Source organism: Mobula birostris, chromosome 30 (genome assembly GCF_030028105.1).
Source record: "Mobula birostris isolate sMobBir1 chromosome 30, sMobBir1.hap1, whole genome shotgun sequence".
Classification (NCBI taxonomy): domain Eukaryota; kingdom Metazoa; phylum Chordata; class Chondrichthyes; order Myliobatiformes; family Myliobatidae; genus Mobula; species Mobula birostris.
In genome coordinates, this window is record NC_092399.1 from 5679542 (window position 1) to 5801437 (window position 121896).

At 44.4% G+C, this 121896-nt stretch overlaps 1 protein-coding gene and 1 non-coding gene across 2 annotated transcripts; both read left to right on the forward strand.

Moving 5' to 3' along the window:
* The first annotated feature begins 72319 nt into the window (after nucleotides 1–72319).
* Nucleotides 72320–72392, forward strand: trnar-ucg (transfer RNA arginine (anticodon UCG)). Its single transcript has one exon. It is a non-coding gene; the product is annotated as a tRNA-Arg (tRNA).
* Nucleotides 72393–76487: 4095 nt separating this feature from the next.
* Nucleotides 76488–120168, forward strand: LOC140190549 (prolyl endopeptidase-like). Its single transcript, XM_072247213.1, has 15 exons — nucleotides 76488–76673; nucleotides 79276–79350; nucleotides 81206–81339; nucleotides 84757–84887; nucleotides 89154–89363; nucleotides 90940–91061; nucleotides 92650–92755; nucleotides 93627–93818; nucleotides 93906–94103; nucleotides 96048–96151; nucleotides 101972–102108; nucleotides 106650–106744; nucleotides 109475–109606; nucleotides 112507–112663; nucleotides 118534–120168. The coding sequence occupies exons 1-15, from the start codon at nucleotides 76632–76634 to the stop codon at nucleotides 118823–118825; spliced, it is 2127 nt and encodes a 708-aa protein (XP_072103314.1). The 5' UTR covers nucleotides 76488–76631; the 3' UTR covers nucleotides 118826–120168.
* Nucleotides 120169–121896: the final 1728 nt, after the last annotated feature.

The window sequence follows — 121896 nt, forward strand, 5'->3', positions numbered from 1 at the left end:
GACACAAATTCCAGAGTGGGCCCACAGCTGCAGGGTAGTGAAGAGCAAAGTAAATGTGCAGATTAGTGAGCAGAGCCGGCCCGACCCTCACCACTGTCCTGAAACCCTGACTTCTACAGACATCCCACAGTGCAAAAACTCATTTCAGGGAGGTAGCACCATCAATCTGCGAGAGACTTCCGGGAGAGATGGGATGTCTGCAATAGAGTAGCTCCTTAGCAGCTGGACAGCTAGTTTAAATAATGTTAGCTATGCTAATGAACGAATGACACCTGTTAAACTCACCTCAACATGTCTTTTACAGTCTTAACCCACCATGGGCAATAGAAAGTCACTGTTGCAAACAGTGCAGCGAGCAACAATGTCATTATTTTTGACCCCTATTAGGCAGGGGTACACTTTAGGGTAGTCTGGGGTGACGTACGTTTTATATTTTCTTTTTTTGGAACACTCTGCCACTCTGACTTTTTTTGGAACTCTCTCGCTCTTGCTCTCTATCGCGCGCGCGCTCTCACGCTCTCTCTCGTGGTCTCTCTCACTCGTGTTCGCTCTCTCGTGCTTGCTTTCTTGCTCTTGATCTCGCTCTCTCGCTCTCTCGCTCTCTCTCACGCTCGCTCTCAAAAAAATCAATTTCAGGGACATTGTATATAATTTGCGGGAATCAGGGAGCCACTATTAATTTGCGGGAGACTCCCGGAACTTCCGGGAGAGGTGGGATGTCTGCGTCTATCCATCTGGCCCAGCATTGAAATAAATCATTCATGTTTCAAATTTTTGGTCTAAACCCCCAGCTCAACAATTTCAGATCAAAGCCTGTGACCACATTTGTTTTAGGCAGGTAGTGTTGGCAATATCAGGGGTGGTAATCATAGCGTAGTAGTTAGCACAACACTTTACAGTATGGGTGACGAGAACAATCATGGTCATGGAAAAATCATGATTGGCCACATCATACGACGGGTGACCCAGGTTCAGTTCCCACCAATGCATGCAATGTATGCTCACGTGACCTCGTGGGTTTCCTCTGGTTCTCTGGCTTCCTCCCACAGCCCAAGTTGGTCGGTTAATCGGTGATTGCAAATTGCCCCCGATTGAAGTAGGGTTGAATCAGGGGTTTCTGAGCGGCACAGCTCGAAGGGCAGGAAGGGTCTATTCCACACTGGATTTCAGTAATCGTTCATTCGTTATGTGCCGTGTCGTAGACATGGGCAATCATGATTTTTGCAGAACATGATTGTTCTTAGCAAATTTTTCTACAGAAGTGGTTTAATACTGCCTTCGGGGCAGTGTCTTAATCTCAATAAATTCAATAATAAGTTTCAGTGTATTTATCTCATTAAGCAGATAACATTTCTCTCTGTGTCTTTTACCTTATTGCAATGTGCTTTCATTCCTTCCTGCCTTCCTATTTCTTCCCTGCAACCCTCCTTACAGCCTGTTAGAAATCTTGCATTGTCCTGCCTAATACTGGGCTGAAATATTAACTCTTGATTTTCTCTCCCTGACTTGCTGAGTGCCTCCAAGACTTCCTGCTTGCATCCACTTTCTGCGTTATTCCCTATGGCATTTGAACATGAACCTCCAAGCTCCTCAAATGAGGCGCCTAAAAGTGAAGGCAATGTTCTAATTGGGCCCTAGTGTGTGCCACGGATTACTTGCTATAGCTTTCTTGCTTACGTTTCTTTCTCTTTCTGCAAATACAATCCCACATGCTTTCCGAGTGATTTTCTCAACTTGTTTGACCAGTTCCAAAGACTCATGTACGTACACACCCAGCATCAATATTATAATTGTCTACACTGCCCCTCCTCTATATCGTGTCAAAATTAATTACTTCATGGTATATTTTATTTACCTGCATCCATTATTTTGCACAACTTTGTGTCATTTTTAGATTCTATTACCATTCATTCTTATGCACCGTAGCTTTTCTGAATTTCTTACCTTCTGCAACTTTGAATGGTAAGCTGTCATCTTCTCCAAGGATTATCACCTTGCCGTGGTGCAGAGGATTCAGAGTTCCTGAGATCCCGAGAGTGATGACGTCTGGAGTTTTGCCACCTGGAGCTTAACTCCTGCTAGAGTCGCCCATGGCAGCAAGGTCAAGGGCGAGGAGCCAGACAAAGAGCGATCCGACCAGTGGTGAAGCTGGCACTTCACTGCGGCACCGAAGCCTCTAGGTCCCGACCCCAATCAGTCCGAGAGGGTGTAGAAGCTGCCCGTGCATCAGCCTTCCCATGTTAAACAAAGTCAGGCACACCGAACATCCCAGAGACCCTTTAGGAGAGCATCACCCTCAACTTTAGTGATGGCAGTACTATTGCTATACTGTTATAGAGTTGGCCCTCTTGCTGATATTGAAATATATTGAATATTAATAGCAATGAAGAGGGCTTGTATTTATTAAAGTGTTAATTATTGAAATAAAAATAAATCAGAATCAGGTTTAGTATTCTGGCTTTTGTCGTGAAATTTAACTTTGCCGCAGCAGTACAATGCAATACATAATAATAGAGAAAAAACTGAACTACAGTAAATATATATTAAATAGTCAAATTTAGAAAGTAGTGCAAAACAACAGAACATTTTTAAAAAATAGTGAGGTAGTGTTCACAGGTTCAATGTCCTTTCAGAAATCGGATGGCAGAGGGGAAGAAGCTGTTCCTGAATCACTGAGTGTGTGTCTTCAGGCTCCTGTACCTCCTCCCTGATGGTAGCAATGAGAAGAGGGCAGGTCCAGGGTGTTGGGGGTCCCTAGTGGCGGACGCCACCTTTCTGAGGGACCGCCTCTTGAAGATGTCCTGGATTCTCCGGAGGCTGACTAAGTTTATAACTCTCTCCAGTCTGCTTCGATCCTGTGCAGGAGCCCACCTCCCTACTCCCATACAAATGGTGATGCAGCCAGTTAGAATGCTGTCCACTGTATAGCTGTAAAAATTTGCAAGTGTTTTTAATAAATGTACTTTATTTATTAATGTTTTATTGTATTGTAGAATACGTAGAAGCCAAAATGAACATTAGCCATATTGATCTATTAATCAGAAAATGTGCAAACATTGGAAGATGAGTCCAGTCGGTTCACTAAGGATTTCACTGCTTGAATTTCAGCTGTTGTTTGCTCTCTGCTTGTAAGTAGCACTGGGAGAACTTTGGTAAGCCCATCAGTGGGAACAGTATGTTAACGCCACACCTAAAAAACAACATACCATTCCTCAAAAATTACAGTGGTGTGGCAACCTGAACTATTTGTGCCAGTCTCTAGACCAGGTCTTGAACCCATGAACTTCTGAATGAGAATCACAGGCATATGTCGTCAAATCTGTTGTTTTGTGGCAACAGTACATTGCAATACATAATAATAGGCTATAAATTACAAAAAGTATATAAAAATAATCTAAGTAACTAGTCCAATCAGATGGGAAAAACAGTGAAGTAGTGTATATGAGTTCATTGTCCATTCAGAAATCTGATGGTAGAAGGGAAGAAGCTTTTCCTGAAATATTGAGTATGTGTCTTCAGGCTCCTGTACCTCCTCCTTGACGGTAGCAATGAGAAGAAGGAAGGTCCTGGGTGATTGAGGCCCTGGGTGATGGATGTTGCCATTTTTGAGACATTGCCTTTTGCAGGATGCTGGGGAGGCTGGTGCCCATGATGGAGTTGGCTGAATTTATAACATTCTGCAGTTTTTTCTGACCCTGTGCAGTGGCTCCTCCACACTAGTGATGCAACCAGTCAGAATGCTCTCCACGGTACACCTGTAGAAATTTGCAAGCGTTTCTGGTGACTTACCAATTCTCCTGAAACTACAAATGAGATATTGCCACTGTCATACCCTCTTTCTAACATGTTGGGCCCAGCATAAATCCTCAGAGATGTTGATGCCCGGTGACTTGAAACTGCTCACCCTTTCCACTTCTAATCCCTCGATGAGGACTGGTATGTGCTGCCCCAACCTGCCCTCCCTGAAATCCACAATCAGTTCCTTGGCCTCACTGATGTTGAATGCAAGGCTGCTGTTGCGACAGCATTCAACTAACAAGGGGGGTTGTGGCTGACACTATTTCATGGTGGTTATTTTCTGCAATGTGCAGAAGCTGTGGCCAGTGCTTAACACTAATCCCATGAAACATTATTTTTCTCAAGGGATTCTTAGCCATGTAGTAAACACTGAGCTGAATCATTAACAAGCATAACTACAATTTCACTCGCTTATCCTCATTCACTGATAAGCAAAACGCTCTACTTTCTGCTCCCAGACACGATCTCTCCCACATCTCCTCATCCCTCATTTTTGACTGGATACTTCAGGGGCTGACGGCCTTCTTCTGCTCCTATGTCTTATGATCAGGGGATGGAGGGGAGTGCACGTACATGGGGGGGTAGGCAAATATTAGCATTCATTTCAAGAAGACTAGAATATAAGAGCAAGGATGTACTGCTGAAGATTTATAAGGTGCTGGTCAGACCAGATTTGGAATATTGTGGGCAATTTTGAGCCCCATATCTGAGAAGGGAATGATAGGCCTGCAGGCTGTCCAAAGGAGCTTCACAAAAACGATCCCAGGAATGAATGACCTGCCTCTCAAAGTCCAACCCTGTGACCCCGTTATGAGAGGTAGAAACGGGTAAGGCCGGTCAACAGGGCTCTGGATGAAGCTGTATAGGCCAATCTCCTGTACAGCAGGTACAATGGATTACAGAACTCCAACCATGCCATCGACTTTGATCAATGGAGACGGGAGGAGATCAATGCCCTTTGCTTCACTGGGAGCTAAGGGCCGAAGATGAAGAATGATAGACTTTATGTATGAGGAGTGCATGATGTCTCTGGGCCTGTATTCAAGGGACTTCAGAAGATGCAGCAGGATGTCATTGAAACCTATTGCACTCTGAATGGCCAGAATAGGGCGGATGTGAAGAGGTTGCTTCCTTTAGTAGAAAAATCTATGATCTGAAGGCACAGACTCAGAATAAAGGACCGCGTGTGAAGAGGAACTTCTTCAGCCGGGGTTACTGAAAGTATGGAATTCATAGCCACCGAGGGCTATGCAGAATAAATTATTGAGTGTATTTAAGGCAAAGTTTGATAGGTCATTGATTGTTAAAGAGATGAAGAGTTAACGGGAGAAGGCAAGAGAATCAGATTGAATAAAATATCAGCCATAATTGAATGGTGGAGAAGACACAATGAGCCAAATGGTTTAATCCTGTAGGAAGCGCAGAATCAAATATCGCTGTGACGATTGTACATTCTAGTATCAATTGTTTGGCGACAATAAAGTATAAAGTATATTTCACAGTGTTGTGGTTGGAAGGTTAGGGTCAATACTTTAAAAAACAGCTTTCATGTTGAAACATGTTTTGGATGTGCTATTTTGTGAAGAATTTTAACAACAGAAGCATGGAACAGAGCTTGGCACCAGGCCACAGAAGGAGGGTGCAGTACAAAGGGTTGGGTGGCTGAAGTCACTACAGGTCCAGCATCTCAGTGACACAGACCTCAGGAACTATCTTTGTGGAGTTTTACGGTGTCACATTGACCACGATGGTTTCCCCAGGGCGCTGCAGTTTCCTCCCAAATGGTAAAGAAGCGCTGGCTGTTAAGCCGTGTGCCCATGATCAGTTGGTGGATAGCTGAAGATGCAGTGGGCTGCTGCTGGGCATGTGTAAGAGAGCGCATGCGGGGCAATGAGATTGCTCTGAGAACTAGTATAGGGTAGGCCGAATGGCCTCCATCTTTGTCATGAGAAAATATCGGTAAAAAGTGGCAGGGTTTAAGGCTCATCTGATCGAAAGCCAGGCGTGTTGAGCAATAGAGACTTTTAGGGAGGTAATTTACGATAGCGTAGTTGTTAGCACAGCGCTTTACAGTACAGGCAACTAGGGCTCCATTCCCGCCACAAGGAGGGCGCACATTCTCCCCGTGTCCGCATGGGATTCTTCTGGGTGATCTGGATCTCCTCCCACAGTCGAAAGAAGTACCGGTTGGTAGGTTTATTGGTCATTGGAAAATTATCCCATGATTAGGCTAGGATTAAATCGGGGGATTTCCTCGTGGCGTGGCTCAAAGGGCCAGAAGGGTATATTTTGCACTGTATCTCAATAAAACAACTGTTTAAAAAAATTTTTTAATCCAGAGTTTTTAACCTAGATTACATAGCAATCAGCGGAGATCGGGTATTCAATGGAGCAGAGGTGGGTTTGGGATTCACATTTCCCAGTGGTACTGCAGCTCAAATGGTTTGACATTTTCAGGGCAAACAAAGGATAATAAATTCATATTTAGATTCCGATTTCTTTATCACATGTACATGGAAACATATAGTGATGTGTCACTTGTGTTAACAACCAGCTCTCCCAAGGAGGCCCACAAGTGTCACCAGCACTCCTGCGCCAACATAGCACGCCCAACACACTCAGCAGAACATAACAAACGAGAAAGCAACAGCATAACACTCAGTGGCCACTTTCTGAGGTGCACCTGTGCACCTCGTTAATGGAGATTTCTAATCAGCCAATCGTGCAGCAGCAACTCAAGGCATAAAAGCATGCAGGCATGGTCAAGAGATTCTGCTGTTATTCAGACCAAACATCAAAATGGGGAAGAAACGTGATCTAAGTGACTTTGACCATGGAAAGATTGCTTATGCAAGATTTGAGTATCTCAGAAACTGCTGATCTCCTGGGATTTTTACGCACAGCAGTCTCTAAAGTTTACAGAGAATAGTGTGAAAAAACAAAAAAAAAAGCATCAGGTGAGAGAGCAGAAGAAATTGGCCAGACCGATTCAAGTTGATGGGAAGGTGACAGTAACTCAAATAACCACACACTACAATAGTGTTGACAGAAGAGCGTCTCTGAATGCACAACAAATCAAACCTTGAAGTAGATGGGCTACAGCAGCAGAAGACTGTGAACATACCTCAAGTGCAGGAGGTACCACGTATTATCATCGAGAGTTAGTTCATGACTTGCAAACTGTGCTTCCATCGCGGTTGCACACTTTTGGTTCTTGTTTGGAACTTTCTGCTGTTGGGTAACTGGAGTTACCTCTCTGTCCCTCCCTGCCCCATGTGTATGGCAGTCTCACCACTAGACAGCATTACAAAGACACCGCCTTCGTCCAGGAAAACAAAGCTTCGATCGTTTGCGAAATTATAGATTCCTGTATTTTCTTAACGCAGGAGTCAAACGGTAATGAGTGTTTGGGCTGAAGCAGATTTGGATGGAGAACAATACTGAGGGAATAAAGCAACAAGTTTCAACAAGACCAGCAGAGATGCCTATCCTTGATTTTTTAATACCTGTACAATTATTTAAAATAGATTGAAATAGTAAACCCAAGTGTACAATTAAGCTAGAGAAAATAGCTTCATTTCCTTTCATAATCACTTTGAAGCTTTTGGCTTGGAAGTAAAAACCCTGCAATGGTCCCACAGTAATATTCCATCTTCTACCATCTAGATGCTGAAACTCATCCAAAACTCTGCTTACCTTTCACTGAGACTCATTCACCCATCGTTTCTTTGCCTGTTCATGGTTAAAATGCAAAGTGGATTTTCAAATCCTCATTCTTGTTTTCAGGTTGCTCCATCATCCCACCTTCTCCACTCTGTCTTCCCCACCTCGCTAACTGTCCACGGGCTCCGGTCCCCCAACCCTTCAGCCCCTCCAACGTCTCCGCTGCGTCTCTCTTTACGTGAGGCACGGTAGCGCAGTGGGTAGCACTTCGCTTTACAGTACCGCCGACCGGGGGTTCAATTCCCGCTGCTGTCTGTAAGGAGTTTGCACGTTCTCCCCGTGACCATCTGGGCTTCCTCCTGATGCTCTGGTTTCCTCCCACAGTCCAAAGGCGTACCGGTTGGTAGGTTAATTAGTCATTGTAAACTGTCCAGTGATTAGGCTAGGATTAAATCGGGGGATTGCTGGGTAGCATGGCTCGAATGGGCAGAAGGGCCTCTTCCACGTTGTAGCCCAATAAATAAATAACTCTTACATCTTCGCTTACTCCTATTCATACTCTGTTGTGCTCCACGCAGTTTAATTGTTCGTCACTGTTCGTGCTACATTCAGCTGCCAAGGCAGTACCCTCAATCCCTTCATGCCCTTTGCTAATATCTTATGCGTCTCAGCATCACTAGTAAAGTAAATCTTACATTACTCCCCTCTGAGAAAGCCTGGAAACCACTCAGTCTAGGGAGAAGGGAGCTATTACAGTTCAGGGCATCTGGGCATCAGAGTTCTGCGTTTAATTCTGGCGTTCACTAAAAGGACTCTCTTTATGTCATCCCCAAGGAATACGTGGGTTTTCTCTGGGTCCTCTTGTCGCCACCCACAGCCTAAAGGTGTACCAGGTAGGTTAATTTGTCACTGTGAATTGTCCCCTGGTTAGGCTAGGGTTAAGTCAAGGTTGTCAGGGGCCGCTGGGGCAGCATTGCTCAAAGAGCTGAAGAGCCCACTTCACACAGTATCACTAAATAAAATGGCCTAACATCGTTTGTTGGACAACTAGAAGTACTCCAATAATGCCATCCCTGACCGTGATGACCCTAAGCCAAATACTGAGTGTATGTTCGTGGCCTCTGCTGCTGTAGCCCGTCCACTTCAAGGTTGGAATTATTATGCGTTCGGCGCTGTACTTCTGCACATCACTGTTGTAACGTGTGGTTATTTGAGATACTGTCAACTTCAACCAGTCTAGCCATTCTCCTCTGACCTCCCTCATTATCAAGACGTTTGTGTCTACAGAACTACCGCTCACTGGCTGTCTTTTGTTTTTGGCACTATTCTCTGTAAACTCCAGAGCAAGGGTTCCCAACCTTTTTAATGTCATGAACCCCTACCATAAACTGAGTGGTCCACAGACCAAATGTTGGGAATGCTCGCTCTAGAAACTGTCGTGTGAAAATCCCAGGAGATCAGCAGTTTCTGAGATACTCAAACCACCCCATCTGGCACCAACAATCATTCCACTTAGATGAATTTCTTCCCCATTCTAATGTTTGATCTGAACAACTAATAAACCTCTTGACCTTGTCTACATGCTTTTATGCATTAAGTTGCTACCACATGATTGTCACATGCACCAAGATCCAGTGAAAACTTATCTTACGTAGTGTTTATACAGATTAAACCACGACGCAGTGCATTGAGCTAAATGCAGTAAAACAGTGACAATGCAGAATAAAGTGTAAAAGATACCAAAAAAGTGAGATGCAGGCCAAATGTAAAGCGCAAGATCATATCGTGGTAGACTGTAACACCAAGTCCATTTTATCATGCAAGAGGTCTGCCGGATAACACTGGGATAGAACCTGTCCTCGAGCCTGGGGCTGTGTGTTTTCAGGCCTTAAAGGGTGCTCTGTAGATGAAAGTATTTTGAAGGACTGTCAGATTGCTCAAACTTTATTCTGGGAGCAGATTGACTGTTTATCCTTTATCAGTAACATTGTTTGCACCTTATGCATATAATACTTCCTTTCAAAGTTTGACGAGCAACATTCCTGACTGATTATCTCACACGCCTCCACTCTCCGCAGGGCCGAAACTCTGACTTACACTGTCAGTAAAGATGGAGCTTCATTATTCATTTCCTTCCCGTCATGGTCACGCTTCCTTCTGCTGGATTGTGGCTATGACAAATACAATGCTATTGAATTGTCTTTCGAGGGGATTAGAGGTGGGGAATTCACTGAAAGCAGGAAGAATGTTGCTTTGCTCAGCAGGAAACGAAGCCTACATTGTGACTGGAATGATACGTTCTTTTCTTAGCAGGTGAGGCTGAGTAACACTGGTGTTGTTGTGCAATGCCTTTTCAAGAAAGCTGCCAATCATTTGCTCAAAGTCAGAATTTTGTGTGCAGCCCTGTGCTGACAAACACCCTCTCCTCCCTTCCGCCACGCCTCTGGGTTTTTGCTGTTGGAGTCACGGAGAAACTTTCAGAGAAAGTTCAGATTTGTAAGGTGCAGAAAAAGATAGCCAAACCATTCGATGCCACACACAGTATCAGTGATCATAACACTCAGCAGATGCAGTCATGTCCACATCTCCAGCAAGCATTCTGCCCTTGCCAAGCAGATATCAAGTGCTGGTGAACGGCATCATTTGGTCAGCCTGAAGCCTGTTGGTCTTCCAGCACAGTGAGGTGTGCGTAAGGGAATGCCGGCAATGGGACACACTCCAGGCTGCAGGAGTCAATGTTGAGGGATGTACTGACATTTGGTGCGGCCAGCTCTAATGCTCTGTGGGGATGGACCAGAGTGCAGGGTTTCTTCTGCCTCTGCACGTGGAGGGGCTGAGTTGGGTGCAGAAGCCTCTCGAGCAATGAAAGGTTGTATCAACCCATAAGTGGGAATGGTGCTTTTTAAAAATAAGTTAAATGAGGGGAGGAGAGGAGAAGATGGCGGCAGGACGCAGCACACGCAGCCGCTCCAAATGATATCGTATTTGCGAAGTAGGATGCCGTGCACAATCCTGATTTGATGGAGACGGATGTGAGAAGCACAGAGGAACACCTGGAGAAACTTCTGAAATGCCCGCTTCGCTGCCGCTGCTACTGTGCGATCGAGAATCTCCGGAGGGGAAGGCCCCAAATCCTCAGCTTTGCCTATTGCCTGTTGCCGGGGCTGGGGTCGAAGCGCTTGGCAGAGATGGTGCTCGGTGTCGGAGGGCTGGTCGGAGGCTCGAAGTTTTTGGACGGACTTAGAGTCGGACTGTGGTCAGGTGCTTCCAGGATGCTGCATCGGCAAGCTTGCGGCGCTGGAAGCTCATGGCAGGGAGAGTTTTCTCCCTTCAACCGTCTGCGTGAGATGATGGGACTTTCGAGAGACTTTGAGACCTTTTTTTTTATGTGCCCATGGTCTGTTCTTCATCAAATTACGGTATTGCTTTGCACTGTTGTAACTATATGTTATAATTACGTGGTTTTTGTCAGTTTTTTCAGTCTTGGTTTGTCTTGTGTTCCCGTGATATCATTCTGGAGGAATAAATTGTATCATTTCTTAATGCATGCATCACTAAATGACAATAAAAAAGGACTGCGTGTCCTCATAATCTAGAAAAAATTCTCGTTGTTATAATGTGCTGTGTCATATGATGTGGGTGATCATGGTCTCTCCATGACCATGATTATTCTTGGCAACTCTTTCTACAGAAGTGGTTTTCCATTGCCTTCTTCTAGGCAGTGTCTTTACAAGACGGGTGACCCCAGCCATTATCAATACTCTACAGAGGTTGTCTGCCTGGCGTCAGTGGACGCATAACCAGGACTTGTGATGTGCGCCAGCTGCTCATACAACAATCCCCCACCTGCTCCCATGGACTCACCTGACCCTGATCGGGGGTCTAAGCAGGTACTACACCTTGCCCAACGGTGACCTGCAGGCTAGCGGAGGGAAGGAGCACCTTACACCTCCTTCGGTAGAGACATATCTCCACCCCACCACCCAGAAGTTAACACTACTGAGTATAATGTCCATAAATGCAAAATAATTTACACTGTTTCTTCGTTTCTGTCTATCTGTGAGTATAAACCAAGGTCCTTCCGGAGTCATGATGGCAGGGGGTGGGAATGGATGGCACTGTGCCTTTGGATGCTAGCAACAGCACACGGATCCTGGTAGCCAGGGACGTCAAGGAAAAAGAACTGACTTTGAATTAAAAATTCCTCTTGGGAAGATCCTGAAGGAAGAAGGCAATTCCCCAGCAAAGGTCAAGGTAGGGACACGTCATTTAAATAACTCAGGAGTAGGTCTTCCCCTACTATAAGACATAGGAGCAGAATTAGGCCATTCAGCCCATTAAGTCTACTCTGCTATTCCATCATGGCTGATTTATTATCCCCCTCAATCCCATTCTCCTGCCTTCTCCCTGTGAACTTTGATAACCTTACTAATCAAGAATCTATCAAAGTTCAGAGTAAATTTATTATCAAAGTACATATATGTCACCATACACAAGCTTGAGATTCATTTTCTTGCAGGCATACCCGATAAACCTATAGAATAATAATCAATGAAAGGCCGCACTGGTTCAACCCCGACTTTAAAGATACCCAATCACTTGGCCTCCACAGCTGTCCACGGCAATGAACACCACACATTCACCACCCTCGGGCTACAGACATTCCTCCTCATTTCACATAAGATCAGCTGAAAACCAGTGCCATTCAATCCAACACACTGCATTTGAAAACTGTATTGTGTCATACCCTGACTGAGGTCACTCAGTGCCTGCTAGTGCACATTGGCAAGCTCACCATGCACAGGGGGAAGCACGACACAATTTCGGGGAACAGGCTCTGTAACTCCAAAGCAACACACACACACAAAACACTGGAGGAACTCAGCATCTATGGAAATGAATAAACAGTCAACGTTTCAGGCCGAGACCCTTCTTCGGGACTTGAGAAGGAAGGGGAGAAGATGCCAGAATAAAAAGTGAGGAGAGGGTAAGGAGGATAGCTAGAGGGTGATAGGTGAAGCCATGTGGGTGGGAAAGTTAAAGGGCTGGAGAAGAAAGAATCTGATAGGAGAGGAGAGTAGACCATAGGAGGAGGGAGGGGGGACCAAGAGAGAGGTGTTTGGCAGGTGAAAAGAGGTAAAAGTCAGAGTGCAGATAAAGGAAGCGGGTGGGGGGAGGGGGAATTCTTTTTAACCAGAAAACAAAGGTCTGATAATTCTGTTGTGTCGGGCATTAAATGTTCCACTGCACTCCTAAATTACACATGCCTAATCAAAGTTTGAAGTCTCTTATATAAATTCAAAAGTCAAAGTAAGTTTATTATCAAAGTATGTACTGTATATGTCACCATATACTACCTTAAGTTTCTTTTTATTTATTTGTATTAATTTACTTACTTATTGGGAGACAGTGAGGAACAAGCCCTTCAGGCCCCTAGAGCCGTGTTGCCCAGCAACCCATGGTTTAACCCCAGTCTAATCACGGGACAATTTACAACGACCAATTGCCCTAGCAACTGGTACGTCTTTGAACTGTGGGAGGAAACCAGGGCACCTGGAGTAACCCTGCGTCGCTGGTGCGTAAAGTGTTGTGCTAACCACCACACTACTGTTCCACCCCTTGCAGGCATTTGCAGGAAAATAAGGAGCTACAAAAGAATTTATGAAAAATTATACATAAATTGTGACTGACAATCAATGTGCAAAAGAAAACAAATTGTGGAAATAAATAGATAGATAGATACTGAGAATGTGAATTTTAAAGTCCTTAAAAGCGAATCCATAGGTTGTTGAATCAGTTCAGAGCTGAGGTGAGTGAAGTTATCCACGCACGCTGGTTCAGGAGCCTGATGATTGTAGGGTATTAACTGACTCTTGATGACGTAAGAGTATTTTTAACAAATTCCAAATTCTTCACACAGAGTGATCCACTCATGCGTAGGATTTTGTAAATAAAACCGCAGAACTCAATTTTATTGTCAACTAAACACAGAACTTAGAAAAACTCGCCATCATTATATCATCACGTCAGAGCAGCCTCTCAAAGTGAACCCCAACTCATCGTCAGGGGTTTTTCCCACACATTACATTATCCTGCATGTACAATGAACCGTAGAGAGTAGCGGAAGTTTGCAATTTTTTACTATGTTGGGACAAATATAAATACTTTTCTCTGGATGAGTCTGGAAAGATCAATATCCACTTGAGTTTACTTCCTTTAACACTTTATTGTGATTATTTTACTGTTCTCAGTCACACGGGGTAACTTGCACAAACAAACCTGTTGATACAATGCCTAACAAACCAAGTTGATTAGAAATCTCAGACATCAGACAAATCCAAATGACAGACAAGTGTTTTTGCTTACTAATCATTGCCAAATATGACTTACCAACTTTCATTGACAATGTGATTAAATGAGGAAGTACATTTATAGCAATTACTTCATCTTTCTTAAATGCCCACAACGTTTCGCATACTACAAATTACTGTGAACTACAGTTACTGCCTTTCAGCTGCTGACAAGAAAAAATATAGTATTGTGCAAAGACCATAGGCACATATGTATCTTTGGCACGGAACTGTGTTTGTCAACGTGGAGTGGAGAGCAAGTTTGTAAGTCTGGCGGAAGCAAAGGCTGTTGGGAATGGCAAGGGTGGAGTGCCATGGGAGGGCTTGTGGGACAAATGGCAGAGAAGGAGTGCCAAGGGTGGTGGGTGGCACAAGTGCAGATGCATCCGGCCTTGAGACACAAAACCAGGCAAGATCAGTTGATTCCAAACAATTGGCTTATTGATCATTACAGAACGTCTCTCAGGTGCTTCCCACTCCCTTCCCCTTTTCCCAACCATGATGCCCCTCTCCCTGCCCCCTTCCCACTCTCAGTCCACAAAAGAGACCCGTATCAGAATCAGGTTTGTCATCACTCACATTTGTCGTGAAATTTGGGGCTTTTGTTTGTGGCAGCACTATAGTGCAATACATAAAATTATTGCAGTACTATGCAAAAGTCTTGTGTGCCTAAGACTTTTACACAGTACTTAGGGAATTAGAAGGATTTCTAGCTAATGAGTTTCTGACCAATTTAGTGCTCGGCTACACCATTATATTTTATTCCCATTTTATTGGCAAACTCTACCAAAAGGCATTAAAAGCTCGAAGGGGATACAATGCATTTGAAGTGTCATAGTCACTGGTGTCACATTTATGTAACCATTCTTTGTAACCAACTGTTGAGAAGATGGGTTACCATTAGAGCATTCCAATGTATCCCAGCAGAGCTACTGGGCAGGAATCAAGTCTGCAAAGAAGGTTCAGAGCCTGGAGTCTTTATCTCTGGTGGAAATTGAAACCACATACTTATGGAATACAGAGCAGGGATAAACTACAAACGCCTCAGGAACAAATCATGTGGTGACATACCCGATCAAAACTTCTCCATGGATGGCTTCCAGACCGTTCGGGCTGACCGGAAGTGCACTGAGACCGGTAAGTGTAAAGGAGTTGGGTGCTTACTGTTCTGGTTAACAACAGGTGGTGCAATCCGGGTCCTATTATGATCGAGGAATGTGTTTGCAGACTGGATATTGAATTTTTTACTGTTGGACTTCGGCCACATTCCACCGTGATACAACACTTGGCGGCGCGGGAGGTCGTTCCTGCCTGTGGCCATCGAACGTGCAGCTCCTCCCGTGGAGGGTCAGACACCCTGAGCCAATAGACTGGTCCTGGACTTATTTTCCATCTGGCATAGTTTGCATTTTGCTGTTTGATTGTTTGTGGTTTTTGTTTTGCTATATTTATGCTCTATTCTTTGTTGGTGCGGCTGTAACGAAACCCAATTTCCCTCGGGATGAATAAAGTATATCTATCTATTTAACAAAACACAAAGTATTGGAGTGCTCCAACAGGTCAGGCAGTATCTGTGAAAGAAAGGGACAGTTAATGTTTGGGGTCGAGACTTTTCACCAGGGCTGAAAGAAAGAGGGCAGATGGCCAAGATAGAGAATGAGGGGGGAAGGAATGGAGAATAGCTGGAAGATCCAGGTGAGGGGAGGGGGTGATAGGCATCTCAGGGAAGGGGTAAGACTGGGAATGATGTCAGGAGCTGGACAGTGATGGGTGGAAGTGACAAAGAGCCAAAGATGATGGAACCTGATAGGAAAGAGATGTGGAGCATTCAATAGAATGAGGGAAGGGGAGGGCCAGGGATGGAGTGTGTGAATGATGGGCAGGTGGAAACATTGGGGGGGAGGGAAGGAAGTAGGGAAATAGGGGCCAATTGGATCAGAAGGAGAGAGAAAAGGAAGGGAGAATGGAAGAAATGGACAGAGGGGGAGCGGTTATCAGAATCTGAGAACTCAATATTTATGCTCCCGGACTGGAGAGTACCCAGTTAGAATATGAGGTGCCTTTCCTCTCATTTACATTTAGCTCTGTCCTGCAGGTGGGGCTGTGGATAGACATGTCTCATTTTCCTTCTTATTACTACCATCAAGGAGGAGGTACAGGAGCCTGAAGATGCCCACTTGATGTTTCTTCCCCTCCACCACCAGACTTCTGAATGGACAATGAACCCATGTACACTACCTCACTACTCTGCTGTCTCTTTGCATGATCTATTTTATATATACCATATATTCTTACTGTAATTTATAGTATTTTTCTGTATTGTACTGTGCTGATGCTGCCAAACAACAAATTCCATGATGTATGCCAGCAGTAACGAACCTGATTCTGTGGGACAAAGAAGTGGAATTAAAATGGTTTGCCACTGAGCAATCAACTCTGCTGTGGACGCTCCCAAGCCCGGATGTGAGAGGAGGAGGGCTGGGTGTGGGAATGGCAACCCCACCCCATAAAAACACTGAGCTACAGAAATGCCAGCAGGAGTTCCAAAGACCTCCTCCCTGGGAGAGGAAAGATGGGCTAAACATGGGGGCAATTTGAAAGACTAGCCCAAGACAGAGGACACCGGCAAGCTGCCGTCAGCAGCCAATTCCCCAGTAGGGGTGACGGGCTTAAAAAAGTGGGAACGTGTTGGGCAATCCCGGCTAGCATGGCAGGGGGAGCAAAGATGCTTGGCCAATCTGCGTCTGGTCGTGCCAATGTTGAAGATGCTGTAACAGGACCCCTTGTGTCTCTGTGTGGTTCATTCGCCAACTTTGGTTGGTGGCAGGTTTGGGCCTTAGTTGTAAGTCTAATGAAGTGGGAATACAGCCCATTGTAAAATGACTCTTGCTGGCAAAACGCCAATGAATTTATCAACATCTTGTTTGCAGACACCTTGTGCTTTGACGTATCTCCAATTTCAACTCATTTCCTGCTGTCTGTCCTGCAGGATAAATAACCCCACATAAAACATAGTAAAATTCCCCGTCACAACACGGCTTTTGGCTGAGGGGCGGCCAGAATGAGACAACTCGGTGAGCTTTTTTTGTCTGATGAAGTCATTGTTTAGAGGAAGAAACATGCCCTTTGTTGCAAAAGCAGCAGTGAACGCTGGCTGAGCTTCTTTGCACAATGTTGTGCTGAGAATCCTGTTAAAACCTGCCTGTACACAGGACATGTCAATTACCCTGAAGGATTTTCCATCGTTGTGCACTTTTAAATGTTAAACTGCACTTAGTCTTGTCACACTAATCTGTTACATTACCATCATTATGACTTTTCAGAGAATTTATGGTCTTTCAGCTGCTGACCTGAAAATGTGAGGGATACCATTGGTTGGCATGGTAATCGGCTGGATCTAGTCACTATTTCACACTGAGATATCCCATCGTAAGTGTATCGAAACATCACAGAGACAAGCCTCAATAAAACAGCTGATATAATCAAAGACCCACTGCACCAGACATTCTCTCAGCCACAAGATACAAAAGCCTGAAATAACTGCCACCAGGCTCGAGGACAGCTTCTAACCCACTGTTGTCAGACTCCTGAATGAAACAAAGGACTCTGGACACCACAATCTACCTCATTATGATCGTGCACTTTGTTTACCTGCACTGCACCTGCTCCGTAGCTTTTACAGTTTAGACTATAAGGCATAGGAGCAGAATTAGGAGCCAATTCGACCCATCGAGTCTGCTCCTCCGTTCCTCATGGCTGACCCATCATTCTTCTCAACCCCATTGCCCTGCCCTTTCCCCGTAACCTTTCACGCCCCGACTAATCAAGAACCTATCAACCGTTGCCTTATATGTACATAATATCAGCCTGCACAGCCATCTGTGACGAAGAGTTATTCTACATTGTTATTGTTCCACCTTGTTCTACTTTAATCTGCTATCTGATGACTTGATCTGTATAAATAGTATGCAGGCATGCCCTACACCTCAGCTTTTTTTTTCTCCAGTCCTGCCGAAGGGTTTTGACCTAAAACGCCGACTGTACTTTTTTCCATAGATGCTGCCTGGCCTGCTGAGTTCATCCAGCTTTGTGTGTGTGTGTTGCTCGGATTTCCAGCATCTGCAAATTTTTTCTTGTTTGTGAAACCAATAGCAATACCAATATTGAGATGCTGCAGTTCACAAATCAAGGAACTTTAATGAGAGATTAAATGAAAGCACTTTAATGAGAGAACTTTAATGAGAGATTAAGTAGATTTATGTATGTAACATAAGATACGTACATAAATCTATTTAATTTCTCATTAAAACCCCTTCCTTTCTCCCCAAGTGCATGAATAACTTCCCTTTGAAGTTTCTCTTTCAAAGGTCAGCACAACGGTGCAAGTTTCAAGATTACTTACCGCATGTACTTCGGAACACGCAGTGAAATCTGTCAGTTGTGTTAACACCCAACACACGCCAGGCTGTGCTGGGAGGGCAACCGCCAGGGTTGCCACACATTCCAGTGCCAACAGCGCATACCCACAATGCTCGGCAGCACAACGAAACAGGTGTGTTTCTAAGATGGTGCCAAGCCGCACCGAAGTAGCGGCGGGATTAGTTGTTTCCAGATGGTAGAGATGGTTTTGGGGGAACAGAGGGGGGAGTTAGGGATCAGGTTAGGGCTTAGGGGCAGTCCTGAGTTCCAATGTTGAACGTGTGGTGTCCTCTCTGTGACCCATGTGGATTTTTCCGGGTGCTCTACTTTTCTGCCACATCCCAAAGGTATGCTGGTTGGAGGGATGATCAGCCACCATAAATAGCCCCCCTCCAGTGCAGGTGGGTGGGAAAGGATCAGGTTGGGGTAAGCGAGCAAGTGAATGAGAGCAGGTTACAGGGAAATCTGAGCTGATGAGTATCGATCTGATTGCTGGAATGAACCGTACAGCCTGAACAGTCATTATCCAATCAAATTCCACCATCTTTTCAAGCAGTGCCGTCCAAATCAAAATAACTTGATAGAGAAAATAAAGTTTTATCAACTCACTCCCTTTCAAAGTTCAAAGTACATTTATTATCAAAGTACAAATATGCTGAGATTCATTCTCTGGCAGGCATACTCAGTAAATCTATAGAATAATAACCACAACAGAATCAATGAAATTTCGCCCAACTTGGGCGTTCAACCAGGGTGCAAAAGACCACAACCTGTGCAAATACTAAAAGAAATAAATAATAATATTGTATAAATAAGCAATAAATGTCAAGAACAGGAGATGAAGAGTCCTTGAAAGTGCGTCCATAGGTTGTAGGAACTTTTCAATGATGGGGGCGTGAAGATGAGCGAAGTTGGTTGAAGAGCCTGATGGTTGCGGGGTAATAACTGTTCCTAAACCTGGTGGTGTGAGTCCTGAGACTCTTGTACCTTTTTCCTGATGGCAGCAGTGAGAAGAGAGCGTGTCCTGGGTGGAGGGGGTTCATGATGATGGATGCTGCTTCCCTGTGGCAGCATTTCACGTGGATGTGCTCAGTGGTGGGGGTGGCTTTACCCGTGATGGACTGAGCTGTATCAATTACTCTTTGCAGGATTTTCCATTCAAGGGCATTGGTGTTTCCATACTAGGCTGTGCTACGGCCAGTCTATATACTCTTCACCACGCCTCTATAGAAGTTTGTCAAAGTTTTAGATGTCGTGCCGAATCTTCACAACCTCCTAAGGAAGTAAAGGCATTGCTGTACTTTCTTTGTAATTTTACCCTCTACCTTTGCAAGCCTCCCCATAGCATGAAGCATCCACCACCTTGCTCATGGTAGGGATGGTGTGTTCTTGATGATGTGCAGTGTGCAGACCATACAACCTTCTTCCAGCTGACTTCAGAGTCTCCCACTTGCCTTCTGGCAAACTCTAGCCAAGACTTCATCTGAGATGTTTTTCTCAATAGTGGCTTTCTCTTTGCCTTTCTCCTATAAAGCTATAACTGGTGAAGCACCCAGGCAACAGTTGTTGTATGTGCAGTCTCTCCCATCTCAGCCACTGAAGCTTGTATCTCCTCCAGAGTTTTCGTAGGTCTCCTGGTGGCCTCCCTCACTAGTCCCCTTCTTGCACGGTCACTCAGCTTTTGAAGACGGCCTGTTCAAAGCAGATTTACAGCTGTGCCATATTCTTTCCATTTCTTGATGATTGACTTAACTGTACTCCAAGGGATAGTCAGTAACTTGGAAATTTTCTTGTATTCATCTCCTGACTTGTGCTTTTTAATAACCTTTTCACAGTGTTGCTTGGAGTGTTCTTTTGTCTTCATGGTCTAGTTTTTGCCAGGATACCGATTCACCATCAATTCAGCCTCCCAGGTACTGACATATTTTTACTACAATCAATGGATTGTACTGCACACGGTGATCTCCATTTAACTAATTATGTGACTGCTAAAACCAATTGACTGCACCAGTGATAACTTGGTGTGTCAAATTAAAAAGGTGAATATTTATGCAATCAGTTACTTTTTGTTTTATATTTGTAATTAATTTATATCACTTTCTAGACATCTGTTTTCTCTTTGACACAAGAGTCTTTTTCTGCTGATCAGTGTGAAAAAAAGCCGAATTAAATCCACTCATCTGCCCCTCACCTACACAGCAGAGGCAACATACAGTGGACTAGCACTCTAGCAACTTGCCACCTTTGGGATGTGGAAGAAAACTGGAGTATTTAAAGAAAACCCACACAGTTACAGGGAGCAGATTCACACTCTGCAGAGGCAACAGGAGAGACCAAGATTGAATCTGGGTCCATCAGACTCACAAGAAATAGAAGCAGATTTAGGCTATTTGGCCCATCGAGGCTGCTCCGTCGTTTCATCATGGTTGATCCATTTCCCTCTCAGCCCAAATCTCCTATTTTCTCCCCATATCCCCTCATGCCCAGACTAAACAAGTTTCTATCAACCTCTGCCTTAAATATACCCAGTGATTTGGCCTCCACAGCCACCTGTGGCAATGAATTCCACAGATTCACCACTCTCTGGCTGAAGAAATTCCCTCTCATCATTCTAAATGGACATCCCTCTATTCTGAGCTGTGTCCTCTGGTCTTAGAGCCACCCACCACAGGAAAAACCCTCTCCAAATCTACTCCATTGAAGACTTTCAACATTTGATAGGTTTCAATGAGATCTCCACTCATTCTTCTGAATTCCAGTGAGTACAGGCCCAGACTCATCAAATGCTCCTCATACTATAAGCGTTTCAATCCTGGAATCATTTTCTTGAATCTACTTTGAATGCTCTCCAGTGTCAGCACATCTTTTCTTAGATAAGGGGCCCAAAACTGCTCACAATACTCCAAGTGAGGCCTCACCAGTGCTTTATAAAGTCTCAGCATTACATCCTTGCTTTTATATCCTAGTCCTCTTGAAATGAATGCTACATTGCATTTCCCTTCCTCACCACAGACTCAACCTGCAAATTAACCTTTACGGAATCCAGCAAGAGGGCTCCTGAGTCCCTTTACACCTCAGATTTTTTAAAAATTTTTCTCCATTTGGAAAATAAATGTGTCACAGGAACAGACACTGCACCAACACCATTCCACTACACCATTTCAAAATATTCATAAAAACAGAAGATTCAAGTCAACCAACACACATCAAAGTTGCTGGTGAACGCAGCAGGCCAGGCAGCATCTCTAGGAAGAGGTGCAGTCGATGTCTCAGGCCGAGACCCTTCGTCAGGACTAACTGAAGGAAGAGTGAGTAAGAGATTTGAAAGTGGGAGGGGGAGGGGGAGATCCAGAATGATAGGAGAAGACAGGAGGGGGAGGGATGGAGCCAAGAGCTGGACAGGTGATAGGCAAAAGGGATACGAGAGGATCATGGGACAGGAGGTCCGGGAAGAAAGACAAGGGGGGGGACCCAGAGGATGGGCAAGAGGTATATTCAGAGGGACAGAGGGAGAAAAAGGAGAGTGAGAGAAAGAATGTGTGCATAAAAATAAGTAACAGATGGGGTAAGAGGGGGAGGTGGGGCCTAGCGGAAGTTAGAGAAGTCGATGTTCATGCCATCAGGTTGGAGGCTACCCAGACGGAATACAAGGTGTTGTTCCTCCAACCTGAGTGTGGCTTCATCTTTACAGTAGAGGAGGCCGTGGATAGACATGTCAGAATGGGAATGGGATGTGGAATTAAAATGTGTGGCCACTGGGAGATCCTGCTTTCTCTGGCAGACAGAGCGTAGATGTTCAGCAAAGCGGTCTCCCAGTCTGCGTCGGGTCTCGCCAATATATAAAAGGCCACATCGGGAGCACCGGACGCAGTATATCACCCCAGTCGACTCACAGGTGAAGTGTTGCCTCACCTGGAAGGACTGTTTGGGGCCCTGAATGGTGGTAAGGGAGGAAGTGTAAGGGCATGTGTAGCACTTGTTCCGCTTACACGGATAAGTGCCAGGAGGGAGATCAGTGGGGAGGGATGGGGGGGACGAGTGGACAAGGGAGTTGTGTAGGGAGCGATCCCTGCGGAATGCAGAGAGAGGGGGGGAGGGAAAGATGTGCTTAGTGGTGGGATCCCGTTGGAGGTGGCGGAAGTTACGGAGAATAATTTGTTGGACCCGGGGGGTGGTGGGGTGGTAGGTGAGGACCAGGGGAACCCTATTCCTAGTGGGGTGGCGGGAGGATGGAGTGAGAGCAGATGTACGTGAAATGGGGGAGATGCGTTTAAGAGCAGAGTTGATAGTGGAGGAAGGGAAGCCCCTTTCTTTAAAAAATGAAGACATCTCCCTCGTCCTAGAATGAAAAGCCTCATCCTGAGAGCAGATGCGGTGGAGACGGAGGAATTGCGAGAAGGGGATGGCGTTTTTGCAAGAGACAGGGTGAGAAGAGGAATAGTCCAGATAGCTGTGAGAGTCAGTAGGCTTATAGTAGACATCAGTGGATAAGCTGTCCCCAGAGACAGAGACAGAAAGATCTAGAAAGGGGAGGGAGGTGTCGGAAATGGACCAGGTAAACTTGAGGGCAGGGTGAAAGTTGGAGGCAAAGTTAATAAAGTCAACGAGTTCTGCATGCGTGCAGGAAGCAGCGTCAATGCAGTCGTCGATGTAGCGAAGGAAAAGTGGGGGACAGATACCAGAATAGGCACGGAACATAGATTGTTCCACAAACCCAACAAAAAGGCAGGCATAGCTAGGACCCATATGGGTGCCCATAGCTACACCTTTAGTTTGGAGGAAGTGGGAGGAGCCAAAGGAGAAATTATTAAGAGTAAGGACTAATTCCGCTAGACGGAGCAGAGTGGTGGTAGAGGGGAACTGATTAGGTCTGGAATCCAAAAAGAAGCGTAGAGCTTTGAGACCTTCCTGATGGGGGATGGAAGTATATAAGGACTGGACATCCATAGTGAAAATAAAGCGGTGGGGGCCAGGAAACTTAAAATCATTGAAAAGTTTAAGAGCGTGAGAAGTGTTGTTTGCGTTTAAGATCCAAGTCAACATTTTGTTTCTTAGTAACATTATTCCACCATCTATTTGCAAACTCAATTGGTTCATGAGCTTTTAAAAATAAAATTTAATTAATTTGTCCCCAAAGGGAGGAATCTCAGAGCTGTAGACCTCCTTCCTTTTTTTTGATCGGATAACCTATTTTGCTTACTTACAATGCTCACCACAGTTTCAGATTAAATGTGATCCTTGCAATCCAGGATACACTGTGGCCTCTGCAGTGCCCCCAGTGAGACAGTAGACTCTGTGTGCACCCTCTCCATGGATAGCAGGGCACAGGCGTGTTTTCAGAAGAGGGTCAGGCAATTGGCACCAAAGGACCTCTCAACAGTCCACGTCCTGGACCTATTAATTGCAGGTGTGGCCAGGCCCACATGCAGACTCCCAGTGCGCCTCTCCACAGCAAGTGCCCAAAGATCAATTCACAATACAATCACAGCTTGTGGAGCATTCAAATAGGGGCTGCAGCGTCCTCCTTCCCAGACTTCTCCAGATCACAGAAATGACAGGAGGCACAGAGGTCTGTGAGCCAACTAGTGCATTGATTGGTCACTGTAGCATCCTCTACCCCGGGTCCCTGATGCAAAGACAAAGGACTCCCACTGGGGACCCCCTCACTTCCATGCAGCTGAATGGACCACCCACTGTGCGTCTGGACCATGGACAAGGGCAAAGAAGTGGACAGTGTGCATGGAGAGCCTCTTCTGTATCTGTCCTGGCGGTGTTCTTGGACGAGTGCGGATAGACCAGGATGCGGGGTCTCAAGTCCCAAACGTACACAGTTCCTCTCCTCCATAGATCCTCCCTTTTCTGTTGAGTTTATTTTAGCGATACAGCACTCGAGCCACACTGCCCCAGCAGCTGCTGACAAACCCGATTAACCCTGACCTAATCACAGGACAATTTACAATGACAATTGACCTACCCTGTACGTCTTTGGACTGTGGGAGGAAACCGGAGCAGCTGGAGGAAACCCCCGTGGTCACGGGGAGAACGTACAAACTCCTTACAAGCAGTGGTGGGGATTGAACCCGGGTCTCTGGTACTGTAAAGCGTTGCGCTAACCACTACTCTACCGTGATTTGTCACATATACATTGAAACGTATAGTGAAATGTATCATTCTGCATCCAATCAAACCAGCAAGGATTGTGCTTGGGACAACCCACAAACGTTTCTAGCGCCAACAGTCAATATCTACATATCAGAAATAAAAGTGGCAAATGCTGAAAGTACTCAGCAGGGCAGGCTGTTAGGGAAAAAGGGAAAGAGTTAATATTTCCGGTTGAACCATTCAATAGTTTACAGGTTGAGTCAGTGGTGAAGAAGGCAAATGCAATGTTAGCATTCATTTCAAGTCTGAGAAAGGATGTGATGCTGAGGACTTATAAGGTATTGGTCAGACCACACTTGGAGTTTTCTGAGCAGTTTTGGACACCTTGTCTAAGAAACGATGTGCTGGCAATGGAGAGGGTCCAGAAGAGGTTCGCCAGAGTGATTCTAGGAATGAAAGGTTGGCGTATGAGGAGTGGTTGATGGCTTTGGGCATGTACTCACTGGAGTTTAGAAGAATGAGGGGGGATCTCCTTAAAACCTATCAAATATTGAAAGGTCTGAATATGCTGAGGATGTTTCCTACATTGCGTGAATGTAGCACTAGAGGGCACAGCCTCAAAATAGAGGGACATCCATTAGAACAGAGATGAGAAGGAATTTCTTTAGCCAGAGGGTGGTGAATCTGTGGAATTCAGGTGGCTGTGCAGACCAAATCACTGAGTATATTTAAAGAAGAGTTTGATAGTTTCCTGATTATTCAGGGTATCAAAGTTATGGGGAGGCAGCAGGAGAATGGAGTTGAGAGGGTAAGTAAGTCAGACATGACAGAATCGTGAAGCAGAGTCGATGGACCGAATGGCTTCATTCTGCTCCTGTGCCTTCGGGTCTAATGGTCTTATGTTAGAATATATATCTTATATGTCGGCCAATAGGGCATTTAACACCTCTCTGAATAATATGATCAAGAAGAATGAGACTATTTTTTAAACCAAATCATTAAACAAGAACACTACACATTCAAAAGGTATAGTGGTTCTGAATCATACAGTACTGCGCAAAAGTCTTGTAGGCATATATACTGTATAGCTAGGGTGCCCTTTGCACAGTACTGTATTTGTCAACGTGGAGTGGAGAGCAAGTTTGTAAGTCTGGTGGGAGCCAAGGATTTGGAAATTTTGAGGGTAGAGTGCCACGCAAGGGATAGTCATAGTCAGAGTCATACTTTATTGATCCCGGGGGAAATTGGTTTTCATTACAGTTGCTCCATAAATAATTAAATAGAAATAAAACCATAAATAATTAAATAGTAATATGTAAATTATGCCAGGAAATAAGTCCAGGACCAGCCTATTGGCTCAGGGTGTCTGAGCCACCAAGGGAGGAGTTGTAAAGTTTGATGGCCACAGGCAGGAATGACTTCCTATGACGCTCTGTGTTGCATCTCGGTGGAATGAGTCTCTGGCTGAATGTACTCCTGTGCCCAGCCAGTACATTATGTAGTGGATGGGAGACATTGTCCAAGATAGCATGCAACTTAGACAGCATCCTCTTTTCAGACACCACCGTCAGAGAGTCCAGTTCCATCCCCACAACGTCACTGGCCTTACGAATGAGTTTGTTAATTCTGCTGGTGTCTGCTACCCTCAGCCTGCTGCCCCAGCACACAACAGCAAACATGATAGCACTGGCCACCACAGACTCGTAGAACATCCTCAGCATCGTCCGGTAGATGTTAAAGGACCTCAGTCTCCTCAGGAAATAGAGATGGCTCTGACCTTTCTTGTAGACAACCTCAGTGTTCTTTGACCAGTCCAGTTTATTGTCAATTCGTATCCCCAGGTATTTGTAATTCTCCACCATGTCCACACTGACCTCCTGGATGGAAACAGGGGTCACCGGTACCTTAGCTCTCCTCAGCTCTACCACCAGCTCCTTAGTCTTTTTCACATTAAGCTGCATGTGGGACAGGTGACAGAGAAGGAGTGTCAGGGGTCACACTGTTGCAGACACACCCAGCCTTGAGACACCAGGCAAGGTCATTTGATTCCAAACAATTGGTTGACTGATCATTACAGAATGTCTCCCCGATGTTTCCCTTCCCCTTTTCCCAACCACAATTCCCCTCTCCCTTCCTTCCCACTGTCAGTCCACAACAGAGACCCGTATCAGAATCAGGTTTATCATCACTCATATACGTCATGAAATTTGGGTTTTTTTGTGGCAGTAGTATAGTGCAATATGTAAAAGTCTCTGCAAAAGTCTTAGGTACCCAAGCTGTACACTGTATATGTGCCTAAGACTTTTACACAGTACCGTACATAACTTGCTTGACGTGACTAGTATAGAAGTAAAATGTGAAATATCAGAAGTAGGCATAACGAAGGTTAGTTCCAGAATTGTATTTTGTGAATTAAAACTCTTAACCAAATTCTACTGTTTTAGCAAGGATATTTTGAAGAAATATTAGAACATGCAGAACTTTCTGTAAATACTTTTTGTAAATACTATTTGTAATTTTTTGTAAATACTATTCGTAAGTTTTCACCTAATATTTTGGCATTGCTGTGACTTTTTCCTACATCAAACCTTTTTGAGTGAACACTTCATCTCAACAAAGAGCATCTGCCTGACTCTATTGTGATCAACCACACTCCATAAGAAAAGTTTTGGAAAAAAATTGTATTCTCTGCACTAAAATCCAATAATAATATAAAAATTGCTTCATTTTTGTTGGCAAGCTGGGTGGTAGAACCAATTAAAATCTGTAAATATGCTTCGTAGTCTCCTGACCAAAATGTGGAAAAGGGATAAAGTTTCTCTCGCTGATCAAACATGCAAACTTACTCCTCGTAATGTCCAGGTCTGGTCCCCCAGGTATAAAACGTACCTCCAGACACAGCAGAAGGTGCCAAGAGGATTTAAAAGGATTATATGGGAATTGAAAGAGTATTATTATCAGCAAAGATTAAATAGACTTGGGCTTTCATCCTAAGGAAAGTGGAGATAGCCCAGAAAATTCTGTAAATGTTTCATAGGATAGACAAAATGTTTCCACTTGAGGAGGGAATTCCAAAGCTGTTCTGTATTTAACATTTAAGTAATATTTGAGTAATCTTGTATAATATATTCACAAACAAGAGAAAATCTGCAGATGCTGGAAATCCAAGCAACACACACAAAATACTGGAGGAACTCAGCAGGCCAGGCAGCACCTATGGGTAAAAGTACAGTCGACGTTTCAGGCCAAGACCCTTCAGCAGGACAGAATATAATATACTTATTGATTAAGCATTCTTGTTTGTTTACATATTTCATTATAAGCTATATGTAAAAGTACGTGAATCGCATACGTCATCACACACTTGATATGTGCGCCTCACTTAAGATCAACTCAATATTAGGCCTGCATTCCTGGACTCTCACATCTTCCTTTCATTTAGTTTAATGTTTTGAAGTTACAAAACATGACAAATAAATCTTAACATAAATTTAGCAAAAATACTTCACTGAGAAAGTGGGGGAAATGGGGAATCACTACCACATGAGGTCAATATAAGGAGAAACAAAGAAAATGCTCAGAAAGAATGGAAGGGCATGTTGGTTTGGGAGGCTAACATGGACCAGAGGTTTCACTAATCAGGTCAAACGATCTGGTTATGTGTAAAGTCAGCTCCATCATACGCACTAGCCTCCGTCGTATCCGGGACATCTTCAAGGAGTGATGCCTCAAAAAGGTGGCGTGATTTATTTGTCACTCTTATTGGCCTTTGTTATGCTTTGTAACTTCAAAATATTAAACTAAATGAAAGGAAGACACGAGATTCCGGGAATGCAGGTCTAACATTGAGTTGTCCTTAAGTGAGGTGCGCACGTATCATGTGTTAGCGTGATGACATATGCCATTCACGTATTTTTACATATCGCTTATAATGAAATACTTAAACAAACAAGAGTGCTTAATCAATCAATATATCCTGTCCTGCACTACGGAGGCTAGTGCCTGTGATGGAGCTGATTAATTTTACAACTCTCTACAGAGTCAGTGGCAATGCTTTAACCTGGAATGGCAATTTGCCCTGGATTTGCTCTCTTTAAATACAGAGAAGTTGATGAAGATTTTTTAGTTAAAACAATACAGTTACTCATGGCTCTGGTAGTTTGCCTCTGTTTAGTCACTTGACCGCCGATTTACTGATGTGTCTGGACATTATGAAGAAGATCTTACTTCTGTTGTCAAGTCTATCCATCAACTGCTACTCTTGAGGAGAACAGCTTTCAAGCGCTTTCAAGAGATTAGCTTCACAGAGGCGCTGGTGAAGTCTTAATGTGGATTAATTAATATACTGATTTACCATCTGGACCATGAATAGTATCCCTAAAAATAGAACTTGGAGAGTTAAAGGAATGAATGAGCATCAAGTGATTGAGGGATTTAGTGTGCTGATGAGTTTTTGAGAGAGTTGTTTTTCATGGTTGTTTCAGTATCGGCAAACAGAGCACCTCCTCTTTACATATAGAACCGTGCAAAAGTCTTAGGATCATATATATGTGAGGCCTAAGACTTTTGCACAGATCTGTATTTGTCAACGTGGAGAGGAGAGTGCGTCTGTAAATCTGGCGGGAGCAAAGGATGTTGGGAACGGTGAGGGTGGAGTGCCGCACGAGGGATGTGGGACAGGTGACAGAGAAGGAGTGTCAGGGGTCGCACTGTTGCAGACACACCCAGCCCTGAGACACCAGGCAAGGTCACTTGATTCCAAACAATTGGTTTATTGATCATTACAGAATGTCTCACTGTTGCTTCCTGCTCCCTCCTCTCTCCCTTCCCCTTTTCCCAACCATGATTCCCCTCTCCCCACCCATTTCCCACTCTCAATCCACAATAGAGACCAATATCAGAATCAGATTTATCATCACTCACATATGTCATGAAATTTGTTTTTTTCTTTGTGGTAGCAGTACAGTGTAGTACATAAAATTACTACAGTACTGTACAAAGGTCTTAGGCACCCTGGCTATATATATGTGTCTACGATATTTGCACAGTATTGTTTATATAATATTGCCAAATCAAATACAGACCAGAATAGAATTCAATACTCTGTCCATAAATTAGACCTCAGCTTCTGCCTCAGAAAAGAACTCTTTTTACTGCACAAGGAGACCTTTGCAATAAAGTTCATCCTTAAACCTACTCCAAGCACACTGCCTTCGTTCCCTGGAAGGGTGACGGCAGCGGGTGTGTGAAACCACCAAACAGCCTTGGTTTCGATTGTTCCTCAGGTATCACTACATCAAATGTGGCACCCTACCAATTCACCAGCGCTGTGGGAAGTACCTTTGTCACCCCGACTGATGTGTTTCAAGGAAACGCCTCACTGTGACCTTTCTTAGATCACTTAGACTCTGGGAAATATTCAAGCGGCTAATTTAGTACTATTAATATATTTTTTTGTGCAACTTGTTCCTACTCACTGTATTTTGGACATTGGATTTACTATATATATTATTTGCTGTTGGTTTTATTGTTGTACTTCTAAATTACCATGTTTACGCTGTAAATCTCTAGCAAGCAAAGGAACTTTGATGCACACTAGTGGGTGTGACAATAAACACGGTGGCATTGCGGTTAGTGCAGCGATTTACAGCTTTGTGCGCAAAGTTCAGAGTTCAATTCCGAGCTATCTGTGAGGAGCCTATACGTCCTCCCTGTGGAATGTGTGGGTTTTCTCCGGGTGCTCCTGTTTCTTCCCACGGTCCAAAGATCATAGAGTCATAGAATCACAGAAAAGTACAGCACAGAAACAGGCCCTTCAGCCCATCTAGTCCCAGCCAAACCATCTAAGTGGCTTACTCCCATCAACCTGCACTGGGGCCATAGGCTATGATGTGGTGTCCCTTACAGGGACTTGGATGGCTCAGGGGCAGGAATGGCTACTTAGAGTGCCAGGCTTTAGATGTTTCAGAAAGGACAGGGAGGGAGGCAAAAGAGGTGGGCGTGGCTCTGCTGATCAGAGATAGTGTCATGGCTGCAGAAAAGGAAGAAGTCATGGAGGGGTTGTCTACGGAGTCTCTGTGGGTGAATTAGGAACAGGAAGGGGTCAATAATTCTACTGGGTGTTTTTTATAGATCGCCCAGTACTAACAGGGACATCGATGAGCAGATAGGGAGACAGATTCTGGAAAGCTGTAATAATAACAGGGTTGTTGTGGTAGGAGATTTTAATTTCCCAAATATCGATTGGCATCTCCCTAGATCGATGGGTTTAGATGGAATAGAGTTTGTTAGGTGTGTTCAGGAAGGATTGTTGACACAAAATGTAGATAAGCCTACAAGAGGAGAGGCTGTACTTGATCTGGTATTGGGAAATGAACCTGGTCAGATGTCAGGTCTCTCTGTGGGAGAGCATTTTGGAGATAGTGATCACAATTCTATCTCCTTTCCATAGCATTGGCGAGGGATAGGAACAGACAGGTTAGGAAAGTGTTTAATTGGAGTAAGGGGAAATATGAGGCTATCAGGCAGGAACTTGGAGGCATACATTGGAAACAGATGTTCTCAGGGAAACATATGGAAGAAATGTGGTAAATATTCAGGGGATATTTGCGTGGGGTTCTGCATAGATACGTTCCAATGAGACAGAGAAGGGATGGTAGGATAGAGGAACCATGGTGTACAAATGTTGTTGTAAATCTAGTCAAGAAGAAAAGAAGAACTTATGAAAGGTTCAAAAAACTAGGTAATGATAGAGATCTAGAAGATTATAAGTCTGGCAGGAAGCAGTTTAAGAATGAAATTAGGAGAGCCAGAAAGGGCATGAGAAGGCCTTGGTGGAAAGGATTAAGGAAAATCCCAAAGCATTCAACAGGTATGTGAAGAACAAGAGGGTAAGACATGAGAGAATAGGACCAATCAAATGTGACAGTGGAAAAGTGTATGTGGAACCAGAGGAGATAGCAGAGGTACTTAATGAATACTTTGCTTCAGTATTCACTACAGAAAAGGATCTTGGTGATTGTAGGGATGACTTACAGCAGACTGAAAGTTTGAGCATGTAGATATTAAGAAAGAGGATGTGCTGGAGCTTTTAGAAAGCATCAAGTTGGATAAGTCACTGGGACTGGACGAGATGTACCCCAGGCCACTGTGGAAGGTGAGGGAGGAGATTGCTGAGCCTCTGTCAATGATCTTTGCATCAATGGGGATGGGAGAGGTTCTGGAGGATTGGAGGGCTGTGGATGTTGTTCCCTTATTCAAGAAAGGGAGTAGAGATACCCCATGAAATTATAGAACAGTGTTTCTTACTTCAGTCGTTGGTAAGTTGATGGAGAAGATCCTGAGAGGCAGGATTTATGAACATTTGGAGAGACATAATATGATTAGGAATAGTCAGCATGGCTTTGTCAAAGGCAGGTCTTGCCTTACGAGCCTAATTTAATCTTTTGAGGATGTGACTAAACACATTGATGAAGATAGAGCAGTAGATGTAGTGTATATGGATTTCATCAAGGCATTTGATAAGGTACCCCTGCAAGGCTTATTGAGAAAGTAAGGAGGCATGGGATCCAAGGGGACATTGCTTTGTGGATCGAGAACTTGCTTGCCCATAGAGGCAAAGAGTGGTTGCAGATGGGTCATATTCTGCATGGAGGCCGGTGACCAGTGGTGTGCCTCAGGGACCTGTTCTGGGACCCCTACTCTTCATGATTTTTATAAGTGGTCTGGATGAGGAAGTGGAGGGATGGGTTACTAAATTTGCTCATGTCACAAAGGTTGGGGGTGTTGTGGATAGTGTAGAGAGCTGTCAGCGGGACATCGATAGGATACAAAACTGGGCTGAGAATTGGCATATGGAGTTCAACCCGGATAAGTGTGAGGTGGTTCAACTTGGTAGGTCAAATATGATGACAGAATATAGTATTAATGGTAATACTCTTGGGGGTGTGGAGGATCAGAAGGATCTTAGGGTCCGAGTCCATAGGACACTCAAAGCTGCTGCGCAGGTTGACTCTGTGGTTAAAAAGGCATACGGTGCATTGGCCTTCATCAACCATGGGATTGAGTTTAAGAGCCGAGAGGTAATGTTGCAGTTATATAGGACCCTGGTCAGACCCCGCTTGGAGTACTGTGCTCAGTTCTGGTCACCTCATTACAGGAAGGATGTGAACCATAGAAAGGGTGCAGAGGAGATTTACAAGGATGTTGCCTGGATTGGGGGGCATGCCTTATGAGAATAGGTTGAGTGAACTTGGCCTTTTCTCCTTGGAGCAACGGAGGATGAGAGGTGACCTGATAGAAGTGTATAAGATGATGAGAGGCATTGATCATGTGGATAGTCAGAGGCTTTTTCCCAGGGCTGAAATGGCTAGCACGAGAAGGCACAGTTTTAAGATGCTTGGAGGAGGTGTCAGAGGAGATGTCAGGGGTAAGTTTTTTATGCAGAGTGGTGAGTGCGTGGAATGGGCTGCCAGCGATGGTGGTGGAGGCAGATACAATAGGGTCTTTTAAGAGGTTCCTGGATAGGTACATGGAGCTTAGAAAAATAGATGGCTACAGGTAACCCTAGGTAATTTCTAAGGTAAGGACATATTCGGCACTGCTTTGAGGGCCGAAGGGCCTGTATTGTGCTGTAGGTTTTCTATGTTTGTATGAATCTGAGCCTGGAGACATTTCCGCAATAGGAGAAGTTGCTGTGGTTTCTGCTTTCTCAGTTCTTTGAACAGGATGTTGTTTCCTGCGCCATATGATTCACCCCATTTCTAATTCATTGCCTAAGTCTGTGGGAAATTCATAGAATTCTACAGCATGAAATGGGCTCTTCTGTTTCCACCAATTGATGCAATGCCCACCTATACTAATCTCATATGATCTATTCTGCTACTCTGACAGTTCATTCGGATAACCACCCCCACTGTGTGGAAAACTTAACCCTCCGGAATCTTTTAAATTCCACCCCCCACCATTTCAACTTGAAGCAACTTCTTCTAGTTCTACACCCCCATCCTCTGACTGCAGTTCTGCTGAGGCCCTCAGTTGGTCAAGGTCAACCCATGGATGTCGCATTCCCGCTTTCTATGTGATACACAAGCCGAGGTGGTACGCCATGGAGAGTGAGCTGCTGCCCACGTAGCAGGCTTCCCCTCTCCATGAATCTGATGAACGGCAGAGACTGATAGAGTTTGGCACCGGTGGCATCGCAGAAGCTGCCAGCCAGCATTGAACACCGGGACTCCGGCTAAAGATTTTTTTCCTCAGTATTTGCTCACATAGCCTTCCCCATGAGTCGGTATCGCCACAAGGCAGTGTAGGTTTAAGATCAGAGTTTTCCTTCCATTGGATGATCTGCCAACCATGGCTGGCAAGCCCCATCTGCCCGAAGCGACTGGTTTTAAGGTGCCAGTGACCCACCTTTGCCTCTTCTCCTGTCAGCAGAAACAGTTCCACCAGGCTTAGTAGCTAAGCCACTCGTGAAGGCCAGGAGCTGGACTTGGATTTCAGAGGCTATTTGAGACACATGCCATTGGGAGCATTTAATAGGTAGTGGGAGCTTATCCCCAACACCACCCCGGGCTATGACAACCTTAAGGAGGAACTCAGATGGTAATTGTATCTGTCACTGCCAGCTCCTCTGGCGGATGACTTGGAGATCCACCACCCTCCATGTGGGAAAACTTCCCCCTCACATACCCTTCAAATTTCTCCCCCTTAAACTAAACTACCTCCTCTAGTTCGATACTCCCCTGCTTTGACTCCTCTCCGAGACTCCCCTTTCTCCACAGGGAGAAAAACTCTGAATATCTATCTTATCAACTTTGAAAACAATGAAATTTAGAGTTCAGAATATTACCAATGGATGAACAAAGAAATCGAGTGGTTTGCAACAGGCCAGACTTGGACTGTTGGGTTAGGGAGTATTGAGGCAGCTGAGGTCTACGAACATGATAGGGAAGAAGAATTGCAAATTCAAGGTGTTTCTGTACAAGGAGTCATGGCAAGTCGGGGAGCATAAGGATTATGGGAGAATACTATATAGTAAAACATACAAAAAGCAGGAGGAATTCAACAGGTCAGGCAACATCTATGGAGGGAAATGAACAGTTAGTGTTTTGGGTTAATACTCTTCATCAGGTCTCAAAAGATGAAGGAACTCAAATGGAAATATTGATCTCCATGGATGGCTGGCAGGGAGGAGATACATCTCTACCAAAGGAGGTGTAAGGCGCTCCTTCCCTCTGCTAGTCTGCAGGTCACCCTTGGGCAAGGTGTAGCACCTGCTTAGCCCCCAATCAGGGTCACGGGAAGCCATGGGAGTAGGTAGTGGATGGTCGTTTGAGCAGCTGGTGCAGATCACAAGTCCTGGTTACGCGACCACTGATGCCAGGCAGACAATCTCTGAAGAGCATGGATAATGGCTGGGGTCTCCCGTCTTTTAAAGACACTGCCCAGCAGAAAGAAATGAGAAATCACTTCTGTAGAAAACTTTGGCAAGAGCAATCACGTTATTTTTGTGGCATCAATAAAGTGCAATTCATAAAATTACTACAGTCCTATGCAAAAGTCTTAGGCCCATATACATATAGCTAGGGTGCCTAAGACTTTTGCACAGGACTGTAGTAATTTTATGTATTACACTGTACTGATGTTGCAAAATCAAAACAAATTTCATGACATATGTGAGTGATGATAAACCTGATTCTGACATGGGTCTCTATTGTGGTCTGAGAGTGGGAAGGGGGCAGGGGGAGGGGAATCATATTTGGGAAAAGGGGAAGAGAGATGGAAGCACAAGAGAGACATTCTGTAATGATCAATAAACCAATTGCTTGGAATTAAATGACCTTGCCTGATGTCTCAGGACTGGGTGTGTCTGCACCCACAACTGCCCCACAATGCCCCCCCTGCCGCATTTTGATAATGAGCCACATAAATTCTTTTGTCAAAGTTGAAGCCTCCAGAATGAAAACTCCAGAAGCTGCAAGAATATAAAATTGACTTGGGGACAGGACACAGGGAGCAGTGGAGAATAATTAATTCTTTGATTGGAGGATGCTTGTCTCTTTGGGACACAATTGCAAAACATGCAAGGAGATACGGGTCATGTGCACAGTGTAAAAGATAGACTTCAGGTGGATACAGATGGGATCAATTTGAAAAGTAGAACTCAATACCAAGAATGCGAAGTGATTCATTTGGGCAGAAAGAAATATATGAAGAGTACAGTTGTAAAAGTAGAGAAAAACAGAAAAACTGAGGAGTTTGTGTGCAAGAGTAATTGAAAATAGCAGGACAAGTTGAGACAGCGAATGAAAAAGCAAATAGGAACTTGAAAATGAACTGTCAAATACTGGCTGCACCCAATACTAAGAATCCTATTGAGTAACAACGTGTAGGCCTTGAGAAAGAAGGAAAAAAAGTTACCAGGCTGTTCCCAGCGTTGAGAAAATTCAGATAAGTGGATAGACTAAAAGCAGAACAGTATCAGAGAAGGTCGAATGGAGTTCGATGAAAATATTCAGATTAATAATGGGAAACCCAGAGAATGGTAGTAAATGGTTGCGTCTTTGACTGGAGGCCTGTGACTAGCAGTGTCCCGCAGTGATTGATTCTGGGTCCGTTGTTGTTTGTCATCTGTATCAAAGATCTGGATGATAATGTGGTAAACCGGATCGGCAAATTAGCAGATGACGCCTAGATCTGGGGTGTCGTGCACAGTGAGGAAGACCATCAAAGCTTGTAGCCGCATCTGGACGAGCTGGAAAAATGGGCTGAAGAATGGCAGATGGAAGTTAATGCAGACAAATGTGAGGTGATGCACTTTGGGGGGACAAACCAGGGTAGGTCTTACACAGTGAGCAGTAGGACACTGAGATGTGTGGTAGAGCGGAGGGATCTGGAACGCAGATCCATAATACCTTGAAAGCGGCATCACAGAAAAGTCACAACAAAAACTTTGGCACACTGGCCTTCATAAATCAATGTTTTGAGTTGCGAAGTTATTTAGAAATTGTATAAAGTATTGGTGAGGCCTAACTTGAAGCATTGTATGAGTTTTAGTCACCTACCTACAGAAATAATATAAATAAGATTTAATGAGTGCAGAGAAAATTTACAAGGACTTTGTTGGGACTTGAGGACCTGAGCTGTAGGGAAAGGTTGAATAGGTTAGGACTTTATTTCCTAGAAATTAGAAGATTGAGGGGAGATTTGATAGAGATACACAAAATTATGAGGGGTCTAAATAGAGTAAATGCAAGCAGGCTTTTTCCACTGAGGTTGGGTGAGGTTTCAACTGGAGGTCATAGGTTAAGAGTGATAGATGAAATGTTTAAGGGAAACATGAGGGGATCGTTGTCACTCAGAGGGTCATGAGAGTGTAGTGGTGGATGCAGGTTTGATTTTAACATTTAAGAAAAGCTTGGACAGGTACATGGATGGGAGGGGTATGGAGGTCTATGGTTCAGCATGGGCGAGCTGGGCAGTGGCATTCTGTGACTCTATGACTCCATAATGAAGATACTATTCTCATTGCTGGAAAGAATGAAAAGCAGAAGATTGGCAAAAGACTGAAAAGAGTGCAGGGACAGCTTTCCCACATAGAAACTAACACTGACCTGGAATGTACTGCCTGAAGAAATGAGATGCTGATAAGTGCTTGAAGGGAAAATAGTGTAGGAGGAGAAAAAGAGAAGGATATATATACGAGAGAGAGAGAGAAAGAAAGAAAGAATGAAAGAGGAAGAAAGAGATAGAGAGAGAGGAGAGAGTGAGAGAGAGAGTGAATAAAAGAGAGAGAGAAAAAATAGGAGTTATCGAAAAGTGTAATGGATTCAATGGGCCAAATGGCGTTCTTCCCAGCTCAGATGATTCTGTAACTTATTACTAAATGTTATGGAAGATGAAATAATGTCTTTCAAGTCAAAAGTATTCTATCTGAACTGTAATATGTTTCACTCATTTTCTATCTATGTACACTAAAAAGCAGATTTTCCAGCCTTATCACTTTGATCTTTGTGGAGGTTGCTTTGCATAAATCAGTAGATGCTTGGCCAGCACGAGTGACCACACCTCAATAGTATTTATGCAAATATTTGCTATGGTATATTTTGAGACAAACTGAAGTTGTGAAATATGCTACTGAAACACACATTCATTCATTCTTTCTTTCTTTTCTCATAAATCAGTTGATAAAATCTTTCAGTAGACAAATAAATCATGGAAACGTCATCTCTGGAGCACATCGAGTCCTCGCTGTCACCTGCATATGAACACTTTCTTACAGGTTATACTAAATTGCAATTAGCACCAGACCAGGTTGAAAAGATCAGGGTGTCGGGACCGGAGGCAAGTCAAGGCCTGGTTCTGCTTGCTGCTCCACAACGTTTACTCAGCTCCGTGCTGAACTGAGGCTGCAGCCTGCCTCTGCTGCAGTTATGTCTGGCTTCGCGTCTGTGGTCTCGCTGCGTTTACTTGGCTTTGCGATGAACTGAGGCAGTGGCCTGCCTCAACTGCAGTTATGCCAGGCTTCATGTCTTTCATAAAACTTCACTTTGAAACTATTTGCTTACTGTTATTGTTTGCATGAATTGTTTTTTTTCTCTCTCTCTGCGCATTAGGAGGTTGACGGTCATTTTTATGGGTTCTTTTGAGATTTTGTGGCTGCCTGTAAGGAGATAAAAATCTCCAGGTTGTAGAATGTTTACATTCTTCAATAATAAATGTACTTTCAACTTTGAATCCCACTCATTCCCTGCTTCCTAATCCAGCAGCAACACTGCTAACAGCTGTCCTGGATACAACACACAACACAGATTTTAATTTGTGGCTCTTTGGTCCTACACAATAATCTGATGTTGTAGTCACTGTAGCAGGCCAGGCAGCATCTATAGGAAGAGGTACAGTCGACGTTTCGGGCCGAGACCCTTCGTCAGGACTAACTGAAAGAAGACATAGTAAGAGACTTGAAAGTGGGAAGGGGAGGGGGAGATCCAAAATGATAGGAGAAGACAGGAGGGGGAGGGACGGAGCCAAGAGCTGGACAGGTGGTTGGCAAAAGGGATATGAGAGAATCATGGGATGGGAGGCCTAGGGAGAAAGAAAGGGGGGGGGGAACCAGAGGATGGGCAAGGGGTACAGTGAGAGGGACAGAAGGAGAAAAGGAGAGAGAGAAAAATACATATATATAATAATGAATGAATAAATAAATAAATAACAGATGGGGTACGAAGGGGAGGAGGGGCATCAGCGGAAGTTAGAGAAGTCGATGTTCGTGCCATCAGGTTGGAGGCTACCCAGACGGAATATAAGGTGTTGTTCCTCCAACCTGAGTGTGGCTTCATCTTGACAGTAGAGGAGGCCGTGGATAGACATATCAGAATGGGAATGGGACGTGGATCAACTGTCCAGCTCTTGGCTCCGTCCCTCCCCCTCCTGTCTTCTCCTATCATTTTGGATCTCCCCCTCCCCCTCCCACTTTCAAGTCTCTTACTAACTCTTCTTTCAGTTAGTCCTGACGAAGGGTCTCGGCCCGAAACGTTGACTGTACCTCTTCCTAGAGATGCTGCCTGGCCTGCTGCATTCACCAGCAATTTTTATGCGCTTTGCTTGAAATCCCAGCATCTGCAGATTCCCTCGTGTTTGCGTTGTAGTCACTGTTAATGGGGTGATAATCCAGAAAAAATATGAGCTCCAACTCTGTAACGACACTTACTGTGGCACAGTAGCAGAGTTTGCACACCGCGTGTGTTTCCTCCTATGGGGGCTCTGGTTTCTAAAGATGTACATTTAGGGTTAGTGAAATGTGAGCATGCTGTTCTGGCATGCAGGTTGCTCAGTGCAATCTGCACAATCCTTGCTGATTTGGTTTAATGCAGAGAACACATTTCACTGTCTATGTGAAAAATAAAACTAATTTTAATCTCTGAAATCCTAAATTTGTTTTTCGAAACATTAAGAGTATAAAACTGATGACCAAAAATCCTGCAAGTTCAGATACAAATGCGACTGTTTCACTGGAGTCCCATTTGAAAAGGAATGCCATCTTTATCCAGTCAAGATCAATACCAGAATCTAATCCCATGCAAGTATTGCTGTTTCTGAATGCGAGTGGGTGACTCAGATCATACGAGGGGATGGGCATTGAATATCAATATGCCAGTGAAGCTCAATTTTGAGAAACACGAAGTGTGGCACCATGACTCATTGAACTAACAATGTCTGAACACAGAAAAGGCTGGTCGCGCCCACTGCAATCTGCGATTAATAGTTTCCTGCTTTGTCGGTGAAGACAGCAGATACCTCCAGCCAGAAAATGACATTTTTACTTGCTGTCAGTTTGAAGAATGCATTAATCTATAGAGTCAATAAGAGATTGGCAGCTCGAGTCCTATCAACACAACGTTCCTTTCTTACTGAAACACTGTAATTACTGGGTTGGTCAGACTAAGGAACAGTATCTACATGTTCCAAGATTGTTCATTCATCTACTTTGTCAAACCAACCTATAATTTAGAGGCATAAAAAAATCAGATCTGTCTTATTTATTGATGTTTACAACAGAAGACTGTGTTTTCACTGAAGAGCACAGCACAGGGAAAGCTGTAAGTGCCTCATTAGAAAATACCCATTCCTGGTAAATACATTAATTTCTGATGAAGAAATAACTTTGCTATAGGGATGTCAAATCAAGTCCAGTCAAGTTTATTGTCAAATGCACATACTGTATAGTGAAAAACATGTTTGGCACAGCATCACTGGCACATCAAAATCCAAGGCCCATATATACGGTTAGGGTGCCTAAGACTTTTACACAGTACGGGAGTAATTTTATGCACTGCTGCCACAAAAAAAATGCAAATTTCATGATATATGTGAGTGGTGATACACTTGATTCTGATATGGATCTCTGTTGCGGACTCAGAGTGAGTGAGAAGGGGGCAGAGAGAGGGGAATCATGTTTAGGAAAAGGGGAAGGGAGCAGGAAGCACCAGAGAAACATTCGGTAATGATCAATAAGCCAATCGTTTGGAATCAATTGGCCTTGCCTGGTGCCTCAGGGCTGGGTGTGTCTGCACCCACACCACCGTGACCTGGCACTTCTTCTCTGCCACCTGTTCCACTCCCCTCCCACGGCACTCAAACCTCGCCATTCCCAACATCCTTTGCTCCTGCCAGATTGACAAACTCACTCTCCACTCTACATTGACATATACAGTACCGTGCAAAAGTCTCAGGCACGCTAGCTGTACATATGTGCCCAGGACTTTTACACAGCACGATGGATTCAGACAGCAGTCAGAATGTAAATGTCAAAGTGCTCTCCTAAACACTGTCTGCAAATGTCGCCCCTCTCCAGAGCCTATATTTTTTTTAGTGAGTATTTTAGAGTAGTTCTCATCAAGCGAAGATCGTACACACCTATTTAACCTACTTTTTAAAAGGATGGGCGGAAGAGTTTGCGCTCAATGTAAGGAAAAATCAGAATGGGTGAATCAAATTAGGTATTAGGCTCAGACCTGATCTGGTGAGTAGCCCGGATTAAAATCAATCCTTTTGAATTTCTAGTACAGCTCTTGCCACTTCCGAAGGCCAACTTGTAGTGTGTATCACCATTCTGTGCCTTTTTCCCTTCCTATTCACCATCTCTTCCATTCCCTGTCAATCTCACTCTCTCCCCTTTCCCTCTCTTGTATTGACAGTGGAAGGGCTAAAGACAAATATTAACTAGACCATAAGACATAGGAGCAGAATCGGCCTATCAGGCCTGCTCTGTCATTCTGTCATGTATGATTTATTGTCCTTCTCAATCCCAGTCTCCTGCTGTATCCTTTGACACCCTGACTAGCCAATAATCTATCAACCTCCACTTTCAATATAATCAAAGACTTGGCCTGTATGGACAACAGACTCACCACGCTCTGGCTGAAGAAATTCCTTCTGTATTTACTAAGGAAACTGGCATGAAGTCTATGGAATTAAGGGAAACAAGTAGTGAGATCATGGAAACAGTACAGATCGAAAAGGAGGAGGTCCTTGCTGTCTTGAGGAAAATTAAAGTGGATAAATCCCCGGGACCTGACAGGGTGTTCCCTCGGACCTTAAAGGAGACTAGTGTTGAAATTGCAGGGGCCCTGGCAGAAATATTTAAAATGTCACTGTCTACAGGTGAGGTGCCAGAGGATTGGAGAGTGGCTCATGTTGTTCCATTGTTTAAAAAAGGATCAAAAAGTAATCCGGGAAATTATAGGCCAGTAAGTTTAACGTCGGTAGTAGGTAAGTTATTGGAGGGAGTACTAAGAGACAGAATCTACAAGCATTTGGATAGACAGGGACTTATTAGGGAGAGTCAACATGGCTTTGTGCGTGGTAGGTCATGTTTAACCAATCTATTGGAGTTTTTCGAAGAGGTTACCAGGAAAGTGGATGAAGGGAAGGCAGTGGATATTGTCTATATGGACTTCAGTAAGGCCTTTGACAAGGTCCCGCATGGGAGGTTAGTTAGGAAAATTCAGTCGCTAGGTATACATGGAGAGGTGGTAAATTGGATTAGACATTGGCTTAATGGAAGAAGCCAAAGAGTGGTAGTAGAGAATTGCTTCTCTGAGTGGAGGCCTGTGACTAGTGGTGTGCCACAGGGATCAGTGCTGGGTCCATTGTTATTTGTCATCTGTATCAATGATCTGGATGATAATGTGGTAAATTGGATCAGCAAATTTGCTGATGATACAAAGATTGGAGGTGTAGTAGACAGTGAGGAAGGTTTTCAGAGACTGCAGAGAGACTTGGACCAGCTGGAAAAATGGGCTGAAAAATGGCAGATGGGGTTTAATACAGACAAGTGTGAGGTATTGCATGTTGGAAGGACAAGCCAAGGTAGAACATACAGGGTTAATGGTAGGGCACTGAGGAGTGCAGTGGAACAGAGGGATCTGGGAATACAGATACAAAAATCCCTAAAAGTAGTGTCACAGGTAGATAGGGTCGTAAAGAGAGCTTTTGGTACATTGGCCTTTATTAATCAAAGTATTGAGTATAAGAGCTGGAATGTTATGATGAGGTTGTATAAGGCATTGGTGAGGCCGAATCTGGAGTATTGTGTTCAGTTTTGGTCACCAAATTACAGGAAGGATATAAATAAGGTTGAAAGAGTGCAGAGAAGGTTTACAAGGATGTTGCTGGGACTTGAGAAACTCAGTTACAGAGAAAGGTTGAATAGTTTAGGACTTTATTCCCTGGAGCGTAGAAGAATGAGGGGAGATTTGATAGAGGTATATAAAATTATGATGGGTATAGATAGAGTGAATGCAAGCAGGCTTTTTCCACTGAGGCAAGGGGAGAAAAAAAACAGAGGACATGGGTTAAGGGTGAGGGGGGAAAAGTTTAAAGGGAACGTTAGGGGGGGCTTCTTCATACAGAGAGTGGTGGGAGTATGAAATGAGCTGCCAGACAAGGTGGTAAATGCGGGTTCTTTTTTAACATTTAAGAATAAATTGGACAGATACATGGATGGGAGGTGTATGGAAGGATGTGGTCCGTGTGCAGGTCAGTGGGACTAGGCAGAAAATGGTTCGGCACAGCCAAGAAGAGTCAAAAGGCCTGTTTCTGTGCTGTAGTTTCTATGGTTTCTATGATTGCATCTCCACTCTGAATGGACGTCCCCCTATTCTGAGGCTGTGCCCTCTGGTCCTAGACTCCTCCACTATAGGAAACATCCTCCCAACATCCACGCTGTCTAGGGATTCTATCTAATTGCTGTGTCATACAAGTTAAACAGACTCAGGAACAAGACTCACTGTAAACCCAAAGGGAAACGTATTAAGTTGTCTAGAGACGAGAGGTACCACAGATGCTGGTAATCTGGAGCAATACTCAAGGTGCTGGAGGAGCTCAGGAGGTCAGGCAGCATCTATGGATGTTTAGTCCAGTTTTCAAGTATGTTTATTATCAAAGAATGTATAAATTATACACCCTTGAGATTTGCTTGCTCACAGGTGGCCACAAAGCAAGTAACCTGAAGGAACCCAATTTAAAGGAAAAAAAGTATAAAAAATATTAAAGACCAACACTCAATGCGCAAGAGAAAGGAAAATATACAAGTCATGCAAACAATCAAAGTGAACAACAACATTCCGAACCAAAATTGAGTCCTCAGATCCAAATCCTAGAGCAGCCCAGAATAGGCCCAAGGCCTCGCTTATCTGTTTATCACATTAGTTCGCACAGAGCACAGCAGCGGGGGTAGTCTTCATAGTCTCAGCGCAATGGAGATGACCATAGCTGAGAATGAGAAAATTGGCTCTTGTCCCAACCAACTCCCTGTCTTCTATCTTGGCCGGCATTTAAATTAATCCAATGATGGAACAACAAAAGGCTCCATGCCCTGGGGAGAGCAGTGGAACACCGCGGAGAGGGAGCAAAATCAGCTCTCACCTTTGATCCTAGGCTGGCATTTAAATTGTCTAAACCAGCACATCGTACCTTGCACTAGGACCCAGGCACTGCTGCTTGCGAAAGGCCCTGGGCCGTAGACCACGCCCGCCCAGTGACTCGCTCTGGGCCCAGATTTCATTGCCCAGCCTGAAGCCACTCTCAAGCACCCCAAACTCGCTCCCAAGCCAGTTGTACGAGCATCAAAATTAAATATCCCTCTTCCTGGGCCCTAACATCTCCCTATAGCACCCAAGAGCGATCCAACCACTCTCCCAGGCCAGCTGCACGGGCATCGGAATTTCATCTGCAATGATTCATTCCCCGAACTGAACTAGCCTCACCATCACTCACCCCTTCCTTGTTTCCAGCGATAATTTAACACAATTTACCTCAGAAAGGGTATTTTTAGTGATATTTTTCGTCGGATTTCTTAGTTTTTTTCTACCAGGAAGCTATCGCACATGTTCGGTAGTGCCATCGTAACCGGAAGTTAATTCATCAAATAGTCTATCCAATTTATGAGATTACTGCATTCACCCTTTTCCATGCCTCCCCAATTTCTTGCCATGTCCAATATTACAACTACTTGGTCATAAAATCACAGAAAACTACATAAAGAAACACCCAACAATTTCATAACGACTTTCAACCACCTACTTACATTAATCCTATACTAATTCTTTTCTTTAAGTCTCCCTACATTCCCATGAATCCTCTATGGGTTCTACCAGTCACCTACACATAATGGCCCATTTACCATGGTCAATTTACCAAACAAAGAGCTAGGATGCTTGTGGAATGTGGATGTCAGGTTGAGCCCTTGCAGGTCCGGACCCAGGTGAGGAGGAATGGCAGGTGCTCTCTGTTACAGCAGTTGCTGGCATCAACTCAGCCCAGGTGTGGTGGAAGGCGGCCTCTGTCATGGAAGCGCTGACAATGACTCAGCCCCAGGAGCAGAGGGCAGCCGATTCCCCATGAAGAGTCAGAACCGGGGTGAGACATAGGAGGACCAGCAGAGTCTCGGAGGAGCGACTCAGCGACACCACAAGTCAAGTCAGTCCCTCCAACACTATGACTCCGATAAGGCACTAAACGAGAGTCCTCTTTAAATAATCATAGAATGCAGGAAACCCGTGCCAGTCACAATTAACTTGACAAGTTTAAACTGAAAGCACCAGGGCTTAATGGCTTTAGGTAAGACAACAGTTAGGTGCTTTAGAAACTGAGAAGATGCCAAGCCGCAGAGCTCATGACAGTGGAAAGAAACTGGTGCACCAGGAGAAGATCTACACAATCACAGGGGGAGCACTGGAGCCCTATATATAAGACTCCTCCCAATCTTTTCTTCCTGTTACCTTCCTTGATTTCAGCCAAACCAAATCCAACTCGGTATTGTTATCCTCTGTGCTGATCCCACCATCTAGTAATGCTACCCTGCTTCCCTTTCCTCTTTATCTGTCTGTCATCTGCCTGCGTTGGTCACCATCTGAATGGATTGTCATTGGGAAGCCTGAGGCTTCGCAAGGAGAGCTATGATCAGATCAGTCTAACAGGACCAATACACATCGCGTGCCCACTGCAGGCTATCTGCCTGCTTTATCTGAGCTGTCTATGCACATCAATGGGAAGGGGTTAGGGTCGCCACGGTAGCGCAGTGGTTAGCGTGAAGCTACTACAGCCTGGGGCGTCAGAGTTCAGAGTTCAGGCAGGCGTGGGAATAAAAGGACCCTTGTCTGGTTGGCTGCCAGTGGCTAGTGGTGTTCTGCAAGGGTCAGTGTAGAACCGCTTCTTTTTATGCTGGATATAAATGAGTTAGATGATGAAATAGATAGCTTTGTTGCCAAGTTTGCAGATGATATGAAGATTGGTGGAGGAACAGGTAGTGTTGAGGAAATGGGTAGGCAGATTAGGAGAATGGGCAAGAAAGTGGCAAATGGAATACAATGTTGGAAAATGAATGGTCATACACTGGTAGTAGAAATAAATGTGCAGATTATTTTTGAAACGGGGAGAAAATCTAAGAATCTGAGATGCAAAGGGACTTGGGAGTCCTTATGCAGGACACCCTAAAGGTTAGCTTGCAGGTGGATTTGGTGGTGAGGAAGGCAGATGCAATGTTAGCATTCATTTCAAGAGGTCTAGAATACAAGAGCAGGGATGTGATGCCAAGGCTTTATAAGGCATTAGTGAGGCCTCACCTTGAGCATGGTAAACAGTTTTGGGCTCCTCATCTGAGAAAAGATGTGCTGGCATTGGAGAAGGTTCAGAGGCGGTTCACACGGATGATTCTGGGAATGGAAGGGTTATCATGCAAGGAACGTTTGATAGCTCTGTGTCTGTACTCACCAGAATTTAGAAGGATGAGGGGGGATCTCTTTGAAACCTTTCAAATGTTGAAAGGCCGAGAGAGAGCAGGTGTGGAAAGGATGTTTCCCGTGGTGGGGGAGTCTAGGACAAGAGGGCACAGCCTCAGGATAGCGGGGCATCCATTTAAAACAGAGATTTGGAGAAATTTCTTTAGCCAGAAATCAGTTAATATATATATACAGCCAGAAAGGAACCAATGCACAAATATGACTGCAAAGGGCACCTTATGCCCACCAGCAATACATTCCTGGCCCTGATCTGAGTCCACAGCTGTGCCAGAAATCTCCATCAGTTTTCAGAGGAGCAATCATTTTTGACCAACAGAAGCTCCCCCGATGGGCAGCTACATCCTCCTCCTGAGAGTCCTTTCCCACTCTCCTTGCTCATCTAGTTTTCATGCCATCATTCCACCCTCTCCCTGTCATGCTACCTTCCAGCAAGAACGCCTGCTGATGAATTCTATTCTGGCACTGGGGTGTGTGCAGAAATCCTGAAGTCAGCATAATTTCATTCAGCACCTGGCATACCACTCCCTGTCAACATCTGCACCTTAACTATAATTAACTATAGGCTGAGAAAACAGGATTATAACAACAACCAAGAATCAATCCACAACTAACCTGTTATTATTTTAGTTAATGGACCAAAACTAAAAGCAGAAAAATAAAATCTCCCTTCCCTCTTCTTTTATTCCCCACTCTGTCCTCTTACCTCTTCTCCTCACCTGTCTATCACCACCCCCTGGTGCTCCTCCTTCTCCCCTTTCTCCCATGGTCCACTCTCCTCTCCTGTCAGATCCCTTCCTCGCCAGCCCTTTACCTTTCCCGCACACCTGGCTTCACCTTCTTGCTAGCCTCCTTCCCCTCCCCACACCCTTTTTATTCTGGCATCTTCCCCATTCCCTTCCAGCCCTGAAGAAGGGTCTTGGCCTGAAACATCAACTTCATTCATTTCCGTAGATGCTGCCTGCCCTGCTGAGTTCCTCCAGCATTCTGTGTGTGTTGCTCTGGATTTCCAGCAACTGCAGAATCTCTTGAGTTTAAAAGCAAGAAATGATGGAGTTGCAGAATCAAAAAATGTCTACAGCATTAAAGGCGCAAACACAAGGAAATCTGCAGATGCTGGAATTTCGAGCACCACACATAAAAGTTGCTGGTGAACGCAGCAGGCCAGGCAGCATCCCTAGGAAGAGATACAGTTGACGTTTCGGGCCGAGACCCTTCGTCAGGACTAATTGAAAGAAGAGCTAGTAAGAGATTTGAAAGTGGGAGGAGGAGGGGGAGATCCAAAATGATAGGAGAAGACAGGAGGGGGAGGGATGGAGCCAAGAGCTGGACAGTTGATTGGCAAAAGAGATATGAGAGGGTCATGGGACAGGAGGCCTAGGGAGAAAGAAAAGGGGAGAGGGGGGAAAGCCCAGAGGATGGGCAAGGGGTATAGTCAGAGGGACAGAGGGAGAAAAAGGAGAGAGAGAAAAAGAATGTGTGTATATAAATAAATAACAGATAGGGTACAAGGGGGAAGTGGGGCATTAGCGGAAGTTTGAGAAGTCAAAGTTCATGCCATCAGGTTGGAGGCTACCCAGACGGAATATAAGGTGTTGTTCCTCCAACCTGAGTGCGGCTTCATCTTGACAGTAGAGGAGGCCGTGGATAGGCATATCAGAATGGGAATGGGATGCGGAATTAAAATGTATGGCCACTGGGAGATCTTGCTTTCTCTGGCGGACAGAGCGTGCTTTCACCAGCAACTTTTATGTGTGTTACTGCATTAAAGGAGCCACTTAGCCCTTCTGATCCATGTCTGCACCGAGCAAGGGCAATCCATGCTCGTCCACCCGATATACAGTACTCCTGCCACAGCTCTACTGGGCTGACAACTTCCCAGGACACTCCTGGGCTATAAAGGGATTGACAAATATCCAGGAATCTGCTCCAAATGGATCTTCAAGGGAAAAAAAACCACAGAGATAATATCAAACTGTGCTTTAAAAATCGTAAACATTAGAAACTCTTCAACTGCTGAAGATCCAAAGCTACCCACACAAAATGCTGGAGGAACTCAGCAGGTCAGGCAGCATCTATGGAAATGGATCAATAGTTGACGTTTCGGGCCGAGACTCTTCTTCAGGACTGGAAAGGAAGGGGTAGACGCCAGAATGAAAAGGTGTGGGGTGGGGAAGGAGGCTAGCAAGAAGGTGATAGATGAAGCCAGGAGGATGGTAAAGGTAAAGGGCTAGGGATCTGACCGGAGAGGAGAGTGGACCATCGGAGTAAGGATGGAGGAGGGGACCCGGGGGAGGTAATAGACAGGTGAGAAGAGGTAAAAGGCCAGAGTGGGGAATAGAGGAAGAGAGGAGGGGAGGGAAAAAATTACCAGAAGGAGAAATCGATACTCATGCAAACACCTATGTCAGGATGCTGTTGTTGGCTATAGCTTAGTGTTTAACACCATCATTCCCACAGTCCTGATCTGTATGCCGGTGATACTAAACCTGATCCGGATTCTGATCAGGTTGGAGTCTACCCAGACTGAATATATATCGTGTTACTCATCCACTCTGAGGGTGTCCTCATGACTTGAGCAATTGTGTTCATTAGTTGTGGATACATTGAGCATGAAGGGAATGTTTAACTGCCAGGCAGGTAGTCTACTTTCCAATTTGGTAGAGAAATCTGATGGTAGACTTGTTGAAGGATCGATGGGAGGAATGTGGAAGCAAGTGGTTTAGAAATAAGCAGCAGGAGAGTGATCTACTAGAGGTGGCAGCCCTTCCAGTGTGGTGACACTTCAATAATCACCGTTTATTTAAAAACATGAGGATGCGGTAGCTTCTTTCAGCAGGGAAAATGAGCCACAATGCAAAGACCAATTAACTAATCCATCTAATTAATGAGGGCATATAATGCGATACATCTCTACCCAAGGAGGTATAAGGTGCTCCTTCCCTCTGCTAGCCTGTAGGTCACCCTTGGGCAAGTCATAGCACCTGCTTAGCTCCCCGATCAGGGTCACGTGAAGCCATGGGAGCAGCTGGTGGATGGTCGTCTGAGCAGCCGGTGGAGATCACAAGTCCTGGTTATGTGACCACTGATGCCAGGCAGACAATCTTTGAAGAGTATTGATAATGGCTGGGGTCACCCGTCTTGTAAAAACACTGCCCAGAAGAAAGCAATGGCAAATCACTTCTGTAGAAAACTTTGGCAAGAACAATCACATTATCTTGTGGCATCAATAAAGCGCAATACATAAAATTACTACAGTACTGTGCAAAAGTCTTAGGCACATTATAGCTAGGGTGCCTAAGACTTTTGCACAGGACTGTAGCATTTTTATGAATTGCACTGTAATGCTACCGCAAAAATCAAATTTCATGACATATGTGAGTGATGACAAACCAAGTCCTGGTTATGTGACCACAGACGCCAGGCAGACAGTCTCTGAAGAGTATTGATAATGGCTGGGGTCACCCATCTTGTGAAGACACAGCCCAGAAGAAGGCAATGGCAAACCACTTCTGTGGAAAAATTTGCCAAGAGCAATCATGGTCATAGAATCAGAATCAGATTTAATATCACTGGCATTTGTGGTGAAATCAGTTGTCCTTGTGGCAGCAGGTCAATGCAGAATAGTAAAAAATCTGTAAATTACAGTAAGTATTTATATATTAAATAGTTAAATTAAGTAGTGCAAATAATAGAAATAAAAAAGTAGTGCTCATGAGTTCAATGATGACAGACGGAAAGAAGCTATTCCGGAACTTTGAGTGTGTGCCTTCAGTCTCCAGTACCTCCTGCCTGATTGTAGCAATGAGAACAAGGCATAGCCTGGGTGATTGTCACCATCATTTTAATCATGAGCACCATTGTCCATGTCAGGTCATACAACACAGTTCATAATGATGATGATGTTATATTGGGCATCCAATCCCCAAAAGAAAATTGGGAATCTACCTCAGTACGTTCAGTTCCAGTCTTGAGCACAACACTCATCCACTGCGTTATCCAGATAAAGGCATAATGATGCATAAATTCAATAGTTACAATCTCAATCTACAAATACATGCTCCTTCTGGCTTTGTATTCATTAAGTCATGCAGAGGGACAGCATAGGAAAAGGCTCTCTGGCTCACCGAGTCCATGCTGACCACTGACCACCCATTTACCCCAAGCCTACACTGATACTGTTTGATTTACCTGTTTTTCTTTTTCACTCTTCCCATCAAATTCCCGCAGGTTCTACAACCCAGCTACAACCCGACAGCAATTTCCAGTGGCCAATTAACTTACAATAACTGCATGTCTCTGGGATGCAGGAAAGAAACTGGGTGAAAATCTGACATCTTCCTCCCCTATTGGGAAGAAGGGTGGGACGTATGGAAATTTTCAAAACAAATTGGCGGATTTTTTTTTAGGTTAGCCGGCTGGTGGCGTAGTGGCATCAGCGCTGGACTTCGGGGCGAGAGGTCCCGAGTTCAAATCCGGCCGGCTCCCTTGCACGCTCTCCATCCGTGCCTGGGTTGAGTGTCCAGCTAACAACTTGACCTCATTAAAAAAAACCTGGAGAGGGATGGGCTCCGCCAGGTTTCAGATGCTCAAGACACGCCGTACGATGAGCATATCAAAAAGATTGGTGTAAAGCTTGTCATGACAGTGCCCCAACGACTCCACCAGGAGTTAAGGGCGCACACACACACACACACACACACACACTACTGAAGATTACAAACAAATGAAAGTAGTCGGTGTTAAAGTAGAAATTCAACGGCCAGCACATCAGGGGCACACTGTGGCTGCAATATGAAGAACCTACAAAATCTACCGCATTTCTTGGCACTGCCTACTCCGACAGTGCCAACACCACTACCCCCAAGGAGAGCAAGAGCAGCGGAAGGTTGGAAATATGTTACCATCTGATGGTCTCCCTTCATGTTGCACACCATTCCGACTAGGGACCACATCTTCATCTCTTCTTCATCAGCGGGTCTAAACTCTGGAACTCCTTGCCTAATTGAGCTACTAATTTATTTATTGAGATACAGCATGGAATAGGGCCTTCCAGCCCTGAGAGCCTTACCACCTAGCAATCCCCCAATTTAATCCCAGCCTAATCACAGGATAATTTACCATGACCTACCAACTGCAGGTGGAAACCCGAGCACTCGGGAGAAACCCGCGCGGTCACGGGGAGAACGTACAAACTCCTTACAGGCAGAAGTGATCATGGCGATCATGGTCTTCGACCACGGCTGTTCTTGACAAATATTTCCACAGAATCGGTTTGCTATTGCCTTCTTCTGGGCAAGACGGGTGACCCCAGCCATGATCAATACTTTTCAGAGACTGTCTGCCTGGCATCAGTGGTCGCATAGCCAGGACTTGCGATGTGCACCAGCAACTCGTACGACCATCCACCACCTGCTCCCATGGCTTCACATGACCTTGATCAGGGGCTAAGCAGGTGCTACACCCTGCCCAAGGGTGACCTGCAGGCTAGCGGAGGGAAGGAGTGCCTTACACCTCCTTTGGTAGAGACATACCTCCACGCCACCACACAGGGCAATAAATAGCCATGCTTTTTCTGGTCACATCACTGAAACAATGTTTGTAATATCTAAATGAATGGCTGAATAGTCTGGGAAGTTGAATGGCCTGCACTTGGCCATCCAGTTAATGCACGTTGATTAAATTACACCCAAGAATGCTTCCCACATAGGTTCCTGGAATATCACTAATGAGAGTCACTGAGCCATAAACCCCATGGGTGTTTTTATCTCTGCTGCAGATTTTCAGTCCTCTCTTTCTTTATAGATAATGTAAGTCATTTCACTTTCTAAACCTCTGTTACTTTAAAATCTCAGAAAGAAAAAAAATGCTGGCTTTCTGTGAAACAAATTGACAGCCTCCATTGTCTGATAAAGCTGGAATGTGCAAAACTAGAGATTTGCTACCTGGACAGATTAACTCCATTCAAAGCAATGAGACATGAGGCCAGGGCATTACTGGATCAATTTTTTTTATTATTAACTGCAATCATGAACAATAGCCAGATCAGAAATGCTGATCAAGTCAACTAGTTCCCAAAGAGAAGTCTGATAGGCCAATCAGATGATTCACTGCATAAGAACACAAAAAAATCATATGTACTCGTAGCAAGTACATAGAACAGGCCAAGGGTCGCTAGCCCCTGTACCCCAGAAACACACCTGGGCGGTGCGGCGGAGGTACGTGCTATGCATGACCTGATCTGAAAGCATCACGTTGACTCATAACAGATCGTGTTCACAGTGGAACAGCTTGGTCAATGATGGGGTGATCAGCACTGATGGACAAATTATACCTCCACTACCCCAGGAGGGGTACAATTTTACAGAGAGAAAGCCCAAACTGATGTTCACGCTGAGTGCTATAGCAGAAGTTGCCATCTTCAAAAGTAGGAGTTAAGTTATTCACAGGGATGTTGCCGGGACAGGTGCACCTGAGTTATAAAGAAAGAAGTTCATGGGGAGATTTGATAGAGATATACAAAATTATGTGGGGTATAGATAGCATAAATGCAGGCTAACTTTTTCCACTGTTGGGTAGGACTGCAATAGAAACCATGGGTTGAGGGTGAAAGTTGAAAAGTTTAAGGGGAACATGAGGAGAAATTTCATAGCTCAGAAGGTAGTGAGCTGCCTGCACCAGTGGTGCATGAAAGCTCCACCTCAACATTTAAATGAAGTATGTGGAAGGGAGTGGGTATGGGGGGGGGGGGGGCTATAGTCCTGGTTCAGCTCATTGGGAGTAGGCAGAAAAATAGATCAGCATGGACGGGATAGGCCGAAGGGCCTGTTTCTGTACGGTACTCTCCTACGACTCTATGGTCCCATCTCAAGTTCCAGGGTGTTTTGAGGAAGTCCAGGGTGTTCTGCCTGGTGTTCAGGGCTAGTTAACCAATAACCACTAAAGTAGATCAGGCAAGGTGTGCGGAGACAGAAAGGGAGCTAACCTTCCAGGTTCATGGCCTTTCATCATTTCAATTATTCATGAAGAGTCATTGTGTGGTTATGAAAGGTGTTATTTAAATATAATTGGGAAATAATGTTCAGTGGGTGAAGAGTCCTCAAAAAGCTGCCCTCGGCCGAGGCACTGTGTGTGTCCTTGAGCAGGGCACTTAACCACACAATGCTCCAGTCTACCCAGCTGAAAATAGGTACCAGCAAAATGCTGGGGGTTAACCTTGCGATAGACTGGCGTCCTATCCAGGGGGGAGCCTCGTACTCTCAGTCGCTTCACGCCACGGAAACCTGCATAAGCACTGGCCTGATGGGCCACAAGGCTCAGGACAGACTTTAACTCCTTAAATAATAATTACTGACACAAAATAATTGAACTACAAGAGATCCAACCTATACATAATAAATCCAGCAGCAATTGCAGACGTTCGAAGATCTAACCTCATGGCAGGAGATGATATTTTGTTTACGAACTCAGAACCTGAAGTGGATCTGGAATCACAGATCCCCTGATTCACAGAATGCTTACAGAATTAAATCAAATCATTCATCAATCACATTAATACTGACTTTATGTAAGAGATATCCAACTGGTCCCATTTCTCCACCTCTCCACACTGCCCTACAAAGTCATATTTTTCTCAGATACTTATCCAGCTCCCTTATCTAAGAAAGGATGTCAAAGATTCAAAATATATTTATTATCAAAGAATGTATAAATTATACAGCCTTGAGATTTGTTTGCTTACAGGCAGCCACAAAGCAAGAAACCCGAAAGAACCCAATGAAAGAAATAAAATATAAAAGACCAATACCTGGTGCACAAGAGAAAAGAAAAAACGAAACACAAATCCTGCAAACATTTGAAGCGAGCAACAACATTCCGAACCAAGTTGAGTCCTCAGATCCGAACCCCAGGTCAGTCGGGGATAGGCCCAAGGCCTCGCTTATCAGTTCATCATAGTAGCAGGCACAGAGCACAGCAGCCGGGGCAGTCTTCATAGTTTCAGCGCCATGGAGAGAGAAGTGATCATCACAGAGAGCAAGTGAAATAAGCTCTCTCCTCAGTTCCCAATACCCTGTCTTTTCAGTCTGCCTGGGGCGGCATTTAAATTGAGTGAACAACAGAGCAGTGAAAGGCTCTGGCACCCTGGAGAGAGGAATGAACATCACGGAGAGCAAGCAAAATCGGCTCTTGCCTCCAACCTGGGTCGGTGTTTAAATTGTCTAAACAGCGGATCATACCTTGCACCAGGACCCAGCAACTTCGAAGGGCTCGGGGCCTAGACGACAAAGCCCAGTGACACTCCAGGCCCAGATTTCGCCGCCCTGCCCAAAGCAGCCCTCGAGCTCTCAATCTCAGAGCAACCTACGCCACACCCTGGCCAGTTGTACGGACGGGCTTTGTAACTCCACTGCCTCGACTTCTCCTCTCCGAATGGCCGACTCCATCTGCATTGATTCTGCAACATACCATCTCGGCTCATCCCCCAGACTCACCTCGGCATTGCTAGCCCCCTCACTGTTTGCAGCGATAATTTAACACAATTTACCTCAGAAAAGGTGTAATTAGTGATACTTTTAGTCGAATTCCTTGCCTTCCTAACTACCGGTGAGCTGTCACATGCATTCAGTAGAGCCATGTGCTGATATTGGAGAGGATTCAAAGGAGGTTCATGGAAATCATTCTGGGATTGAAAGCCTTATCACATAAGGCTTGTCATATGTGAGAACATTTGATGGCTCTGGGCCTCTACTCACTGGAATTCAGAAGAATGAGGGGGGAATCTCATTGAAACGTATCGAATAGTGAAAGGCCTCAATGGAGTGGATGTGGAGAGAATGTTTCCCATGGTGTGGGAGTCTAAGACTGAAGAACACAGCCTCAAAATGGAGGGGCGTCCTTTTAGAACAGAGATGAGGAGCAATTTCTTTAGCCAGAGAATGGTGAATCTGTGGAATTTGTTGCCACAGGTGTCTGTGGAGGCCAGGTCACTGGGTATACTTAAGGCAGATGTTGATAGATTCTTGGTTAGTCTGGGAATTAAGGGAGACAGGGAAAAGGCAGGAGATTGGGGCTGAAGGGAAAATGGATCAGCATGATGAAATTTCAGAGCAGATTCAATGGGCTGAATGGCCTCATTCTACTCCTATATCTTGTGCTGTTATGGTCTTTACAGTGCCACAGCTAAACCTGCCTCCACCAACACTCCTGAGGTGCATTCTAGAATAAACCTTTCACCGCATAAAAGTGATTTTCTTCCATGTTGGTTTTGGTTCTTTTTCCAATCATTGTCCTTCCATTCCTCTAGAATCAAGACCTCTGTTGCAATGTGAGCACTCCCTCTCTGCCTATTCTGTTGTTAGCTGCCGTGATTCAAACCTCTGTCGCAGACCCTTTACAATCTCCCGTAGCAATCAGAACAGGATCTAGTGTCCCATCATGCTTTGCGAGGATACTCTGCCACTCGGGAGAAACAGGAATCACAGAACAAAGAGACACAGTGAAGGAAGATCAATAAAGAAGTATAGTTGTTAGGTGGAGATGGTTAGCAACTCTAAATTCCTCAGTGCTATTATTTTTGGAGATCTGTCCTTGGCCCAGCATGTAAGCACAATTACAAAGAGAGCATGGCAGTGTCTCCACTTCCTTAAGAGTTTGCGAAGATTCAGCATAACGTCTCAAACTCTGACGAGTTTCTATGGATGTGTCAAAGGTGGAGAGTATATTGACTGGCTGCATCACAGCTTAGTATGGAAACACCAATGCCCTTGAACCGAAAATCCTACAAAAAGTATTGGATCCAGCCCAGTCCGTCATGGGTAAAGCCCTCCCCTCCATTGAACACATCTGCATGGAACACTGTTGCAGGAAAGCAGCATCCATCATTAGGGATCCCCACCACCTAGGACATGCTCTCTTCTCTCTGCTGCCATCAGGAAGGTAGTACAGAAGCCTCAGGACTCTCACCACCAGGTTCAGCAACAGTTATTACCCCACAGCCATCAAGCTTTTGAACCAAAGGGGATAACTTCACTTGAACAATAATTGAAATGTTCCCACAACCAATGGACTCACTTTCAAGGACTCATCATTTTATGTTCCTGGTATTTATTGTATGTTTGTTTGTTTGTTTGTTTATTATTTCTTTCTTTTTGTATCTGCACTCTGATTGAACACCCAAGTTGGGTGGTATTTCATTGATTTTGTTATGGTTATCATTCTATAGATTTATTGAGTATGCCCACAAGAAAATAGATCTCAGGGTTGTATACGGTGGCACATATGTACTTTGATAATAAATTTATTTTGAACTTTGAACTTTGACATTCATTGTCTGATGTGTTGTCTTTGATTGATAATGCCCCTCTGTCCCACATCGAACAACTCCTTCTTTTCTATTCTATCATAACTGAAGTCTCTCATCATAGGACTCACTTTAATAAATTTCTTTTGCAAATTCTCTTAAGCACTTATACCTTTGCTAACATGTGCTACCCAGAACTGGATATAATACCCGTTTCTGGCTGAATGATTGCTCATCGTAGAGTCCCTTCTCTCCTGTTCACATTCAGTCTAGACCAGTGACCAAAGTACCACCAGGAGCTATGATAACATTCTGTTGTTGCTGCACATCTGTTTATAATATGTCAGGACTGCAGCGATAATGAGACGTTCCATTCTAATTACCCTGCCATTATTGGAGCAAGAAGCTACACGATAGTTCACACCCACACATTAGCTTCATACACACACCACAAGGCAGATCATCAGGTTGATTAAAAGCAAGCCAAATAACCACTCCGAGAAGAGCAAACATTGTTAAATATTAATCTGTGAACATTATGAAATAAATTCTCATTTATCTCACAAAACAAATGTAATCCTTTTCTCAAAACTGCTATGAATCATTATGTTTAATTTAATTAATTAATACCGCCACGATCCCTGAAATTTCTAATCCCAGTTAGACATTGCACAATGAAACAAAAAATAGAATAATAATTCTCATTCTTTTGATCAAATTCCTACATTGTCTCACCCCTCTCTTTCTCTGCAGCCTTGTTCAATCCTACAATCCTCAGAAAATAGCAGTTCTCCAGCTCTGGCCAACATGCATCTTCTTGTGCCCCCATTAGACATTTCCATCGTTCATCGTTTTTAGTCATGGGTGTAATATCGCATTCTCTCCCCTTTTCTTACTCCCAGCCTCTTCCCCTCTACCCTCCCTTTGCTCTCTCACTCTTTCACTCTGTCCTTCTCTCTACCCCTCTCTTTCTCTATCACTCTCGTTCTCCTCTCTACCCCTTCTCGTTCTCCCAGTCTCTCTCCTTTCCCCTCCCTTGTCTCTCTCTCTCCTTCTCTCTACCCCTCTCTTTCTCCAGCCTCTCTCTTTTCCCCTCCCTTCATCTCTCTACCCCTCTTTCTCCCAGCCTCTCTCAATCAGAACCAATCAGAACCAATTCATGCCGAGCTGAATGGAAAAGGTTGCACACAGCCACAGGCAATTCAAGTTCAGGGAGTGTATTATTATCTAAGCGGTGCCTCTCAGAGCAAACTCCCATAATATCAAGTCCCTACAGTTTTGTTTTCTTCAATGGTATAAAATGATTTTGGATACTTGTGATAAATCTTCCTATAACATCATCTGCCCTAAGAACAAATTGCTTCTTCAGACTCTACAAAACAGAACCCTTCTATTGTTCCACAATACTATCATTACTGATGACACTAAAATTTCTGCTATGGTGGACAATGAGGGAGATTATTTAAGTTCACAATGGATCTTGCAAATCTTTGCCAGTGGGCTGATAAACGGCGGATGGAGTTGAATTCAGAGAAATGTGAGGTGTTGGTTTTGAAACAAACCAAGGCAGGACTCAAACAGTAAGGGGTGGGACCCATGGGACTCCATTGAACAGGGAGATCTAGAAGTGCAGGTACATAGTTCTTGCACCCTTATAGGTACTGTTGGTGACAAAAAGAACATCGCACGGAAGCAGTACCCATCATCAGGGACGACCCACCACCTGGACCATGCTCTCTGCTCACTGCTGCCATCAAGAAGGAGGTACAGGAGCCTCAGGACTCACACCACAAGGTTCAGGAGCAATTATTACCCCTCAACCATCAGGCTCTTGAACCAGAGGGGATAACTTCACTCAACTTCACTTGCCCCATCACTGAAATGTTTCCACAACATGTTTTCGATATTTATTGTTTATTTATTTATTATTATTATGGGTTTTTATTTCCTCATTTTGTATTTGTATAGTTTGTTGCCTTTTGTACACTGATCGTTTGTTTGTCCTGTTGGGTGCGGTCTTTCATTGATTCTATTGTGTTTCTTGTACTTACTGTGAATGCCTGCAAGAAAGAATCTCGGGGTTGTTTATGGTGACATGCTGTATATGTACGTTGATAAAAAATTACTTTGAACTTTGAACTTTAGAAGAGAGCATGGGCTGGATGGTGGGGGTTTTGATGATGGATGCTGCTTTCCTGCAACAGTGCTCCTTGCAGATGTGCTCAGCAGTGGGGAAGGCTTTACCCATGATGGACTGGACTGTGTCCATTACTTTTTGTAAGATTTTCTGCTCCAGGGCATTGGTGTTTCCATGCAGGCCATGATGCAACCGGTCAGTATATTGTCCACCACTCATCTATAGAGGTTTGTCAAAGTTTTAGGTGACATGCTGAATCTCCGTAAATTTTGAAGAGAATAGAAGCATTGCTGTGCTTCCTTTGTAAAGGCACATGTACCAAGATACAGTGAACATGATTTGTTTGCGTGTCATTCGGACAGATCATTCCATGAGTTACATTGAAGTAGTACAAAAAACAGAAGGCGTTCTGGATTTTGTTATGAGTAATAAAGATGTTTAACACAAGAACAAGCAGGGCTTTATACATCAGTCATTATCATTTGGCATTATCTGCAGAGGTTATTCAACCATTAACTATGTCGCCAATTAGAGAAGCTTGAGAGCTTTTGTCAGATTGTAGGCCAGGGATTTGTTGGCTACCAAAAGGTGTCCTTCTTGAGAACTTAGTTGAAGATGGATCTCGGCACAGTGGTTAGCACAACGCTTTACAGTACAGGTGATCAGGGTTCAATCCCACCACTGTCTGTAAGGAGCTTGTACGTTTTCCCCACGTGGGTTTCCTCTGGGTGCTCCGGTTTCCTCCCACAGTCCGAAGATGTACCAGTTGGTAGGTTAATTGGTCATTGTAAGTTGTCCTGTGATTAGGCTAGCATTAAATTAGGGGATTGCTAGGTGGCATGGTTTAAAGGGCCAGAAGGGCCTACTCCACACTCCATCTCAACAAACAAACAAATAAAACAGATGTAAAATTTGTCTGACATCGCTAATATAATTCAAGAAAAGGATTGTTGTCCAATCCAATCCATTGCTTCTTAATTTCAAGAGGGGTTGCTAGATGAAATGAAGTAGATCTGGTGTATTTCCAAGTGATTAACAACTTGATCCTATCCCTTTGGAATGACTGATATTGGAAGAAAAGACAATGTACTATGGATTTGAGGTTGGTTGGTCAATGAACTGCAGAGGGAAAGGGAAGCAAATCATGATAGATCTAACATAGTCATTATACTGGAAGAATATAAGCAGTGCAGTCCTACAGAACTTCTGGTGCTCCTCTATAGCTACACAAAAATGTATCCATGTACAGCCTGTCTGATTAGCACAGGTTCAATCAGGCCATGGCATTCTCCATCAGTTTTCTATCAATCAACGACAATGGATTGGAAGGAGACTTTGAAAGAGGTGTTCATCCATAGATATTCATCAAAACTCATCCACTGGAATCCATTTTGCTCTTGATAAGAGAGCTGAATTCAATGGTGAGGGTGACAGCAAAAAACAACAGTCAATGGAACTCTGTGAAATCAGTGGAAGCCAGGGAAAATGCCTTTGCAGGTTGGAATCTCGGATGTAAGGAATGAAAGAGTTTTAACACTTCTCTGTCAGGGTAGCACTACTAGATGTTCTTCTGACCTGCGTTTTAAAGCTAACATTCTCCCTTTCCACAGGATTAGATTCAAGATTCAATTGTCACATGTACATCGAAACATGTTGACATACAATGTAAAACCTCTTTTTGCATTATATGTTAATGACTTGGATGATGGAATTGATAATTTTGTTGCAAAGTTTGTAGATGATACAAAGGTACATGGAAGGGCAGGTAGTTCTGAGGAAATGGAGAGGCTACAGGAGGACTTAGACAAATTAGGAGAGTGACCAAAGAAATGGCAGATGGAATACAGTGTCAAGAAGTGTATGGTCATGCACTTTGGTAGAAGAAATAAAAGGAGTATTTGCTAAGTGGAAAGAAAATTCAAAAATCTGAGGTGCAAAGGGACTTGGGAGCCCTTGGGCAGGATTCCCTAAAGGTTAATTTGCAGGTTGAGACTGGTGAGGAAGGCAAATGCAATGTTAGCATTCATTTCAAGAAGACTAGAACATAAAACAGGGAAGTAATGTTGAGGCTTTATAAGGCACTGGTGAGGCCTCACTTGGAGTATTGTGAGCAGTTTCAGGCCCCTTATCTTGGAAAGGAAGTGCTGAAACTGGAGGTTCAAAGGAGGTTCACAAAAATGATTCCAGGATTGAACAGCTTGTCATATGAAGAGCAGTTGATGGCTCTGGGCCTGTATTCACTGGAATACAGAAGAATGAGAGGTTGAAACCTATCAAATGGTAAAAGCTCTTGATAGAGGGGATGTGGAGAGGATGTTTCCTAAGATGGGAGAGTCTAGAACTAAATGGCCTAGTTGTGCTCCCATATTGTCTGGTCTTATTGTCTTGTGAAACATACAGTTGGTATTAACAAGCTGAGTTGTGTGCCATGCATTCTGGCTCCAACACAGCATGCCCACAATGCTTGACATTGTCAGAAATCATTTTATTTGCTGATAATTATTCGATATTATGTTAGTTATACAGTCTGTGCCCCATGCAGAAGACCTGGACAATATTTAAGATCCAAAGATTCACAGTCCATTTGTTATTAAAGTGTGAATTCAGTATACAATCCTGAGATTTGTCTTGCCACAGACAGCCATGAAATAAAGAAAACTATGGAACCCATTCAAGAAAAACAAAACATCAGACCCTCTGCTCCCCACAAAAGAAAACAAATTGCGTCAATGGCAAAGATAGAGAGAAAAACACAGACTATAAAACGCAAAATCGAAAGAGTCCAGGCATATTCAGTACAGTTCAATCTAGTACTATATCGTTTGTTATCTTCAGGCCACCCCAATCAAGATCGCCCAAAATAGCAGTAAAAAGAAGCAACAACCAAAAACCAGAAGCACATCTAATATGAACTACAGAGCATGTTGATTAATCGTGCCTGAAACCCAGGACTCCATCACAATCCTCCAGCAGCACTGAGCAAGAGGGAGAGAGAGACTATTTGAATGCAGGGGCCTTCCCGTGAGCAAGCGGCTAGTAGATGGCGCTGAACATCTGCTCGCCTTCCACTCGCACCTCATTGATTTCAATCTTCCTCGGCGAGAAATGGAGTCCATCGTGGCCTCGAGGTGGCAGGCTTCGCTCGAAGCCTCACCGAACCCTCACAGAGACAGCAAACCTCCAGATCGCTCAATCAGGCCGAAAGCACACCGCCAAAACGTAGATCACTGGCGCCAACAGTAGCAGAACCACTTTTGAAAGGAAAAGAAGATGTAAAAGAAGTGAAGGAAGTAGTTTTGTGATCCATATGGAGGTCGTTGCTCTTGGCCGCGTTGTTCATTGCTCAGATCAGCTGATAATGTATAAAGTATGCATACTTTGATAATAAATGTACTTTGAACTTTGAATTGACAAGCGTGCCACAGAAGTGTTTGAAAACGAATACCTTCAACAAGAGAGAGGACAACCACTGACTCGTGACATTCAACTCTTGTCAGTCCTCATCATCAACATTTTGTGTGTGTTAACATGGACTAGAAACTTAACTGAAGTCGTCACCTAAAATTTCCTGGCTACAAGGACAGGTCAGAGATTAGAGACGATGGGCTGTGCATCCCCAAAGTCTACCATTATGCAAAGCACATCAGGACAAGAAATGCAGTTCCTTCAGTTTATCTAAATAACTGGGACCCCAAAGTTCTAAGTACATTTATTAGCAAAGTACGTACGCAGTATACAACCCTGAGACTCATCTTCCCACGGACAGCCACAAAACAAGGAACCATGGAACTTGTTCAAAGAGAAAAAACATCAACCCTGCCCCCCACATTCAAAGAAAATTGCGCGATGCAAAACAAGTGAAAACACGGAATACAAAACACAATATCAAAAGGCTGGCACCGGGCACAATGAGTACAAATGAAACTCATCAACAAAACATTTTTAGCTTAGTTAAAGTGTCGGCACCATTGTGCAATTAAACACATTATAGTCAATAAAATTTAATTTCTTATTTCTCCAAATTCCTACATGATACAAGTAGTCTGAAATTATATTTGTGTTCAGCTTCTAGTGATCTATCGTAAACAACAAAAAATTGAGAGGAAGCAACACTTACAAAAAAAAATGTTTCCAGTGTTATCTAACTAACTGCAGAGGTGGCTCAGCACTCCCACTGACAGAAAATTTGGATACTGTACTGTCCTGACACAGCTGCGAACATTTTTAGATTTTGATGATTCTGAAACTATGTTTGTTGTTTGACTCAGTTATGAAACAGTTCGTCCAATTTGATATGTTGCCCATTCTAGTGATAAGGTCTTTGGAGTTGATCGGACTGGGTGTGCCTTTGCCTAGATTGATGCTGGGAATTCTGTCTGGTTCCATCCTTGCTTATTAATAGTCTGAAAGGCTTGCCAGTCATTACAGAGGGCTGCGGAGAATCAGCCACTGAGTTCTGAGTCATACATAGGCCAGGCCCAATGAAGGCAGAATTTTTTCCCCACTGGACAAGAAGGGATTTGGTTATAATCAATGAGAGAAACTCTTTATCCACATTCATATATTTGATTAAATTTTATCACCCCACCACTAGTGTTGCATTTTGAACATCTTCAGATCAATCAGAATCAGGTTTACAATCTCCAAAGTAATTCTGTGAAATTTGTTGGTTGCAGCAGCAGTAGTACAATGTAATTCCTAATAATAGAAAAAAAACTGAATTACAGTAAGCGTATACGGTACCTATTCACTACCTACCCTCCAGAAGTTTTCGTGTTTTATTGTTTCATGACTTTGGATCACTGTGGATTTAATTTGGTTTTTCTGATACTGATCAACAGAAGACTCTTTCATGTCAAAGTGAAAACAGATCTCTACAAAGTGATCTAAATTAATTACAAATATAAAACACAAAATAATTGATTGCATAGTTACTCGCCCCCTCCAAGTCAGTATTTAGTAGATGCACCTTTGGCAGCAACTACAGCCTTGAGTCCGTGTGGATAGGTCTCTATCAGCTTTGCTCATCTGGACACTGCAATTTTTCTCCATTCTTCTTTACCCAACTGCCCAGACTCTGTCAGATTGCATGGAGATCATCAGTGAACAGCCCTTTTCAAGTTCAGCCACAAATTCTCAATTGGGTTGAGGTCTGGACTTTGACTTGGCCACTCCAGGACATTAACTTTGTCGTTTTTAAGCCATTCCTTTGTAGCTTTGGCTTTATGCTTGGCGTCATTGTCTTACTCGAGAACTATCTTCCCGCAAGTCGCAGTTCCCTTGCAGACTGCCTCAGGTTTTCCTCCAGGATTTCCCTGCATTTTGCTGTATTCATTTTACCCTCTACCTTCACAAGTCTTCAAGGGGCTGCTGCCGTGAAGCATCCTACCACATGATGCAGCCACCACCATGCTTCACGGTAGAGTTGGTGTGTTTTTCATGATGTGCTTATGCCAAACATAGTGTTTAGTCCACTATGAGCCAAAAAGCTCAATTTTGGTTTCAACAGACAACAAAATTTTATGCCAGCTGGCTTCAGGGTCTCCATATGCCTTCTGGCAAACTCTAGTCGAGATTTCATGTTCGATTTTTTTCAACAGTGGCTTTCTTTTTGCCATTTTCCAATAAAGCTGTGACTGGTGAAGCACCCAGGCAACAGTTGTTGTATGCGCAGTCTCTCCCATCTCAGCCACTGAAGCTTGTAACTCCTCCAGAGTTGTCATAGGTCCCTTGGTAGCCTCCTTCGCTAGTCCCCTTCTTGCGTGGTAACTCAGTTTTTGAGGGCGGCCTGCTCAGGCAGATTTACAGTTGTGCCATATTCCCTCCATTTCTTAATGATTGATTTAACTGTGCTCCAAGGGATATTCAGTTAGTTGGAAATTTTCTTGTGTCCATCTCCTGACTTGTGCTTTTCAATAATCTTTTCATGGAGTTGCTTGAAGAGATCTTTTGTCTTCATGGTGTCGGTTTTGCCAGATACTGACTCACCAGCAGTTGGACCTTCCAGATACAGGTGTATTTTTACTACGATCAATTCAAACACCTTGACTGCACACAGGTCACCAAAAACAGATTGTTCATTTCACTAATTATGTAACTTCTAAAACCAATTGGCTGCATCAGTGATGATTAGGCATGTCATATTAAAGGAGCTGAATACTTATACGATCAATTATTTTGAGTTTTATATTTGTAATGAATTTAGATCACTTTGTAGAGATCTGTCTTCACTTTGCACAAAACAGTCTTTTTCTGTTGATCAGTGTCAAAAAATCCAAAGTAAATGCACTGTGATTCAACATCATAAAGCAATAAAATATGAAAACTTCTGGGGGGGGGGAGGGTGAATACTTTGTATATGCACCCTATGTATTAAGTAGTTTAATTAAAAAAGTAGTGAGGTAGTGTTCATGGGTTCAATGTCCATTCAGAAATTGGATGGCAGAGGGGAAGGAGCTGTTCCTGAATTGTTGATTGTGTGCCTTCAGGCTCCTGTACCTCCTTCCTGATGGTAACAATGAGAACAAGACCTGGGTGAGGGGAGTCCTTAATATTGAGTGCCGCCTTTTTGAGGCATCGCTCCTTGAAGATGTTCCGGACACTAATTCATTAAGGCCTCTTGATTAGCACTCCTGTAAAATAAGCACACTACTTTCAAACTCAGTGATGTCCAGTCCTCTCCTTCACTCAAGTGACACGTTTCAACCAGCATTTTAAAAGCACTTCTCTTCTCTCAGAAAAACCAAGTTCTGCAGTACATCTTCCCCTCCGGCACAGGCCAACTTGGTCGATCATAGAGCATTGAGAGGGACAAATATCGGCCATGATACAGTGGCGGATCTCACTCGACGGGCTGAATGGCCTGATTCTACTCTGGTGGGCAGCGCAGTAGTGTAGTGGTTAGCACAACGCTTTGCAGATCAGGTAAATCAGGTTCAATTCCCACCGCTGCTGTGAGGTGCTTGTACATTCTTCCCTTGTCCGGGTGGATCTGCTCCAGGCTCCTCCCGCAGTCCAAAGTTGCTAGGTTAATTGGTCATTGTAAAGTGGCCCGTGATTAGGCTAGGATCCGGCCCTTCGCGCTGCGCTGCATCTCAATAAATAAATAAAAATGAATTAATGTCTTATGGAATCACTGAGAACAGAACCAAGCCCCTCGGCTCATAAAGTACACGCCAAACATCAAGCACACACTTAAATTCATCACACTTCTTATTAAAACCATCTGTTGGAGCAAACAGAAACCTAAAACTTGCAGAGGGAGTGAACAGGGGAGATGCACTGTGCATGGATTATTATCAGTGGCTGATTAGACTGCCTCCATTTCTGGGATGTTTCATAACATCTTGTTACACCACAGGCTAGGTCTACTTGCTACCTACGCTGTAATGATACCTTGATCCTATGAATGCCGTAGGAAAAGAGTTCCTGGGAATCATCTGGCAGCGACTGAGCTGAAACTGTAGTCTTTGCTGGGGAAGAGACTGAGAATACAACTGAGCTTCTGCTTGAGGGAACGGTTCTGTGCATATCAAGTGCAATGGTTACGCTGGTTTGACAATTAGGATGTTTCCACAGCTTGAAACATTCAGTAAAAAAATCAATATTAATAAAAACCAACACAGATTTAAAAAGTTGCCTTAATATAGCATCTTTCAAAGTTCAAAGTAAATTGATTATCAACATACATTTATGTCACTATATACAACCCTGAGATTCATTTTCCTGCAGGCAATCGCAAGATGCACAATGCCCCCAACAGGACAGACAACAAAAATGCAAAAAAAGAGAAGGCATCCGTTAGTCTCGCGAGACCATGGATCTGTGCCTGGAAAGTCTTCACTCTCCAGGGCGCAGGTTTGGGCAAGGTTGTATGGAAGACCAGCAGTTGTCCATGCTGCAAGTCTCCCCTCTCCACAACACCAATGTTGTCCAAGGGAAGGGCATTAGGACCCATACAGCTTAGCACCAGTGTCGTCGCAGAGCAATGTGTGATTAAGTGCCTTGCTGAAGGACACAACACGTTCCCTTGGCTGGGGCTCGAACTCATGACCTTCAGGTAGCTAGTCCAATGCCTTAACCACTTGGCCACGTGCCCACAAAAAAAAGAGAAAAGAAACAACAATAATAACAATAAAATAATAAAATATAATAATAACAATAAAATAGGGTATCAAATCAGAAACAACCAAATGAATTATACCTTGGTACATTTTCTATACATGGATGGTTTGAAATTATACATCCCTTTATCAGTAAAGCTAAAGCAAATAATTCAAATAGTCCAACTATTTTCAAAAGATATAAACATGAACTTTGAACTGGATAAGTGCAGAACATTAAACATAAAGGATATAAAAACGAGCAGCAGGATACAGACTACTGATGGATGCATATGAAACATACAACTATCTGGGATGTCAACAAGCAAAGAAAATAGATCACAGTGCAATAAAGGAAAAACTTCTGAGAGAATTTACTTTAAGGCTTAAGAAAATCTGCCAAATAGAGCTCAACTGTAAAAATACAAGAAAAGGCAATATAACGCTTTTGCTGTACCCATATAACAAATTATTTTGGCATGATATCTTGATCCAAAACTAATCTAGAAACTTTACAAAGGGAAAAAGGAACTGAAATGGCAATTTTTTTAAAAACACTATGTACACTCAAATGCACTTAGGTTAACACTATCTAGGACAAAAGGAGGAAGAGGAAAAACAAACATAAAAATTTTACACAACAGTCAGATAAAACTTCTAAGGATATATCTTCATCAGTGAAACACTCCCAGCGAGCAATTGCAAGTCTGATCGGAGGTACACTCCTGTCCTGTGCCATTACAAAGAAGGCACAGCAGCACCTCTACTTCAATAGAAGTTTGTGAAGATTCAGCATGTCACCTAAAACTTCTACAAAACTCTATAGATGTACGGTGGAGAGTGTTCTGACCAGTTGCATCATGGCCTGATATGGAAACACCAATGCTGTTGAATGGAAAATCCTACAAAATGTAGTGGATACAACCCAGTCCATCACAGACAAAGCCTTCCACATCATTAAGCTCATCTTCAAGGAGCACTGTCGCTGGGAAGCAGCATCCATCATCAAGGACACCAAGGCCATGCCCCCTTCTTGTACTGCCATCAGGAAGGAGGTACAAAAGCCTTGGATTCCACATCACCAGGTTCAGGAAATGTTATTACCCCTCAACCATCAGGCTCCCGGACCAGAGTGAATAACTTCACTCAATCCATCACTGAACTGATCACAACATGTGGACTTGCTTTCAGGGACTCTACAACTCCTGGTCTCATTATTCATTACTTACCTTAGTTTTGTATTCACACAATTTGTCGTCTCTTGCACCTTGGTTGTTTGCCCGTCTTTGTTTGTGTGCAGTTTTTTTTGACTGATTCCATTGTGCTTCTTTGTATTTACTGTGAATGCCCACAAGAAAATGAATCTCAGGGTTGTATGTGGTGACGTACTATATATGTATTTTGATAATAAATGTACTTTGAACATTGAACTTTTTAACTTGGTTGAAGTATAACTTTGAGTATTGTGCACAGTTCTGGTCACCTACCTACAGGAAAAATGTCAATAAGATTGAACAAGTGCAGGGAAAATTTACAGGGATGTTACCAGAAATTAAGGACCTGAATTATAGGGGAAGGTTGAATAGGTTACGATATTACTCTCCAGAGTGAAAGGGAGAGTTGATAGAAGTATACAAGATTATGAGGGGGATACGTAGGGCAAATACATGCAGATATTTTTCCCCTGAGATTGCGCAAGACGAGAACTAGAGGTCATAGGTTTCGAGTGAAAGGTGAACCTGAGGGGGAACTTCGTTTCACGCGGAGGGTGGGGAGAGTGAGGGACCAGCTGCCCTGGAAGTGGTGAATGCAGGTTGGTGAGGTACATGGACAAGAGGAGTTATAGAGGGCTGTCATCTGGCTGTGGGTACAGCGGACTTGGCAGAAAGACAGGTCAGCACTGGCGAGATGGGCCTTAGGACTGTCATCCTCGATGACTCTAAAAATACACTTGCTTTACTACAAGGAAGGAAAGTTGTCATCCTCACCCAGTCAGAGCCTATGTGTGACTCCAACCCCACACCAGTGTGCTTAACCCTTGGCTTGATGTGTCAAATGAATTGTCAGTCTTAAACACAGCTCTCAAAGGGAATCATAAGGCCATAAGGTATAGGAGCAGAATTAAGCCATTTAGCTCACCAAGTCTGCTACTCCATTCCATCATCCCTCTCAACTCCAATCTCCTGCCTTCTAGCTGTAACCTTTGACATCCTGACTAATCAAGAACCTATCACCCATTGCTTTATATATACCCATTGGTGACCTGGCCTCCACAGCCGTTTGTGGCAATGAATTCCAGATTCACCGTCCTCTGACTAAAGAAATTTCCTCTTTAACTCTCTTTTAAGAGGGCGCCCTTCTATTCCGAAGCTGTGCCCTCTGGTCCTAGACTCTCCCACTATTAGAAACAGCCTCTCGACGTCCACTTTATCTAGGCCTTTCAATTGATGGGATTCAGTGAGATCCCCCCCTCATTCTTCTAAACTCCAAGGAGCCATCAAACACTCCTCATGTTAAATTAACCCTTTCACTGGATTTGTTTTTTTTTGTTTCCAGGTAGTAAACTGAATGGAAATATTTGTGCTAACTGGACCAATGGTGCCATCTTCAGGCGGAATTGGAATCATATCAAACAGAGCCGGGCTGCATCCTCTGAGGGAATGGAATCTCACAACCTTTGCAGCCTACAAGACAGCTACACTATGAAGCGAAGCTTACACAGTGAGAACGTGCTCTGAGAAAGAAACTGTGGTGACATCGTTGGCGGTTTCTGGGAACAGGGTCCTCTTCTCTAGAAGTAAGAATAGGAAGTTTGAGGGGAAACCTGAAGGATTTGTTGAAGATCATGAAAACCTCCTCCAGCCCTGAAATTCAGCTGACTCTCGGATCACCACAAATTTTGGATGACTGCACACCGCAGTTTTTAAGTACTTCACCACCGGTCACTGTGCCTTCAGTTACGTGGTCCCCAAGCTCTATAAATCCTGTCGCAGATCCATCCAACTGGCTCACTTCCAGCGGATGGGTTTTTAATCACGGAAGCATTTCATGGGGTCAGTGACAAATTTTGGATAATATTCTCCTCCGACGTGCTGCTTTCACCATGCATAGGAAGCAGCTTTGACATTGTCTGTATTTTCAGCCACAACATGGTTGGAAAGGGCAAGACGATAGATGCTTCTGACTGGTACAGTATAAATATATATTTGTCATTAATAATAATGCAGTCATCAGGAAAGGAGGCCTGATTTACATTCCTAGGAGGTTTGGGTTGTCACCAAACACTCTAACAGATTTAATACCATAAACCATAGGAGCAGAATTAGGCCATTTGGCCCATCAAGTCTGCTCCAGCATTCAATCATGGCTGATACTTTTTTCCCCTCCTCGGCTCACTCCCCAGCCTTCTCCTCATAACCTTTGATGCTATGTCCAATCAAGAACCTATCAAACTCTGCCTTAAATTCACCCAACAACCTGGACTCCACAGCTGCCCGTGGTAATAAATTCCACAAATTCACCACACTGTGGTTAAAGAAATGTTTCCACGTCTCTGTTTTGAAAGGACGCCCCTGTATCCTGAGGCTTTGTCCTCTTGTCCTAGACTCCCCCACCATGGGAAACATCCTTTCCACATCTATTGTCTAGGCCTTTCAGCATTCGAAGGGTTTCAATGAGATCCCCCTCATACTTCTATGTTCCGGCGAGTACAGACCCAGAGCTATCAAACGTTCCTCGTATGATAACCCTTTCATTCCCAAAATCATTCTTATGCATCTCCTCTGGACCCCCTCCAATGCCAGTACATCTTTTCTAAGATGAGGAGCCCAAAACTGTTCACAATACTCAGGTTGATGCCTCACCGGTGCCTTATAAAGCCTCGGTCACATCCCTGCTTCTGTATTCTCGACCTCTTGAGATGACTGCTAACATTGCATATGTCTTCCTCACCACTGACTCGACCTGCAAATTAGCCTTTAGGGTGTTCAGCACAAAGACTTCAGGGTTCCTTTTTATCTCAGGTTTCTGGATTTTCCCCCCATTTAGAAAATTGTCTGCACATTTATTTCTACTACTAAAGAGCATTACCATGCATTTTCCGACATTGTATTTCATTTGCCACTTTCTTGCCCATTCTCCTAATCTGTCTAAGTCCTTCTGCATCCTACCTGATTCCTCAACACTACCTGCCCCTCCACAAAACTTTGTATCATCTGCAAACTTGGCAACAAAGCCACCTATTCCATCATCTAAATCATTGATATACAGCATAAAAATAAATGGTTCCAACACCAGTCCCCATGGAATGTCACTAGTCACTGGCAGACAACCAGAAAAGGATCCTTTTATTCCTACTCACTGCCTCCAACCAATTAGTCAATGCTCTAACCATGCCAGTAACTTTCCTGTAATACCATGGGCTCTTAACTTGGTAAGCAGCCTCATGTGTAGCACCTTGTCAAAGGCCTTCTGAAAATCCAAATATACAACATCCACTACATCCCCTTTGTCTATCGGACTTGTAATCTCCTCAAAGAATTACAACAGGTTCGTCAGGCAAGATTTTCCCTTAAGGAAACCATGCTGACTTTGTCCTATCTTGTCCTCTGTCACCAAGTACTCCATAAACTCATCCTTAACAATTGACTCTAACATCTTCCCAACCACTGAGGTCAGGCTAACTGGTCAATAATTTCCATTCTGCTGCCTTCCTCCTTTCGTAAGGAGTGGAGTAACATTTGCAATTTTCCAGTCCTCTGGCACTGTGCCAGAGTCCAATGATTTTTGAAAGATCCTCCACAATCTCTACCACTACCTCTTTCAGAACCCTAGGGTGCAGTTCATCTGGTCCGGGTGATTTATGTACCCTTAGGTCTTTCAGCTTTGTGAGCATCTTCTCCCTTGTAATAGTAACTGCACTCACTTCTCTTCCCTCACACCCTTCAACATCCGGCATACTGCTAGTGTCTTTCACAAAGAAGACTGATGCAAAATACTCATTCAGTTCATCTGCTATCTCCTTGCCCCTCGTTATTATTTCTTTGGTCTCATTTTCTAGCGGTCCTATATCCACTCTCATCTCGCTTTAATTTTACATGTTTGAAAAAACTTTTACTATCCACTTTGACTTGTTTGCTAGCCTGCTTTCATATTTCATCTTTATCTCCTAATAATTCTTTTAGTTGCTTTCTGTAGGGTTTTAAAACCTTCCCAATCCTCTATCTTCCCACTAATTTTTGCTTTGCGGTATGCCCTCTCTTTTGCTTTTACATTAGCTTTGACATCCCTTCCCATGGCTATACTATTTTGCCATTTCAGCTTTTATTTGTTTTTGGAATACATCTATCCAGCACCTTCCTAACTTTTCCTAGAAACTCGCGGAGGTTCTACAGCGGTATCTTTGAAAGTAATCTGACTAGTTGCACGGTACAGTACAGCAATTCAACTACTCAAGGATATAAGTAGCTGCAGGCTCTGCCCACTTCCTTCTCACCATCAGTAACACCAACAGAAGGCGCTGTCCCGAGAGGGCAATATCCATCATTAAAGATCTCTGCCGTACAGACTATGCCATCTCTCCACGGCTACCATCGGGCAGAAGGGAGACAAGTCTGAGGTCCCGCAGCGCCAAATCTACGCATCGGATTGACCGTGTGGCCTAATGGATAAGGCGTCTGACTTCGGATCAGAAGATTGCAGGTTCGAGTCCTGTCACGGTCGCTGTGAAGGTTTTGGAGCGCTGTGATTGCCGTGACATTATAGCTCAGGATGTTAGAATTGGGAGTTTTCGGCTGTGTTAAATACTATTAACTTCCAGCAGGGGTCTGAATACGATCCGTTTACATTACATATACTTTAAAGGTAGATTCATTGAATTTTGAAACAATAATGTACATTGAACCATCAGAAAGGTAGGCAATCACTACCTCGGCCACCCAGGGGCGATTAGGCATCGCCATCATTCCCCACTCTGAATTTATCTGCTACCGGTAAGCAGTTATTTGTTCATCACACATATGTACATACATCCGGTAAAAAAAATTACATACCATTAATATAATGAAATATAATGTGTGCAGGGTAGCACGACATCAGCGGGAGAATACCGGAATCAACAACAACGGCAGTCTCCCTCTACGATGCCGTGTTTTCAAAAGTTCGAATCTCAAAGCAAATTTATCATCAAAGTGTCACCATATACAACCCCGAGATTCATTTTCTTGCGGGCATACCCAATAACCATAATAGAATCGGTGAAAGACCGCACCAACAGGGTGACAACCAGTGGGCAAAAGACAAAAACGTGCAAATACAGGGGGGAAAACAGAATTTATTAATGAATTAATAATTAGATAAATAAGCAAGCATGCAATTTATTTTATTTTTTTTAAAAAACAGACCTGCGCATCGCATGGAAACCCTTCCTAACACCTTGTGGAATTTTCCATTTGTGGTATAATGTCATCGCTAAAAAGAATTGGATTTCTGATGTTCAGATAAAGGGTGCTCAAACTGCAGTTATATTTGTATGAATCTCTTTTGCAGGTTTGTTTGTGATAATGGGCTTGTTACTCTCGGGCCTGGGTGTGTGGATTTCAGACCGGGTGTGACTGCTTCCTCGAACCCTGTAGTTAAGCTTCGATCCCTTAAACATGTCTAGGAGTGAAAACTGAGTGTCCCGGTCTTTCTTTCTACAAGCACACACGCACTGAAGGCTGGAACCCTCATACATTTCCCAGGCGGAAGGGGCTGCCTTGGTAGAAATGCTGGCTTGCCGGTGAGAGGTTGATCCATTCTGCCTTGTCATGAAGGATAGCACGGCAAGATTTTTGAAGAACAGATTTTGGCATCTTACCCAAATGCGAATAGGATCAGAGATTCATTCATTGCTGTGTTTGGATCAGTCCCAGTATATATTTCTTATCGAACTTAACTCAAAACAGCTTATCATCATATTGTTTTTCCCGAGATCTTTCTGTATTCTAATGGATCCCAATGTTATACACGAATGACTAAAGTTTTCGAAAAGAACTTCATTGTAAAGTGAATTGGAATTTTCAGAGGATGTTTAAAGTTCAAAGTACATTTATTACTAAGGTATACATAACATTATACAACCTTGAGATTCGTCTCCTTACAGGCAGCCACAAAACAAAGAAACCCAAAAGACCGTCAAACACCCAATGCGCAGAAATGAAAGTCGTGTAGCCAATAAAGGCTCGGTAGTGCGGTGGTTGGCACAACACTTTACAGTATCAGCCACAGGGTTCAATTCCCGCCACTGCCTGTAAAGGAGTTTGATCTTCCCGTGTCTGCATGAGTTCCCTCCGGGCGCTCCGGTTTCCTTCCAAAGACCTTAGTGGTAGGTTAATTGGTCATTGTAAATTGTCCCGTGATCGGGCTGGAGTTGAATCATTGGGCGGCGCGAGGAAGGCCACGCTGTATCTCAATAAATAAAGTAAGCAAACACGAGGAATAGAACTAGATGAATACAAAATTCTTATTAGGTTTGACTTTACTTGTGGTTGGCTACCTCACTTGCTTATGTCAAGTTTTGGAACAGTACATGAACCAAAGGCAAGCAAGGTAGCTTTCATTAGAGCTATAAACTCGGCGGTTTTATTACAGAATAGTAGCCCGCATGACAATCTGTTGTAATGCTACTCGTAGCCACACGATGTCGCCACGTTACCATGAAACAGAAATAATCTCGACATCGATTTAGTCCATTTGGCATACAAGACAGAGGCTAGACTTTTTGCAGGGGTGGGATACTTGGGCAATGGGGTTTCTTCATTCCAGGTTACAGTTTACCACCAGAATATATTGTGCTTATTTTAGGGATTCATAACCTTTAATGCCATGGATCTATACCATTAAGCAAAGGATCCATCTTAGATGATGATTAAAATTTCTCACATTCACCTGGTCTGATTCTAACACAGCAATAAATGAATTCCTGATTCCATTCGCAAACTACCTTACTACATCTGTTCTGCCTGTTGAGTTTGACCCTACTTAAACAATAATGACTTCTTTAGAGCAGCTCCACTCTGCAGGTGTAAACACAGACCTCAGCATTAACACTGGTAATGACAGCAGCTGAAAGTGATACAAATCACGACGTATTTAGTACAAGAGGGAGACACGCTGAACTTTCCAAACCGATGAAGTTTACACTCATTCAGTGATGAGATGTCCCTTATGGAGCAACAAGCATCCTCTTATCGTCGCTACCGTCAGGGAGGAGCTACAGGAGCCTGAAGACACACACTCAATGTTTCAGGAACAGCTTCTTCCTCTCAACCATCGGATTTCGGAATGGACAACCAACTCATGAACACTACCTCAGCATTTTTCCTCTCTTTTTGCACCACCTATTTAATGCATGTACGTGTGCGTGTTGATATATATACTATGTATTAAAAAAAATATATATATATATGCACATAATATAATTAAGATGTGTAGATCAAGTGATCGATGGTTCCAGCCCTTCAAACCACACCAAGAAGCCAACAAGCAACCCCTGACAACCCCTATTTTAATCCTGTCCTAATCACAAGACAATTTACAATGGCCTATTAACCTACTAACCAATATACCTCTGGACTGTGGGAGGAAAGTGGAACACCGGAGGAAACTCACGCAAGGACGTACAGACTCCTCCACAGAGGTGCCAGGATTAAACTTCGAACTCCGACACCCCGATTTGTGATAGCGTCACACTAACCGTGACACTACCATGGCACCCAAAACTTAAAAGAGGAAGGCTGGTTACTTGGTGCAACCCCAGCTTTATCAACTCCATGTCCCCATTTCCCCCCTTCCTCTTCATATTGGCAATCCCAAACACTCCCCCTTCCGAAAGTCTCTTTCATAGCATTCAGGCCAGGACCACCAGACTCAAACAGTTATTTTCCCCGGGCAGTAAGGCTGATCAATGCCTCCGCCCACTAACACACCTTCAACCACCACTTTATTATCATTTCCTGTCAGTCACTTTATGTACAGACACTCCTGTGCCTAATCTCACTTTATGTACAGATTATCAATGTATATAATCTATCTTGTGTATTTATATTTATTGTGGTTTCAAATCATTATCTGTCTTCCTTATCTTACTGTGTTTATTTTTGCATGCCGAATTAGAACTGGAATAACAAATATTTCATAAACTTGAGAAAATCTGCAGAAGCTGGAAATGCAACACAACACACACAAAATGCTGGAGGAACTCAGCAGGCCAGGCAGCATCCATGGAGAAGAGTAAACAGTCAACGTGACATTTTGGGCCAAGAACCCTCTTTAAGACACTAGGAAGGGGAAGACACCAGAAGAAAAGGGTGGGGTGGAGGACTAGCTACAATTGCAAACAAGAGAAAATCTGCAGACACTGCAACACACACAAAAGGATAATTGCTGTTGAAGGGTCTCGGCCCGAAATGTCGCTTGTACTCTTCTCCATGGATGCTGCCTGGCCTGTTGAGTTCCTCCAGCATTTTGTGTGTGTTGCTGGCTACAATTATTTCGTTCTTCTTTACAATTGTGTACTGGAAATGACACTAAACAATCTTGAATCTCTCTAGATTCCTTCCATTTACCTTATCACCGCCCCCCCCCCAATATCATTATCACCTTCCACCCAGTGAATTAATTTTGCCCAAATAAAAGCGCCTCGGGAAATTTGAGCTAAGGACGTTTTGAAGATGATCCATTGAGTCCAAGAAAGGCCGTGGGTGAGAAATCTCCAGGCTAGGTCACGCTTTGTGAGGGGCGGGGGTGATACGTCCCGGGAAGGAGGAACTCACCGTGACCCGCTCTAGCCCGGCTGGGACAGTCCTGAGCCCCACGTCGGATCGCGGAACAGGGGCGGTCCCGTTGCCGGAAGGCGGAACCGAACGCAGCCGGGCCGGTGTGCGGGGCTAGGAGTTGGGCTGACTATTGAAACGGGCAGCGATGGAAATCCAGTACCCGGAGGCAGAGCGCGACGACAGCCGGGTGAGAGGGGGTTTGAGGGGGTTGGGGAAGGAGGAAGAGGAGGGGGCCGGGTCGGCGAGAGTACCCTCATATATAGAGGCCATGCCGCGGGACACTTTCATTTTCCATTCTCTGTAATTACTGAGGGGAGGAAATGAAATGAATGACGAAGTAACGTCAGAAACAGCAAGAAAGGGACGTTTCACCCAACACTCTGTGAAAAATATCACAACCGGACCCGCAGAGTTAAATCCCAAACTCCACTGTATCCCTATTTAACTTGTTCAAGCCCAACCTGACTCCTGTCACGGAATCCACCGCCCAAACTTTAACCCCAGGCCTGACCCTGGATCTTCATCCCAGCCTTCAACTTTAACCCCTAGACCCAACTCCCAGCCAGCACAGACCCCCTGCCTCCCTCCCATCTGAGGCGGTGACGGCCCTGCGCCCTGTTGTTGGTGCCGGACCATTGAATCGATCCAGTTATAATCGTGTTTAAAGCTCTGTAGGTGTGTTTAATGTGCCCCTCAGAAAGTGGTCCTGTTAACCGCTGGTGCTTGCTTCTTCGTTTGAGGAATGTGGTGTCTGGACCTTTCCCGATATGCTACCTGCTTCAATGAAGATGAAAGGACAGCAATAAAAATCATTTATTTTAGGAAATCTGTAGTAGTGGCGGCTGTTACAAGCTATTGAAAGGAACACAAGATACACAGTTCTTAAAGATACATTCATTCATCATACGACACTGCTTCCTTTTACCGAAGGAAAGACCCAAGCTTATCACCAATACTTCCCACAATATCTATCAACATATGTGTAATGAGACACAAGTATAATATTTAGATATAAATGCACTACTGGTTGAGTACCTCTTAACTGAAAACCTCCAAAATCCAAACTATTTTTGAGTGCTGACATGATATTATAAATGGGAAATTGCACTAGTCACTGCCTATGTTCCCTCTAATTTGTAATGACCAGTGTGCACAAAAAAATCTTAGGCTGCGCAATTTTTTTGCACTGACTACATGTGCGCAGTGAATTTTCAAGTGGAAGTAAACCTGAAGCTATTCCAGAGATAATAAATTACCAGGTCTAATTTGCTGTTCACTGATTAGAAGGAATAAAATAATCCACATCAATGAGTCTCATTTCTCATATACTGTACAACAGCAGGTAATAAAACCCATCTTTTCATGTTGTTAAAGTTGTTTGAAATGGTCAAGCAAAACTTATTGTGCACAGTTTAAATTCCTTTTTGTGCTAGTGACAAAAGATGTGTGCTCACGCACACCTTGGAGGGAGCACTGGGAACTTTCGCAGGCGATGCACAGGTCTCTGTGCACCACAGACATTTCTCACAGGTGACCTCACATATGTAATGAACAGAAGTTAATGCAAAATAGAAAATAAAACACTGCATAAAGTGAAAAATGAAGATCTCGAGTTTGTATTGAAAGAGTGGATTCATCCTCGTCAGAGTGAATATATGTTGTGTAACGGTGTGCTGATCGTGAAACAAGCAAAGATCCATCATGATGAATTGAAAGTTGAAGGTAATTGTGAATATTCAGCTGGCTGGTTGCAGAAATTTAGGAAAAGGCACGGCATTCAGTGTTTAAAGATTTGTGGTGATAAAGCATCTGCTGATCGCAAGGCAGCAGAGAAATTCATTGATGAGTTTGCTAAGATTGTCGCTGATGAAAATCTAACACACTGAACAGCTACATCAGTACAGATGTGTGATGAACGAGGGTAAAACAAAGACTGCTTACCGGGCTCCTGCTGATACGGGAATTCTGTCCTGAATTCTATCGCGACCATGTGTCAGAGATCCCCAAAGGTTGGTGATGACGTTGCATTTTTTTTTCTCGAGGATGCTTTGAGTACATCCTTGACTCTTCCTCTGGCTGGTGGCTTCTTCCCATGACAGAGATTGGAATATTGGTATTGGGCACACAAATACCATGGTCTTTGTAAGGCATTAACAAAGTGTAACTGGGACCACAGTTCTGATCACCCCGTTACAGAAAGGACATGGAGATCTTGGAAAAAGTACAGGATTCGAGGGCATGAGGATGTTGGACATACTCTGGAGTGTTGGAGGCTGACGTAAGACCTGATGGAAGTTTATAAGATTACGAGAATGATGTGCTGTCAAAACCTTCTTCCCAATGTACTGGAGGACATGGATTTAAGGCGAGAGGAAGAAAGATTATATGAGATGTATGGGGGAAGTTTTTTTTACACAGACAGCGCTAGTGCCCGTGATGGAGCTGACTAAGTTTACAAACAACCAATATGCAAGAAACAACTGTGCAAATACAAAAAGAAAAAAATAAATAAATAAGCAATAAATATTAAGAACATGAGATGAAGAGTCCTAATATGAACTAATAAGTGTGTTCTTTCATTGATTCCATTGTGTTTCTTCTACTTACTGTGAATGCCCACAAAAAATGAACCTCTGGATTCTATAGGGTGATATATATGTACTTTGATAATAAATTTACTTTGTACTTTGAACTCTTCAGTCTTCTTCGTCTTCTTAATATGGGAGGGGGGTGTATTGATTGAATGTAATGATGCAAATGAACAAGACTCTTATTCCTCATCGTTTCAGGTGGATGATTACCATGGGGTTAAAGTACCTGACCCCTATGCCTGGCTTGAGGATCCTGACAGTGAACGGACCAAGGTGAGGACGAACCCAGCCCTTACAGGAGCTCAGAAACTTTCCCACTCTGAGGGCTGGTTCTGTTCTATCTGTCTTTCTGGCGTACGTACATGTAGAACACCATTGTAGCGTAGCGGTTATCATGACGCTGTTACAGCTTGGGGCACTGGAGTTCAAAGTTCAATTCCGGAGTTTGTACATTCCTACCTGTGTGCGTGTGGGTTTCCTTGGGGAGCTTGGGTTTCCTCCCACAGTTCGTACTGGTCAGTAGGCTAATTGGTCATGGTAAATTTTCCTGTGATCAGGTCAGGTTTAAGATCGATGTGTTGTAGGGTGGTCCAGAATGGCCCGTTCTGCGCTGTGTCTCTCTCAATAAACAAATAATCGCCGTTTAGAGAGTGTGTGCGGCTCGATCCATTCAGCCATCTGCACTTCATCTCCAGGAGTTGTCAGACAAATGGTTGCTGCTACAAAACTTCTTGGGACTTGGCTGCACTGTCATTCAGTGAGTGGGCTGCAGCCCCAACTAGTGAGCAGGCCCCTGGCCTCACAATCCTAGGGCCTTCAACTGCTGCGCTGCTTTTAAATGTCAAAAACATTCGAAAACTGCAGCGGCTTGAAATAAGAAAAGGAAGATCAAAAACAAAGAAAAAATAAAATTAAAATGTTTATTTAAAATCACAAAATTACAGCTAGTTTTTAGTCAAAACAAATTTATAATGAAATAATGGGAAATAAGCTTAACTGGTTTTAGTTAAGTTAGTGAAGTTGTTCTACTGGGAAGTCCCATGACCTGTGAGCTCAGTACTTACAGCACGGCCTGGTTTCACTGCTAAACTCGGGTGTGTGCAGAGCAAGAGGTGTCAGATATACCTCCACCACAAACTCCCTGGGGGTTTCAGATTAAGTGGGATAGTGTACAGGCATACAGGTTAAAAATGTGTTTATGCATTAATTAAAGAAAGCCATTGCTTCCTGGAACCTACCAGAGTGTGTGAAGGATCTTCATACAAATCCTCTACTAGTACAAAGAATGCAAATGGTGTGAACGGTGCATGGAATTCAGACATCCCACCCTGCAAGAACTCATTTCAGGGAGGTAGCACCATCAATTTGCGGGAGACTCCCGGAACTTGTGGGAGAGGTGGGATGTCTGCAATAGAGTAGCTCCTTAGTAGCTGGCCAGCTAGTTTAAATAACGTTAGCTATGCTAATGAATGAATGACACCTGTTAAACTCACCTCAACATGTCTTTTACAGTCTTAATCCAGCACGGCCAATAGAAAAGTCACTGTTGCAAACAGTGCAGCCAGCAACACTGTCATTATTTTTGACCCCTATCAGGCAGGGGTACACTTTAGTGTAGTCTGGGGTGACGTACGTTTTATATTTTCTTTTTTTGGAACACTCTGCCATGGCGCGCTCTCGCTCGTGCTCTCTGTCTCTTGTGGTCGCTCGCACGCTCTCTTGCGCTCTCGCTTGCTTTCTCTCTCGCTCTCGCTTGCTTACTGTCGCTCTCTCTCGTGCGCACTCCCTCTCTCTTGTGGTCGCTCTTCCACTCTCTTGCTGTCTTGCTCTCAAAGAAATTGATTTCTGGGATATTGTATATAATTGCGGGCATCAGGGAGCCACTATTAATATGCAGGAGACTCCTGGAACTTCCAGGACAGGGGGGATGTCTTGGAATGCATATTGCAGATAGAGTAAATGTGTTCCCCGCCACCCCCCCCCCCCAATCAGATCTGGAGCAGAAGGAGGTTAAATGTTTTAAGTGCTGGGGCCCAGTCAACCAAAATAATGCCTCCTTGCTTCCTCCACCAAGGAGAGAAAGTGACTGACATTCTATGCGTAATCTGCTGATGTCTTTGTTTTTCAGGCTTTTGTTGAAGCCCAGAACCAGCTAACCATGCCTTTCTTGGAAAAGTGCAGAGTCAGAACGAGACTGAAGGAACGCATGACTGAATTGTTTGACTATCCCAAATACAGTTGTCCGTGCAGGAAAGGGAACCGGTGAGTGTTATATCAGAAAGCGTTGAGAGACATTATTTATTGCTGATTATGCTGAAAGCCACAGCGATGGGTTCTCCCGCTCTGGGTAGGATAAGATGTTACAGTGGTCAAGGTGTTTCAGAAGATGTGATATTGCAGTGGGCATGTTATTTTAGTGGCAATGCTACCAGGTTTAAAATTCAGAGAGTAAGTGTTCAATTCTCACAATGGAGTGTTTGAGAATATGAATTCTGCTTTACAAGTAATTCATTCAGAACCTACTGAATTGCCACAGGGCCCAGAATGAGGTTTATAATTGGGAATTGGCATTTTTTTTCTCTCAGGATGGGTTTGTATACGCAACTCCAACCCACAACAATGTGGTTGACCCTTGGTTGGACAAGCCAGGGCTCGGAACATACAGTACTGTGCAAAAGTCTTAGACACGTGAAAGAAAAATTCTGTAAAGTGAAGATGCTTTCAAAAATAATGAAGTGAAAAGTTTCTGAATATCAAAAAAATACTATAAAGAGCAGGAAACAGGAAAAAAACACAATCAAACCAATAGCTGGTGTGACTACCCCTTGCCTTTACAACTGTGTCAATTCTCTTAGATATGCTGTCGTTCCGTTTTATAAGAAAAACAGTTGTTGCAAGCATCTGGGAGAACTTGCCACGGTTCTTCTGCAGACTTTGGCTGTCCCGCTTGCCTCCGTCTCTCCAGGTAATCCCAGACAGCCTCGATGATGTTGAGATCAGGACGTTGTGGAGACCATACCATCGACAGTTGTCGGCGCCTGGAGGTTTATGGCAGGTAGAGTTTCTTCTTCTGCCGCCTGCTATCAAGGACTATCAGGAGTGGATTGGAACTTTGAGACTTTTTTTTTACCATGCCCATGGTCTGCGCTTTATCAAATTATGGTATTGCTTCTGTAACTATATGTTATAATTATGTGGTCTTGTCAGTGTTAGTCTTTGGTTTGTCCTGTTTTTTTTTTTGTGATATCACTCTGGAGGAACATTGTATCATTTCTTAATGCATGCATTTCTAAGTGACAATAAACGAGGACTGAGTGTCCTCATAATCTAATCTAGTCTAATCTGAAATCATATGAATCAGGAGTTCCCAACCTTCTTTATGCCATGGACCTCTACTGCTAACCAAGGGGCCTGTACACCCCAGATTGGGAACCCCTGATATGAAATATCTAGGGTGCCTAAGACTCGCACAGTACTGTAAGTACCGCCTCAGGAGTAGGCCATTCGGCCTTCAATCTTGTCGCTCCATTCAGCAGATCATGGTTGTTCTTCTACCTCAGCTCCATTTTTCTGCCATATCCCAATATCTGTTAATTCCTTTAACATCCAGTCAATGTCGGTTTCAAATGTAATCAATAACTAAGTCTCCACATTGCTCCAAAGTAGGGAAACCCCAGATATTCTCCATCACCTGCATAAAGATATCTTTCTGTATCTCTGTCCTGAGTGGTAACTCCTTATCCTGAGAACTTGACCCCCCCCCCACCCCAGTTCTAGGTTAACCAACTACTTGGTTGTTGTAGATGGGTTCTGCATTCACCATATTCTCAGGGCAATGAAGGATGCACAGTAAATAGTGGCTTTGCCTGCAGGGCCCATACCCTGTGAAATCATCAAAGAAGAACTTCTGGAGACATGGAAGGAGTCGGCCGCAAACTGGTGCTCTCCTTTGACCAAAGGTTGTATTCCTCCTCTGGCATATACTGTAGCCACTGGCCTTCAACTGGTGCTACAGCTCCAGAGTGGGACTAAAACTCAGATCTTCTGGATTCAAGAGACAACCCGTTGTAATGGTTAGTTCTCCGGGTTCTCCGGGGACTGTCTTGTCTCCCTTTCTCTTCATCATTTACACCTCGGACTTCAACTACTGCACAGAGTCTTGTCATCTTCAGAAGTTTCGGATGACTGCCATAGTTGGATACATCAGCAAGGGAGATGAGCTGAGTTCAGGGCTACTGTAGGAAACTTTGTCACATGGTGTGAGCAGAATTATCTACAGCTTAATATGAAAAAGACTAAGGAGCTGGTGGTAGACCTGAGGAGAGCTAAGGTACTGGTGACCCCTGTTTCCATCCAGGGGGTCATGGTGGAGGATTACAAATACCTGGGAATACGAATTGACAATAAACTGGACTGGTCAAAGAACTCTGAGGCTGTCTACAAGAAGGGTCAGAGCCGTCTCTATTTCCTGAGGAGACTGAGGTCCTTTAACATCTGCCGGACAATGCTGAGGATGTTCTACGAGTCTGTGGTGGCCAGTGCTATCATGTTTGCTGTTGTGTGCTGGGGCAGCAGGCTGAGGGTAGCAGACACCAGCAGAATCAACAAACTCATTCGTAAGGCCAGTGATGTTGTGGGGATGGAACTGGACTCTCTCATGGTGGCGTCTGAAAAGAGGATGCTGTCTAAGTTGCATGCCATCTTGGACAATGTCTCCCATCCACTACATAATGTACTGGGTGGGCACAGGAGTACATTCAACCAGAGACTCATTCCACCGATATGCAACACAGAGCGTCATAGGAAGTCATTCCTGCCTGTGGCCATCAAACTTTACAACTCCTCCCTTGGAGGGTCAGACACCCTGAGCCAATAGGCTGGTCCTGGACTTATTTCATAATTTACTGGCATAATTTACATATTACTATTTAATTATTTATGGTGCAACTGTAACGAAAACCAATTTCCCCCGGGATCAATAAAGTATGACTATGACACTAAAACAGAATTGTGCTCAGTTGAGTCTCCCTAGTTAATTAACAGCCTATTGACTTTCTAAGGCTAAGATTGATCCTAATGATTGGTGGTGGTTGCGATACCTGGTTGAGGGCTCCACAGGAGGTCCGATTATGGGGTACTGTCCTCCCTGGGGTGCTGTAGATAGGAACTTCTTTCGCTCTTAACTTCAACCTCTAGCCTCTGTCTGTCTGTATCTTGTTTTACGGCGGTTGGCATCCAGCTTAATGGTGCATTACCGCCACCCTCTGCTCCAGAATGTGCACTAAACATACACTCTAAATCCTTTCACCCAAGTGTGTGCGCGCACACACACACACACACATACAAACCTACACTACACCCTCCCATCTTTGACCATCCTAGTATCCTATTCCTGTTTATTCGTCATATCCTATAAAAAACCCCTGTACCCCACCTCTAGCCTCCTGCCAGCCAATGTGCTTTTATACTTGCTACGTCCCAGCTGCACAGGAAGTGACCTAGTAACAGAAACTGCTCAGTAAAATAAAAGCTGAATGTGCTTAAAGGCATAGAAAAAGATTAATGAATTGCTGGAAGGGCAGAACATACGGGGACACAGCGGCAGAGAAGGGAAACATTGACGAAGGTTGCGCTGAGAATGTGGCCAGACTTGCTAAAGGTCATTTTTCTCATTTCCAGATACTTTTACTTCCACAACTCTGGACTGCAGAACCAGTACGTGTTGTATGTCCAGGATTCCTTGGATGGAGAAGCTCGGGTGTTCCTGGATCCCAACAAGCTCGCTGAGGATGGGACTGTGGCCTTGAAGAGTAGGTTGTCACCAAAAATGAGGTCTCAGTCTTGTTGCCAAATTTAATTCTTTAGAATTAACATTAGCTTCCGGAGCAGGGGCTCCCAATCTGTGTCCCATGGGCCTTTGCTTAAAGATATTGGTCCATAGCATAAGAAAGGTTGGGAAACTCTGCCAACCAAGTGCCTTGTCTATTATTGAGAAGAGGCATGGGACTTAACTGATCATAAAAGATGCTCTACTAACAAAGGTATCTCAGTTTCTGTCTTGGGGTCGGAAAGGAATTCTAGGGCTCGTTCCATGCATCACAGATCCACCAAAATGACCCTAAGGTTAAATAGAACAAGTCGCATGAACTCATTTGATCCAGTTATTCGAGTTTGGAAGAATAAAAGGTGACCTAAACCAAGTTTTTAAAATGACAAAAGAGGTTTGTGGATTCGATATACAAAAGCTCCCAATGGTGAATTTCAGGGCAGTAGGGGACGGTCTTCAAAACAGAAGCGCCTCCAGGTTTGCCTTTAACAAACATGTTTTTAGTGAAAATGTTCAAAGTACATTTATTACCAAAGTATGTCAGAAACAGAATCGGAATCAGGTTTAATATCACCGGCATATGTCATGAAATTTGCTAACTTTACAGCAGCAGTACAATGCAATACATAATAATAGAGACAAAACTGTGACTTACAGTAGGGGTGTGTGTGTATATATTTGAAACATAGTAGTGAGGTAGTGTTCATGTATAAATTATACAAGCTTGAGATTCATCTCCTTTCAGGCAGCTATGAAACAAGAAACTGGAAAGAACCTTTTAAAAAAAGGCTTTCAAACACTCAGTGCACAGAGAGAGAGGAAAAAAACACAAATCATGCAAACAATAGAAGCAAGCAACAGCACTCAGAATAGAAGTGAGGCCATAGACATGAAGACTAAGTCTGGAATTTTGTTCCTGCAAGATAAAGTGGATCTGGTGTACAGTTGGAGCTCTCCTTGCAACTGCGGTCAATATACTTTTGAACAGAGATTTTTTAAAATGTGCATGATGGAAACCTAAAGCAAAACAAAACAGGCTGAAGATACTCCATGAATCATTCTGTGGGAAGAGAAATGTTTTAGGTCAGAGCTCCTTTGTCAGAACTGTTGAGGGCTTACAGCTTTTTCTGTGGTGTCAATGTAGCTGTGTAAGAGTAGGTAATGCCTGTGGGGCAAATTGATTAAATACATTGAGGAACAGATGTGCTATGATCTTATACAAGGGGAGAATCATCTCAAGACCAAATGGCGATCTTCTATTTCTCTGTTTGTTGACAACTATCACTGATCAGAAACCTGAAGAGCAAGGAATGTCCAATTCTTGACATTATACCTAACGCATTGTCTGTGAGACTAAGCTCAGTTAAGAAGATTGTACAAATCTTACTTTAGTATTGATGTAGATGGAAATGAGAGAGTAGATCTGGGCTTCTGCATCACCACTGGACATCTCCTACTGGTGGCCAGCACCAGTCTATAATTCCAAGTAGCTTGTAAATGTTAGCAAACTGGTCTTTAACTGATATCTATCCAATTCACTTAGTTTAAATGTTTACATGGGAAAAAATATCACAGTGATTCAAAAGTATTTCAAAAAGAAAGGAAATTATAGGCCAATTAATCTGACCTCAGTGTTGGAGTCGATTTTTAAGGATGTGGTTCAGGGTACTTGGAGGCATGTAATAAAATAAACCATAGAATGGTTTCCTTAAGGGAAAATTTTGCAGGACAAATAGGCAGGAATGCTTTAAGGAAGTAACAGGCAGGATAGTCAAAGGGGAATTGGTAGTTGTGTACTTGGATTTTCAGAAGGCCTTTGACAAGGTGCCACACATGAGGCTGCTTAACAAGTTAAGAGCCCATGGTGTCACAGGAAGGATAGAGCATTGGTGAAGCAGTGGCCGATTGGCAGGAGGCAAAGAGTGGGAACAAAGGAAGCCTTTTCTGGTTGGCTGTCAGTGACTAGTGCTGTTCCACAGGGGTCTGTGTTGGGACCGCTTCCTTTTACGTTATGTGTCACTGGTTTGGATGATGGAATTGATGGCTTTGTGTCCAGTTTTGTGGTCGGTATGAAGATAGGTGGAGGGGCAGGTTGTTTTGAGGAAGTAGAGAGACTACAGAAGGACGTGGACAGATTAGGAGAATGGGCGAAGAGGTGGCAGATGGAATATAGTGGTGGTAGGTGTATGGTCATGCACTTTGGTGGAAGAAATAAAAGCGTAGACTGTTTCCTAAACAAAGAGAAAATTTACATATCTGATGTTCTAAAGGCTTTGGGAGTCCTCATGTAGGTTTCTATAAAAGTTAGTTTGCACTTTGAGTCAGAAGTCAGAAGACTGAGGGGCGACCTGATTGAAACCTATCGAATGCTGAAAAGCCTCGATAGAGTGGATGTTGAGAAGTTATTTCTTATGTTGACTGAGGGAGTCTAACACCAGAGGACACAACCTCAGAATAGAGGGGCGTCCTTTTAGAACAAAGATGAGGAGGAACTCCTTTAGCCAGGAAGTGATGAATCTGTGAAATCCGTTGCCACCGGTGGCTGTGGAGGCCAAGTCTTTATGTATATTTAAGGCAGAAGTTGATAGATTCGTGATTAGTCAGGGCATGAAGGGTTATGGGGAGAAGGCAGGAGAATGAGGGCCGAGAGGGAAATGAATCAGACACAATGGAATGGCAGAGCAGACCCGATGGACCAAATGGCCTAATTCTGCTCCTATACCTTATGATATCAGGAGAGCTAGGTTTAAAATAAATGGAATGAAGGCCCAGAAGTGAATTGAGGAACTGCCCCCCCCACCCTCGCCAACCAAAGGGTTATGAAATCTGGAATGCATCACTTTCACAAACTAATTGGCACTTTCACAAACCAATTCAATGAATATCTGACAAGGTCTAAATGGAACTAGACAACAGGGTGACCCGTTGGGGCACCCTTTGAGAGAAGGGTAGTGCAGTCTGATGTGACCAAAATGAGCATTAAATTTTCCTGAATGCTATTGGTATCGCTTTGCTTTGGAAACTGAAGTAGAAAACCTCAGCTTATTAAAGAAGAAAGACACGTAGCAAAGCAAATATAGCTGCTCCTCATTTAACGAAGAACACTTTCTATGGCATCATTTCTGGTTTATCTGCCACCCTTGTGCCTCTCGTTGTCATTCTGGAGAGGTTCAGTCCTTTCATCCCCCGTCTCTTCATCTCTTCTGCTGGTTGTTGTTTGTCTCTGATCCTGGAGACGTGCATGCATCTCCTCCTCTGTCTCTTCTTCTGTCATTCTTTTTTTGTCCTGACTCTTTGATCCTGGAGTCGTAGAGCCCTGGCCTCATCCGATTCTTGTTCTCTCCCTCTCCTTGCCGCTTCCCGATGACGTTTGGCGTCATCTCTTGACCATAATGTCCCCCTTCCCTTTCCACATGGCATAATTAGGCTGACCTTTTTGTTTTACCCTAATGCTGGATAGAAGATACGAAGCAGTAACACCAAAGGATACTGATTATTCTTGATTATGTGGTTGGCGCTCTCCTAAATGGACGTGATATAGTCACCGCTGTCCTTTCACTGCAGCAAAGGGTTTTATGGGTGTCTCGAAGTACGTCATAACAATAAGATTTAATTATCTTTTATTGATGGGTCGCAGTTAGATCTGTCCCAATCCTGCACATGCCGATGGTGATTAGCAGAATGTGACCCCTTGAAATAGAGCTGCCCTGCCCTTTTGCTCCAGTAGGTGTCACTGCTGAGGCTGGCCATGCCCATGTGTCAGACTGTGGCGTCCCGATTTCCATGATGGCCGATCGGGTCTCGGGTGAAACGCAGCCTGTTGATTTTTGGCGAATGAGCAATTTTATACAAATATATAACCCTGAACTTTGCCTGCATTCTGTAAGTTAGCGCATTTTAATTTGACTTAGCCAAAAAAAAGTGCCGCTATAATGCAGCGTTTGTGCTAATTGGAGGTCACAAACAGACAGACAGAGCATGAGACTTTTAGTATTATATAGATGGTAATGGGAAACATCTGTTGGATGAGATGAGGTTGAGAAGTGCTCTCAGTGCTGACATGTGCCCAGTGGGCCTAATGACCTTCCTCTTTGCTTTAAGGTTCTGTGATTCATTCATTCTATTCATAAATAAAGACTCCCTCCTGTTCCAATTATCAGAATTGGTTAGCACGATGAGATAGATCTTCAGGTAGTCTTGAGTTCATTCAACAGCAGAAGTGTGCTGACCTCTGATTGTGTTTGTGCAGTGCTGGCCTTCTCCGATGACAATGAGTTCTTGGCGTACGGGCTCAGTAAGAGTGGCTCTGACTGGGTCACAATCAAAGTCATAAAAGTTGAAGGTCCTGAGGATCTACCAGACACCCTGGAAAGGGTGAAGTTCAGCTGCCTCTCCTGGACGCATGATGGAAAGGGAATTTTCTACAACCGCTATCCAGATCAAGAAGGAATTGCGGATGGTACGTGGGAAATACTGTGTTTGTGAAGAGTATGCATTGATTACACTTTGGAAAAAGTCTTGAGAGAAGCTAGCCAAGTGAGTGGTGAGCCTAATGGTATTTACAACAATGTGGGATGGCCTTCATACCTAATGGAAGCCATTCTTATGATAGAGGGTTCACTAGGTAAGTTAATCGCCCCAAGAGGAGATGTTCAGCAGCCTGAAATTTTATGAAGAATGAAAGGGAGTTTTCAGGGATAATTTTTTTTCCTAGCAGGATAGTCTAGATACAGGGCTCAAAATAAGGGGAGGTCCATTCAGGACTTGGGTGTGAAGAAATTCCTTCTTGTAGAGGGTAGTGAACCTTTGTAATTCTGTATAGAAGAGGGTTGTGAAGAACACTCAAGGCAGAGGGGGAAAGAGTTTTGAATATTAGGAATATGGGCTCAGTGTTAGAAAGAGGCGCCAAAATAAAATGTCTGCCATGTGAAGTCTCGTTATAAACATTTCCAGCATCCTCTGTGATGAGTCTTTGTACCTCCTCCGTGGGGAATGCATGGATTTTCCCTGGGTGCTACGGTTTCCTCCCTCTGTCCAAATACATTAGGTTAATCAGTCATTGCAAATTGTTCTATGATTCCTTTAGGGTCAAACTGGGGTTGTCAAGGGTTGCTGGACAGCGTGGCACAAAGCTCCTATTCCCCACTGTATTTTTTTAAATTTAAAAACACCAGGGTATTCATTTGAAAAAGATCTTACTGCTCTGACACCGGACCAGCAGACCAAGTAAACTTGGTCCCCTTTGAGTAAGATAGAAGGAGCCTTAATTCTCCAGTTTGAGGCCTGAAATATGTAAGCATGTCTTGCCCAGATTCGAGCGAATGTGTTCACTGTAGATGCACACACACCATTGGACGATGGAACCCGAAATGACAGCGTAGGCATGCCGATACATAGGCATACAAGTGATTCCAGCCACGTAATGCACTCTTGGAACGAAATCTTTGTCCCACACCCTCGACATCATCATTATGTGTCGCGTCCCTGCACCCTACACTGAAAAATTGGCACTTTCAGTGATATCTTGCATTGAGGCCCCATTTGCCAATCTAAGACACAGACACTATCGTGTGGAATTAGCTGAAGTGAGATCATTCTTCCCCGTCTCCTGGTAAAATCCACAATTGATGACTGAAAACAAGGTTATGTTGTCATTATTTTTTGCTGATTTGAGAGCTTGATGTGCAGTGATTGTCTGTTACAATTCTCATATTTTTAGCGCTTCGGGGAAGTACTGGTAGTAAAATGCTGTTGTATGTAGCTCAAGAAAGATGCAGTATAAATCTAAAGTTATTTTTGTAATATCTTCTTCCAAACGTGATTGACTCCCCGCCAAGCTCTTCTTGTCTTATCATCTCTTCCAGCCCAATTGTTTTTTCTGTTGTTACTTTGACTTTACTTCAAACCCTTGAGCTGCCATTTCTCTTCACTAAAGAAATCCATTTGTGTCTTTCTGTATTGTGTCAGACTCTCTCCCGTGTTTTGTTTGCTGATTGTACTCAATGCATGATGTATTGATGGTCCATCTTTCCCAGGCACTGAAACCACATCCAACATTCACCAGAAGCTCTACTACCACGTGCTCGGCACCAACCAGACTGAGGACATCCTGTGCGCAGAGTTCCCGGATAACCCCAAATGGAAAAGTGCAGCCACGGTATGTACTTGTCTGTCTGTCAGCCTATTTACAGTGCAAAATATGCCCTCCCAGCCCCTCAAACCGTGAGGCCCAGCAACCCCTGATTTAACACTAGCCTAATCATGGGACAATTTACAATGAACAATTAACCTACCGACCGGTACGTCTTTGAGTTATGGGAAGAAACTACGTGGTCACAGGGAGAACTTACAAACCCTCTACAGGCAGCTGTAGGAATTGAACCCATGTTGCTGATACTGTAAAGCTGTGTGCTAACCACTACGCTACCATGCCGCTGTACCGTGTTGGGTAATGTTTCATATGAGAGCGTTTGATGGCCTGTAGTCACTGGAATTCAGAAGAATGAGGGGTGACCTCATTGTATCCTATCAAATGTTGAAAGGCCTCAGTAGAGTGGATGTGGAGAGGATGTTTCCTGTGCTGGGAGAGTCTAGTGTAACCCAGGTTAATTAAACCCAAAATTGTAGTGTTAGAAAGTTCCACCTGCGAAGGGGTGAAAATTTGGGTGGCAGGGTGGAGCTATATCTCTACCAAAGGAAGTGTAAGGCACTCCTTCTTTCTGTTAGCCTGCAAGTCACCCTTGGCAAGGTGTAGCACCTGCTTAGCATCCTCCCACCCCCACCCCCCAAATCAGGATCACGAAAGGCCACGGGAGCAGGTGGTGGATGGCCGTAGGAGCAGCCGGTGCAAATCACAAGTCCTGGTTATGACGCTAGGCAGACAATCTCTGAAGGACACGGATAATGACTGGGGTCACACTGCCCAGAAGAAATACAGTGGATTCTGGTTAATAGGGCCATTGGTTAATCGGTGCAGCTGCTTATTTGGAATGACTCTTCTAAAAAAAAAAAAAAAAAAACAAAAAATAATTGAGAAAATAGCCAGGATTCCTTTCATTTATTTGGGATACCCGCTTAATTGGGAAAGGAAGCTTGCCGAACAGTTTCTAACTAGCATTAGTCGAGTCCACTTGTGTGGCCATTAAGGCACCACACTGTGCTTAGAGCGAATGCTTTTTAAAGAGCGTCATGTTTGTGTGTTTGTGTTCAAAAACTAGTGATTTTTTTGGTGAGAAGCATTAAGACAATTTGGAACTGTTATGCTCACCACAGTTTCAAGCATTCAGGCTTGGAGTTGCAAGAAACAGCCAGGAGTGAAAATGAAACTATTTTACTACTTCAACAAGTTAGGCACTATGAAGAATTTAAAGGTATCAGCAATCATCTTGAATGTTACAATGAAAATGAAGATTTGCAGGATGCTGTCGTCAAAAGCATTGTATAAAGTCAACCCATTATCTACACTGATTTTGTATATTCACAGTCAAAAGAACACGGAAACGTACACTGATCGAATTCCTCCATCGATAACTGTTAATAAGTAATGCACAGTTTTATCGTGTTGTAATTTGTTCTGCATTTCTTTTAAATGTATGATTTGCTACTCAGTTAATATTAGTTTTTAACTATTTCCGTGAAACTTCAGCTAATTGGGAAAGCCGCTTAATTGGGCCAAAATGTACTGGTCCCGATATGTCCCAATGAACCGAAATCCATGGTAGTTAATTTTGTTTGCTTTCATTCAGGTTTCTGACGATGGTCGCTATGTAGTATTATCCATTCATGAGGGTTGTCAGCCCAAGAACCGGGTCTGGTACTGTGACCTGCACCAACTACCAAATGGCATTACTGGTAGGTACCTGCTGAAAACCGCCTGTTTCTCCTACAGCCTCTTCGCTTTTTAGGCACACGTGAACGTTTATTTGGCATAGACCACTGACAGCAGCTCACCAGAGTCCTCGGTCCTGGGCCGACAGAAAGTTGATCGACCCTGTGGCTTCCGCTTCCATCACATGACCCTTCCTTCCCCCCCCCCCCCCACCCCAGGGTGGGGTCTTTGGAGCTCCTGTTGGCATTCCTGGAGCTCTGGGTTTGCTGTCCCATGACAACCCTCTGCCTTTCGGAGCCAGGTTTGAGACTGTTCATGGCGGAGTTCGCAAGCATTATTCATGGCCTCTGTTGGACCATGTACGCTGCATCGTAACTGTCAAAGTCTCTACGCAAGCCTGGGCAGTATGATATGGAGAGCAAGCTGCTGCCCCAGCAGCAAGTTCCCACTGGCCTGAATCCAAAGGAATGGCAGAGTCCGGTACAGTTTGATACCAGCGTCATTGCAGGAGTTGCCAGCCAGCATTGAACTCAATGAGGACTCTCTTAAGGACTCCAGCTGGATTTTCCCCTCGGGGTTTACTGAGTGGGTATGGCCACAAGGCAGCGGAGATTTGAGAGCAGAGTTTTCCCTCTAGGTGAGCTGCCAACTATAGCTGGCGAGCCCCATCTGCCTGAAGTGACTGGTAACCTGGTTTTCCCCTTCTCCTGTCAGTAGGAACGGTTCCGCTGGGCTTGGTACTAAGGCACACATGAAGGCCAGGAGCTGGACTTGGTTTTCAGAGGCTATTTGAGATTGGGAGCATTTAATAAGTAGAAGGAACTTATCCCCTCTACCTCCCCCCCCCCCCCCCCGCTATGACAACCTTTTCAAGGGAGATGTTATTTTTTACAGGCCTCCTTCCCTGGGTTAAACTGATCGACAACTTTGATGCAGAGTACAGTTATCTCACAAATGAAGGACCTGTGTTCACATTCAGAACGAACCACAATGCTCCTCGCAATCGAGTCATCAATATTAACCTGGAGCAGCCAGCTATGTCAGAGTGGAGGGAACTCATCCCCCAACATGAGAAGGATGTCTTGGGTAAGATCTTACAGGGCTCTATACACTGATTGGAAGTTTGTACCAAATATGTGTTTTTTTTTCAATTCTTACTATTCCACATTTCAGACTGGGCAACCTGTGTCAATGATAAGTTCCTCGTCCTGAATTACCTAAAGGATGTGAAGGACACCCTGCAGCTGTACGACCTTGCCACGGGAAGATTCCTCAAGGACCTCCCCCTTGATGTTGGCAGCATTTCTGGATACAGTGGACGGAAGAAGAACAAGGAGATCTTCTACCAGTTCACCTCCTACCTGACACCAGGTAGAGTTCGCAAGGGGGGGGTGGATTCATAGATCACAAGATTAATGTCACTGGCGAGCTGAGCCACAAAGAAAAATGAATCAAGCTATTTATTAGGGGGTTGAGAGGTTATCGGAATTTGTGCAGAGACTTAGAAAAGTGAAAAATTCTGTCCTCCGTATGAACGAAAGGATTAAAAGAATAGCGACATTTCTCACATGTACGTCCAAGTGTGCGCTGTTTGTGTCAAATCAGATAAGCGAGGATTGCGCTGGGCGGCCTGCAAGTGTTGCCAGGCATCTGGCACCAACATTGCATGCCCGCAACTCACTAACCCTAACCCACATGTGTTTGGAATGAGGGGTCACGGGGGGCACACTAACTCCTTACAGACAGCACTGGGGATTGAATCCCAGTCAGTGATCGCTGCCGCTGCAGAGCGTTGTACAAACCATACTGCCCTAAATCACTCGAGAAGGTACAACAAAAATAACCAATGGGAATAATTCAATTCTTCAGCCAGTGGGTATAGCCCAGCTACCCTGTATCCTTCATAATAGGGCAGCACGGCAGCACAACGCTTTGCCGTGCCAGCAACCTAGGTTCGATTCCCGCAGCTGCCTTTAAGAACTGTCTACATTCCCCCCCCCCCCCCCCCCCCGTGACCGCGTGGGTTTCCTCCGGGCTCTCTGGTTTCCTCCCACAGTCGAAAGACCTACCGGTTGGTAGGTTAAATGTTCATTGTAAATTGTCCCGTGATTAGGCCAGGGTTAAATCGGGGGTTGCTGGGTGATGCTGGAAAGGCCTGTTCCAAACTGTATTTCAATAAATAAACAAATAAAGGGAACATTGTTCCAAGGGAACAATGCCTGTGGCTCCAGTCCATGCTTTTAACTGAAGTCTTTTGATCCTGGAATCATTTTGGCAAAGCTCCTCTACCCCCTGTCCACATCCTTTCCTCTGCCAATACATCAATTGCGGTGGAACCAATGCCTGGTGATCAGTCATCATTACACCCTTGTCCTCGTGCTCGGTGCTTCAGGATCCAGTAACCTTTTAGCCATTACTTCAGTCTGTCCTGCTACCTTCATTGTACAAACACCCCAGAACTATCTTTGCTTGTATCCCTTTACAACTGTGCCCTCAATTCATATTTTTTCCTTCTTCCTAGCAAATTGTAAGACTTTCTCTACATCCTGCCTGCCAAGACCACTTCTCTGTCTTTGTGTCCTTGTTACCTATTATTATTTACCCCTTATAGTGTGTACCCCTTTGGTGCCATGATAGTGTGTGTGTGGTTAGCACAACACAAAGTTCTGGTGTGTATGTACAATGAAGGTAGTAGGACAGACTGAAGTAATGGTTACAGCTTGGGCCACTGGAGTTTGGAGGTTCAGTCCCAGCATCCTCTGTAAGGAGTCTGTACCTCCGCCACATGGAATGCCTAGGTTTTCTCCAGGTGCTCTGGTTTCCTCCCACAATCCAAAGATCAACCGGGTAGGTGAACTGGTCATTGTAAATTGTCCCGTGATTGGGTTGAGGTTAAATTGGGGTCGTCGGCGGGTTGCTGGGGGTGGTGGTGCTCCAAGATATGGAAGGGCCTATTCCACGCTTTATCACCCACACCAATGAGGTAAGGGACCAAATAATGTGGTGGAAGCTTGAGGGGTTGGTTGATCTGTTCATCTTCACATAGAGGCATTCAACTGAGTCATGTCCATAGAACCACACCTTTGGTCATGCACCAGTCCCAAGTACCAAGTGTCACCCTAGCCCAATTGGACCTTGGATCACAAGGGGCTGCCCATCGAGGTACCATTTGATGACGGTTCCATTGGGAAGTGTTTATTATCGATGTCCACATTCTGTGACTGAATAAAAGAGAAGAGAAATTGTTGATTGAGTTTGTCCTGAAATGAGTATTCGATGAAAGTTGTTCACCGATTAGTTTGCGTTCTATGCCAGGAATCATCTACCACTGTGACCTGACTCAAGAGATGCTGGAGCCTAAAGTTTTCCGAGAAGTGGAGATCAAAGGGTTCGACTTCTCTGATTATCAGACAGTTCAGGTGAGACAGTAAGGTGCTGAGACCAGGTGAATAGGTGCAGGTCCTGGAAGCTTAAGGAAAAGAAAAATCCAGCATCGTGACTGGTTGGGTTCATAGAAATATAGAAACATAGAAAATAGGTGCAGGAGTAGGCCATTCGGCCCTTCGAGCCTGCACCGCCATTTATTATGATCATGGCTGATCATCCAACTCAGAACCCCGCCCCAGCCTTCCCTCCATACTCCCTGATCCCCGTAGCCACAAGGGCCATATCTAACTCCCTCTTAAATATAGCCAATGAACTGGCCTCGACTGTTTCCTGTGGCAGAGAATTCCACAGATTCACCACTCTCTGCGTGAAGTTTTTCCTAATCTCGGTCCTAAAAGGCTTCCCCTTTATCCTCAAACTGTGACCCCTTGTTCTGGACTTCCCCAACATCGGGAACAATCTTCCTGCATCTAGCCTGTCCAATCCCTTTAGGATTTTATACGGTTCAATCAGATCCCCCCTCAATCTTCTAAATTCCAACGAGTACAAACCCAGTTCATCCAGTCTTTCTTCATATGAAAGTCCTGCCATCTCAGGAATCAATCTGGTGAACCTTCTTTGTACTCCCTCTATGGCAAGGATGTCTTTCCTCAGATTAGGGGACCAAAACTGCACACAATATTCCAGGTGTGGCCTCGCCAAGGCCTTGTACAACTGCAGTAGTACCTCCCTGCTCCTGTACTCGAATCCTCTTGCTATAAATGCCAGCATACCATTCGCCTTTTTCACCGCCTGCTGTACCTGCATGCCCACTTTCAATGACTGGTGTATAATGACACCCAGGTCTCGTTGCACCTCCCCTTTTCCTAATCTGCCACCATTCAGATAATAATTTGTTTTCCTGTTTTTGCCACCAAAGTGGATAACTTCACATTTATCCACATTAAATTGCATCTGCCATGAATTTGCCCACTCACCCAACCTATCCAAGTCACTCTGCATCCTCTTAGCATCCTCCTCACAGCTAACACTGCCACCCAGCTTCATGTCATCTGCAAACTTGGAGATGCTGCATTTAATTCCCTCATCCAAGTCATTAATGTATATTGTAAACAACTGGGGTCCCAGCACTGAGCCTTGCGGTACCCCACTAGTCACCGCCTGCCATTCTGAAAAGGTCCTGTTTATTCCCACTCTTTGCTTCCTGTCTGCTAACCAATTCTCCATCCACATCAATACCTTACCCCCAATACCGTGTGCTTTAAGTTTGCACACTAATCTCCTGTGTGGGACCTTGTCAAAAGCCTTTTGAAAATCCAAATATACCACATCCACTGGTTCTCCCCTATCCACTCTACTAGTTACATTCTCAAAAAATTCTATGAGATTCGTCAGACATGATTTTCCTTTCACAAATCCATGCTGACTTTGTCCGATGATTTCACCGCTTTCCAAATGAGCTGTTATCACATCTTTGATAACTGACTCCAGCAGTTTCCCCACCACCGACGTTAGGCTAACCGGTCTATAATTCCCCAGTTTCTCTCTCCCTCCTTTTTTAAAAAGCGGGGTTACATTAGCCACCCTCCAATCCTCAGGAACTAGTCCAGAATCTAACGAGTTTTGAAAAATTATCACTAATGCATCCACTATTTCTTGGGCTACTTCCTTAAGCACTCTGGGATGCAGACCATCTGGCCCTGGGGACTTAACTGCCTTCAACCCCTTCAATTTACCTAACACCTCTTCCCTACTAACATGTATTTCGCTCAGTTCCTCCATCTCACTGGACCCTCTGTCCCCTACTATTTCTGGAGTATTTATGTCCTCCTTAGTGAAGACAGAACCAAAGTAATTATTCAATTGGTCTGCCATGTCCTTGCTCCCCATAATCAATTCACCTGTTTCTGTCTGTAGGGGACCTACATTAGTCTTTACCAGTCTTTTCCTTTTTACATATCTATAAAAGCTTTTACAGTCAGTTTTTATGTTCCCTGCCAGTTTTCTCTCATAATCTTTTTTCCCCTTCCTAATTAAGCCCTTTGTCCTCCTCTGCTGAACTCTGAATTTCTCCCAGTCCTCAGGTGAGCCACTTTTTCTGGCTAATTTGTATGCTTCTTCTTTGGAATTGATACTATCCCTAATTTCTCGTCAGCCACGGGTGCACTACCTTCCTTGATTTATTCTTTTGCCAAACTGGGATGAACAATTGTTGTAGTTCATCCATGCAACCTTTAAATGTTTGCCATTGCATATCCACCGTCAATCCTTTAAGTGTCATTTGCCAGTCTATCTTAGCTTATTCACGTCTCATACCTTCAAAGTTACCCCTCTTTAAGTTCAGAACCTTTGTTTCTGAATTAACTATGTCACTCTCCGTCTTAATGAAGAATTCCACCATATTATGGTCACTCTTACCCAAGGGGCCTCTCACGACAAGATTGCTAATTAACCCTTCCTCATTGCTCAAAACCCAGTCCAGAATAGCCTGCTCTCTAGTTGGTTTCTCGACATGTTGGTTCAAAAAACCATCCTGCATACATTCCAAGAAATCCTCTTCCTCAGCACCTTTACCAATTTGGTTCACCCAATCTACATGTAGATTGAAGTCACCCATTATAACTGCTGTTCCTTTATTGCACACATTTCTAATTTCCTGTTTAATACCATCTCCGACCTCACTACTACTGTTAGGTGGCCTGTACACAACTCCCACCAGCGTCTTCTGCCCTTAGTGTTACGCAGCTCTACCCATATCGATTCCACATCTTCCCGGCTTATGTCCTTCCTTTCTATTGCGTTAATCTCTTCTTTAACCAGCAACGCCACCCCATCTCCCCTTCCTTCATGTCTATCCCTCATGAATATTGAATATCCCTGAATGTTGAGCTCCCATCCTTGGTCACCCTGGAGCCATGTCTCTGTGATCCCAACTATATCATAATCATTAATAACAATCTGCACTTTCAATTCATCCACCTTATTCCGAATGCTCCTTGCATTGACACACAAAGCCTTCAGGCGCTCTTTTACAACTCTCTTAGCCCTTATACAATTATTTTGAAAAGTGGCCCTTTTTACTGCTTGCCCTGGATTTGTCGGCCTGCCACTTTTACTTTTCTCCTTAGTACTTTTTGCTTCTACCCTCACTTTACACCCCTCTGTCTCTCTGCACTGGTTCCCATCCCCCTGTTGTGAACTAACCTCCTCTCGCCTAGCCTCTTTAATTTGATTGCCACCCCCCAACCATTCTAGTTTAAAGTCACCTCAGTAGCCCTCGCTAATCTCCCTGCCAGGATATTGGTCCCCCTAGGATTCAAGTGTAACCCGTCCTTTTTGTACAGGTCACGCCTGCGCCAAAAGAGGTCCCAATGATCCAAAAACTTGAATCCCTGCCCCCTGCTCCAATCCCTCAGCCATGCATTTATCCTCCACCTCATCGCATTCCTACTCTCACTGTCGCGTGGCACAGGCAGTAATCCCGAGATTACTACCTTTGCGGTCCTTTTTCTCAACTCCCTTCCTAGCTCCCTATATTCTCCTTTCAGGACCTCATCCCTTTTCCTACCTATGTCATTGGTACCTATATGTACCACGACCTCTGGCTCCTCACCCTCCCACTTCAGGATATCTTGGACACGATCAGAAATATCCCGGACCCTGGCACCAGGGAGGCAAACTACCATCCGGGTCTCTGGACTGCGTCCACAGAATCGCCTATCTGAACCCCTTACTATCGAGTCCCCTATCACAACTGCCCTCCTCTTCCTTGCCCTACCCTTCTGAGCTACAGGGCCAGACTCTGTGCCGGAGGCACGGCCACTGTCGCTTCCCCCGGGTAAGCTGTCCCCCCAACAGTACTCAAACAGGAGTACCTATTGTTAAGGGGCACAGCCACCAGGGTACTTTCTATTACTTGACTCTTCCCCTTCCCCCTCCTAACCATGACCCACTTGTCTGCCTCCCGTGGCCCCGGTGTGACCACCTGCCTGTAATTCCTCTCTATCAACTCCTCACTCTCCCTGACCAGACGAAGGTCATCGAGCTGCGGCTCCAGTTCCGTAACGCGGTCCCTTAGGAGCTGCATCTCGATGCACTTGGCGCAGATGTAGACGTCCGGGAGGCTTGGAGACTCCAGGGCCTCCCACATCCGACACCGAGAACAGCAAACTGCCCTCACACTCATACTGCCCCTCTCCTCAAATAACAACAGAAAATGAATGCCAAACCTTCCTCGCCTCGCCCGTTTCCGCCTAAGCCCGTTGAGCCGAAGCCCTTAAGTCTTCACTATGCTCCCGGCTCACTCCGCCGCCCGCAAATTACGCTGCCCGCTCTATGAGGCTCTGTTCCTTTTAAATCTGCCACGCTGCACTGCCCGACGTCACATGCCTGCGCAGTCCCGCCTCTCAGAACGCCGTTGGAGAAAAAAAAATAACGAAAATTTCAAAAATGTCTTTCTCGGCACTCCCACTCAGACTCTCAGACTTCCTTCTTCGAATCAAACCCGAAGCAGGATTTCTGCCCTTTTAAACCTGCCGCGCTGCACTGCCCGACGTCACATGCCTGCGCAGTGCATCACTCGGATATCTCTTTCAGTCCTTGACTGACAGTAGCACTGGTACCCCACAGCTTCCACTACCTGAGTTTAACCCTAACCCTGACCTTGGGCGCAGTCTGTGTGTAATTTCCATGTTTTCCTCGGGGCCATGTGAGTTTCCTCTGGGAGTTCTAGTTTCCTCTAAAATCCCAACGATGTCTAAGTGTGTAGGTGAGTGACTAAATCTGAGGGTTGTTAATGAGAATATGCTGTGTGATTAGTGTAGATAGGTGCTTGATGGACAAAGGGGGCCAAAATTTATGTTTACTCCCTCTATGATTCTTTTGGACCCTCTTGCTGGACATAGGCAAGGGCATTCATCTGTACCTCAGCAACTAAATACTGGCCCCACATCAGAGAAGAATGCTTATAATTACCCTAATTATTAAATTGAAACTTCTTGCTCATTGTAGAGACTAGAATGCCCCCAATTTTATGCAGTGTTTCTAGGCCAGCTGATTACAGTGATGAGAGTGTAGTGATTGGACTTGGTCATGGCTTAGAAACAGAAGGGATTGACCATTGTCCTTGTTTATCATGTCCGTTGACCTCCTTTATCTGAAGGAGAAGGTGTTGGCTAAAGCTGGATCCATCTAGGACAGGGGTGGCCAACCTTTTACATTCCATGCGTCAATTTTTTCACTCACGAGTTCAGATGCGCCATACAACTCTTGTACCCCCCTTCAATTCTTGTAAAAATATGTTAATATAGAACTCGTATGTGAAAAAAAATCGCATCTGAACTCATGCGTGAAAAAATTGACACATGGAATGTAAAAGGTTGGCCACCCCTGATCTAGAATCTCCCAACTCATTAACAGTGTCTTGTCATTTAGTAAGAACCATGCATGAATGTAGCCAAATGAAACACTGTTCCTCTGGAGCCAAGATGCAAAGCACATTACCAACAGCACACTGCAACTAGCACATATGGGTATGATTTTTCAAAAATGCGGTCATAAAGAAAAAAAATAATATAGCCCAAGTCCCTGAGTGACATGATTGTAGATTCATGTGGGTCTGGCTATTATATCACTCAACTATCATACACGTTTAAGCATTGACCTTTCCACAATATGTTTCCCTTTTGCTCAGGGGTGGTCAGGGTCTTGATGGGGCTCTTGCCAAGGAGGGAGTAGGGGGGAAATATGGGAGAGTTGATGGCAAAACACAAGGCACGGCCATCTGGATGTTTACTGATGAGGCCAGGTATTGAGTGCTTGCTCTATCACATCTGTTACTTTCTCTGTCAAAGGTTTTTTACCCGAGTAAAGATGGGACAAAGATTCCAATGTTCATTGTCCACAAGAAGGGGATAAAGCGAGATGGTTCCCACCCACTGTTCCTGTACGGCTACGGAGGATTCAACATCTCGCTCAGTCCATATTACAAGTAAGTTACAGGTTCCACTGAGCTCATTCGTACGGTTAAACCTGAAATGGCAACTTAATTCAACATGGAAGACTGTGCAACCTACGTTGGAGCATGGAGCAGTGCTGGGCAACAGCATTCAGGGTAATCTCACCAACAGAGTAGAGTTGACACATGAAGCAGTGTAGTACAGCACTGGCCACTCAGCCCATGATGTTCTGCTGACCTTTTAACCTACTCCAAGACCAATCTAACCCAGGGGTTCCCAAACTTTTTTATGCCCTGGACCCCTACCATAACCGAGGGGTCCGTTGGACCCCAGGTTGGGAACCCCTGATCTAAGCCTCACCTACATAGTCTTCCATTTTTCTTTCATGGACGTGCCTATCCAAAAGACTTTTCACTCTCCCTTATGTATCTGCCTCTACCATCACCCTTGGCAGCACGTTCCATGCATCTCCTTGTAAATATAACCTATCTCTGACATACCCCTCTCCTTTCCTCCAATTATCTTAAAATTATACTCCCTTGTATTAGCCGTTTCTGCCCTGGGAATAAGCCTCTGGCTGTCTGCTTGATCTGTGACTCATATCATCTTATACTCCCCTATCAAGTCACCTCTCATTCACCTTTCCCTCATTGCTCGTGAGGGAAAAGCCCTAGCTCTCTCAGCCTATCCTCTTAAGACATGCTGTCTAATCCAGGCAGCATCCTGGTAAATCTCCTCTGCATCCTCTCTAAAGCTTCCACGACCTTCCCTTAATGAGGTGGCCAGAATTGAACACTGTACTCCAAGTGTAGTCTAAGCAGAGTTTTATAGACCTGCCAGGCTTTATAGAATGTAACCTTGCAGTTCTTGAACTCAATCCCCCAACTGATGAAGGCCAGCACAGCATGCATCTTCTTAATGACTCTAACCCTGTGCTCTGCCTTCATACAACCTTCAAAAGCGTATCACTTCACCCTTCTCCACTTTGAACTCCATCTGCCTCCTCTCTGCCCAGCTCTGCATCCTATCAGTGTCCCATTGTAACCGGTGGCGACCTTCTGCACTATCCATGTATATTATGGTATGCTTTTCTTTTAAAGCAGATTGTGACTAGGCGCCTGGGATTACAGATCAACAATGTTTTTGCTTTAAACTGGTTTAACTTAAAAAGAATCCTATTTTCACCGAGTAAAGGTCCAAAAGCAGATTTGAAGGATGAGACCGGAGATAAAGGGCTGAATTATAACTGCTAGGTTTAAAGTGACTGAAGGATTCAATATTGCAAAGAAGAAATATATTTCCCATAGTGGGAAAGTTCAGTACAAGGGTCTAGCTTTAATTTTAAAGCTAGGTTGTTTGAGAGCAAAAGCAGGATGTTGAGATACATCCTAGGATAGGCTGGGTCACAGCATCAGTGGTGTTACCCGGGGTCAATGGGTGTGTCAGGTCTTTCAACATCAGACGCTCTCACCCAGCTGATCCAGCCAGAGTTGATCAGGCCTGGCTTGTGTCCCAGCAACATTGGCCCAAGGGTCACACCTCTTGGCCCATAGCCATCTGGAGGGTCGTTCAGCAGCCCCTGTGACGGTCCCGATGGCTCTTTTCTCTGCAGGCCCCCCCCCCATAATGCCAAAGAGAGAGAAGGTTCTGCAGAACAAGCAGTCAAAAAACTTCTACACCCCACCTCTGTAGGCTTGCATCGTGCCCTCCACCCCTGTCTCTTGCACTGCCCTACCAGCTCCTGGTACTTGGCTTTCTTATGCTCGAGCGCCTCCTCAATCCGGTCTTCCTTAGGGACTGTCAATTCTACCATGACCAGCTGCTTCGAGGTTTCTGACGGAATGACCATGTTAGGCATCAGGGATGATGATAGGATTCGTAAACGATGGATTTGGAGTATGCAGTCATCGGAAGCACTGTATGAAGGCAGTCCATTATCTGCACTCGGGTCTGCACTGATTTTGTTCACTCACTACTACTACTACTACTACTACGTCGACTCAGGCCTAGGGGGCTGGCGTCGGGCACGATGACGGACTCTCCACTTCTCCCTCTCCCTCATCAGTGTGTTCAGTTCATCTACATTAGCCGCGCCGCTGTCTTCTAGGAGCGTGTTGACCATAGTCTTGGGAGGGCGCCCAGGGTTCATCCTCCCATACTTGGGCTCCCATATGATGGCTAGGCTGGCAGGTAGCTCGGGGTGGCGTAGACAATGCCCTGCTAGTTGCAGTCTTCTCGCCTTGATTTTAGTGGTGAGCATCGGTAGGTTGTTATAGAGCTCAACGTTCATCAGGTGCTGTTGCCAACTCACATCAAGAGCCATCCAGAGCATTCGTGTATAGCAACCATCTAGAGACTTTCGCATAGTCTTGGTGAGCGTCCACGTCTCGCATCCGTATGTGAGAATGGACTCTGACTGCTATGAAAATCTTCTTTATAAGCCCTCTGGTCAGGTTCGACTTCCAGATTTCCTTCATGTCGATCATAGCCCTCCACGCCAGCGCCTTCTGTATCTTTATGTCCTTCTCCGAACTCATCATTCTTGACCCGAGGTACTTGTAGTCAAAGACTTTCTTAATAATATCATTCTCTATGGTCTTGAGAGTACCCTCGTCACAGTTAAACTCCATGTACTCTGTCTTTTTAGCGTTTAGGTGAAGTCCAACTTCATTGCACTCAATTTCCACTTTTGTCAGTAGCTGCTGTGCTCCATCTGGTCAGAGAGCAGGACTATGTCATCTGCAAAATCGGGATCTGTGAGCGTAACTGGTCTGACCCTTTTGGTTTGCCCTGGTTTTATGGTAAAACCAAGCTTGTCATGATCTTTGGTAGCTTGACGCAGAGCGTAATCAAGGACGATTATAAAGATGTAGGGTGCCAGGGTGTCTCCTTGCAGCGCTCCAGCTAAGAGCTCAAACACTGCAGTTTCTCTGTCTGGTGATACAACTTTCGCCATGGTTTTGGTATAGCTGGACTCTATTGCTCTCAGTAGATGGTCTGGCACTCCGTAAGCGTTCAGGATCTTCAGCCTTTTACCTTAGATTGTTCACTTAGAGTTAAAAGAATACGACAGAGTACAATTCCTATTAGGAACTAATACCCAGTTACATCGTACTGTCATGTATAGGTACATAATGTGCAGTAATAAGGAATCTGGCTTGATTACTTCCTCTCTGGCAAAGGGGCTGTAAACCGATGGTGGAGCCCCCTAATGGCAGTTTAAAGAAATGCACAGGATTTCTTCATCTGTCCCAGCAATGTTTTTCACTCAATTAAAAATCACAAAGACCGATTACTTTGGCATTCATCTCATGTTTTTTTTTGGGAACTTCATCGGATTTAAAATATATCAATATCCTGAGGGCATTAAGGAGGCTGCAGAATTTTTTCACTGAACGAATAAAAATTAACAGCTTAAATATATGTCAATTGAAAGTCATCAGTTATAATCAACATATTATCCTTCCTAACTTCCATCATCTCCAAAGGGACCCATCTACACCTTCCCCACTATTCTCCCTCCCAGAACTTATCCCTGCAAGCAGCTAAAGTGCTTCACCTGCCCATTCAGCTGCTCCCTCACCTCCACTCAAGGCCCCAGACAACTCTGCCAAGTAAGGCAAGCATTCACCTGCAAATCCTTTATTGTGTCTGGTGTCTCCGATGCAGCCTCCTCCACGTCGGTGGGACCTGTTATAAATTGGGGGACGACCTCACTGAACACCTCCACTCCATCCGCCACGGATGGATCTTCCCGACGGCCAAACATTTTAATTCTGATTCCCATTCGAGTTCTGACATGTCGGTCCAAGGCCTCCTCTTGTGCAAAGATGAGGCCACCCTCAGGGTGGAGGAGCAACACCTATATTCCATCTGGGTAGCCTCCGACCTGATGGCATGAATGTCGATCTCACCTTGCAGTAAAAAAAGTCCCCTCCCCTTCCCCTCTTCTTCTATTCCCCACCCTGGCCTCTTACCCCTTCTCACCTGTCTATCACCTCCCCCGGGTCCCTTCCTCCTTCCCTTTCTCCTATGGTCCACTCTCCTCTGCCATCGGATTCCTTCCTCTCCAGCCCTTTACCTTTCCCACCCACCTGGTTTCACCTATCACCTAGCTATTCTCCTTCCCCTTCCTCTTCTTAATCTGGCGTCTTTCACTTTCCTTTCCAGTCTGAAGGAGGGTTTCAGCCTGCAATGTCGACTGTTTATTCATTTCCATAGATGCTGCTTGACCTACTGAGATCCTCCCACAAAATGTTGGAGGAACTCAGCAGGCCAGGCAGCATCTATGGAAAAAAAGTACAGTCAACGTTTCGGGCCGAAACCCTGCTGACTTCCTCCAGCGTTTTGTGTGTGTTGCTCGGATTTCCAGCATCTGCAGATTTTCTCTTATTTGTAATGTGTGTGTTGCATCAATTATAATTATTGATTGACTCAAGACCTCCAAATCCAAGTGACCTACTTGCCTTTGAAAGTGTAGATTCTTATACAGTGACCTAAAATAGTTCAAACACTTGTGGTTACATCTGCAATTCCTGTCGTTTGTTTAATTGCTGCTCTGCTGTGTTTCCAGTGTGTCATATCTGATATATATCAGGCACCTGGGTGGGATTCTCGCTGTGGCTAACCTACGAGGAGGTGGGGAATACGGAGAAACTTGGCATCAAGGTAGGAAACTTTGAATCTTCACTTCAGCTACTTTTCTTGTAATCCTGTACATGGAGCTGGTTGAAAGAATATGATGTATCCTCTTGACTATAATAAAAGTCTGAATGTATCCTCTTGAGAAACTGAAATCAGAGTAAGAATCAAGTTATTTATTTATTAATCAGGTCCTGATGAAGTGTCTCTGCCTGAAAGGTCAACTGTTTAGTCATTTCCATAGATGCTGCCTGACCTACTGAGTTCCTCCAGTATTCTGTGTGTGTGTTTGCCTTGGATTTTCACCATCTGCAGATTTTCTTGTGTTATGTATTTATTTGTTGAGATTTGGCACAGAATAGGCTCTTCCAGCCTGTTGAGCCACCTCACCCCCACTATTTAATCCTAGCCTAATCACAGACAAAATGCAATGACCAATAGTCACCAACCAGTACGTCTTAATATCACTGGCAAATGTCATGAAGTTGCTATTATGCATCAGCAGTACGTGATGCTGAGGTACATACTCGAATGCACTGGGACACATCAGCAGTGATGTAACCTGGGGTCATTGAGTGTTTCGGGTCTTTCAAAATCAGACACTCTCCCCCAGGCGACCTAGTCAGGGTTGCCCAGGTCCTGGCTTGTGTCCCAGCAGGACTGGTCCACGGGTCACACCTCTTGATCCATGGCCATCTGGAGGCTCGCTCAGCAGTCTCGGTGACAGTCCTGAGGGCTCTTTTCTTTGTAGCTCCTGTATTGCCAAGGAGAGAGCAGATTCTGCAGAGCAAGCAGCCAGCAAAACTTCTACATCCCACCTTGGTAGGCTCGCATCGTGCCCTCCACCCCGTCCCTGGCACTGCTCTACCACATCATAATATAAACTAAATGACAATTAGAAGTATATATTAGATTATGAGAACACTCAGTCCTCTTTTTATTGTCATTTAGAAATGCATACATGCATTAAGAAATGACACAATGTTTCTCCGGAGTGATATCACAGAAAACAGGACAAACCAAAGACTGACACTGACAGAACCACATAATTATAACATATAGTTACAGCACTGCAAAGCAATACCATAATTTGATAAATAATAGACCATGGGCACGGTAAAAAAAAAAAAAGTCTCAAGTCCCAATTGACTCGCGAGTCCCCAATAGCAGGCAGCAAAAGGGAGAAACTCCCTGCCATAAACCTCCAGGCACTGACAACTTGCCAACGCCTTCGAAGCAGCCGACCGCAGCCGACACTGCGTCCGTCCATCCGAAAACTTCGAGCCTCCAACCAGCCCCTCTGATACAGCCTCCCGAGCGCCATCCTCTGCCGAGCACCTTCAACCTTGCCCCAGCCGCCGAAACAAGCAAAGCCGAGGATTCGGGGCCTTCTGCTCCGGAGATTCTGGTTACCACACAGCAGCAGCGGCAGCAAAGCGGGCATTTCAGAAGTTTCTCCAAATGTTCCTCCGTTCTCTCACATGTCTCCATCAAATCAGGATTGTGCGCGGTACCCTACATGACAGATTACAGATATCATTCACCAGAGAGGCTGCGCGTGCCGCGTTGTGCCGCCATCTTCTCCTCCTCCTCCTCCTCCTTATATATAAAACATAGAGTTAAACTAGTAGTGCAAAGAGAGAGGGAAGAATACTGAGATAGTTTTCATGGGTCCGTACTTTCATATCAGAACTTAAACCATCAGATTGATCTAAAAACCATCAAATCCAAACAGCCTGGGAAGGAAATTTCCCATCCTTACCTCGTTAGGCTCTTGCATGTGCTTGCAGGCACAGTCACTGGTTGCATTACTCGCATCTATTGGAACTCTGGTCATCATCCCTGCATCTGCTTGACTCCAAAATGTTTGGCTTGATCTCAATCCTTCAGAATAAAGGGGTGGATTAGTAATCTGAAATCACTGCATGGGTGCAACTGTGCCATTGAATGTTAGGTCAGTGGATAGAGATCTTGAGTAACACACACAAAGTGCCGGAGGAACTCAGCAGGTCAGACAGCATCCATAGGCAGTTGGCATTTCTGGTCCAGACCCTTCATCAGATCGAGAAGGGAAGGGAGAAAAGGAGATGTGGGGGGCTAGGGGGAGTACAAGCTAGCGGATGAAACCAGGTGAGTGGAGAGATGAAGTGAGAAACTGGAAGGTAATATGTTGAAGTAGTAAAGGGCAGGAGAAGAAGGAATCTGAAAGGTGAGTGGACCACAGGAGACAGGGAAGGAAGAGGGACACCAGAGGGAGATGAAGGGCAGATGAGAAGAAGAGAAGGGGTTGGAGGAGAGCAAGAATGGGGAATGGAAAAAGAGTGAAGGGGGAGGGGGAGAAATAACTGGAAGTTGGAGAAATTGTTGTCCTATCAAGTTCGTTCTTCTATAGCACTTTAGTTCTGCCACCTATCACCTCTCACCTTCCCAATTCCCCTACACCTACCCACCTTCTTACTCATCTGGCCTCACCCATTACCTTCGAGCTAGTCCTCCTTCCCATCCTCCCACCATTTAATTCTAGCATTTCCCCTACCTTTCCAGTCCTGATGAAGGCTCTCAGCCAGAAACATCAACTGCTTACTCTTCTTCTCAGATGCTGCCTGGCTTGCCGAGTTCCTCCAGCATTTCACAAACGGGTTATTCTGCAGGTGCTGGAAATCCGGAGCTACTCTCACAAAATGCTGGAGGAACTGAGTAGTGCCAGACTTGTCTCCACTCCACGTGTGATGAACTTTTGTCTTTTCTTCTCTGCAGCCGGGATTCTGGGCAACAAGCAGAACGCCTTTGATGATTTCCAGAGTGCAGCCGAGTATCTGATCCAGGAAGGGTTCACCTGCCGAGAGAAGCTGACGATCAACGGAGGCTCAAACGGAGGCCTGCTCGTTGGTATGGCAAATATTCTTGTACGAGAGTTGCATTGATTAGTGGACTGTCTGACTGGTATATTATGCTCCTTGCGCCGTACTGTAACAGTGGCCAAAATGCGATGTCTTTAGAATGAGAGCCAAGTACAAGATTCTGCCCCAGAGTGCTGATCTGCACTACAGTCTCAGTACGTCACGTCTGAGCGTCAGTGGATCTTGCTTACATGGATTTTCAGAAGCCCTTTGACAAGGTTCCGCACGTGAGGTTGCTTAACAAAGTGGGAGCTCGTGGCATTACAGGAAAGGTACTGTAGCGTGGATAGAAGATTGGCTGACTGGCAGGAGGCAAGGAGAGGGAATAAAAGGGGCCTTTTTTGTTTGGATGCCAGTGATGAGTGCGGTTGGTGTTGGGACTGCTTCTTTTCACGTTATGTGGCCAGCTGATCGGCGAACTGAGCTGCATGGTCACATGGGTGTTAATAGGCCGCACAGGCCTCATTGGGCTTCAAGGGCCTGTTCCTATGCTATGTCTAATTAAAAGTACAAACAATTAATAAAAATGATTAACTCTTGCCTTTGGGGCAAAGAGCAGTAGCATTATATTGGATATAATGAGAAGCACATATTTAATTCCTGTAATTGAGGAACTCAAATTATGGAGAAAAGGGATGAAAGTTCCGTTTGACAAGGGTAATCAATGTTGTGGAGAGGTCCAACTGATGACACAAAAATTGGGGGTGTAGCGGGCAGTGTGGAAGACCATCATGGCTTGCAGTGGGATCTGGACCAGCTGGAAAAATGGCAGATGAAATTTAATGCAGACAAGTGTGAGGTGTTGCCCCAAACGGGGTAGGTCTTAAGGCTGATTTATACTTGTGCGTCAGATGGATGCCGTAACCTACGCAAGTGGCCTACGCGCGTTGTGAGCATGTATACTTGTGCGTTGATGTGTCTGCGTCGCTCTGCAATTCGGGCACGTCGCGCATGTGCACACACCTGCCCGCGCAAGGCTTCATGGTCATGGTAGTCTTTCTCGGGGTAAACAAGCTTAAAGCAAGTGTCTTTTATTGTAAAAGTGAAATGTGTCCTCCATAATTTCGGAGGTCTGTAAAGCTTTATGGAAAGCATTGCAGCCAGAGTTCCTTCCCTGCCCTTCAGTCGCCCGATGGGAAGCTCTTGCAGCGTAGGAGGAAATGCGATGCTACCAAGTGGACCAATCACAGTTGTTGCGGTCTGCGTTGCCGCACCGTGTAGTTACATTTTGGGAGAGGTGCACATCAGGCTACGGTGTAGCGATCCACGTAGGCTCTGCATAGGATTAGCGGCAACACTGTACCTACGGCGTCGAGTTGACGCAGAAGTATAAATCAGCCTTTACACAGTGAACGGTAGGGCACTGAGGAGTGCGGGAGAACAGAGGGATCTGGGTACAAAAGTCCATACTTTGTTGAAAGTGGCATCACAGGTAACTAGGGTTGTATTGAGTACAGGAGGTGGGGTGTTATGTTGAAATTGTAGAAGACATTGGTTAGGCCTAATTTGGAGTATTGTGTGCAGTTTTGGTCACCTACCTACAGGAAAGATGTAAATAAGATTGAAAGAGTACAAAGAAATTTTACAAGGGTATTGCTGGGTCTGGAGGACCTGAGTTATATGAAAAGATTGAATAGGTTTGGTCTTTGTTCCTTGGAATGTAGAATATTGAGAGAAGATTTGATAGAGGTATACAAAATTATGAGGGGTATAGATAGAGTAAATGCACGCAAGCTTTTACCACTGAAGTTGGGTGGGACTACAACCAGAAGTCATGGGTTAAGGGCGAAAAATGAAAAGTTTAAGGGGAACATGAGTGAAAACATCACTCAGAGGGTCGAGAGAGTGTGGCACGGGCTGCCAGTGCAAGTGGTGCATACAAGCTCGATTTCAATGTTTACAAGAAGTTTGGATAGGTACATGGAAGGCTGTGGTTCCAGTGGAAGTCGCTGGAAGTAGGCAGATTAGTTTGGCACAGACTAACTGGGCTGAAGGCCGCCTTCTGTGCTGTATCTTTTCTGTGAGTCTACAGAGATGGTCAGTTCCTGGGTTATCACCGAGCCCATGTCCTCAGAGTGCATTTAGAGTTCTTCAAGTAGCCTGGCAGGCCATCATTATCAAAATATAATTGTGTGTTGCCATAGGTTCAGTCTGGGATTGAGTTCTGAGTGAAGAGAAAGTGTTTTACTGAGCATGTATTCACGGTAAGGACAAGGGGATCATACAGTGGGAAAGGGGCCAGCTCGACACTGGAAGCTCAGTGTGACAGGGAGCAGATGCAGAAATCTGGAGGTATTTCAGAGGACATTGTGAACTAAGATGGATGGGGGGTGGCGTGGTAACGAGACGCTATTACTGCTCGGGACGTCGGAGTTCAGAGTTCAATTCCAACGTCATCTGTAAGGAGTGTGTACTTCCTCCCCGTAGAATGGGTGGGTTTCCTCCAGATCCTCCCATTTCCTCCTACAGTCCAAAGACTACTGGGTAGGTTAGTTGGTCATTGTAAATTGTCCCGTAATTATGTTAGGTTTAAATCAGGGACTGTCTAAGGTTGCTGGGGCGATGCTGCTTGAAGGGCCTAAAATAAATAAGTCTAGCACTCCAAGTTTTAAAAATTGGAAGTTGTGGACTGTACATCCAGGTCATTACTGTAAATGAAGAATAGCAGTGGCCCTAGTACCAACCCTGAGTAACTCACTGTACACTTCCCTACTGGCAAGAACAAACGTCAGTACAATTTCTGACTGAAGGGCCGGAACGGCCTATTCTGTGCTGTATCTCAATAATTAAATAAATAGGTAGATTTTGTGAAAGGGTGTGATTGTTCAAACGTCTCCTGTCATTAGCTTCCGTGATGTGTAAGGTCTACGACTGCCGTCTCTCCCACAGCTGCCTGTGTGAACCAACGGCCCGATCTGTTTGGCTGCGCAGTCATTGAGGTGGGGGTGTTGGACATGCTCAGGTATCACAAGTTCACCATTGGTCACGCCTGGACCACTGACTTCGGCTGTGCTGACAAGAAGGAGGAGTTTGAGTGGCTGATAAAGTGAGTAAGCACTTCCTCTCTCATATTACTGAACCTCAATCAGTACTATCACTGTCACATGTTGTGAAATTTGTCGTTTTGCGGCAGTGGTACAGTACAAGACATAAAAAATACTATTATGGTGTAGTGGTAAGAGCAATGCTGTTATAGTTCGGACCGTTTTGGGGTTCCGAGTTCAATGCCAGCACTCTCCTGTACTTCCTCCTCCCTTGACCTTTCCCCTGTGTGCTCATTTCCTCCCACAGTCTAATTGGTCATTGTAAATTGTCCAGTGATTAGGTTAGGGTTAATCGCATTTGCTGGGACAGTGTGGTTCAAAGGGCCAACTCTCCGCTATATCGCTAAATAAATAAATAGACACATGCTGTAGGTTGTGTAAAAGCCATAATGAGGTAGGCTCAGGCTCAGGCTCAGACCACTCAGAAATCTGATGGAGCTATGAGGGAGGAGCTGGCCAAAGTTGACTGGAAGGATACCCTAGCAGGGTTGACAGTGGAACAACAATGACAGGTATTTCTGGGAATAATACAGAAGGTGCAGAATCAGTTCATTCCAAAGAGGGAGAAAGGTTCTAAGGGGAGTAAGGGGCAACAAGGGAGGTCAAGCACAGTATAAAAATAAAAGAGAGGAAGTATAACATAGCAAGGATGAGTGGGAAGCCAGAGGATTGGGAGACTTTTAAGAGCAACAGAAGATAACTAAAAAGGCAATACGGGGGTAAAAGATGAGGTACGAAGGTATGCTAGCCAAGAATATAAAAGAGGATAGTAAAAGCTTCTTTAGGTATGTGAAGAGGAAAAAATTAGTTAAGACCAAAGTTGGGCCCTTGACGACAGAAACGGGTGAAATTATTATGGGGAACAAGGAAATGGCAGACAAGCTGAACAGGTACTTTGGACCTGTCTTCACTAGGGAAGACACAAACAATCTCCCAGATGTAATAGTGGCCAGAGGACCTAGGGTAACAGAGGAACTGAAGGAAATTTGCATCAGGCACAAAATGGTGTTGGGTAAACCGATGGGACTGAAGGTTGATAAATCCCCAGGGCGTGATGGTCTGCACCCCAGGGTACTTAAGGAGGTGGCTCTAGAAATCGTGGATGCATTGATAATCATTTTCCAATGTTCTATAGATTCAGGATCAGTTCCTGCAGATGGAGGATAGCTAATGTTATCCCACTTTTTAAGAAAGGAGGGAGAGAGAAAACAGGCAATTATAGACCAGTTAGTCTGACATCAGTGGTGGGGAAGATGCTGGAATCAATTATAAAAGATGTTATAGAGGCATATTTGGATAGCAGTGGCAGGATTGGTCCGAGTCAGCATGGATTTATGAAGGGGAAATCATGCTTGACTAATCTTCTGGAATTTTTTGAGAATGTAACTATGAAAATGGACATGGGAAAGCCAGTGGATGTAGTGTACCTGGACTTTCAGAGAGCCTTTGATAAGGTCCCACATAGGAGGTTAGTGTGCAAAATTAGAGCAAATTGTATTGGGGGTAGGGTACTGACATGGATAGAAAATTGGTTGGCAGACAGGAAACAAAGAGTTGGGATTAATGGGTCCATTTCAGAATGGCAGGCAATGACTAGTGGGGTACTGCAAGGCTCGGTGCTGGGACCGCAGCTATTTACAATATACATTAATGATTTAGATGAAGGGATTAAAAGTAACATTAGCAAATTTGCAGATGACACAAAGCTTGGTGGCAGTGTGAAATGTGAGGAGGATGTTATGAGAATGCAGGGTGACTTAGACATGTTGGGTGAGTGGGCAGATGCATGGCAGATGCAGTTTAATGTGGATAAATGTGAGGTTATCCACTTTGGTGGCAAGAACAGGAAGGCTGATTACTATCTGAATGGTGTCAAATTAGGAAAAGGGGAAGTACAATGAGATCTTGGTGTCTTTGTTCATCAGTCACTGAAAGTAAGCATACAGGTACAGCAGGCAATAAAGAAAGCTAATGGCATGTTGGCCTTCATAACAAGGGGAGTTGAGTATAGGAGCAAAGAGACCCTTCTGCAGCTGTACAGGGCTCTGGTGAGACCACACCTGGAGTATTGTGTACGGTTTTGGTCTCCAAATTTGAGGAAGGACATTCTAGCTATTGAGGGAGCGCAGCGTAGATTCACGAGGGTAATTCCGGTGATGGTGGGACTGTCATATGTTGAAAGATTGGAGTAACTGGGGTTGTATACACTAGGGGATCTGATTGAAACATATAAGATTATTAAGGGATTGGACATGCTAGAGGCAGGAAAGATGTTCCCGATGTTGGGGGAGTCCAGAACGAGAGGCCACAGTTTAAGAATAAGGGTAGACAATTTAGAATGGAGTTGAGGAAGAACTTTTTCACACAGAGGGTTGTGGTTCTGTGGAATGCTCTGCCTCAGAAGGCAGTGGAGGCTAATTCTCTGGATTCTTTCAAAAAAGAGTTAGATAGAGCTCTTAAAGATAGCGGAGTGAAGGGCTATGGGGAGAAGGCAGGAAAAGGGTACTGATTGTGGATGATCACAGTGAATGGTGGTGCTGGCTCGAAGGGCTGAATGGCCTACTCCTGCACCTATTGTCTATTGGCAGAAGGGGAGAAGCTGTTCTTAAAATACTGAGTATGGGTCTGTGCTTCCTCCCCGTTGACAGTAATGCCTGGATGGTGAGGGTCTTTAATGATGAGCGCTGCCTTCTTGGGGCACCGCCTCTTGGAGACACCCTCCGTGGCAGGGAGGGTTGTGCCAGTGACGAACCTCCTGAGTCTACCACCCTCTGCAGGGTCACCTTGTAATCCAGTGCGTGCAGTTCTCGTACCAGGCAGTGATGCAACCAGTCAAGAATGCTCTCTACCGTACGTCTCTAGAAATTTGCAAGTCTTTGGTGACATACAAACTCTCCTCAAACTCCTAATGACATGAAACCACGGGTGCACCTTATTCACGACTTCATCGACATGTTGGGCCCAAGATAGATCTTCTGAGATCTTGACACCCAGGAACTTGAAGCTGCTCACCCTTTCCACCACTGATTGAGGACTGGTGCGTGTTCCCCTGAACAAGAGAGTGGAGGTGGTAGCGTTGACACATTTCATTGAATATGCACTACCCACTGCATGGAATGCCTTCATGCCCATTAATAGTGCAGTGGAATTTCAGGTCAGCACTGTGTGTCCTTGAGCAAGGCACTTAACCACACAATGCTCCAGTCTACCCAGCTGAGAACGGGTACTGGCAAAAATGCTGGGGGTTAACCTCGTGATAGACTGGCGTCCTAACTGGGGGTGGGGGAGTCTCGTTCTCTCAGTCAATTCACGCCACAGAAACTGGCATAATGATACTTAAAGGGTTGATGATGGATATGCAATGGCAAGCATTTAAAGATTGCATCCCTGTTTGGCCAAAGAATAAACCAGGGAACGTCGTGCACCCATGGCTGACAAGGGAAATTAGGGATAGTATCAATTCCAAAGAAGAAACATACAAATTAGCCAGAAAAAGCAGCACACCTGAGGACTTGGAGAAACTCAGAGTCCAGCAGAGGAGGATAAAGGGCTTTATTAGGAAAGGGAAAAAAGATTATGAGAGAAAACTGGCAGGGAACATAAAAACTGACTGTAAAAGCTTTTATAGGTATGTGAAAAGAAAAGGATTGGTTAAGACAAATGTAGGTCCCTTACAGACAGAAACAGGTGAATTGATTATGGGGAGCAAGGACATGGCAGACCAATTGAATAACTACTTTGGTTCTGCCTTCACTAAGGAGGACATAAATAATCTTCTGGAAATAGTAGGGGACCGAGGGTCTAGTGAGTTGGAGGAACTGAGGGAAATACATGTTAGTAGGGAAGTGGTGTTAGGTAAATTGAAGGGATTGAAGGCAGATAAATCCCCAGGGCCAGATGGTCTGCTTCCCAGAGTGCTTAAGGAAGTAGCCCAAGAAATAGTGGATGCATTAGTGATAATTTTTCAAAACTCTTTAGATTCTGGACTAGTTCCTGAGGATTGGAGGGTGGCTAATGTAACTCCACTTTTTAAAAAAAGGAGGGAGAGAGAAACCGGGGAATTATAGACCGGTTAGCCTAACATCGGTGGTGGGGAAAATGCTAGAGTCAGTTATCAAAGATGTGATAACAGCACATTTGGAAAGTAGTGAAATCATCGGACAAAGTCAGCATGGATTTGTGAAAGGAAAATCATGTCTGACGAATCTCACAGAATTTTTTGAGGATGTAACTAGTAGAGTGGATAGGGGAGAACCAGTGGATGTGGTATATTTGGATTTTCAGAAGGCTTTTGACAAGGTCCCACACAGATTAGTGTGCAAACTTAAAGCACATGCTATTGGGGATATGGTATTGACGTTGATAGAGAATTGGTTGGCAGACAGGAAGCAAAGAATGGGAATAAACGGGACCTTTTCAGAATGGCAGGCAGTGACTAGTGGGGTACCGCAAGGCTCAGTGCTGGGACCCCAGTTGTTTACAATATATATTAATGACTTGGATGAGGGAATTAAATGCAGCATCTCCAAGTTTGTGGATGACACGAAGCTGGGCGGCAGTGTTAGCTGTAAGGAGGATGCTAAGTGGATGCAGGGTGATTTGGATAGGTTGGGTGAGTGGGCAAATTCATGGCAGATGCAATTTAATGTGGATAAATGTGAGGTTATCCACTTTGGTGGCAAAATCAGGAAAACAAATTATTATCTGAATGGTGGCCGATTAGGAAAAGGGGAGGTGCAACGAGACCTGGGTGTCATTATACACCAGTCATTGAAAGTGGGCATGCAGGTACAGCAGGCGGTGAAAAAGGCGAATGGTATGCTGGCTTTCATAGCAAGAGGATTCGAATACAGGAGCAGGGAGGTACTACTGCAGTTGTACAAGGCCTTGGTGAGACCACACCTGGAGTATTGTGTGCAGTTTTGGTCCCCTAATCTGAGGAAAGATATTCTTGCCATAGAGGGAGTACAAAGAGGGTTCACCAGATTGATTCCTGAGATGGCAGGACTTTCATATGATGAAAGACTGGAACGACTAGGCTTATACTCGCTGGAATTTAGAAGACTATGGGGGATCTTACTGAAACGTATAAAATTCTAAAGGGATTGGACAGGCTAGATGCAGGAAGATTGTTCCCGATGTTGGGGAAGTCCAGAATGAGGGGTCACAGTTTCAGGATAAAGGGGAAGCCTTTTAGGACCGAGATGAGGAGAAACTTCTTCACACAGAGAATGGTGAATCTGTGGAATTCTCTGCCACAGGAAACAGTTGAGGCCAGTTCATTGACTATATTTAAGAGGGAGTTAGATATGGCCTTTGTGGCTAAAGGGATCAGGGGGTATGGAGAGAAGGCAGGTACAGGGTTCTGAGTTGGAAGATCAGCCATAATCATACTGAATGGCGGTGCAGGCTCGAAGGGCTGAATGGCCTACTCCTGCACCTATTTTCTATGTTTCTATAGGCACTGGCCTAATGGGCCACAAGGCTCATGACAGATTTTAACTAACTTTGTCATGGACGCCAACCCCCATGTGCGTACAGTTCCTTAACTGATATTCTCTCACTAGTGCACACTTCCATGGCCATGGACTTGATTGATTCCAGTTCTCTGGTTACTACCTTCCAGTTTCACAAGTAGCCTTGAACAGCGAGTTTCAACACAGTTCCTCCATGAAAGTCGTAGTCATGGCTGGATCTGACCCCCCCCCCCCCACTGGATTTTGCTCCATCTCCTGCACCAACATCCACATTCGTGATTGTTTTCTTCCATCTCACTTGTCTGCTCACCCTACAGCTAGTTATAAAGCTCTTGCAAAATAAGAGTGGTAGTGGAGAAGAAATCTTTTAATAATGTGTATTTTTCTCCCATCAGATATTCTCCACTCCACAACATCAAGGTCCTAGAGGGAGGTATCCAGTACCCTGCCATGCTGTTGCTAACTGCTGATCACGACGACCGAGTGGTGCCCCTTCACTCTCTAAAATACATTGCCACATTGCAGCGCACAGTGGGCCACAATCCCAATCAAAAGAACCTTCTCCTGATACGTATCGATACCAAGTCTGGCCACGGGCCTGGGAAACCAACTAGCAAGGTAATCGAGGAGGAGTCAGACATCCTTTCCTTCATTGCTGAAACCTTGAAGCTAGACTGGCTGGAATGAGGGAGATCTTGGACATGATCATTAAGGCTGACCTTAATCAGTCAATATTAGGTTTTTAGATGTTCTTTCTTTTCTACATTGATCACACGGTTAGCACGACACTATTACAGCTTGGGGGAGTTCTGGAGTTCAGGAGTTGATGTATGTCCTTCCCATCGAATGTGTGGGTTTTCCTCGGATGGTATGGTTTCCTCCCACAGTCCAAAGTCGTGCTAGTACTGTAAACTGACCTGTGATTAGGCTAGGGTGTGGGGTTGCTCGAAAGGCCAACACCACACTAAATAAATCTCCAGAGCTGGGTTTCAACTCCCTAAACCAATTGGAGAGGAACCTCTCAGGTTACATGGCAGTCTTGATATTCTGACCAGAGAGCTTGAATGTTTGAACACTCTAACAGGCAGTTGAAAGCACGGGTGCTCTCATTGGGATCTCCCGTTCCATATTTATATCAGTTATGGACACATTAGGCTTGATCAATTTCCCCATTTCCCTACTCTCGCCTCTGCAAGTCAACCCCTCGTGTTTCTACCATGGTTTCATCAGTCAATGGGAAGTTTCCAGTCCCTCTAAATGCAGTGATCACCGCTTGGCCAGAGTACGTGAAATACTTTGCAGTATTGGTTATGTGCACATGTATCTGCCATTGCCTTCTTTCACATTTTTCCCACATTCAGGTAGCGTTTGGGTGAATCCCTCAATAAAGTACATGCTGTGTGGGGGTATTGTGGTATTTTTTTTTTACATAGAAACTGATCTGGATCTGAAAAATGTTGCTGAAGAGGTGATGGAGAGATTACAACATTCGAGAAGCATCTAGACCAATACAATCACCAAGGCCTAAATTGGGTTCTTGCCTTGTGGCTGCCTGTAAGCAGATGAATCTCAAGGTTGTATAATTTATATGCTCGTTGATCGTAAATGTACCTTCAGTCCTCTGAACTAGTTGGAGCAGTGTAGAGAGGAGTGGGCAACATAGATATGGAGGTTTTGGACTGTTTTCAGTACAGTGCAACTCTATCTTGTGGTACTCTGATGAATTGGGAGGCTGTTAATATCCTTGGTACTTCAAAAGCAGAGTATTTGGGCCGCTTGTCCAAGCCAACATTTATTCCCACAACCAAATTCACCATGATTGTAGATCTTCCAGTGTCTATATTCAAAGTACTCCAGCCGCTGTGAGGTGCCCTGTTGCAATGAGCACTCGATATAGTTCATTTCAGCATTCTATGTAACATTAAAGTGTTCTGTTGCTCACAATTGTAATAATGAAACTGATTCAGAAAGTATTTTTTCCCAGAACCTTTGTGTAATGAATGAAATAAAACAAATAAGGAAAATGTCAATTCAGTGGAAGCTTCAATAAAAATTTGGAACCGGTTTCCCTGAGATTGAAGAGCTGGATAATGCCAAGGATTAAAAACTAAGTAAAGGACAAGAGTTAAAGGGCTATAACAGATGAAAGTAAATGAACCATATTTTAATATTTGGAAATTGTTTGATGAATTGTTTAAAGGAGACCAGGGTCCTTTAGTAAATCTTCAACCACCAACAGCACAACCAGCTACAGTGTATCTGGAGCAATGCGCACAAAATGCTGGAGGAACTCAGCAGGTCAAGCAGTGTCTGTGGAAATGAATAAACAGTCAACATTTCGAACTGAGACTTGTCTTCAGGACTGGAAAGGGGGAAGATGCCAGAATGAAAAGCTGGGGAGATGGGTGGAAATAAGTTAATGGTGATAGGTGAAGCTGGGTGGGTGGGAAAGGTAAAGGGCTGGAGAAAGAGGAATCTGATAGGAGGGGAGAGTGGACCATGGGAGAAAGGGAAAGAGGAGGGGTCTCAGGGGGGAGGTGATAGGCAAGTGAGAAGAGGTAAGGGGCCAGAGTAGGAATAAAAGAATAGGGAAGGGGAGAAAAGAGAAAAAAATATGCTGGAAGGGAAAAAAAATTGATGTTCGTGCAATCAGTTTGGAGGCGATCTAGACAGAGTTGCCCTGCCACTCTTACAGCGGTCTCATCACGCAGAAGAGGCCATGGATGGACATGTCGGAATGGGAACAGGAATTAAAATGGTTGACCACTGGGAAATTCTGTGGAGGTGCTTGATCTGAATTCATGTCAGGTCTCACTAAGATAGAGGAGATCACATCGGAAGCAGAGCATCGGGCTGTCATCCCAGATATTTTCGGGAGGAAACTTGTTTTGAGTGTTTCGGCTGCGTCAGGCACCACATACACCAAAAGGTAAACATATGTTTGGCAATACGGCATTTTGAGATTACACAAGATCATAAAAGATGCTGTGTAGCAGTTAGCGCGACGCAATTACAGCTCGGGGTTCAGAGTTCAGACCCGGCATCCTCCGTAAAGAGTACTCGTGCAGTGTGTGGGTTTCCTCCGGGTGCTCTGGTTTCCTCCCACAGTCCAAAGACGTATCAGTTGGTCAGTTAACTGGTCATTGTAAATTGTCCTGTGATTAGGTTAGGATTAATTCAGGGGGAGCTGGGTTGCGCAGCTCGAAGGGCCTATTTTGCGCTGTGTCTCTAAATAAAACAATAAATAAATAAAACTGCAAGTCAAAAGAACCACATTAACATCACTTTGGGGTTTCAAGTTAATGGGAATCATGTTCCTTTATATCATAAGCACTCACAGGTAGAGAAAAAATAATATAGCAACAAGAAACAGACAAAACACTATCCATTTTTAATTCAATTTCCATTTCAAGTCATGAAGCACTTCTTGAAAATGTGTTTGTTACATTCGGAATTGTTCCCTGGCACTCAGTGGCCGTCACACAGCCACCCTGTATATCAATTATAACAGCAGTTATAATCCACAGGAGGCTGCATCGCTTTGGTTACTAGCAGTAAATAATGCTACATTCTCCCGTCATTTCTTCCTGTACAATCTCAATTACATCCTTTGGTATATCCATCAATCTGTAAACAGTGTCTTTAAAAATGTGTTTCTTCAAAAAAAAAGGTAAACACAACATATAAATATCACATTTTTTTAGGAGATTAAGTAACAAATTCTAATCTAGACTACTATACTGTTAACATACAAGACA

Bases quoted from the DNA above. Each gene is read 5' to 3' on its own strand.
- LOC140190549 (XM_072247213.1), top strand. From the start codon at position 76,632: ATGGAAATCCAGTACCCGGAGGCAGAGCGCGACGACAGCCGG. The intron at 79,351-81,205 runs GTGAGGACGAAC...TTTGTTTTTCAG, and splicing joins CTGACAGTGAACGGACCAAG to GCTTTTGTTGAAGCCCAGAA. The intron at 109,607-112,506 runs GTATGGCAAATA...TCTCTCCCACAG, and splicing joins AAACGGAGGCCTGCTCGTTG to CTGCCTGTGTGAACCAACGG.